Source organism: Talpa occidentalis, unplaced genomic scaffold (genome assembly GCF_014898055.3).
Source record: "Talpa occidentalis isolate TD23 unplaced genomic scaffold, MPIMG_talOcc4v2.1 talOcc4.4, whole genome shotgun sequence".
In the NCBI taxonomy this organism is placed as follows: Eukaryota; Metazoa; Chordata; class Mammalia; order Eulipotyphla; family Talpidae; genus Talpa; species Talpa occidentalis.
The window spans coordinates 123676469-123820647 of record NW_023604295.1 but is presented as its reverse complement, the minus strand read 5'-3'; the positions used below and the strand labels follow the sequence as shown (position 1 = coordinate 123820647).

The following is a 144179-nucleotide window of genomic DNA, read 5'->3' as shown; positions in this document are numbered from 1 at the left end:
AGAAATCCAACTGGATTATTCTCTTTATAGTAAGCCCAGGAAGGAATTGACAACATACATACCATGCATTTGCTGGTTCTGGTGAAGAAATTCAAAGAAACAATGGAGACAGGTGATTGTTATAGAGATTCATGATGAAGGAAAAATAAAGCTTCCATACCAGAGTAAAGCCAGCCAATCATTCAGTATATGTTGAATATTTGTTTAACATTAATAATATTTAATATATTAGACTATAATAAATAACATGTCTTATAAAATCTAAACTATATAACAAAGATAAGTCCATTAATTTATTTTATATATTTAGCTTGATATGTTTATTAATGCTTATATATTGAAAATATTGTGTTAATATATTTATTTAATATATTAAAGTATAAATATATAATATAAAAACAATGTAAATTATGTTATATATAAATAATAATAAATATTATATTATTGAGCATACCAATTCTTTTATATTCCATGTGAAGAAAAGGAAAAGGTCAATTAAATAAAAATACACCTGAAAGCTATATGGGTTGAGGATAAAAATAAAGCAAGGAAAGGAAATGGAGATGATTGGGGTGCTATTTCATATGGAAGGGAGGTGAGGGCTCTCCAAGAAGGTGGCCATGAAGAAACACTTGTGGACAGAGTGGTACACAAAAGTGGAATGGGGCTGGGGCCCAAGACTGGCACCATCACCCAGGGAAGAACAAGGTCAAGGCCTGGATCCACATCCTTGTGTCCTTGGAGTGTTTTAGGAACAGCAAGGATTTAGGCATTTCTGGTGTGCAGGGAGCATTGGGGAGAGTGGAGGAGATGAGGTGATAGAAATAACAAGAGCTGATGATGACCATCCACCCCCAGGACACTGTAAGAAAGTCGTCCCATTCTGAATGAATGAGCAGAACAGTACTGAAAAACACTGTGGAAGGGAAGGGAGGGGGCAAAAGTAGAAGAAAAAAGACCACTCTGGACGCTGCTATGATAATCCAGGCAAAAATCCTGTCATTGTGGAGTAGATTGGCTGTGGAGAAGGTGAAGTAAGGCTATATTATGAAAGTAAAGCTGATAGAATATGCTAATGGACTGGAGGTGGGGAGTGAGTAAAGAAGGCTCAAAAAAGACTCTACTATTTAAGCCTGCGCAACTGGAGAAATCAATTTGTCATGTTTTTGAAATGGGCAAGACTGTAAGAGCAAAAGATTTCTAGGAAAAATCCATAATTCATGTTTGCACATATTAAATTCTTTTTCATTTTTAAAATCAACTTTATTGACGTATAATTCATTAACGATGAAATGCACCACTTTATTCAGTTTGATGTATTTCGACAAGTGTATATACATGTTACTAGCACTGCAGTCAAGCTATAGGATGCTTTTCCATCACACCCTAAATTTCTTCCACTCTCTGTCTCATTGATTTTACAGTCACCATGGGGCCAGGTAGATCTGCTCTCTGTACCTAGAGCTAAGATTTGTCTCTTTGAGAGCTTCAAGTAAGTATGATTATATAGCATGTAATCTTTCAGACTGACATCTTTCACTCAGAGTAATATTCTTGTGATTTCATCCACATTGTATCAGTAACTCATTTATTTTTATTGCTGAGTGTTATCTGCCTTCTTATTATTGAATTGTAAGCCTCCTTATCACATCCTGGATATTTCTCTTTTGTCAGATATATACACACCAAATACTCTTCTCCCAGTCTATGACTTGCCTTCACTTATTAAGAGCTGTATATATTGAAGAGCAGAACTTTTAATTTTGTTGAAATCAAATCTTCTGTGGTTTGTGTTCCCCAAATTATGCCTACTCAACATCACTAAAACTTTCTCCAATTTTTTTCCCAAGAAGTTACATAGTTTTGGCTTTCAAGTTTAGCTGTATGATTTATTTCAACTTAGTTTTTATATACAGTATAAAGTTTATTAACTTTTTTTTTTGGCAAATGGATAGCCAGTTTTCCAGCATCATTTGTTGAAGATAATTACTTTTCCCACTGAAATATGTTGGCACCTTATTCAAAACTCAATTGACCATAAATGAAGGACTATTTTTGGACTCTCTGCTCTATTGAGCTGATCTATATGCACATGGCCATGGCAGTTCCACAGTGTCTTAAGAATTAAGCTTTTTTAAAAAAAAAAAGATTTATTTTTTTATGCATACAAGGCCAGAGGTGCAGGGGGCAAGAGGACTCACCAGAGGATTCACTAAATTAACATTCAGAAGTATAAGAAACAGGTGAAGTTTTGACACCATCTTCAGTGAAGATGCTCCAGTTTTTTTTTAGATTTTTTATTTATACAAGAACTGGGGTACAGGCCAGAGGCACGGGAGGGTGAGAGAATTTACCCTCACCCTCAGAGTCAGAGCAGGGAGCAAACAGGCAGATTGACTGAAATACACTGCTGAGGGGAGCAACAGGCGAGACAGGAGAGGTCTGCCGCACCATGTGGATAGCTCCCTGACAGGGGATGAACTCGTGCTATGGAGGCTGTGGACAGCTTCACAGTGCTGTGTTTAACCCCTTGCACCACCAGGGAGACCCCTTGAAGCTTTTTAGTAAGTATTGTTTTGTCCTCCTAGGTAATGATAGTGACTTATTATTGTGGCTATTATCTGGATTTCCTTGTCATCCTTTGGCTGGATTCTTAGCTCTTCTAGTTACTTGTTACTACTCAAGTTCCCTTTAACATAAATACCTAAATTAGTTGTGTTTTTGAGGTTAAATTTGGCACTATAAATTCTCACAAAACTATTAGGAACTATAGGAAGGAATATAGTTATTCCTTATATTCCTTATAGCTCCTATATTAGGAACTATATTTATTCCAATTTACAGATGAAGGCATTGAGACACAGAGAAGTAATTTGCCCATGTTTCAATTAGTAACCTGCGGTAGAGGCAAGTTTCAAAGCCAGGTAGCCTCTTTGTAAAGTTTGTGCCTTTAGTAGTCTTTTCTGCTGCCAACCAGACATTCACTGTACGGATGGATTCAACTCAGAAACTCGATGAAGGCATGCAAGTTAGGGTATAGATGCCAGGAAACTGTGCTCAGGAGAACTTCGATGTTTACAATTCATAAATATGAGGAAGAACCAGCAAAGGAAACTGGAAAAAAGCAACAAGGGATGGAGAAAACCACAAGAAATGAATATTCTAGAAACCAAGTAAACACAGTATCTCTAGAAGGGAATGATTATTTCAAATGCTGCTGGCCAGATTAGGTGAGTGTTGGGCAATGGTCATTGAATTTAACTACTGAGGCCATTGATAGTCTTGATAAGAATAGCTATGGTGGATTTGTAGGCGAGAATCAGTCCAGCTAACCTGGGCTCAAAACTAGATACAAATGTGAATATTTATTTAGAATAACAGAAGAAATTTCAACCATTTTCTGGGCCTTGGAGATTCAGGCACCTTTGTTTGAGATATCCTTGGGCAAAGTCACTAGACATGCCTACAAGCTACAGGCCTTCCTGATTGCAGTCTGCCTTCCCCTCTTCACCCTAAAAACTCCCCAACTTCCAAAAACTCTCAGCACTCCCAGGGTCCCTGGTTTCTGAAGGTTAAGCGCCATTGACTTGATGTGAAAACTGCATCCAATTATGTGACCAAGACAAGTAATATACAATTGTACCAAAATATATTTTCAGAGAGTGATAAATACTATAAAATATAAAAGTAGGCAATGTGATATAGAGTGCATGGGCAGGCAGCATTAAATATAGCGGAAATGAGGACCTTAAACTTGATTCCAGAGTAAAATCATATAAAATTCACAAGTCTTTAAAGGTCACAAGCTCTTTGCTCTCCTTACTATTTCTATTGTACCAAATCTTAAAAAGGGATTGCATGGGAGGGTAGCATAAGGCTATGTAGCATTTACTATGATACAAAGTGTTTTATAGCTAAAAGTTATAAAAAACTAGGTTTTTTAAAAAAACTGTTATAATATAAATAAAACTAATAAGAAAAAGTAATCAAAACAAGCAATTATAACTTCTTTCTTAGAGATGGTGGTGGTTCAGTTCATCTTATAAGTGTTTAAAGCACATCAACCCACCAAATCTTTTAGGAAATTTTCTTCAAATTCCAGAGCCTCTATTTAAATAGAGTATACAGCGTAGTAGCTCTGAAGTAAGTCAAAAGAATGTAGATGGAATGCAATTTTAATAGAAGACAAAAAAGCTAGGGATGAAGTAAAAGGACAAGAATATGAAAAAAATATGTTCTCAAGTACCACATCTTAAAGGCAAAAAATCCCAAGCCTATGTATCAATTTAATTTCAGAAGGAACGGTCACTTAGAATCAGAAAGAAAAGGAAATTGTTAGCAGCCTTATACTGTCTCAATGTGGAATGAAAACTCTAAATGCTTCTAAACTTCTTGAACCACTTCTCTCTATTTTCTTAAAACTGGACTTTGTCACTTTACAAAAACTCTACTTGGCTCTGAAAGATTATTTTAACAGAAGAATATTTCATTTTAGAGGTATTGTTCAAATGGAGTTGGCTGTCTAAGCCACCATGCTGGCTTCCATCTTCATCAAGGTCATGTGCACAAATGCTGGGGGACTAGAGCCTCCTCACTCCTCTCTCAAATTTTACTGGCTGATAGATTCAGAACAATTGATGCAAAGTAGCTGCTGAGAATTTCTATAATGGATTCCTTCAGGCAGCATGGTCTTTCCTGGGGGGGGGTGGGAGTGGGGGAACTAGCTAATTACTTAAAAAAAAAAATCAGTAAAAAAAAATTATATATAACAAAAAGAAAATGCTGGTCTTCTTATTTCATACCCAGTGTTTGTCCCCAGAAGTGATAAATGACAACAGATTCTTGGGTCTTTCAGAGGCTTGGGGAAGGATACAGAGAATGTCTACACCTACATGAATTGCATAATATACGAAGTGTTTGAATCTTAGAATTTTTCAATGTGAACATCTGTTGCCAAAACTTCAGTTTGTGTATTTTAGATTCCCAGGAGCAGTGGATAAATGTATCTGTTGTTTATTATGCTCTTCCTGACATTTAATTTTGTCAAAACTTTTTAATTTTGTTCATCTAGGAAGTAAAAAAATAATCACCATTTTTGTTTTGTTGACTTTAATTATGAATGTAAGTGGATCTCTTTTCATGTTTTTTTGCCATTTACATTTCTTTTTGTTAAGTACCTACCAACTTTGTAGGGTGTTTCTACTATATATTTTTTAATGTGGCCATTTGTAAATTTAGAAAAATCACCATTTGCAGATGATTATCTGTTACAAATACTTTTCCAAGTCAGTCATTGTTGGGTTTTTCCTTTTTTTTTAATTTTTTTTTTTATTTTAGAGTTATGCTTAGAGTCTATTTTTGCAAAGTCACTTAGAGTTTTGCTATTTTGTGTTCTTCCTAGAATGATCTCTGAATGAGATTACATATAAATTCACCCAAGTTTGCATCTAGAAATTTGATGATTTTATATTAAAATTTTTGATATACCTAAAAAATGTTTGTTTCTTTGTTTGTTTTTGTGGGACCCTCACTGGCGGATGGGGAATGAACCAGAGCTGCAGAGGCTGCGGGCAGCCTCGAATCCCAGTGCTCAACCGCTGCGCCACCAGGGGAGGCCCAAAAATGTTTTGATATTAATATCAAGCAAAGAATCAACCTAATTTTTTCCAAATTAAATTCCAAACTAAAATTTTCCAAACTGCTGGCAAAATTGTTAGGCAATTTTTATAGGTTAATTTTTTTCTCCATTTTTATAGGTTAATTTTTCTCCATTTTTTTCTCCATACTACCTTCAAAATATACTGATTTGCCATAAATCATTGTATCTATAACTGGCACCCTTCATTATGTTTCTTATATTATTTCTTCTACAGTGCTAATCAATTTTAACTTGATTTCACAATTTATTATCTGATAAACTAGTCTCTTATTACTTTTCTTTTCCAAAATTATTCCTATAATAGTCACATGTCTACTGTCATAAATATACTCTGGAAACATTTTGTCTGATTCTCCCAAAAATGTTTTGGCTTAAATTTTTAATGAGATTGATTCACTTAAATTAATGAATTAGCATTGGTTCTGACTTTTGTATATATGAATTTTACAACTAGCTATTTAGCTAAAATTTATTTTATTAATTTTAAGAGGAGTTTTGTAGTTCTTTTAAATTTTCAAAGTAGGTGATCAGCTTATCTGCAAATGATAATTTTCTCCTCTGTCTTTTTCCTTCCAGTACCTATTCCTTTTATTTCTTTTTCTTGTTTAATTTGTATAGGTTATTGCTTCCTGAACTATATTAATAATTGTGTTCATACTTGGAATCCTTTCCTTTAATTTGAATGTTTACAGTGTTTCTTCATTAAGCACTTTCCTTAGATGTTTGACAAATAATCTTCAACACCTATTGGGAATAGAAAAATCATCTTTTCTCTTTTAACCCAATATTCTGATAGCCTATATTAATTAAAAATTTGTAATATGAATATATAATTGTATCCTTACGATGTACCTCCTCATCTGGCCAGGAAATACTATTTCTTAATTAATCACTTAGCACCATTTATAATTTTTTTTTAGATAGCAGTATAAATATGATGATAACTATAATTTGGGTGAAGGGAAGGAAATTTTTGGTAGCATATTTCTGCTAACCAGGTAAATAGAAAAATCAATCCAAATGGCCTCATGGGAAATTCTATGGGGACTTTTCTTAGAGCAGAACCACAAAGATAAACTCATAAATAAATAAGAAACAATACATGTGGAGTATTTCACTCCAGTTTTGCTCAACTGTAATCTATCAATTTTGTTTTCTTTTCAGACTCCTCAATAATTCATACCATTTTTGTTTGTTTTGTTTTTCAGAGTTTTTTCATTATAATCAGTGGGAGAGATGGGCTATAGTGAGATAATTCTTAAAATTTTTGCATTTTTAAAAAGATACCCTTTGCCTTTGTGCTTGCATTACAACAAGGTTTACATAAAATATTTAATTCTTTCCTCAGAGCTCAATAGGTATTGCTTCACTATGGAATCAGAGGAATTCTGAAATTTCCTGAATGTGGTCTCTTTACACCTACATTCTTATAGAATTCTTTCACTTTGAAATTCAGATTTTTTTAACATTAATTTTTTTTTTATTTTTTACATCAGTGTTTATTTTTAAACAATATTTGCTTCTCCCCAACCCCCTCAGGTGTAGTCCCCAAAGTTTCCTTCGCCAAGGCACCCGTGCACCATCACCTCAGTCCCCTGTGCTCCTCCCTCTCTCCCTCCCTCTGATCCCTCTCCCGCCTTCTCCCCTGCAGTGTGTCTCTGATTTATAATTGTACATTTTTGCTTTGTTGTGTTTTGTACTGTTATTATATTTTTACATTGATATCTTATTTGGTTCCCCTATATTCCTGCTATAAAGGAAACCATCTGATATTTTTCTTTTTCCTTCTGGCTTATTTCACTGAGCATAATTCCTTCTAGTTCCATCTACGTTGTTGCGAATGGCATGAGTTTATCTCTTTTTGATTGCTGAGTAATATTCCATTGTGTATATATACCACATATTCTTGAGCCAGTCATCTATTTTTGGGCATTTGGGTTGTTTCCAGGTTTTACCTATCATAAATAGTGCTGCAATAAACATAGGTGTACAGGTGAAATTCAGGACATTCTTCAGAGGGAACACCCTGCATCTGTTTCCTAGAACATGATGGGTCTTTTAATCTGTAGTTTCAGTTTTTCTTTTTTCTTGTAAAAATAGTTATTATTCTATCTATGAATATTTTTTCTCTATTCCAGGGCTAGTTTATTTTATTCATGTATATTGAAGATCTTCCTGTGGAATTGCTTGTTCTCCATATCTATTGCATGCCCTCTAATTACCTTAATCTCTTTGATTCATTCACATCAAGTTGCTCTGATCATCCAAATTTTTCCTCTCTTTCAGAGACTCTTTTTTTAATATTTTTATTCTAATCTTTAATAATTCTAATGTAGTCATTAATTCTATATTAAGCCCCTTAGTTTGTTTCCTTAGCTCTGAAATCTTTTATTTGTTATTTTCTTTGTTACTAAATTCATGTTCTTCTTAATATTCTAACATAGTAAGTATCCTAAATTGAATAATGTCTCCCCAAAATTCATCTCCACCTGGAAATTTAGAATATGACCTTGTTTGAAAATAGAATCTTTTGTATATATAATCAAGGTAAAAATTGAGACAAAATTATGCTGGCTCAAAAAGCATCCTACAGTCCATAAGACTGCCTTGGGGGAGATAGAAAAGGACAGAGAGACACAGAGAAGATAAGCACACAAAGATGGATACAGAGGTTAGTTTGACTACTGTGTCTATGAACCAAGGATTTCCAGCAACCACCAGTGACTAAGAGAATAGCATGGGAGAGTTTCTTCCTCAAACTCCAGAAAGAACCAAACCAGCTTACATTTGCTTTTAAGTTGACATTGTCATTTTTTTTCATCCACTCATTTTACCTCAAACTGTGGTAACTGCGTGGGAGGAGGAAGGAAGAAGAGGTAAGAGGCAGTGATTTTTTAAAATTTGACTTGTCTTCCCCATCCTCTCCCCACTCACCCCACGCCCCCAGAACTTACAGGATGGATTGAGGAAGGAAATGTCACAATGCCTGTCATATTCTGCTTCTTTCCCTGACTCGATTACTTATTTATTTGCTTATTGCCATACTAATTTTTTTTCATGCATGTTGTAGCTGTTGATGCTTTAAACTTGCTTTTGTTTGTTTACTTATTTGGAAAATGAAGAATCTATGATACTGTTTTTCCCCTTGATCATACCTCAGAAAACCTAAACCATGTTTACTTAATTACCAAGTTACTTAGTTACCGTATATTCTAAGATGCATGGTAGGTCATTGATTTAAACAATTGTAAAAACCCCTGTAAACAGCAATATATGTATATAGTTACATTTAAATTGCCAAAATTTTTCATAAAGACTACTGATCACAATCTACCCTAGTATTATGCTGTAGCAATCTATCAGTTTAGACCCCAAGAAAGAGGAAGAGCAACTCCCTCTCCTCAAAGAACATCTAATTTTGCATTTTTTTCTTCCTGAAGACAAATGACAGTGTCTCATTTGCTACTCACTGACCCACACTCACCCCAGCTCCCTGGAAAATGTCCAGTTCTAAATAAATTTTTTTTAAGATTTATTTATTTATGCATACAAGAACTGGGGTACAGGCCAGAGGGAGGGGAGGTTGAGAGGATTCACCAGAGACAGAGTGGGGAGCAGAACAGGCAGACTGACTGAAATACCCTGCTGAGGGGTACAGTGGGAGAGACAGGAGCGGTCTGCTGCGCCATGTGGGTTAGCTCCCTGGCCGAGGATCGAACTCGTGCTATAGTGGCTGCAAATAGCTTCGTAGTGCTGAGACTTAACCCATTGAGCCACCAGGGCTCAATATTCCTGAATTAATTAATGGGAGCCTAATAATAACAAAATTAAATACAGTATATTAATGTGACAAAAAGGAGAGAGAAGAAACATCTCAACCATTTTTTACACATTTTAAGCAGTTTGCCAACACTACTGAAGAACAAACTTTCCTTAAGAAGAAGGAAAAAATGTGAAGTTGTCAAAGCACTATCATCCCCTCCCCCGAACCAGGAGTACAGATTCCAGATGATTTCATAACAGAGTTATTTCAGATCCTTAAGGAATAAATAATTCTTCCCCCTTTAAAGTATTTCCAGATCACAGAAAAAGAAGAATCACTTTCAAATGTATTTTATGAAATTAGCATATTGATACCAAAACCTGGCCAAAATGGCATTAAAACAGCTAATATTAATAATAAAGAGCTTTTTATATCAGCACTGTTATAAATGTACTAGGGATATAAATCTATTAAATCCTCATAAAATGTGAGATCAAAAGATAATCCTAATAAGAGATGGTGATTAAAACTACAGTGAGATACCACATCATGCTGCACATATCAGACCCCAACCAGTGCTGGAGAAAAAGGAACTCTATTATACTGTTGGTGGAAAATGTGAACTGATGAAAAAATTAGTGAAAACTACCAGGATTTACCTTTAAAAATTAAAACTAGAAACACTATATGATCCCGCAATCCCACTCTTGGGCTTAAACCCACATGTGAATATGAAACCATCAACAAAAAAATGCCCATATGTTCTACCATATTCACAGCAGCTTATTTATAGTGATTAGGACATGGAAACAGCCAAGATCTCCTTCAACAGATGAATGGATCAAAAAGATGTGGTATATACAAACCATTAATATGACATAGTATGTATACAGCCATGTCAATGGATGAAAGTCATTTCAGAAAAAGTGGAAGGAATTTGAAAGAATTATGTGCAGCAAAGCAAGCCAAAATGATAAAAATAAATATTGGACATTCACATAACAATTTGACAATGTCAAACACTTTCCAAAACTAGTGTGCATCAGCAAACATCTTGAGGACTTAGGTTAAGAGAGAGGAGGGAGGGAAAGTGACAAGGGGACACAAGGATGTCAGAGGGAGAAAGAATAAATAAACAGTAAATAAGTAAAAATTAAAAAAACAAAATTATCTGCAGAGCTGTTATAGGGCAACCCCAATATAAAACGGGTTGCCTGGCTGTGGGTCCTCACCCGCGCGCTTAAAAGGGACTTATTATTACTCCACTACAGGCACACACAAAAGGTTAATAAAAGGTTTATTTACAAGGGAAAAGGAATTAAGGAAATGTACAACTCAGGGAGAAAATAGGGAAATAAAGTCTTTAATGTGTCCTACCTGATCCTCCGACCTGGAAACCCAAGGCACTCTCAGAGCTGGCTTCACGCTGTGAGCTGCCGGGGAGCCAAAATGGGGGATCCCCTCCAAAGCCCACGTGTCTGGCTTTATACCAAACCTGGCTGCTTAACCCCACCCTCAGGTCCCAGCCCCCTTCCCTTTGGTGGTGATGGGATTTGGAGTTCCCAGTGTCTTTTTGGCTTTGGCCTGGGGTGGGGGGTGGATCCTACAAAGCCTGTATGGAATTAGCTTTGGGACATCCTTTTCCCCCTAACAGAGCCAAAAACAAACAAAAAATTAGTCTAAAATCCAGGAAAAGTGAGACGTGAGAGGTCATGCTAGTTAACGCTGGTTTTGGAAATGGAATGCAAGGGAAGGATTCAAATTCTCCTTTGGAGACAAAATTTTAGAACTTGGCAACTTACTATATGGGAATTAATAAAGACATCATTAAAGGCCATTCAAGTATATGCCAAGCCTGGATCAACTGGGACAGTGCTGATTCCACAACATTTCTATGGTACAGGAGTGTGGAGATGTCAAGTTTCCTACACTGGAAGGGAAAATGGTTCTACCACTCAGGAAATACATTGGGCTGATGGATCTAAGGGTGGGAGTTGTGAGGATGAAATCACAGCTGAAGTCATAAGAACGGATTAAAAAGTATCAAGGAAAAATGGTAGAAAGAGAGAGGAAATGAGAAGAAAAAGTGTTTTATTTGGTAAGTAAATGGGGGAGAAAGTCCAGAGTTTGCACAGTAAATGCATAGTGTTGTAGAGAAAACTGAAAGTCCACAAAATGTGTGTATTAAAGATGAAGAAAGGTCCCAAGGTGAGCAATAATGTAGAAAGTTAAAGTGGGCTTTCTGTAATGAAGGTGAAAGGATTGAACTGAGGGAGACTAGTCAGAATAAGGATGTTTTGTCCAGGCCAGGATAAGGCTGAGCCTACAAGTGACTTATGGGGCGAGAAAGAGAGCAGAGGGTAAGAGAAGCGCCCTAATCTGACCCTTTCTCTTTGAGGCACCTTAGAATAATATTAATCATTCCCTGCTAGTGTAACAGGGTGGTCCCCAGGAAGCATGTGAATTTGTGCCTTAGCAATTTATTGGGGATATTAAAAGAAGAGAAAAATTGGACTTTATGGAGAAACCCTTTTTACTTTTATTAACACTTACTTCAAAGAGTCACTGGAGAAATTAATCTGACCCTGAATTCCTTAGCAGAAACAAACTCATTGAGTTTCAAATGAGTAAAAAGCAAAACATCAGCTTAAAAGAAGGAGAATGGGCTCCATTACCTTCAGCTATTTTAATACCTGATACTGATACTCAACTTCAGCAAGAATGTGACTGAACCAATCCCTTATCTATGCGTGTGAGGTGAGGCGATTTCAGCAGAAACACATTGTGGGTTCTGCTTCCCCACCAGCTCCAGGAGCAATAGGAAAGGGGCATAAAAAGGGGAAGAGGAAAGAATTTCTTGTTCTTTGGAAATGTAACTGCTATCTTTATCAAAAACCACTAGATATTACAGGTAGATAGGACTACAGACAACAGAAACTCTTTGATAGTAATACAATTTAATTGATAGGAGCCAAAAAGATAGAGCTGTCTTTCAATTACATACAATTTTGCTGTAGTCAAATGGATTTAATAATTTTGTTTAATTTTTCTGACCTATTTTTATTTTTTTTTTAAAGATTTTATTTATTTATACAAGAGCTGGGCTACGGGCCAGAGGCGCACGGGAGGGTGAGAGGATTCACCAGAGACAGAGTGGGGAACAGACCAGGCAGACTGACTGAAGTGCACTGGAGCAGCAGGGGAGCAGCAGGCGAGACAGGAGAGGTCTGCTGCACCATGTGGGTAGCTCCGCTGCCAGCCAGGAATTGAACCCCCACTGCAGAGGCTGTGGACAGCTTCACAGTGCTGTGCACAACCCTCTGTGCCACCAGGGAGGCCCCTGACCTAATATTAAAAGTTACAATGTATTCATGTGTATAAACAAACCTTTGTGAAAGAACATTCCCACATAATAATACTCAAAAGATTTTTCTTTTTTTTACATTAAAAAGCACTTGTAGGGACTCCCTGGTGGCGCAAGGGGTTAAGCACAGCACTGTGAAACTAACTGCAGCCTCTGAAGCACAAGTTCAATCCCTAGCCGGCCAGGGGGCTACCCACATGGTGCATCAGATCTCTCCTGTCCTGTCCGCTGCTCCTCTCAGCAGTGTATTTCCGTCAGTCAGCCTGATCTGCAACCTACTCTGTCTCTGGTGAATTCTCTGACCCCCAGCACCTCTGGCCTGTACTCCAGTTCTTATATGCATAAATAAATAAATCTTTAAAATAAATAAAATAAAAAAACCTCCTGTAAACATGAGGTTTTTTTTTTAAGATTTGGCATCCAAATATTTTAAACATTATAATAGAAATGTACATGAAAATCTGCCAGTGTGCACACCTCTACAAGTCCAGATCAGGTTGAATTTTAAAGAGTTTGCTTTTCACTTGGACTTAAAAGAATTTAGGTAAATGCAATAATCTGAATTGGTAGGAATGAGTGTGTGATGAAAAGGGTTAAGAGTGCTGGGCTTAAAGACAAGCTTTATCTTTGCAAATGAGTTATGTGGTATAAAGTAGAAATCATTCGAGTATAAAAATCAAGATATTTCTCTTTCACTTGACTCTTGTGGAAACATGACAAATCCCAAAGAAGTTGCGCTTGACTCTTCTGGAAACATGACAAATCCCAAAGAAGTTGGGAATTGATTACATTTGGAATATGATTATAGCAAGGTGAGATCAAACTTTCCCACTCAGTTCTTGCTTAGGAGCTACATTGTTTATCTTATTTGTCCTAGTTTTGACTATTTGTAATCTGCACACTTGCCTTAGGTCAGAGTCAGAAAGAACCAGAGAGTTAGAGGTAAACTATGTGAAGAGTGAACAATTTGTCCCCAATCTGGAATCTTCCTGTGACTGCTGTTGTCTGTTACTCAACTCCCTGCTCTTATCTGAGTCAGAGCCACATGTGTCCACAGGAACAGCATGGGGAGGTCTAAAGGGAAGGCATCAGATGCACATGTTGCTTGCTATGTGGCAATGGTCAACCTCAAACTGCTTGCCATGGACAGCCTTCCTCTCAGCCAAAGCTGGTTCCAGGCTTGTGAATGCCAAATGTCCACACAGGTGTGCTGTAAGCCCTCTTCCTTCCCTGTCTGTATACATTGTCAACACAGGAACTTTATTTATTTATTTATTTATTTATTTAAGCATACAAGAACTGAGGTACAGGCCAGAGGTGGGGAGGGTGAGAGGATTTGCCAGAGACAGAGTGGGGAACAGAACAGGCAGACTGACTGAAATAGCTGCTGAGGGGAGCAGCAGGCAAGAGAGGCGAGGTCTGCTGCACCATGCGGATATCTCTGCGGCTGGCCAGGGATCGAACTTGTGCTGCAGAGACTCTGGGCAGCTTCACAGTGCTGTACTTAACCCCTTGTGCCACCAGGGAGGCCCCAACACAGGAACTTCGGAAGGTTGTTAGGATGGAGCACAGGACCATCTTGGGGATATGGGGAATAAGCACATCTTGGTAGCTGAGTTGAGGGGAAGTTTAGCCTGTCCTCATGGGACTTTCCTGCCTGGCAATATCAGAACACATGGAACAGCTTAACTGGAGAACAAGATCAATTTCATGTCCTGAAATTTAATTTTCAGTTGACTATAGTCCATCAAAAAGCTGCTTGGTGAGTGAGATTTGATGTTACAATATTTCTGAGTCTGATTTGTCTCATCATCACAGTTAATTTTTGCATTTGGCTCATAACAAATATTTAGCTGTTTTGCGACATTTGTCAGAAGCAATAAACATTCCGTTGTTATGTTCTATGATGTGAGAGAAATGCTGTAATTTCAACAAGATGTGTGACATCCTGTTCACAACTCACCACCACTCCCAAATGTCCCTGTCTCAGTGAAGTCAGAGCCATCTCGTTGCCCAAAGCTGGAAGAATCTATCCACATTCCTTACTCTTTAAACTCAAATTTCTTTAATTGCTGGGGATTCCACTTCAAAAAATTTGTTTTCATTCATTAATTCCTTTTTACAACATCTATCATAAGAATCATTGCAGGAAACTTCTAGTACATTTCTGCCTGCCTGTTTGCCTCCCTGTGCATGCTTCCTATTTCCATCAGTGCCACACAGGATCCTAAGGCACAACTCTGCCCTAAAGCTCCCCCCACAAATTCCACTATGACTCTCTGTTGTGTGGGAAAAAATGTAAACGGTTTGAGCACATACAAATTTCTTCACTATATGGTTCCTAACTTTCAGTTTTCTATCAAGAAAGGGCTCTCCTTCTCCATTCCTTCCCCATCCCTTTTATATTTCTGCAACCACTGGAACTCATCAAAATATGCAATGTTGGGGGCCTCCCTGGTGGCACAAAGGGTTAAGCACAGCACTGTGAAGCTGTCTGCAGCCTCTGCAGCACAAGTTTGACTTCTGGTCAGCAAGGGAGATACCCACATGGCACAGCAGACCTCTCCTGTCTCACCCGCTGCTCCCCTCAGCAGTGTATTTCAGTCAGTCTGCCTGTTCTGCTCCCCACTCTGTCTCTGGTGAATCCTCTCACCCCTCCGCATCTCTGGCCTGTACCCCAGTTCTTGTATGTATAATAAATAAATGTTTAAAAAAATATGCAATGTATCTCATAGAATATTTGGACATAGAGAATTTTCTCTATTTTTAATAACCTCATCCCCTCCTTTATCTGGTAGATTCCTCAAATCAAATAAATAAAAAATCTGTTAAATGAGGAAACATTCTAATATACTCAATGACAAAAAGTTGCCCTAGCATATATTCCATATGAAATTTGTATCTAACTCAATTATGAAAAGTATCAAGTAATATTGAAAATGTTTATTTGCATTTCTCTTACCCACTGAACTATAACGTCCTTAATTAAATCATCATCATAGCTTTTGTTTTCTTTGTATCTCACAATCCTGCACAGGACTGGCTTGCTTTTTCACTCAACATTATTTTTCTAAGTCATCCATATTGGTTTGTTCAGAGGCAGTTACTTTACAGCCTATGCGTATTATAATATATGTATATATGTACAGTTTTCTAGAAGTATTAAAATATTTGTATCTATTTTCCCATCAATGGACTTTTGTGTGATTCTCAGGTTGTTGTTGTTAATGGTGAGGAGGGTTATGACAATGATTAGACATTGCTGCTATCAAGTCTTACACACATCTCCAGGTACACATATGTAGGGTTTTCCTAGAGTATCTAGAAAAAGACACCTGAATCATGTGCTTTCTCAATTTCTCTAGATAATACAAATGTTTCCCAAAATGATTTGCAAAAATATAGGTCTTTTTTCAAAACTATATTGGCCAGTCTCAACTTTGATTGGCCTAGATCAAAAAAAAAGTAATGTTTGGGGTTATCTTTTAAATGGAAATCAATAATATCTCTGCCAGGAAAAAAAAGTTCATTTTGCATTATTTTAAACAAGAATCATTTCCATTGCTATCAGTTGTCTACTAATTCCTAAGCTAAAGCATTTGTATTACTGTCAGTTTCCAACCAGGGCTACCTTTTCAGGGCTTTAAGATAGCATGTATAAAGACAGTCAACTCAGTAATACACACCCCAGCAGAATCAAATAATCCTTGGAGGATCTGTTAGTCAGAAATCTACAAATTACAGCTGGTTGGCCAAATCCAGTAACAGCCAGAAACCTGTTTTTGTACCGCATAGAAGCTAAGATTTCTTTTAACATTTTTAAGGGATTTTTAAAAAGATATATACTAGAAACATGTGTGGACAAAGCCTAAAACTTTAACTATCTGACCCTCCACAGAACAGGTGGTGCTAGTCACTATGCAAAATTCCCTTGAGAAGGCAGTCAAAAACCTCTTTAGCTCTTGACAAGAGCAATTTATTTTTTTTCTCCTGGCAGAATATACAAATTAATACTTTTCCCAGTGATGTGTATGAAGTCAGGTGAGTAAAACTTGAGTTCATGTCTCAGTTTTAATTGAGACCTATTAATTAATGAGATTATGCATCTTCTTACATGCTATGGTCCTTTGTAGTAAGTTCTGATTTTAATGCCTGCTCATTTCTTTCCATCTATACTAATAATGTTCTACTTTTATGTGTTGAAAGAGCTTTCCTTCATTCATCTCTTGTCTTTTATTTCTGATACAGAAATTTTTTAAAGATTTATTTTATTTATTTATGCATACAAGAGGTGGGTATTGGCCAGATGTATGGGGCGGGGGTTTGAGAGGATTCATCCGAGAGAATGGGGAGCAGAACAGGCAGATTGACCGAAATAACTGCTGAGGGGAGCAGCAGGAGAGACAGGAGAGGTCTGCTGTGCCATGTGTATAGCTCCCTGGCCTGGGATCAAACTCGTGCTGCAGTGGCTGCCTATAGCTTCATAGTGCTGAGGCTTAACCTCTTTGCACCACCAAGGAAGCCCTCGATACAGAATTTTTTGACTAACAAAAGTAGAATTTAATTTGTAATTAAATTTATCAATGAACTTTTTAATCTTTGAAATCACTCCATATCACAAAATCGTAAAAATGTATCCCTTTGATATAATTCTAACTCTTTTAACACTTTTTTACCTATCTCATTTAAGTCCCTGATTCATGAAAACTAACTTTTATATTATATAGAAATGCAGCTTTTTTTCCATCTGTAAGTTACAACAATATTTGGAGAATTCTAAAATCTTTCACTATCCAAATATAATGTCAGCTCTTCATAGATCATTTTCTACCTTGTGTATCTTCATTATATTCCATACATCTATTTTTTTGAACCAATAAAATACTAATTAGTAAATTATAAATTACTATCAAAATAAATGTTTTAGTTTTGTTAACTAGTTTATATCCCCTCTACCTTGTTCTTCTTTTTCAGGATTGTCTTAGCTAGAATTTTCCCTTTATTTTTCCATATGCGTTTTAAATCAGTTTATCAGATTTCTAAAAAAAAAAACTTTGGGGCATGAACACTTGATTGACATTTAACTAAATATATAGATTAATTTGAGGAAAACTTGTATTTTTATTACAGTGAACATTTGGTTTTTGGTGCCTGGTTTGTTTCTTTATTACCTGTTAACCCCGTTACCTAGTTTTCAATATCTTCCCGTGAAGATTTACCACTTGCATGTATCTTAAAAGATTTATTTCTAGAAAATTTTTTTATATTTATATTTATATAGTTATCTATGTATAAAAATACATATTTGATATTGTAGACAGGTCTTTTTAAGATTGTGTTTTCTAACTTTGTTTCTCTTGTATAAAAATACAATCAAATTTTTAATACTGATTTTATATAAAATAATCATGTTTTCTCTTATAAACACTAATATTTTTTATAGATTCCATCGGTTTTTCAATTTTGATAACCATTTTATTTTCAAAGGGTGGTTTTGTCACTATTTGCTTAGTTATTTTCACCTTCTCCTTCCCCCTTTATCTTCCTCCCTTTCTCTCTCTCTCTACAAAAATGATAGATAGATAGATATCATTTCTATATTTAGATATTTCAATTTATCTTTTTTCAGTTGTGCTGAGGTCCAAGAATGCATTATTTATAATGAAAAGTCTTTGAAATTCATTGGAGCTTATTTAATAATTTAGTATATAATAAATGTTTATAAATGCTACATATGTTTTAAAAATGTGTGTTCTCCAATTCTGGGGTGACATATGTTTCCATCAAGCAAGACCTATCAAATATTGAGGACTATGTACTAAAATGGCCCATAATTATGGTGAATTATCAATTTTCTCTTGCACTTCTGTCATTTTTGCTGTACATTTTTAACATTTATGCTACTAGGTATAACCAAGTTTAGATCTCTATCATCCTGCCGAAATGATTAGTATCTTTTTTTGGTAAAATTCTAGTCAATTTTAGCTGATTATGATATGGGTTAATTATATGTTTGATATCTTTTTCTACCAATTTCCTTTCAACTGTTCTGTGGCTTTTTTTTTTAGGTGTGTCTCTTGTAATAGAACATAGTTGGATTTTGTTTATTTGCTGTATAATAACCTATATCTTCTAACTGGAGAATTATTTACAATTATATTGTTGTGATTAAATATATTTAGGGTTTTTGCTACCATTCTACTTTGTACTTTCTGTATATCTTCTATTATTTCACTTTTTTCCTTTCATTATCTTATTTATTTAATTCTAGTTTTGTTTCTGCAAGATTTGGTCTCATGCACACCATTTTAATGCTTAGTGGTTATGCTAGTAATTTTAGCATGTACAATTAACCTAATAAAGTCTAAAATTAACCAATATCATTATCCTGCTTTCCAACAACATAAGTAAGCACAATGCACTGTAATTATAATCAACATTTTCCCAAGTTATACATCACCATCAGCCAGTATTCTAGTTGATCTTCTTTATCCCCATACATTATTTTTTATTCTTGGTCAATGTTTACTTAGAAGAATCTATGTTGTTACTATTTTCTTTGTTCATCATTCCTTCTGCCATATCAGATCTTCTGTCTGTTATCATCATTTTGTCTCATAAATTCATCTCCATGAAGTTCCTTTAGTAAGAGCCAGGTGGTGATAATCCTCTTAGCTTGTGTTTTACATGGCCTAGTTGGGACTACTTTACTATACATTTTTAACTTGGGTATTTTCAACCCTTAAATCTGTATAAATCCTTACCTGATGCCCATCTGAAGACTGACCTAATCATGAATTTCCACAGTATAAATTTATCAACCTGAGTCAAGAGTGAAAAAAGCAAGTATATTAATGTCCAGGAAGACGAAGACGAAGAGTAGAGAGTGGGAATGGGATTCTAATTTCTTATTTTCTTCTTTCTTATTCACCTTTTCACTGCAGATGTTTCTTATCAGTGGCCTCAGCTTTCTGTTGTAATATAATTGGAAAATGCTGGGATTGGCTGCTTTTCACTGCCAGAAGCCAAGTGAACAGAGACAGAAACTGAATCTGTAACATACACTTCGATGTCTGAAAGCTACGGATCTGAGACAATGGGGGTATTTTACCCTAAAAGCCAGTTGTAACATTTCATCTCAAGCTGGTCATTTTCGGGTGAACTAAACCAAGACAGTTAATCACAAAGGAATTTCTCACCTCAGCAGCCCATCAAGGTCAGCGCACTTGCTTTGTCACATCCCCAGAGTTTGTGGTAGCCCCTTTGTCATCTGGACACAGGTACACCTTGATTTCCTGCACCTGGGAAAGCATCTTTTCTTTCTTGATGGTGTCAATGTCCAACTCTTCTTCAGACACTACTGGGGCAGAACTCAGTTCAAAACAAGATTTTCAGTTTAAAGAAAACAGATCATTAATTACATGGTATTTGCCTGTGATCTGTGTATATGTACAGATTCCTGAACTAGGCCCAGTGTTTTGTTCCTTCCTCCCTACCCCTTATTAGCAGTAATCTCTGATCTGACATTTCACCTTGTCCTGGACTCGATTTTGTATGAAATTCTTGACTCATACAAGTCCTCTTCAAATTGATGCTGCTGGTCACAAAATGAGGCCTCCTTAAATGTCCCCAGGGTTCACAGGCACTTCTGGATTCCTGGGCTCCATGTTTTTGATTTCTGAGGTTTTTCTTCATTTTCTTGTGACTCAGCGGTACACTTAAATAGTCTCTACAAATGTTTCATCAAGCATTTGTCAGTATTACATACAAGGAAATCTTTTAGGATCTACTCTCAAATTTTAAATGAGTTACCATTAACTTTTAGCTCAAAGTTTGGAGGCACTTGCATAAACAAATCTGAGCATCTTATTTTCTACTGAACTACCAGAATATCTTCCAAAGTAACTTCTCCCATTTAAAATATTTGTGCATATTGGAAAACAGAACCTATCTTGAAACATTTAATTAGAAGACCAGGTCTGAGAGTTTAATTTGCATTTCCTGTTGATAAGGAAAATTTGGGATTATTGTGGTCAAGGCATTTCCCACCCCTCTCTCGACATTATTATGTTAATCAGAGGAAATGTATTGAAATTTCAATGCACATGGCCCCATGTGAAGAAACGGAGGACTGACAAAAAGAGTTTTGTAATTCTTTTTAATTCACTATCAACTATGTAAGGTTGAAATAACATTTTGGTAATTTAGCTAAAAACTAATAAAAATTAAGCACTGAGGTGTTAAAGATCTAGATTTCTCACTGAATGAAGTTTAGTTACTCAATCCTCCTTGTAAAGTGAGAAAAATAGTGTCCCATTTTTGAATTCCCCCAAAAGGGTCAATAGGTACAAAATAGGTCTCTTGTTACCTTGGTGCGGGAACAAGTGGTCAGTCATGGCCCATGGGTTTGTTACTATCTAATGCAGATTATTTTGCATAAAGGCCAAGAGAAGCTTCTGTTCTTGTTCAAGTCCTTTGCCCCTCTCTAAATCTCTTCCTAATCAAAGCGAACAGTATCTCCTAAACTTCTACCCTTTCCTAATCAAAGAAGCAATCTCTGCTCTCCCTTTCACGACCAGGAAGAATGTAATTTTGAGAATTCATCCATTTCTGGGTGTATCAGTAAGCATGTTATCTATAAGATTCTCATTTCTAATCTGAGTAAGGATAAGGTCACCACCCCCTCCTTGTCCATCAGGTTGAAGTCTCCTGCTCTCGGTCCTTGATGGTCCTGGTCTTAAAACAAAGGATAAATATTCCTAAATCACTTTATTTTCTTAAGAAATGTGAACTCCTCGTACTTATGTTAATAAGTTGATAGTTTTTCCTTGCTAATTCATCTCCTAGTGCTGTTTTGCTCTCTCTTCCAGTCCAAGAAAAATGCAAAGGGATGTGTGATGATTTCATTTGCATCCCCACAATTTAAAAGGAACTGGGCCTGTGAAAAATTGTTATTTGTGATGCCTTTTAAAAAACAGAGTCAGGGAATCATCACAGAGAAACTGCATTATCTGTCTTATTTAAGCTGGGTCTAAGACCTCTGGACTTGGCCAAAAGTAATTGTTTTAAGAAGCCATCAAGCAAACAATTGTTTGAGAAGTCATTGCATTATAAAGACTGATGATTATGGACTTTTTACAGGATAGGATCAGTATCCACAATTATGTATAGCCAAGAATAGTCTAAAGTTAGCACCAATTAACTTTTCTTTAAACCACTAACCTCTTTTCTTCTCATAAAAAAAATCCTATCTTGGCCTCCCTGGTGGTGCAAGGGGTTAAGACGCAACCTATGACTATGAAGCTCTCCCAGCCACTGCAGCAGGAGTTCAATCTCCTCCCCCCACCCCCAACCTGCAAACCAAATGGCACAGCGGACCTCTCCTGACTCGCCCACTGCTCCCCTCAGCAGTGTATTTCAGTAGATCTACCTGTTCTGCTCCCCACTCTGTCTCTGGTGAATCTTCTCACCCTCCACACACCTGGACTATACCCCAGTTCTTGTATGCATAAATAAATAAATCTTTTTTAAAAGTCCTATCTTTTTATTTCCCTCTTTGGGAAACTATTTGGGTTTTCTACCTTATTCTGTGCTCCCAAATTGCAATTCTTTGATCCCAAATAAACACCACTTGCTTTTCTAATTGCCACCTGAACTTTTAGGTTGACAGTCCAAATTACAGTTGAGATGCTTCCCAGTGGTTTTAACTTAGCCAAACTCCTTATGCTCATTTGTGGGGTAATTACACCCATATTTTAGGGTTATTGTGAGGATTAAGTAGTATTTACAACATGCACAAAAAAAAAAGAAGTAATGCATAGAGATATGGAGAGAGTACTTGAACAGTCTACACATTTGATTTCTCTATATTAATGTAATATTTAATGATTGAAGGATGCCAATTTTGTCAATGCAAAGGAACTCTTCTTTCTAGCAGAGAGTCATTTTGATATCAAAAAACAGGTAATTCCAAGTTCAAGAAATTCCACCTATATTTCAGTGAATTACCCAACGGGGGTATGTGTGTATTAGTGTGTACGTGTGTGCGTGCAATTACATGTGATTGGAAGGTGAAAAGGAATCAATGTTAAACCTACGTATACACTTGACATTGAACTAAAAATCATGGAAATAAACAAACAAACAAAACAAAACAAAACAAAAAAAACACAAACAGGGCCTCCCCGGTGGCGCAGCGGTTGAGCTTTGGGTTGCGAAGCTGTCCTCGGCCTCTGCGGCGCCGGTTCGATCCCCGGCTGCTCCTCGGCCACCGGAGGAGGGTCCCACAAGGCACACAGACCTCTCCTGCTGCCCACTGCTCCCCTCAGCAGTGTACTTCGGTCCTTATGCCTGCGCTGCTCCCCGCTCTGGCTCTGGTGAATTCTCTCACCCTCCCGTGCTTCTGACAGTACCCAGTGCATATATAAACAAAAACAAACAAACAAACAAATAAATAAAACATGCCTCTATAAAAAAAAAACACACAAACAAACCAGGGGATATTTAGTTTTGGGCTCTTTGACACAGCTGTAAAGACAGCTGTAAAGACAGCTTTTACAAAGGAATAGCAAAAAGCATTTTTGTGCAAAAAAAAAATTTTCTTGCTTTTTTAACTTCCTGGGAAAGAATCACAAATCCTACACGAAAATGATGTGTGGCTTGGCTGCATTAAAATGACAGGGGTCCAGACAAGTTACAGCTAATTTTAGTAGGTACAGCAGACACACACTTCAGCTTATTTTTCTCCCGCTCTATTCACTCCCATCCCAACCTCTCAGGTACACACGTTACAAGCCTCCCTAGTCAGGAGGTGGAAGTGGAGAGTTCAGTAGAGTGGAGCTCTTGAAATCATAATTGCTTAGACCAAGAAAAAGAAAGGAAAGGAAGAAAGAGATGAGCGGGAAAGCAAAGGAGGAGGAGGAAGGAAGAAGACAAGGAGAGAGGGAGAGAAAACAAGAAAAAGGAAGGAAGCTTAGAGGAAGGAAAGACCCTGGAGAGGGAGAACGACGCAAAATGAAGAGGGTGAGAAAATGGTTTTGTCTCAGGTCAACTAGAGAGAAACAGAACCTGCAAGAGCACTTCGGAATCCTCAGAGGCAACGCATTGTTTTCTTGAAGCCCCGAAGCTAAGCAATTCCAAGAATGTTTGGCAAAGCTCTTTTGGGAAGGGTGTGCAGGGCGAACGAAGGGCGGGGGCTTCTCCTACAGCCCCCCCACCGCCCCCTCCCTCGTCCCCTTCGCAGGACGTGACAGGGTTGGGGAGACCCAGCGGAAACCTTCAGGTCACCCAGGGAACTGCTCGTCTCGCGGGTCCTGCGGCGGCGAGGCGGAGGTGGGGTGAGCGGGGCGCGCGGGGATGTGTAAGTGGCGAAGCTGGACCGAGCGCAGGCGGGAGCAGCGCCCAACTCCCCGCGCGGGATCCACCGCGAGGCCACGGTGAGTGTCTCCGGGGGCGGGGGGCAGGGGATGCCCGGGTTCCCCCGCGCCTCCGGGACCGGGCCGAAGCGGGCCCGGAACCTCGCAGGAGCCAGACCTGGGCGCGGCGCCCCTCCGGGCGCGCCCGGGGGCGCACGGACTGACCGGCGCGCGCCAGGCACCCAGCCGCCCGGCCCCGCGCGCTCATTGGTCGGGACGTGTCTGCTCTGCAGCCTCCAACTTCTCCCGAATCCCACTGGTGAGTCCCGGGAGAACAAGCCGGCACCTGGAGCGGAGGGACCAGGGTCCGAAGGGCGCGAGAGCCTGGGGGCTGGGAGTGGGTGGGACGCACGCGGAGGGCACCGCGGGCCAAGGGAGCAGCTGTTCTGGGGGGCGCAGGAAACTGGTTCCTCTGCTCCAGTCCCGGGCGATCTAAGGGCCCCGAGCGCCCGGGACCCTGCAGCCGGGGGCGAGGGAGGCGTGCCCTTGGAAGGAGCCGCCGCTGGGATCTGGAGAGTGAGGACGGAGTGGGGTGACCGCTGGAGGGCTCCGCAGGTGAGGTCAGGTTCATTTCCATAGCGCCCGGTAGCTTCAGTCTGGGGAGTTATGTTTGCTTCGGAGATCGCGCTACCAAAATCCTTCGGGGCTGATTTGGGGGCTGGGAATTTGCCATTCCGCTGCACAGACACTGATTTTTATTTTTTTAAAGCAAGGTTTGTTTTCATTTTGGTTTCTGTCGAATTTTTTTCCTCCTTGGTAATTCACTTTTCTATTTTTACTTTTCCTAATCTAAAGATCTCTTCATTATCCCACCTCTTCATCTTGCTCCGAACCTTAGTTTCCTATTATATAATTTATGCTGAGAGAGGGCTTAAATCACACCAGGGTTGGTTGGCGGGAGTAGGGACGAGTTATTTTGTATAGCAAAGTTCATTAATGAATCGATCTCTGTTTGTATTCTTTGAAAATACGGCTCTTTGCAACCGAACACTGCTCTTTGGCGCCTTGATCAAGTCTGTTCCTCCCTATATATAATGTAAACGGTAATTTTATTAAACTGGAAAGTAGAACCTGAGTTGCAATGTCAGCATTTGGAAGCTGCTAGTCGGCAGATCTGCTATGGAGGCGTGTTGCTTCTTCACTCTTTTGCATTACTGTCGGGTGTTAGAACTTAAAAGGAAAAAAATATCCAGTTGTTTCTTGGCCTCGGTGCTGTTTCTCTGATTGTAGAGCCACACTGCTTATGGGAGTAATGTGGTTGGGACTTTGTGAGAACTCCACATATCAGGCCCAGGGAACACCTGCAAATTAATGTGGGTGAAACAGGGAGGCGATTTCTCCTCAGCTTCTTCAGCTACAGTCTAAATATAGAACCTGTTTCTCCTGCTTGCTGTGCCTCAGTTTCCATAATACAAACTGTCATTGCACAGTGTGCTGTCAGGGACTTGCAGAAATTTGAATCTAGTAATGTGCTGTGAAGATAGAACATGGCTTGGGTGAAGAGACTTCCCTTTAAGGAATCAGTTATTCTCTAGTCGCTCCATCTGTGAAAGCGTCTACTTTGTGGTTTAAGCTTCTCACACATCTCCACTTAAGGTGCAATATTTTGAGAATGTAGATATATTACAGCATATTCTGCTTTCAATGAGACTACAACTTTATATATATATATATATATATATATATATATATATAGTATTTTTGTATGTACTTGTGTCCCATTTCCTCTGCCTCTAAAGTGGGGTTAGATGTGGTCAAGTTGAGTATTTAAATATATGGGAATTGGTGATGTTTCTTCCTGAAGTTCAAGATTCTGAGCCCTATTAGAAAAGTGACTTGGCCGAAATTAACTGGAAATGAATAACAAACTTAATTAGGAGGTTGCACTTGAATCATTTCTCCTTTGCTGTGTGCTTCTGAAAAGTGCTACTTGGGAGCAAAAGACTTCTTTGAAAACTGCAAAACATTTACGAAGAAGAGCAGATAGAAAAAGTTTGCAGGTGATTCAAAAATGATATTCTATTGCTACACATAAAATAACTAAACAACTTTAGCCATGACCTTCATTTCCCTGTAACAATTTCTGAAACATTAGGTGTAGAGCCAGCACAGCCCAGCTCCTAGTGCCCCAGTCTGAAGGTGAGGAGAATCTAGGGAGAAGTAATCCAGAGGGGAGAAAGACATGCCTGCCTATGGTGTTCCTGAAGATGGAAAGTTGGTTGGTGCCCAAGAGCACTTTAATTTAACCCTGTGTCTGTCCTAAGTTCTACTGGGGAAATGAATTGTTATTTCTAAGACTAATAACAGAAATGAGTCATATTATACCAAGAAAATGTTTCTCTAGGTTGTCTTCTGAAATATCATTAGAACAGGGGGAGAAATACTCAAGAAAGGGAAGTATTTGAGCAAATGTGATTAATATTCAGATGTCCTGTATCTCAGTCTCAAAATATTCTGGAGAAACCAAGAAAATTCTCCTTTTATTGTTTACCTCTCTGTATGGTGTCCAAGTATTAAATTTGTTCCCATCTTTTCTTCCCCAACCACCACCCCATTAAAACTACAAGGACTCCCGATCAATGCAATTCCATATCATAACCCCAGAGGCTGTGAGACTGAGCCAACATGAGTTACATAACCATTAAGTAAGACATTTTAACATTCGGGTACATTATGTTCCATTTATTGAGTAGACAGGTTTTTCATGGGCTAATAAAATATTTTTATTTGATAGTCTGTCCTTGGTTATAGCCTCATGTAATCAAGGGGACAGCGTGCTGAAGACTTTGTATCCACAACCTTATAGTTGTGATACAACTTAGGGATACAACAGTTGTGATTCACTTATTAATAACTCCTTGGGAAGATTAAATTCTTGGTTCTCTGCTGGATATCCCAAGCCACACTTCCAATGTACATTCTCTTTCCATTTTATCCTGTGCCTCAATTTCCACAAAGCACACCTTCAGAGAATTTTGTGTTTTTAATAAAGGTTTCTAACTATAAGAACCTTTCTGGATAGTCCCCTTATTTGGGAACTTAATTATATATTTAATTAGTTTGTATGAAGCTATAAACAGCTAATGTGTTAATTTATCATACCCCTTTTCTATAGACAGGCAGAAAAACTCAGGTTGTCTATTCTAAACGTTCATGAATGACCCATAAAGAATCACTAGACCTCTGAAAGAAACACAGTGAAATTTAATATTTAGGCATATATCCTGTTCATTTTTCCCTTGAAATTCTGCAATAAGATCTCAAGTAGCTTTTACTGTACGATGATGCAGGTTTACTTCAAACAATGACCCTATGTGTTCATTGTAAAGAACACTTACCAGTTGTGTGTCCATGGACAAGTTACCTAATGCTACTGAGTCCCACATTCCTAAGGTATGAAGTTAGAATATTAATATCTACCTTACAAGGGTAAAATGAATTGCTCCATGTCTAGCACTAAAACCTGTCACTGACACATGGGAAGTAGTCAGTAAATGTCACCTATTATTAGAGGAAGAAGAACAATATATTATTCATAGTTTTAAAAGCAAGTTATGTAAATAGCCTATTAGTTGTTGCCCTGACCTGCAAGATAGTATTTTTAATGATTTTTTTTCTTACAGTTGAGTAAAAAAAAACATTAATTATGGTTAATATTTTTAAATTAAATATAGTTAATATTTTTCATCCTTGGGTATGAAGCACTGACTTTTGGCCACTGATTTGAGTATTTTCAGCATGTCTAGCTAACAGATACCGATATCACCAGTAGTCATTATTTTGAATGGTAAAATTGTGAACTGTAAAATTAAAAACTGTAATAAGTTGTTTCTACACTAAAAAGAAAATGCCACAAGTGTTTGTTCCCTTTTTTTATCTATGCAAATTTCTAATTATTGCTTAGTCAAAAAACGTCATGGTATTATTAGTCATTGATTTCTAAGCTGATAAAGGATGTCACCATTGGTGCAAGATATAAAAGTCACCTTTGACATTATTCAAAGTTCAGAAGGGTGAGTTTAAAACTTTGCTTAATGATCGTGCAGCTATTATTTACTTTGAACTGCTGAAGGAACCCTATGTGAGTACTCAATAGAGTGTTGTCTAATTTTGCTTGGATCTTCAAAATAAATATAGCCAAAAAAAAAAAAAAGACACAAAAAGTTGTGACCAGGAACTGCCAAATTCATCTGGCTGTCTATTCTGTTTTCAGAATAAATTTTTCACTTTCAATAAAATTTTTATTTCTAATTTAAGATAGATTAGTCTTTTACTTTTGTGTAGCCATAAATATTTGGAAAACTGTGTATATATTTGCTATTCTGCTTATATCTTTATTAATTTGTTGTTTTTAGTACTTAATTCATTTTTTTGGGCAGATTTTAGGTGATGGGCAGATCAGAAAGTCAGATGGATATAACTGATATCAACACTCCAAAGCCAAGGAAGAAACAGAGATGGACACCATTGGAGATCAGTCTCTCTGTCCTTGTCCTGCTCCTTACCATCATCGCAGTGACCATGATTGCACTCTATGCAACCTATGATGGTGAGTTCCCCAACCTTGTACACACACGTAAATGTAGAAAGAAGTACCAGTCTTGATCCTATGCTTTTTCCATCTACCCAATGAATATGTTAAGAACACAATGATATAAAGATTCATTTATAGGATGCAATATGTCAAAATGTCAAAAGAATTAACTTTGACTAAAGTACAAATCTTTTATGTTTGAGCTAAGTTATTAATTGCCAAGTATATTCAGTGCAATCATGTTATTTTATGAGAATTTAAATGTATAATTTTACTTAACTAAAGTATACACCATTTTATGGCCAACTTCAATTAGTCAACTTTTGTGGTGTCATTGAAATTCTAAAGAGCTTCATAGGAATTTAAGAGGTCTAATTGGAGTCTTAGAAGATTTTCATAATAAGGATTAGAAAGGATTGGTTCTTAATTGGGAGGAAAAGTGATTACTGTTCTAAAACAAATGATTCTTTCAATTTAGTCAACCTAGGACTTAGGGGGTAAGGATGATATAATAAATAGATTATTTTGTTTAGAGTAAAAATTTTAAATTTAGGATTTGCTTATTTTGTTCTCTCTATTTTTTTTCTAATTACTGAAAGCATATGTATTATCCAGGTTTTAGTTCTCACTTTAAGGAATTGATTATTTAATTGGCAGTTTTTAAAAGCATACAAGATAGGAAGAAATTAGAAAACATGTATTGCAAATATTTATTCATATACCCTCTTTTTTCTAGATGGTATTTGCAAGTCATCAGACTGCATAAAATCAGGTAAGAAGATTTTTGAATTTAATAGTGTTATGATTGATGTGTAACATTCAAAAATCAAATGCTAATAAATGTATCTCTACATTTGTTTTGTTCATGCTTTTATGCATTATAGATCACTTATTAACAGACAAGGAAAACAAAACGTATTTAGGTAGTAGATTAACTTGTTTATTCTACAAAAGAACTTGTTCTTTAGCCCCGGAATATATGGTAGAGCAATAGAGAAATCTATCTCTAGCTTTATGGATATTGCCATGTAATTAGAGAAAGAAAATCAATATGTATGAAATGATGAGCATCATATCATTAAGCATTACATTTCTCAATGTAATCATTAGAGGAGTAAAAACTTTAAAAGGGAGTGTGTAGTCATTTAAAGCAAGTTGGAGAAGTTAAGACTTGGGACTGAAGCAGAGCTAGGGTTTGGAAGTAGAGCTAATAAAGAGATGTTTCTCCAAACAAGGAGAAAGAGCAACAAGAATAAATCATGTGAGAATTAGAAATATAAGCTTGATAGATTGGAGCACATTAGGAAGAGTCTTGAAAATCCATTTTCAGCCTCCATTTTGTAATAAAGGAGAAATGGATATTTATTTCCTTAACAAAACACTTAAATAAGGCAAAACTTGAAAGATGACCCAGAGAACGCTAAGCTGGGCATTGAGTGAGAAGCGACAAGCCAGTGAGGGCGGCCAGGCCGAGGCTGCTGCTGTAATCCAGGTGTGACAGAGAAGACTGGCCAGTGGTGGGACGGAAAAACAGATGGTGTGAAGGAAAAATTGAATGGTGCAGTTAAACTCATTTGTTAAATGGAAGGATATGAATAATTTGAAAATAATGCCAAGTTTTAAAACCTACGGGATTCAGAATGGCAGCAGCAACACAGATTGTTTTAGGGAGAGATGTGATGTTTGTTTCAGGGACAGATGTGATAATGTGAATTTGGAAATGTTGGATCTAAGCCAGAGGTAACAACCAAGTGAGAAGAGACAGCGGAATAGAAGTGTAAGAAGATCAGGATGGGGTGGATTTAGGATCTGTCACCAGAGGGTATAGCTGAAGCCCTCAGGAATATTTGAGTTCCCGAAAGGAGAACGGGGCTGTCTTTAAGAGGACATTAGAGTAGAAGGCAGACTGTTTAGAGATGGGACCAGAAAAGTGTATGGAAGTGCTACGGTGGCTGCGGATAGCCTCATAGTGCTGAAACTTAGCCCCTTACACCACCAGGGAGACCCCAGCACCAGTTATTTTCTGCTCAACATACTGACATGCATTGCCCATCTACTAGCTTTGCCAGAAACAAAAGAAGAGACGATTTTGCAGGGAAATGACTCTACAGGTACCTTGGCTGGGAGAAGGCAGGGGCCCCGTACCTGATTTGGGAGACGTTGTCAGAGTTACCATTTGCTCTTTCCCAAAACCTTCTCTTCTTTTCGCTCTACCAGTTGCCCTATGATATGCTCACACCTATCCTGTTTTGAAAATCTCCCACGTATCTCTAATTATCTCCAAGTTTCTTGGTTCTTAAAACACTTGACTTGTCTCTTAAGTCTCCTAATCTACATGCTGTCTTACATGCTATCTTCTCCAACTTTCTTTTTTTCTTGAATTTTATCTTTAAAGAAACCGGGTCCTTTGTCTAGGTTGGCACAGAGTTCTGGGCAAGATCCTTTAATGGTACCCACCCCAATAGGTAATGTGGTATTTGAAATCTGGCAGTTTTAATTTTTAGGGCTATGGCTTTGGCTTTTTATAGTGTTTGGCAGGTCTCAGCTCATTAAAGTGTATTTAACCTGTATCCTTTAATTGTAGCTTAGAAATCAGACCAAATGTAAAACACTTTGCAAAAATACATGTTGGCAGAGAAATTATATAATAGAAATAGCTTCAGTGGTAAACAAGGTGGCTGAATAGCTCTGTGTTTTCCTTCATTTTGCTTTGTTGACTCACAAGCCATTAGAAGACTTTCCTATTCATACTTCCTATTCATACTATTCTTCTTAGGGGGGAAAAATGAAGGAAACTCACCCTTATGGATACAGTCTCCACTTCCATACAGACACATCCAGTCTGCTGCTGATTAGGAAACCTTTTCTGTCGCAGAAAACACAGCTATCACTTTCACAAGTTGTTGCAAATTAAGAAAACTAGGGGAGATCTTGGGCAGAAATAAATAATAAAGAAAGGGAGAGTGAAAAAAGTGGAGTAGATGGAAAGGAAAAGAAAAGAAAAATGGAAAAAAATGATGTTTAAACAAAATAAAGTCATCTTCCAGCAATTCTATATAGATTATAGAATTAAACCCAAGCACAGAAAGTCATTAGAATTGGGAAAGTAGGTTTTGATACCCAATGTACTTGCTTTATTTTTTTTAAAGGGCAACTTTAATTATTTTTATTTATTTATTTATTTTGCTCAGAAGAACTGGTGTGTAGGCCAAAGGTATGAGGAGGGGTTGTGAAAGGATTCACCAGAGACAGAGTGGGGAGCACAAAATGTGGACTGACTGAAATACTCTGCTGAGGGGAGTGGCGAGCGAGACAGTAGAGGTCTGCTGTGCCATATGTGGGTTAGTTCCCTGGCCAGGGACTGAACTTGACCCATAGTGCTGATATCCCTAGGCCACCAGGGAGGTCCCCGAGGTACTTACTTTAAGTGAAAGTTGGTTCTAACTTAAAATCTTTCTCTCAGTGGAAGGAAATGTCACAGCAAGTGTTCTTTTCTCTTTGATCCTTTGAAGTCATAGATAGAAGTCAATTCATACCAACACAAAAATATTGCAGATGACTGTGTGTATTTTGAGATCTGTTTGGTGTTACTATTTTACATCAGAGCAACTATACACTTAAATATTTGTAATATGCATAAGAGATGTTTATAATACATACTTTAAATCAACTATTAACTTTGAAAGGAAATGCATCAGTGTGAACAATTACACCAGACCTAAAATAAAACAAAGATGACTTAACAAATAACAAGTCAAGGCAGTGCTCAAAACCCTATTATTAAAATATGAGTAATATTATTCCTCTCTTATTTACCACCTAAGATTGTCAAAAACATGGAGTTATAACACTTGTATATGATTTTGCAAACCTCTCTGTGCAAATCTGAATCCTAAAACAGACTTCCATTGCATTGCAACCTTTTGAACTCAGAAGATTTTGAGGAATCATAGCTTCAAATCAGGGTTTCTGAACTTCGTGTCAGTGTTGACATCTTAGGCTGGACAATTCTTTGCTGTGGGGAGGGAGCTGTCCTATGCATTCTGAAATAGTTAGCAGTATCTGTGTCCCTCAGGTACCTCGTAGCACTCTGTATCCAATTATGACAACCTATCAGTGTCTCCATTGATAAATGTCCTCTGGAATCCATCGAGTGTTTAATAACTGTATACCTGTATATACAGTTTATGAGAACTGATTACCTGCCTCCTGCTAGAACTTGGAGCTAAGAGACATAAGATGGCGCACAGAAAGCTGAAATCATTAAATCCAGACTGAGAAGGAGAATAAATAGCTCTTAGAGCCAGAATCAGGCTACTTTATCAAGAACAATGAACAACTTCATTAGTGATTTTAGCAAACTCAACATGAAATTGAGGGGGTTACAGAAACATATATTACCAGTGTGTGCCTAGATTCTCTAAGGGTTCAGAAGCTAAGTTGAGGTGCATGAGTGGGACAGTTCACAAGACAGTGCAAAACCTATATAGTCGTGAAGGTTTTACACTGCACAATTATGACATCTTTAATAGGCGCATGGAACCCTGATAAAACCTCTCAGAACTATCCATTTTCTATACTTTCTCTTTCTTTTTAAAAAAGATTTATTTATTTTTGTGTAGAGGGTATAGGTCCGAGGTGTGGGGGTGAGAGGATTCACCAGAGACAGAGTGGGGAGCAAAACAGGTAGATTTTACTAAAATATACTGTTAAGGGGAACAGCAGGTGAGACAGAAGTCTGCTGTGCCAAATGTGGGTTAGCTCCCTGGCCCGGGATGGAACTCAAGCAGTGGTCCATTGCTGTAATAGCGCTGAGACTTAACCCTTAGGCCACCAGGGAGGCCCCCATTTCCTTTACTTTCAGTCTCTACTCACTAAGCAAACTTTCAGTGAGTAGTTAATTATTATTACAAGAAACAGAGGCATTCTGTTCACTTAAAATATATGTTCAGCATGGTGGAATACTATATTCACATTTTGATTTGTTATCAATTTTGTCTGACTTGAGATACGACTCTTGAAATAAATGAAACTTCCAAATGTCTGGTCATTTCTGCAAAAGCCAGATCCTAGTCATACTCTAGGTGAAGTATCACCTGCCCACCTTTTTCTGGCAGCAACTGGGAAACTGTCTCACTGTCTCTAATTCTCAGCCGGTGAACACCTAGAAATCTCCTTGAAGAGAAATAGCACAACTAGATAAGAACAGAAAAGACCGGACACTATTTTCTGAATATTGCCAGCCCAGAGCAACTACCTTTCAGATTAGAGATGAGGCTATTTCATTATATAATTAAGTTTTAAAAAATCCTTAAGGCAGTAAGAGCGCAGCAGGTATCTTAGCGGAAAGAAGGCTGAGACACACCTCTTTAATTTAAATGTGGGATGTGGCGATTTGCTTTGGGCAGCTTCCCTGACACAGTTCTCCTGACAAATGTGTAGCAATGCTTACTTTAAAAATTCTCCAGTTAAAATTAGCATCTGTCAATCAAATCCTTTCTCAGAAAGGGAGCCAATTATGTGATACACACATACATATATATCATTTTTCTTACCTTCCAGTTTGAATTTTAAGTTAAAATTTGAGCACTGTTTTTAATTTTGAGCTTTCAACTGTTAGTGTACTATCATTTTTATTTTTATTTTTAAAGATTTTATTTTATTTATATAAGAACCGGGGTACAGGGCCTTCCCTGGTGGTGCAGCGGTTGAGCGCTGGGCTGCGAAGCTGCCTGCAGCCTCTGCAGCGCCGGTTCGATCCCCGGCCACCAGTGAGGGTCCCACATGGCACGCAGACCTCTCCTGCCGCCCACTGCTCCCCTCAGCAGTGTATTTTGTAAGTCTGCCTGTTCTGTTCCCTGCTCTGGCTCTGGTGGATTCTCTCACCCTCCTGTGCTTCTGACTGTACCCAGTGCTTGTATAAATAAATAAATAAATAAATAAATAAATAAATAAATAAATAAATAAATCTTTAAAAAAAAAAAAAGACATTAAAAAAAAAAAAGAACCAGTGTACAGGCCAGATGCGCGGGAGGGTGAGAGGATTCGCCAGAGACAGGGCGGGGAACAGAACAGGCAGACCAATGAAATACACTGTTGAGGGGAGCAGGGGAAGAGACAGGAGAGGTCTGCTTGCCATCTGGGTTGCTCCGAGGCCAGTGGGGATCAAACCGGCACTGCAGAGGCTGCGGACAGCTTCACAGCGCTGGGCTAAACCGCCTGCACCAGCAGGGAGGCCCTATCATATTTTTAAAGCATGGTCAAAGTACAGAAAACATCGATAAGCTGACTTAAGTAGTTAAAGGGAAAGAAAATGAGCAATGTTTGAAAAAATTATTTGGAATTTAACAGTTTGTTTTACAGCTGCAAAAAGTGCCTGCATGTAAAGGACAGTGAATGGAAACTAGCTCAGGGTGGAATGAGGACCCCAGCTTTACACACAATGTTGTAGAGTGACAACTATGGGGAGGGACCTTTAGTGGGAATGTCTTACTCTACCCTACTCCCCATCAAATCCATGAGGTGGTCAGGTGCTTTGTAAATATGCCATTGATATAATATGAAACTCAAGTTCATAAAAATTCTTAGATTACTTAGGGGAAATTGAAAAATGGGGACTTAAAAACATTCTACAGGGAAATTTGCACAAGTCCTTGAATCCTGAAAAATATTGTTCTCTGACACCATTCTGAGAAGAAGATATCTTGTGGGGTAATGGGAGGGTTGGAGTGGGGAGGCTGATGGGCCTGGTTTAGATCCACTTTAAGACTGACTGAAAACTGGAATAAATTCACTCTGTTCAAAACACCCCTTACCTGCCTGAAGAGAGAGGCAGCGCTAAGGGTTGGTGAGGATGTGGAAAAACTGGAGCCCCTATACCCTGCTGGTGGGAATGTAAAATATTTCGGCGTAGCACAGCTCAAAATGTGAAAACTTTGAAAAGGAGTGGCAATTTTTATGAGAAGTTACCCACATGTTTTCCACACAATCCAACAATTCCATTCCTAGGTGTTTTTACTTCAGATAAACGAAAACATATTTTTTCACAAAGGCTTTCGATATGAATGTTTACGTCATGACTATTTGTAATACCCCAAATGTGGATGTGACCTAACAACAGGTGAGTAGGCAAAGGGTGGAGTAGCTGTCAATGGGATTACTACATCACAATGACATGAACCCATGATGATACATACAAGAATATGGGTCAACTTCAAGAACATTATGAAGTGAAATTTACCAGACACAAAAGACTCCATATTATATCATTTATTCATATGACATTTCCAGAAAAGGTCAAACAATAAAAGCCGAAAACAAAATAGCTGCTGCCTGGGGCTGGGATGGCTTCTTATGGACTGAAAGAAACTTCCTGAAATAATGACAGTATTCTCAAGTTCCATTGTGGTCATGGTTGCATGGCTTTATAAGTTTATGTAAAATCATTAGGTGAATTTTGTGGCCTGCAAATTATAACTCAATAAGGTGGTTAAAAAGCAAAATAAACCCTCCTTCATTTCTTTTTCCCATCTCTCCAATGTCCATTTATAAGTAAATTTCTTATACTTTGATCTTATGCTGGCTATTAAATGTTGAGCCCATTGATTCCCATTTTCACCATTTAAAATGATTATGTGTACTTTACACTGCCTGTCAAATCTTTGCTCAATAAATTAACTCAAACTTCTCAGTTTGAGTGAGCACCTATTATTTGACTATGTTAGGGTTATATTGATGAAAAGTCTGTGGAAATTGTAAATCAACCAGGGAGTTAAAAATCTTTCAGAATTAGACCTTGGGAGCATTGTTGGCATGCCCCAGGCAGTTTCACCTTCAGAGGATGTCACAGATGGATGTGGTCCAGTGGGGTTAGGCAGACCAGCATATCTGAGTCACAGCCAGACCACTGGGTCTGCCACAGAGTGGTTATCAGAGATAATCCTGCTTCTGGAAAAGAGTGTTGGCTTTTCATACAGGTTCTGTGAAATGTTTCCCTGTTCATCTTTTGCCTACTAGAAAGTAATGAGTAAAATTTGTTTTTAATCCGTAATTATAAAATCTCTTTGCATGCATTTGATTTATTAACATTATTCCTGTCCTTTTTCTTTCTTTCTATTTTTTTTAAAGATTTATTTATGTATACAAGAACTAGGGTACAGGCCAGAGGTGGGGGGGCGGTGAGAGGATTCACCAGAGACAGAGTGGGGAGCAGAACAGGCAGAATGACTGAAATATACTGCTGAGGGGAGCAGCAGGCCAGACAGGAGAAGCCATGTGGGTAGCTCCCTGGCCTGGGATCGAACTCATGCTGCAGTGGCTGCGGATAGCTTCATAGATTGCGTCTTAACCCCTGTGCCACCAGGGAGGCCCTCTTGTCCTTTTTCTTTCACACTGAGTGTATATGAGTTTATTTTATTTTATGCATCCCTATAAAGCAACTCTGCATTCTTTTAGGAATTATGAACTATATAGGAACGTATAATAACTAGGGAGAATGTTGATTAATGGTTGGATGAATAGAATATAGATAAATGCCATATGTGCAGTAGAAAGTCTGTTAAATAGTAAACTTTGTTGCAAAGATATGCAAGTGTTATGAATAATTAAGGCATACTCTTTTAAAAGATTACTTCTTCTTCTTCCAGTAAGCCCACTTAGCATGGGAGAACTAAGATGTAGGTTTTGGCCACATCCTGTGTTGCTAGTATATGATCCTAATTAAGTCAGCTAAGCTTTCTGCATTTCATTTTCATTATCTACAAAATTGGAATTAAAAGGGTCTCATTTTACAGAGAAACAGCAAAGAACCCATTTCATGTTACACATCCATCAGGGAGATGCACCATAAGTGTAATGCATGGATCTAGTCCACTTCTTTCATGAAAGTTACAAATGCACTATTTAAACCTATTTATTGAGAATCAAAAAGTAGTCTTTTTTTTTAAGAGAAAGTTGTGGAAAAGAGACAAGAGAAAGGGAGAGAGAAAGAGAGGTACATTTAAATATTCTCCAGTAAAATTACATCATCTTTTGTTAACATTTTCTTTGTTGTTCTCTATCTTAGCAAAGGCAGCAGCAACAGTTCAGCCTGTGAATCAGTTAAAATGAGCATAATTAGAAATGGGCACTTGGATCCATGTTTCCTGTAAAGCAAAACTACCTGCAGGCTCACCTTGATTTGAACACAAAGCTGTTCAGTTCCCCCCCAGCACACCCTCGGTGTTGTCTCTTTCCTCCCCACTGATAAATCCCTAACAGTAAATAAGGCAGAGGCCATAGCAAGAGCAGAATGGCTAGATCCTTGCTATTCAAAGTGCAGTTCATGGATAAGTAACAGCAACAGCAGCAATAGCAGCTTGGATCTTGCAAATTTGCAAATTCTTAGACCTCAGACCTATTGGATTTGCAGTCACATTTTTAGTAAAGTCCCCAGGAGAGTGGTGTGCACGATGACATTTGAAGCATTGAATAAGAGTAGAATAGTGGTTCTCAGCTATCGATTATTAGGATAATTGGTCGACCCATGCTAGACCTTCTCTCCTCCCTGCAACACAAATTTCTTACTCTTTCAGGGGATTGGTCTCTGTTAGAACAGTGTTAGGAGGAAAGGCAATTTAATAAATTGATGTTAAGGTTATAGGGATATCCTGGAGATTGGCATTTTAAGAAGAAGGCATATATTAACCAACTGACTGCTCTTAACAGGTGCAATTTCAGACTCAGTATTCAGTAAAATCTAAGCCAGAGTAGGTAGGATGGTGGGTCTGGTTTTCTGCAAATAATGAATGAGTTGAACCAATACCTCCTGAACTTTCCCAGTATAATAAGTGTATGATTGTTTTCACTCAGACATCAGGACAGCATTCCCTTAGCCATCTACTCATTCATCTGTTCTTTCATTCATTTTTTTCTATAGTCACTAATCCAAATTCCATAATCAAACACTGAGCACCTTCTCAATGTTGAGTACTTTTCTAGGTATAGGGATATGAACTGAGATACCCTGTGCCCTCAGGAAAGTGATGGTCTGGTCAGCATAATAGACCAATAATAATAGACCATTGAACAAATTACCAGATGGCTTGGATACATGCTATGACCCCAGTAAACAGAGAGTGCTAAGGGCACTCTGAGAAAGGAATACTTAAACCACGTCAATCATGGGAATAGGCTCAGTGACCGTAACAGGACCAGGAAAGCATTCCCAACAGGAAATTTCACCCATTGAATCTGGAGGGATATCAGACTTGTGGAGCAGAAGACAGCGTGTACATAAATGGATGAAAATGCAAATGAGAGGCCTCCCCTGGTGGCACAGGCAGTTGAGTGCCGCGCTGTGAAGCTGTCCGCAGCCTCTGCAGCACCAATTCGATCCCGGCTGGCCGGCAAGGGTCCCCATGGCACTGCAGACCTCTCCTGTCATGCCCGCTGCTCCCCTCAGCAGTGTATTTCGTCAGTCTGCCTGTTCTGTTCCCCGCTCTGTCTCTGGTGAATCCTCTCACTCTCCCATGCTCTGGCCTGTATCCCAGTTCTTGTATAAAATAAATAAATAAATCTTTTAAAAAAATGCAAGTGAGGACTTGATGACCTTAAAATCTGCAAGTGGTTGATATTGCTGGATGGTAACATGGGAAGCACCAGGACACAAAGCATGATGCTGGATAAGTAAACAGACTCAAGTTTGTATGCTATGTGGGTTGTCTATAGGAATGAATAGTATGTTACAGGAAGCCTCTAAAGGACTTTAAGCAAAGGTGTGTCATTCTCAACCTTGCCTGCTGTCTAGCCCAGACAGGAAAGTGAAGGCAAAGATTTATTCATCCAAGAGAATAATATCAGGTGGGACAGAGAGCTTGAAAGATTTGAGAATGGAAAGAATAGCTCTAGGGCTGAGTCATAGAGGGTATGTATGAGGAAGAGAAAGGGGAATTTTGAACAGTGGCACAGGAGATATCCAAGATTTGAATCTTGTAGTCCAAGTTAACGTGTTTGGACCTTCCATTAATCAGATGTGGAAGTTACAGAAGAAAAGATTTTAAATGAAGCGTGACTTGATCATAATGTTGAGAAGGATCAGTGACTATGACTAAAGCATAACTGTAGGCAGGAAATTGCGATATTGCCCATTTACCTGGATGAGAACTAGTGGTTGCTGTGTTTAAATGGTAATAGGATGGAGAAAATGGATGGATTTGAGAAATAATTAGGAGGTAGGGTTTTTAAGTTAATGTATTTATATACATATGTGAGGTAATGAAAGTAATGGTATAATTCAAATTTCTGGCTTGGGAAGCTGGGTAATAAGTGTTGGCATTCCTGAGCCAGGGAACACATAAGAAGAACTGGCTTCAATGCAGTTCTTCAATGAAGAACTGGGGACAATGCAGTGAAAAATATTTGTGATTCTGGTGAGTTTTCCATGTAGAGAGGCTCAGAGAAGTTAGGGTTAGAAATAAGGATTAAACTCATTAGCATATGATATGGAGCATGTGGTTTAAATTTCCAAAAGAGATTGAGAAGGAACAGTCAGGGAGTAAAAGAAAAATCAGTAAAGTGTGAAATCACCAAAGTGAAAGAAAGAAAATGTTCAAATGTTAGTAAAATGAGAGATTGATGTTGCACTTAGATGCAGCTGAGAGTTTGGGTAAAATAAGAAATGAAAGCAGAGGGGAAGAGGTTCAACATTCAGGTGGAAGGTGGGGAAATTGCTGGATCTTGCTCCTGGGGACATATGATTGGATATATTCAGAGAAGGGCATGCTCTTAACCAAGAAAAGTATGCTTCCTCTCTTATCAGGGGGGATAGGGACAGCGACAGTTTGGAAGCAATTATGTTTGGAGACTGGGAAGAATAGTAAGTAAGTCATTTAGTTGCTTCAACTTTCTTTGTGAAGCAAGAGACAAAATATGCCCCTGGAATTGTACTTGTAGAGAAAGTAAGTAAGGGAAATATTGAAGGCAGAGTGAGTGCGAAGCAAGGAGAAGGGAAGGTTAACCAGGCCATCTAGAAAGATCGTGCACAGAATTGATGACCCTACTGAAGTTGATGGCCATAATTTGAAATGGTATCAAATTAAGCAGTTGTAGGATTTTCCCCAGCCTCACTGATATTATCTTCAACAGATATTAATTGACTACTGCTCTAGGTGCTGCAGATGCAAACGTCAATAAAATGAATTCCCTGCTTTCAAGAAAATTACAATAAAATAGAGAGACAATAAACAAATTAATCCATAAACACATAAAACACATTATTAAATATATTAGCATAGACTAGGGAAGGAAAAGAAAGGCACATGGATAGATTCAGGGTTGGTTCATTGCAGAATCATGGGGATGAAATACTTTGGTGAGATGATGGTTTAAATGAGATGATGGATAAAAGATAAAAGAAAGCAAAGGAAAAATAGTGTGGGCATGAATGAAATAAGAGTTCTCCATGAAATTGAAGAGCAGGAAATAAAGAAATCAAACAACCTCTGAGGATCAATGTTGTAGAGTACTTTATTCTAGTCAAAGAGTTTAGACGTAGAAGTGTGTTGAGTGATATCAACACCAGGAAGTTTCCATGAAAATGCAGGTACCCATGTGGAGTGGGGATGAAGTGACAGTCATAAGAGTTCAGGTTGAGAGATTCTTCCCTACAGAGTACCAGAGATGGTATATATAGACCCTGAATTTACCTGGCAAGATGGTAGAACTTTCATGGAAGGGAAAGCTGTGAGTGACTTGTCAGAGTTTTTAGTAAACAGAGATGAATGCCTAGGAAGTCAGTAGCTGACAGAGTGAAGGTAGTGGAGGCTGGAGTGGTCAACTGGCAGAAGCCTGAACCAGCACAATGGAGAGGAATGGTTTGGATACTACCTGAGGTGATACTGGCCAGCTTTGACTTCAGTGTTGTGGAGTTATATATAGCAGGAGGGAAAGAGTTTGAAAAGGGGTTCCAGTTAGTTAAATCAGAGAGCTAAAGGATGACTTAAGGTTTCAGACAGTCATGCTTTCTTGTCTAAGATTATTCCAGAAAAGCTACTCTTTTTTTCCTGTCACAACCCAATACCCTTACTTTCCCTCTCTCCAGAGATAGGTTTGCAGGAGTTACCCTTCTGAATGGAGGTAAATGTTTGCTGACAAGAGTAAGATTCTAGAATCACTGAATGTGCCATCTGATCTAGAAATTACTTTATTCAGGTTAGGATTAAGTAGCACCTTCACTGTGAAGCCAATAAAAAAAGATTCGGTCCACAGCACAGGCTAGGTGATTGGAAGTCAAATTGAAGTCAATTAGCAGGTAACCACTAGCCAGTGTGGATCACTTCTCTATGTTGATGCTTAAAGCACAAACAAGCAGGCAGACTATAAAATGACGGGGCATATCTCGTAAGTATTCTCTTTCGTTAACCGAGGCTTTCCTGAACGTCAAAGAAATTCCTATTTGAAAACCTCCCAAATCAGGAAAGACTTGTAATAAAATATGCTTAAGGATCCAACAGTTATTTAAAATACTTCCAAAAAAGAAATAAATAAGCATTTAAAATACTTTTGTTTAATCCATTTGGCTGAATTTTCTGGTATAAATTAGCTGAAGAAAATTAGGATGTTTTTGATGCATCTGCCAGTCTAAAATCAAAATGAACTTACTATCTCCAGTGCTTGTATATGGCAATTAATGATTTCACTAACTTACAAACAAAGGAGGAAAATATTAATAGCGTATTTGTTTAGAGAAATAATTTCATTATATTTGAGTGAATCAAATAAAGTGACCGATATGTGGGAAGTCATTATCTGAAGAATACATTTCTCAAAGTGCTGTTTATCAGCTTTGGTTGCAATGATATGACAGTATGTTAAGAAGGGCTCAAATGAAACCTTGTAAGTCCCCTTAAACTGATATCCAGGCAAACAAAAATCTTTTAAAAGAGAATGTGATAGCAGTAGATGCTGTGAAGTGTTCTTTGATGTATTTAAACTATGGGGTAATAAGATGAGGACAAGGAAAACAGTGAGAAGGTCAGGAAAGCTGACACGCTGCGGTTGAGTTCCTTGCAGGGTCCCCCAGCAGGGTCAGCCCCATCCAGGCTCAGGCAGTCACTACAGTCACAGCCAGAAGTTCCGGAGCCTTCTCCAGTCAGCTCCTGGTGACTGCCTGTGACCCTTGTTCTAGTAAGAGGGTTCCTGCCTTGTCCCTTGTCACGCTCTGGCTCACTTCCCAGTTCTGGAAACTGAGTTTCTGATCTTCCTCCCCTGTCTTGTGGGACTGAAATCTAGCTTAGCTCTTGACCTCATCCCCTTTTGTCAGACCCCGGAGAAATTTCTTGGCTCACTACACGCTGTCTGCTGGTACAGCCCTTTGGGAACAGCACCTACTGGTCCTCATCCCTGTGTAGTTTTTTGCCCTGGCTCTTAGTTGAGAAATCCTTTTTTGCTGAGCCCTTGTAGGCTATCTAAAATAGGATTCAGTCTCACTGGACTTGGGCAGAACTGTTCTACCTGAGTGCAGTCTATGTAAATAATATACATTTTATATAGAAGAAAACTATTACTGAGACAGGAACAGCTCACTCATTTTGTATGCCAACACAAGTCAGGGATATTGCTTTTCCCTCAGTCATCAGCCACAACACCTGTTAATTTAAAAAATGTAGGAGGAAGGAATTGAATTGCTCTGTGTGTGTGTGTGTGTGTGTGTGTGTGTGTGTGTTTTGCCTTGCTTTATTTAACATAAGAAAATCTAATTATGTGTGAGAAATTCAACAATTTTCAGATATTGCCTATCTGTCTGACTCTAAGTGAGTAAAAAAGTCATTTTTAATATAAGTGTAGTAATAGGAAACAGAAACCAATATCAGAATATTTTAAGTTTCTGTTACAGTGCCTGTATGTCTTGAACGTTTATATATAACAAGAGGGTGATAATTTACTGTAAGAAAACTTTATTGTGCAAGGTGTCGGGAACAAAATCCTTGCTCGGGGCAGGGGTGGTGGAGTGGAGTGGGGGGGTACCTGCAGTTGTCATTGCTTTTCTAACATTGCGTCTCTGTGGGTTACCTGGAAATACACTTTCGAGTTAGTTTCAGAAGTTGCACAACTCATTGCACTGTTAATGGTCTAAGACTCCATCTTCCACCTAAACATATGACCATTAAATGGTGCCACGAGGCAGGAGCGGTCATCAGACAGCTTAACATCTGTGATCCACGGACTCTTGTCTGCATTTGTAGAAAGAACGTGTCTAAGCTACATTTGTGAAAGCATGTTGACTTGGAAGGGTGTGTGTTAAAGAGATGATTTCGTTCATTTTTTGTGGCCAGCTATAAAAAATTGGGAATAAAGGGAAAGCTGTTCCCCTGAGGTGCATGTGATAGGATTTCTAGGGCAAGGCAAACTGCAGTTTCACAAGAATATCCTTATACACCATTGGCAGGAATGTAAGTTAATGCAGCTATTATGGAAAGCAGCATGAAGATGCCTCAAAAAATTAAAAATTAAAATTCCTTATGATCCAGTTATCTAACTCCTGGCTATTTTCTCAAAAAATACAAAAATGCTAAAATAAAAGAGATACATGTACCCCCCCCCATGTTTATTGCAACATTATTTACAAAAGCCAAGAACTGGAAACATGTGCCATCTACTGACAAATGAATAAAGAACAATAAAATACTACTCGACTATCAAAAAGGATGAAATCCTGCCATTTGCAACAGCATGGATGGACCTAGAGGGTATTATGCCTAGTGAAATAAGCCAGATGGACAAAGACAGACACCATATGATTTCACTCATAGTTGGTGTACAGAGAAAACAAACAGATGAACTAATAAATAAAACAAAAATAAACTTGGACTATAAGACCAGTTAGTGGTTACCAGAAGGGGTGGGGAGGGGAGACAGGTAAATTGGGACAAAGGAGACAATTACATGGTGAGGGATAAAATGGGATTTTTAGATTTTTATATACTTAATGTAGTATATAAACACTGATTTCAGTGACGCACACCAGAAACTTAGAGAACGTTTAATTTAAAAAAAGGTAAATTCCTCTTTCTCATGATAAGATCCCCTTCATTGGACAGGTGATAAAGGTCAGACTCCTCTTATCAGGCTGTCACCAAACAGAGGCATGCAGGAGTCCTTCCTGGGTGCTGAAGCTTTGGGAACTAAATTCTTCATCCTTTAGTCATCTTGTGCCCTTTCTTCAGGGCAGGGTTACCTCTCCACCCACTGAGAGCAGCTCCATGCCTCAGTCCTCTTTCGATTGCCTCTGGCTAAAGCTATCACCCCGCTCCTCTGCCTGGAACATAGTTCAGTGTCTGACTCAAATATTTGTTTCCTTGCCAAATGAAGATGTGAATGAGTACATGAATAGCTCTCTTCTGTCCTTCCCCCAGCTGATTCCGCATTCAGCACACTCTACACACTGCATCCTAACTCACATCTCACTTGTAGTTAGTTGTCCAATGTCTAGGTTTTCCAACATAATGTTAAGTTTCGATCTCTTCCAGCATATTTATCTTTCTCTTTCCAGCAACTAGCAAGGTACATGGCCCATAGTAAGTTGTCAGTAAATATTGGCTGACTAAATACTTCGTTGATTCATTTTGCATTTACATTCTCAAGTTCCTTATTTCGAGGTCACAAAATCAATGTTGTCTCGGCGAGGCAATTCCCCAGTCCACCTGACATGCATATGGCAGTAAAGACGTGTTTCCATCAGACTTTGTCCCACTTATGTAGGTCAGATCTCTTGCTTCTCTGTTTCTCTGTCAGCTCTCCAAAGTTGAGCCCTTTTTCTGTCTGATCCATCTCCTCTGCTAGCAGTAAAGTCAATTACTCTCTTCTGAGTTGTTTAATTTACCTTGCTAATTCTACCCTCCTAAACTAGAACTAGGTCAACAAGGAAACAGCTTCTTTACGCATTTCTCTTCCCCACTATTTTCCTGTCTTGGGGGAATTTCCAGCCATCTCCCCACTCTGGTAAGCACTGCCAGCTCTCTAGTACCAAAATCTCCACTGTCTGGCTTTCCTTTCCCAACCCCAGCTCTCTGCGAACAGCTCTTCTGAATAACTCGTATCTGATCTCTTTTAATGACGTCCCCCTCTGACTGGCCTTCCCTGGGAGGTCATTGTTTAGCCAAGTTGCTGGTTTTCCACTGTCACCTTCTAAGACTCCCCCTTCCTCATCGCTTCATTCTGTAGCATGCTCGTTCAATTCCTGGTCAGCTCACATTCAAGCATACTCTCACAGACTTGTTGCAAGTGACTTCTTACTTCCACGTCACATAGACAGCTGGAGTTGTGTTTGTCAACTGAATACTGGGTAAATCTGGGGGCTGAAAATGAGACTTTCATATTTAGATACAGTTATGTTGTAGGAGTTCATGTGCAATTTGGAAACAGTCCTGTTCCAGAGGAAAATTTTGAAAGCTCAGGGAAAGCAGGGATTATGTCTGTTTATTCATCATGCGCCATTCAGTTCAGAATAGTGTCTGATATAGAAGGGTATTCAAAAATATTGGTCGAGATGAAATGAAAAGTTTCAATTGTTTCATGCTGTACCATGAGAAAAATCTTTTGGGAGATGGCATATGATTTAACATAATCCCCAGTCTTTCAAAATAGAAAAGAGCTATTTATTTATTTAAAAAAAATGTAGAAGCATGTGGGGCCAAACACAATCGAATGTTTAGTTTGTGAATAAGCACTAAATTTAATAGTGCTCACTAGAGAGTTACTTCGAGCATGTTGACTTCATTCTAAGCAGCTTTCTAAAAGCACCTTTGACCTGGCTTACCCTTCTGCTGTGACCTTTCCGTGCCACCCTCTAACCAAAATTTATGCAAAAGCAGAGTGTTTTGAGTTATGCTCACTAATTACATATTATGGAAGTCAGCCTAATCATTCCTGTTCAACAATATGATCCCAAATAACAAAATGTTAAAAAGGGAGAAACATAAGTATATTCTATTGCTTTCTCTGCAGAGACATCTGCTAGTGTCCAGGTTGCTGGGTGTACCTGATCAGAGTTATGAAGGGAACATGCAGCCTTTTCTAACCTTCTTTATCTCTCCTTTGAAAAGGGATGTTATTATTCATTAACATTATAATTAAAATGCAGCCCAGATAAATTATCTTAAGTGATATGTTATACTTAAATTGCAGTGTAATCTCTAATAGCTTTTTGCTAGCAAAGAATCTTTTAGGATTCAAAATGCAAATTGGACCTGAATGAAAAATTATTTTTAGACTCTTGGCACTTTAACTTAACTGTAACAAGTTTCAGGCCTTTCATTTATTAGCAGAATGTGCTTTGGGTTGTGAATTTGGAGGAATCCCTACTGGAAAATTATTGACTTCTCTCTTGACTGTGAGCCATTCATTTAAATGGGCTAGGAGATAGGGTTGAAGGATTTCACTAATTTGGGGAAAGCCAAGTAAGGATTATTACTGCGAGTCCATTAGAATTGAGATTTTTGTGGTTATCTCAACAAGTTCTAAAATCCAGAGCCAAATGAGGTGAAAAAATTCATGCAGTTATCCTCATGTTATCGAGCAATTAAAATCTTAATTTGGCATCAGGAAAAAAAAAAACAGTGGTTGCTGTATAATTTAATTTGGATTCTCTCCCCCACTCTGTGGCGCTTCCAAAATTTCTTTAATGTTATTTGAAGTTATGGCAAAATGATACTGTAGAAAAAATGTTTAATTTTAAAATTAGACTGGGTTCACTCTAAATTCATATTGGTGACCTTGGGCATCTAACTTCTCTGTGTCTATTTTTCCTTAAAGTAGAGGTAATATTCCCTACTTTATAAATCAGTGATAAGGAAGAGCAATAATTAAACTGAGAGAGGTCGTTTAATATCAAGTTAAGAGCTCAGACTGGCCACCAGGCTGCTTGAAGTCAACCCTCAGCTTTGCAGTTCACCGACTGTATGACCTGGAGTGCAAATTCCTCACCCTCAATTTCTGCATCTCCAGAATGGAAACAAAGGCACAGTTACAGTATAGAGTTAATTGAGAGCAAATGTTAAAGAATTTAGAAAAGTGCTTCATATGAATTAAGTGCTTTGTGCCTGGCAATTGATAATTGATTTCTATTGTTGTTGTTCTTGTTATTGAGCATCTATTACTAAACCTAAATGAAAATCCTCTAGCTTGCATGCTATACGCACGTCTGATAGTAAATAGATTCCAGGTTAAATGTTTTCAGGCGTGCACCTGTGTGTGTGTATATGTACATTTAAAGTAAATTGTTCACATATATGAAATATAATTTAAAAACTAGTCCTCTAGCTCAAGCACAAAAATTAGGTCTTTTTTTTTTTTTTTTTTTTTAGATTTATTTATTTATTTATTTATTTATTTATTTATACAAGCACTGGGTACAGTCAGAAGCGCTGGAGGGTGAGAGAATTCACCAGAGCCAGAGCGGGGAGCAGAGCAGGCAGAAGGACCGAAGCACACTGCTGAGGGGAGCAGCGGGTGGCAGGAGAGGTCTGCGCGCCATGTGGGACCCTCCTCCGGTGACCGGGGACCGGGGATCGAACCGGCGCTGGAGGCCGCGGGCAGCTTCACAACCCAGCGCTCAACCGCTGTGCCACCGGGGAGGCCCAAATTAGGTTTTTCTTGAGAGTGGCTGCTCCCTACAGTAAATTCAGTGTGCTTAGAAATCTCCCCCAAATCTACTTGTGTGAATCCTCCGACAGTTTTCTGAACATTGGGTAGCAATGGCTGCTGGATAGTTGGATAGTTTCATGCTGTTGTTCAGTTAGACCAGGGTAAGACTTGACCTTGGCTTCACTGGAATTTAAGCATGATTGACAGAGAATGTTTGAGTGAATGACAATCTAGCGGTTCAGATTACATTCCTCATCCGTATCCACCCATTCCAAACCCAACCTTTCTTCAACAGACACACAACAAAAGCAATTTTGGGGCAGGAATTTCATTTAAAAGTAAGGACTGGACTGTGGAAGAATACAGGAGAATACAGAATGTTTGTAACAAAGCCATTTGGTTTTTATTAGCATTACTCTGTGTGTCTGCTAGTTTTCAGTCATTTTCTCTTCAGGAATGGCCCCCCAGATTCGAGTTTCCACATTACTGCCTTTCGAATGGAGTCCTTTGTGACCCGTTCTGATTGTGTTGCATTTTCCTTGGGCTCTCTCAAAACTTTCTGACTCTGCCTTAATTTTGGTTGGGGGATGGTGGGCAGCAGCAGGGGAGTGAGGTCAGTCATACTTACAGAATGATGTCAGGGGAGACATCGAAATTGCTCAAAAATTGCCTCGTAAGTAATATCAGGTTCAGTGTCCATTAATATAGCGAACATTTAGGATGGAAGGTTGGGTCAGAAATGGGGTCCTTAGGTCTTCACAGGTACATTTGCTCCTGGATGCCCAAACATTTCTCTGACCCCTTTTGGACACTTTGAGAACAGGCATAAACCAGGATGATTATAGTGATTTTAAAATACTGGAATGAAAATGTTGTGTTGGAGGTCAAAAAGCCAAGGGCTTAGGATGATTCAGAGGAAACAACCTGAAATAGTTTTGTTCACTTACCATTTCCTAAGCTTTGCTATCATGTACATGCACAACCAGAACAGTGGAGAAATTTTGCCAGATATGAGGACCATATGCTGTAGAGAGAAGCTTACCTTATTTAAAATGTTTACATAGTGGTCAGACGTCTTTCAAATAGCGTAATAATTGAGAAAGAAATGCTTCAAGTCCCATTTCCATCTCATTTTGTTGCCTGCTTTGTTTATATTCCTGAATATTACAAAAGGTTTCAAAGAAAAATGGACAAAAGTATAATAGAGTCTAATTATTTGTAAATTCCCTATTTGCTAATTTGCCCACTGATGAACATTTATTTACAACACCAAAATTAACACTTCATGGTCATTTGCAGATGGGCCCAGATTAAAGAGTTGCCTTGCTCTGCCCTCTCGCACCCAGCTGAGGTCCAACAAAGAGATTGGAAACAAAGGTTCTTTTCTTGATCTATTTAGTGCCATGTTTCTACATTTTTAATGATTTTTGTGGGTGATTTTGCTGTTAAAATCACACCGTGCATAGTACAGAGCTTCTGTTCTGGGTCCATAAGCACAAGAAAGCTGTGACTTCTATGACTTCTGAGAAAACATGTGTTAGATAAGCTGTGTTCAGTCATGAGTTATGGTGCTATTTTGTTAGTTCAGTGTTAATGAACCAGTGATATATATACATATATATGAAATACTATGCCTTTAAATGAAATGAAACCACATAAAACTAAGCTATGTATCATTGGTCAGTTAATGAAAATGCTGTGTGATCAAAATTTCATAGAAACCTAACCTTATATTTCCCCAACGGTCGATGTTTCGCTATTTGGTAATTCAATATTAGTGATGCCTGTGAAACAAAACTCCATTTAATAAAGAGCATCAACCACATTTGTTTGCAATTCCTATGAATTTATTCTCACGGGAAAATACCAATGACTTACAAGTTAGGGTCAACATTGAATAAAATTGAACCCACAAAATAGTGCTAGAGTACAAGGCTTCAATGCTATTTGTTCTATTCATTCATTCACTGCTTGTGACAATCATATTTCTTTCAGATTTCTCTTAGTTTACTTTCTCCCAGAGCACTTGATACATGCAGACATTTCTATAACGCGCACACACACACACAGCTATTGTGTAGAGTGCCCAAAATCTTATTTTCTAAAGCAAACTTGATGTTGTTAGGAAGCTGAGGATATAGATGGAAAAGGAGAGAGCTTGTGGCATTGAGGTCATTGGTATACAAAGGAAGACCAAGGACTACGGACGGCTTCTTGATATAGACATGTGGCTGGTGTTTCACCAATTCCACCTTCTCCAATCAGAACTGGTAGGTGGGGGAATGGCTGGGCCACCTGTCTTTTGCCTGAGAAGTCCAGGAGCCTAGGAGATAGAGAAGTCATCTAGAGAAATAAAAAGTCAGGCTCAATAAAATGTACCTAGAACAAAACTTCAGATGTCAGAGAAGTGCTTCTGAACATAGTGCAGTTTTTGCCAGCTCTTTGGATGCAGGCAGGGAAGTAAACTTCCAGAAGATTCTTTACCAGGAGGTGCATAGAGTCCATCTTGGGATGCCTGCGAGATGATGACAGGTGGGGAAGTTTTTCCCCGGATCACAGGGCTCAGGCACTGGAGGGAACAGGATGTTGCTTGGGGCTTGGGGCAGGGTGTTGTGGAGGCCACAGATGGTGGAATCCAGGGGAGTAAGTAGGCTTGTACAGGAGACCCACACGTGGTTCCTTGCAGTACTTTTTCAGAGGCTGATAGGAAACAGGTATACTTCATGGGTAATCGCGATCAGTCCATTTGCACTTGCTGATGGGAAAGGCAAGAAAAAATATGCCTGATTCATCGAAGTATGGGAATATTTTGACTTTCTGGATGCTGGATTTTCCTGTCCTCATTTTCTGTGTTGCTCTGTTGTCCAGTCTGGTCATTCTCCCTGGCTGTGCATTAGAATCACTCAGGAAGCCTTCGAAAAAAAAAAAAAAAATGGCCTGGACCACCTCTAAGTATTTTGATTTAATTAATCAGAAAATACATCTTGTGTATCTCTGTGTTTAAAGACTTCTAAATTGCTCACATGGTTAGCCAGGGTTGAAAGGGATTCTTTTAAAATGCATCACTGAGATATTTTACTTTCCAATCCAAAGTATTCTATCCAAAGACAAGCTAGGCAGGAATCCTGTTACCAACCCACCTCCCGAAGGTGCATTGCTGGACCTGCCATGGAGCAAGCCTGGCCTCCACAATACTTTCCCGGCTGCTTGCTCTGCTGGGAAGAATTCATGTGCTTTTCCTCTTTCCTTCTTCCTATCCATGCAGACTCCAAGTCCTGATGCTTTCTTCTGACTTTGACCCAGTGCAGCTTGCTGGTGATGGGTGACATTGGGGAAGGGGGAAAGAGAAGCAGGGAGGAAAGGAAATGAGAAGAGGCCAAGACCTGGGGGAAATTTAAAAGGGGAGCCTCAGAGACCCACACATCTAAGAGCAAGTCCTGAGGCTCCATCATTTACAAGCTGCATGATCTTGGGAAAATGGCTTAATCTTGTACACCAAAAAAGGAGTGAAGCTCAGGAATTCAAAACAAATCTGCCTTATTTAAGAACTCCAAACATTTTCCTGCTTATCAGCATCTCCTTATCCACATGCTAGATCCTTGGTAATGAATACAGTAATTAATAATTTCCCAAATGGTAGTTGAGTTTATTTTCAAATTCCTATAGTCAAATAAGTTGGGAGAATTTTATAAGATTAGTTAGGGAAAATATGGTATGACATTTATCAGCATAAAACATTCAGAATTGTCATTCATATGAAATAAGCTCATTATTAATAGAAAATTACTTTTCTTTGTCTTTATGTGACTTTCTTAAATTAAAAATAAAATTTCCCTCTCTTACTGCAAGAAAATGCATGCTCATCCAATACAAACTGGAAAATAAAGATAAGTAGATAATACAAAATTAAGCACTCATAATCCCTCTACCCAGATATAACTGTTGTAAATGCCTTTTAGACTTTTCTGTGTTTCTGTACAGATTTTTTAAAATCATGGAATGCTTTTTCTTTCACTTTACAGCAACATTCCATGTTAACACATTTGCCTTTACTACATCATTTTTTATGTCTGCTTGTTAAGGTGAATAATTTTATTTGTTTTTAAACCACGTTTGTTTACTCAGAAGACAGAGACCCACAGATAAGGAAACATCTGAAGAGCCCAGGTGTGGCTATGTGGAGAGGTTGAGTAATTCAAAACAAAGTACAAAATATAAAAACAATTACAACCAGTTTGACAGTTGTACGTCTGTTTCCTACGGCCTTTCTACCCACAAGTCTACTGCTGACTTCAAAGAAAAAGTCAGCACAGAGGAGGTCCGGAGGATAAGGTACAAAACGAGAATCAAACCCATGATAAGAGATTAAAGGAAGGTTGATCAAAGACCCAGCATAAAAGTGCTAGCCCATGACTTGCCTTGGCCCATGGCCCCAAAATATTCATCAGTACAGAGAGCTCTCTTTGAAGTGATTGGAAGCACCCATGGTCAGATGCCCTCTCAGGTCAAAGGGAGATTTAAAGAGTGGCATGGGAAGGGCTTTGCAGAGTTCCCTCTTCCAATGTCTTGCCTCTGTAACCCTTGCTAACAGTTTGAATGCCTCCTCTTTGATTTGTTGTCCAAATTTAATTAGTTTCACTGCATTGGGTAGCAGATGAGGGATCCAGCTCGAGAGGGGAAGGACCATATTTTTTCCTTATGAGAGATGTAGAAGTCCAAAAGCATTCACTGGACTGGGGATTTGCACTCACGAGCATCGATCTGCAGTCCACTCAGGGTGTTTAGGAGAGAGTGTGGCATTTCCAAATAGGTAGTAAGTCTTCGTCATTATTCCTGTTCATCTACTTGTTCGTTACTGCTCTCTGCTCTTGCAAGTCGGGGTTGATTGTTCTTTGAGGTGTTAGGACATAAACCATTCATTGCCCCAGAAACGGGAAAGAAGGAGAAGATGCCCCAAATGATAGCTGCCTTTCCACAGTTTAAATTCTTCAAAGTCTTTTGAAAGACAAGAGTTATACAAAATTTCTGAAGATGTCTGCTTAGAATGTCTTCAGTAAGCATTCTTTCAGTCACCAATTTTCTGGTTTTTTCACCAAACATGGTAAAGTTTTTACAGTCTTTATTTATCCTGTCATCATAGCTTTATTTCCTTCAGAGTTCCAGGGAATCACCCTTTCTTTCTATATTTTTTAGATCACTTTCCTAATCTTTATCTGAGATTTGAAATTAGAGTTTTTACTTGTTAGTCTGGGTTGAGCACAGTCTTTGACTCTGGAAGAAACTGGAAAATACATTTCCTCTTTGGCCTGGGCACAGTCCAGCTGAGGAGATAATAGGCTTTCATACAAAAAGTGAATAAGATGTCAGCCAATATGAGCATTGTAATGACAGCCCTTGATGAAGAAAGAGATTTTGAATTAGATCTTGAAAACACCTGAAATTCAAAATATAAAAAAATAGACAAAGATATATGAACAGAAGTTGAGACAACATGGTTGAAGTTGCAGGAGCAGAAAGCATAGGTGTTTCACAGTAGAGACTGAATATTTATATTTATTTAATTGGGACAGTTGGCGCATGTGAGAAAGGTATAAAAGAGAAGCTTCATTATATGTAATAGGATTAAAATATGCTGTGAAATCTGGATTTTATTATGAATGCAAAAGATTCTATTGATAGCTTGGAGTGGAAAATGGCAGCTGCAATGTTATGACAACATTAATCTGACTGTGGCACACAGATGAACTGGGGTGGAGAAGGCTGGGGCTGTAGCTTCAGCTAAAGGGCAGAAATAGAGGCTAGGGGGTGGGGGTCTGAGGGAAAATGGGCCTGGGGGTGATTGGGCATGGGGCATGGGGCAGACTCTGGAAGCTGTGAAATGAGAACTGGTCAGACCTGCAAGAAAGGTATGTGTAGGAGGGGAGACAAGAAGATTCATAAATGATTCAGTAATGCTGTCACATGTAGACATAATTGCTCATTTTTAATAAGGTGCTTGGTGATGGTCAGGTTCATTAGCAGTTCAAAGTTCGAAAGTTCAGAGGTCATGTTCATCAATAGAATGTTTAGGGAGACAGAGAAGGTGACCACAATAAGAAGCCCTGTAAGTAGCCTCATCTATGTATTAAAGACCAAGAGAGGTAATGAGTTCTCAGCAGTTCAGAGAACAAAATATTCCTGAAGTTTGGAGTCATAGAAACTTTGAGATGGGACATCTGCTGAACTTCAATAATGGGTAGAATGTGGAAAGAATTGAAAGGAGTTAAAAGTTTGGAAGGAGGAGGAGATAGGCAAAGACATAAAATAGGAAAACACAAGAGTTATTTGTAGTAGTACATGGAGGGAGACCGTCTGGTTGGAACAGAGTTTGTGCCAAAACACAAAGAAGGGAGAAAAGCAACGGTAAGGACTTCTGGCTCACTGGTAAAAGTTCAGAGGGCAAGTTAAAGAGTTTGTATTTTAACCTGGGCAATGTCAAGTCACTAATATTTTTAAAGAAGGGAGTGGCCAGGAAAATGGGTATTTGAGAAAAGTTTAATCAGAGTCTTACCCACTGTTTCAAACCTGGGAGACTGTGTTGTATAGCAATTGTGCTGAGTGCCAAAGTATGAAAGTGTAAACCCGGAGAGCCGAGAGGTGATGTGTGAATTGGCAACCAAACAGATGCGTCTAATTGACGGCTAGCAGCAGGGATGAAGCTCAACTGGAAAACAGATACACCATTCCAAGCTGAAAAAATCCACACAGCCCAGCAATTGTCTGAGGTTTTTAATTAATTAATTAATTCACAAAGTGAAGTGTTTTCAAAAGCTCGTTTGAGAACTTATACTCTCTTCATACAGATGAATTCTCAATCGCTCTTTTGTTTTCTTTGCAAAACAGTTCAACTTGTATGAGAAAGAAAATGGGGAGGGCAGTGAGAGGGTTTCCTCACACTTCCAGGTGTAGAAGTTGTGGGTGTTGGGCCTCCTGTACTTACTAAATATTCTCTGCAGCGCTAATAATTCATATTTTTACATCTATCAATTGCAGCACACATTTGTAAATACTCAGTCTTGGTGGATTTGCATTTTCATCTGGTCCAAAGTAAAAAAGTAGATATCAAAAAAGCTAACAAACTTACAACCAATTTTATAATGACAGACTTTATAAACACACAGAGATCAGACATCTAATTTGAATTGCAAATATTTTGCAAAGTCCAAGAAGTAATCACTGTAGCTATAGATCTTTATTGAAATGATAAAATCCATTAACAGTCAATCCCACATTCTTTGGGTTCTAGAGACAAGGCATCCACCTCTAAGGATAGAGAACATTTGGAATTACCAGAGTTCAGAATGAAGTTGTATGAACTTCTGGTCAAGACAGACTTGTGTTCTCTTTACATTGAAACAGGGATTAGAGAGAACCTCAGTTTTCTGGAGGAGATGTAGAATTGGAGGACTCTACTATCCCAAGAATAAAACCAACCAAGTATAGTTAAGGGAAGGAACACTAGTTGGTGAGCATAGTCATCAATCCACCAGCATTGAATTGACAATAATCTAAGTGAGAAAAAGACCAACCAGTTGACTTGCTAATGAAGCAAAAGCAACATGTCTCCTTTTACCCTTTCCAAAGTACTTTAGAAATGTATCCTTCATTTCATCCCATCTTTCTCATGATCTTTCAGCTGCCCGACTGATCCAGAACATGGATACCACTGTTGAGCCTTGCACAGACTTTTTCAAATACGCCTGTGGGGGTTGGTTGAAACGCAATGTCATTCCTGAGACCAGCTCCCGTTACAGTAACTTTGACATTTTAAGAGATGAACTAGAAGTTGTTTTGAAAGGTTAGTGGTGTTTCTGTCTATGCATCAATGATTTCTCTCTGAATATATCTGTCTTTTAAGATACGACTCTTAGTTGTTATAGGGAAAATCACAGAAGATTAATATTGATAATCCCTCCATGTTTTATGGACCACCAGAGTCATGCAGAGGGTGGTAGGCACTGAAATGAATGTTGGCATCTCTTAGCATCCCTGCTTTCAATCATATGTATACAAGTAGTAGAGCTCTATCATCTGTAGAAGTGGTGTCTTTGTACCATTTTACCAAAGAAGAAATTAAATGATTGCCACTAAATGCCACCTCTGTGGTCTTCTTACCCTGATCCTGTTTTGAAGTAACTATTGCCTTCCCAGAGTAGGTATATTTATTCTGACCAGACTCAGACACTCCCCCTGAGAAGATGAGAAAATCATGTCTAGTCTTCTATGCTGTGTTCTCCTCTTCTAGAAGTTACTTTGTGGAAAACCAATTTTTGATACTTTCTATCATCCAAACAAGTAGAAAAACTCATACAATTCATTTGGAGTGTGAACAGTACAGTCACACAAAAGTAGTATTTTTCCAGCCATCAAGAAGATATCATAAATTCCAGATTCCTCTGCATTATTATTTCTTTTTAATCTCAATTTTTTAAAGAAGTGAGCAGTACACATCACTGTTTACACAAAAAAGGTAACTAGTCAAAAAGACTTTCATCTAACTTGGCTAATGAAACTAATGCATAGTTCTGCATTAGGAGTAATGATATGGTAATGGGGTTTTCCTATAGGATTTTGAAATGGGGAGGCAGTGAGCATACATTCAAAAACCAAGTTCTTTACTGAACCCCTGCTGAAAATGTTAATTATAGATGCAAATGAGCAATTATATTGATGTATTTTCTGAAATACCCTATTCAGATGTCCTCCAGGAACCCAGGACTGAAGATATAGAAGCAGTACAGAAAGCAAAAACACTGTACAGATCTTGTATAAATGAATGTAAGTGTTTTTTTTATTTCATTAAAGGTATGTCACACCTAAAACATTCCAGTGTCACCATGCCATGTTACATTAATAAAAAAATCTTTTTAAAAATTGTGCCAGAAAATGCAGACTTCATAATGAATTTGTATCTGTTGTTTTCAAAAGCTGCCATTGATAATAGAAATGGGGTACCTCTGCTTGACCTGTTACCAGACATGTATGATTGGCCAGTAGCAGCAGATAACTGGGAGCAAAATTATGGTAAGGCCATTTTTCTTCTTTGGAAAAAAAAGTAATTTCTGTATAAAATCCATGCTACTATTATATCATACTATCATATTAATGTACTAAAACCTCTAAAGATACACTTCTCCTTTTGTTATTTTAGATAACTGGACAGCTGAGAAATCTATGGCACAACAGAATTCTAAATTTGGGAAAAAAGTCCTTATTAACTTTTTTGTTGGCACTGATGACAAGAACTCCATGAGCCATATAATTCATGTAAGTTGGTGTGGCCAAAAGCCAAATGATCTTTAAATTGTAGAAAGCTTTCACACACCTATTACTGATGTTTAGACAGGATGACTCTTTTCATTTGAGTCAGATGAACAACACAGTGATAAATTTTGCTCTGTTCCTGATAGCTGGATCCACAAGTCTAAATGTATTTTCCTAAGGCTGTGTTTTAGGAATTCATCTACCTTGATTTTAGGTACTTCTCCCTTCATAAAATAAATAAGAAATGAAAGACTTCCCTTTCCTATTTAGAAAAAGCATATAATTTCTATGTGTGGTCTGTTTTACATAAGTAAGACAGGTCTAGAAACAAGAAATTCCTAATTGCTCCAAAAAGAGCATAGAAAATGAATTTTCAACTCAATTTTGTTTCTAGCTAAAGAATATCTTCACTTTTATCTCAATGAAGGCAAATGAAAAACCATCCTTTAAGTGGTTTTATTAGATTTTTTAAAAAATGTAAATTATTCATTTAGGTTTACCTAAGGTGTCCCTAAAATGAGACTGATTTTTTTTAAAGATTTTATTTACTTATTTTTGCATGAAAGAACTGGGGTGTAGGCCAGAGGTGCCAAGGGGGTGGGGGTGAGAAGATTCACCAGAGACAGAGTAGGGAGCAGAACAGGCAGATCTACTGAAATACACTGCTGAGGGCAGCAGTGGGCGAGACAGGAGAGGTCTGCTGGGCCATGTGGGTCACTTCCCTGGCTGTGGATTGAACTTAGGCTGCAGGATGGCTGTGCTAAGACTTAACCGCTAGGCCACCAGGGAAGCCCCGAAACTAATTCTTAAAGAGTGTATTTGGAAAGGACTTTATATAAAATATATAAAATAAAATTACATACTTTATTTGATCTTCTGTAAAAGAAAATACCCCAAAAGTTGCAGGTCATAGAATCATAGCACTATTGCCTAAATCTTTTTGGTCATTTTTATTAAAATCATGAAAGTTATTGAACCCAACTCTTTTCTACAGTGGACCCCTTTTCTGCCTTTTTTAAAAGCAGACATGACTGTCCTTGATTGTTTACTAGATAAGAATTTTACAAACATCCTTACTAGTTAGCGGGGGAGCTGCAGAGTCTTATGCCTTCTCCAAGCTGCAGGGCAAGAATCACCATGTATGTGGTGGAACTTGGGGCCCTTCCTGAGGCCTTTCTTGCCAACTACAATGTCAGCAGTAAACACCCCTTTGTTTGTGGACTAGTGTAATAATCCCCTGGGTGTCAGGATTTCATCTGAAAGCTTTATGGAATGGAGCAAGGAGGATAGCCTCAGAGAATCTGTATGTGGAATCTTCACCAACCCAATAAGAATTCAGGACTCAGAGCTCCACAGTTGTGTCCAGCTGTGTTCTCAGGCTTCCAGCAAACTTTATTTGGTTCACACCATGATGTCTAAGCTTGCCATAGGTTGCTCCCTTGGGAACTGGACTTTTGCAACCACCATGACACATGAGAACCCCATATATGACATAAACTAATTTGGCCTTATATCCCAGTCAGCTGTTTTGTCAGACTGGATGGGGGCAGGGAGGGGTAGTCCCTGTGGAGCTTTGACAACTGGCGGGATTGCCAGCAGTACACATCTCATCCACCTGCTTCTTCCTGCATAGCTCCTGGATGTATTTGTAAGCGCCCATCTTGACTTACCTGATGGCTATCGCCAGATAGACAGGAAAGGGCTGCTTTTTTCCCTTTTGAAGTTTTCTCCTTTGGCTCTCAAATGTCAGCATCCTGCATGATGACCATGTGATTTCCTAAGAAGGGTTTGGAAGTTGGAGAAGGCCCTGGATGTGGAGTTGCCTTCTGGCTCTTTCTACACCAATCCTCTGGTGATGTTTCTTTTACCTTGGCATTGGCACTGCACAGCTGTTTGGAGTCTCACTTGAACACATAAATGCCCTTGTTTGCCTCCATTCCCATCTTCCCATGCAGTGCACCAGAGGCAAGTTAACAAGGATGCAAGTGTGTGCAAGCGGTTCTCCCTGGGTATGGACGGTGGGCCAGACAAAGGCGAGCAGAGCTGAGTTACCTCTTTTAACACTTAACTACTAAATTCCTGAGTGGAGCAGCTCCAGAGAGGCCCAGGAAGATTCTCTTCCATTTCCCTAGGGTAAAGGGTCTCAAAAAAATTCTTTGGCAAGCTCCGCTAATTAGAAAGTTCTAGAGACACTACTTGAAGCCTTCCACCTTTTAATTTTTCTCCATCCCAACTAGGGTGGGGATAGAAAAGAATGTCCCCCCATGGGAGCATATTGGAATCTCAGGAAGTGGAATGTTCCATAAATGTGTCATTTAGATATGACCAAGTCCTAGACTCATCATTTTTTGTTCACCTGAATCTCTGTTCTGCATTAAATATTCTTTTCAGTATATATCTCGTTAAGGTTTTCTTTTTTCCCCTCAAATATCGGCAGCATAGTCCTCCAGATTATCTAACTACTCATCAGTTTAACACTTATAAGAAATGTGGAAAACACTCCCTAATTATGTATTCATTCATAATAACAGCCTGGCTGTTACCCTTACAAACAGAAAAATCCCAGGACTTGCTGACACGTGGAAGGGCATGCTTGTATTGTACTGCTTTCCTATATCATCTCAATGGTTTATTTTCTTTTCTGTATTTTTTTTTATAGATTGACCAACCTCGACTTGGCCTCCCTTCCAGAGACTACTATAATTGCACTGGAATATATAAAGAGGTAAAAAAAAAAATTGTAAAAAGAAAAGCAATAAAATAAAACTAAAGAATCATTTGTGTAAACTTATAAACAGTGGAAAAAAAGCTAAGACCAGATGTCAACTTAACCCTCTGTGTCCTTCAGTAAGGGCAGGCATTTAAAATCATACAATAATAGTGAGTTACCTTTGATAGAATGAACATTCTCAATGAAAGGAATGAAGGTATCATAAGAAATTCTTATTGTGTCTTGATTCTTGGTATTTAATTCATAATGATTCATTTTAAAAGTCAGTTTTAAGTTTTTCGATTCCCTTGCACATTACATTATTCAAAAAATGAACCGATTAATTATAGTTTATGGGTTGTGTCTTGAGGACCAGGGAATGGTCCAGTACTGTTAAGCTCTATAGGATCTTCCAAAGCCTTCTGATTGGCCTTTCAGAGGACTACCTGGGTAGAGGCAGGTTTCAGACAAAACTTTGCAGCAGCTTCTGATTAGAACATCAGTCAGTTAGCCAATTGTACCTCACAGAGCCATTAGACAATCAAGAGTGCTTCTTACTGTCTCCAAGCCTGAAGTCCCTCTGCCGATGGGTGTGTGCTCTTGTTTATCTAGGTAAGGAACAACCAAAGACAATCAATACTGTGATATATCATTAGATATTTGGTGAAGGTGTAGGTATAAGTTCCTAATAATTATTTTGTAGCTCCTAAGTAAGTCAAGTTTACTTTTTTTTTTTTGGGCGTGGAAGAATGGGGGTATAGGCTAGAGGTACAGGGGTGAGAAGATTCACAAGAGACAGAGTGGAGAGTAGAACAGGTGGATTGACTGAAATACACTGCCAAGGGGAGCAGCCGGTGAGACAGGAGAGGTCTGCTGCACCATAAATGGGTTAGCTCCCTGGCCGGGGATCGAACTCAGTCAGTAGAGGTGGTAATGCGGAGACTTAACCCATAGGCCACCAGAGATGCCCCTCAAGTTTACTTTTGATGATCCTAATAGGTCACTGTATGATGGTGTGGCTATAATTTCTTCTTGTTAAAATTATTAGCTAAGTATATTTATGCCAAGCATGTATTTTGTCTAAATATTAAGTTTAAATAACATGAAATTCCATGTTGTTTTTTGAGTGACTGTATAACCTTGAAACAAAAAGAAAGATTTATTATAAATGCCACAACTAATGGCTCAGATAGTCAAATGAATAGAGGATATTTGAGTTCATGACAGTCTCGTTACTGAGTGGGTGCAGCTATTACTTCACGAGCTGTCCAGCTGCTTCCTTTTGCAGAGGTGAGGATGATTGAGGAATGTTGGCTCATTATATGATATTTTTTATCATCAACAACTGGGATGTTTTTCACATTCAGGATGAAGTTCTAAAAACATACCAAATTTTCCAATCTTAAAATATACATTTTTTTCATATTTAACATTTCCAATGTCAAGATATACCTGGTATTTAGTATATATTTTCATATGGTGAAGTTTCTTTTTCTGTTTTTTTTTTTTCCAAAAAAGCTGCTGTAGAGATAAGGTGGTTTGTACATTTTATATTCGATGCCATCTTATAATCTGGAATAGTTCACAAACTAGTTGCCACAGGACTGAGTCTGAGAATGAGGGACTTTTGTTTAAACTGAAGAGTTTTGTGGGTTTTATTTTATTTTGGATTAATTACCAGTATTTTTTTCACAGAAGATTTCACTTTTGAGTCTAGATTTATTGGTAGAGCAATAGAATTGGAAACACTGGACTGTATCCCCATGAGGTTGCATCATGGTTGCCCCCACCCCTACCTACATGGGGCTTTTTTTCTCATCTTTTGTTCATGTCCAGATAATTCAGTGATTTGTATTGACTCCCTGGGCCCTCTAGACACTTGATTTTGTAAATCAATTATATCCTGGCTTATCCTTGGTAACAGAGACCCAAAAATAGTGTAGCTCAAACAAAGAGAAGTTTACTTCCACCTCCTGTTATACTTCAGAAGGAGGCAGGCAGGGAGAGGCTCTGCTCCATGGAAATGAGCAAGACTTCAGTTGGAGTTCACCTTGATGTTCTACATTAGCCTCTTCTACCATTGAATATGAGTCTAAGTTGGTCAAAATTGGTTCACCAGTTCCTGCTCATATTTCAGGCCATAGGAAAAAGAAAAGAGGGCAATTGATAGACAATTTCTTTTCCTGTATTTCAGAGTTGTTTTATATCCTCTTGGTTAGAACATTGTCATGTGGTCATAAGTCAATATTAAGGAGGCAGGTAAATGTAGTCTTAACACATGTGGCCATGACTGTGCCTTATTAAATTCAGTTATGGAAAGAAAGGTTCTAAAAGAAGGGGATTTTGGATACCAAAGATGTTCAGCAGTCTCTACCAGTTTGCACCCAATGATCTGGTGAATGCTAAGTTTCTTGTCAAATAACACAGTCGTGTTCAACCTAGAATCAGTCATATGTTTATCGAGTTTCTGGGTGAGAAATCTGAGGTTTGTCCTCAAACACTCAACATGGGTAATAGAACGAGAGAAAGAACTTTTGTTTTTGTCTACTGCTTCTTCCATGACATCATTTCAACTTCATAAAAGATGTGCTGTATACTCATAGAGCTCTTTAAATGAACAAATGATAGAGAAAACTCAGCCGACTGACATTTACAACCTGGAAGTCATTATCAACTAAATTGGGTGCCCTCCAGTGATCTGGATTAAATTATCAAACTCACAGCATGCTTGCTGCCTGGCTTCCTCTCTACTAGCACTGTTTGGTCACTGAATTCCTTCCTGCCAACCTCATACCTTAGATACTTCTCAATTCATTGCTCTAAGCTCCAAGCAACCTCCCCCTGGTGATGGGAGTATGCATATGAAATAAAATACACCTGTCATCCTGGAAGGAGGTAATTACTAGAACATTTCTGTACCCTCTCCCTCTTTTAAAATCCACTCTTTGGAGAGGAGGGATTTGGGAGGGGAGGGCAGCATGAGTAGTCATGGAAAAAAAATTCAATTTCTTCCTTATTTCCCCCATGATATTTGCTCCTCTCTCCCAATCACTGCCACCTGCAATCCCTTACCTAGTTCCCTCTGTGTCCCCTGCCAGCTATCAAATTAAAGTTATTCTAGTTTTTCTACTGCCTTGTTTTCTCAGAAGGAAGTTAACCCTATTAAGCATTTTTTCACCATTATTGTATTGCTTCATGAAAAAAAAAAAAATGGTGCAAAGGATAGGATACCAAAATAACACATAGTGAAGAAGTTATAAAACTGCAAGAAATGTTAATCTCATTGTATCAGTGTTATCACTGGTCTTCAGTGATTTTCTCACTGGCTATGTACTACATATGCCATTCCTTTTGCTTGGAACATTCCACATATTGTAACCTGTCCAGGCCTCTTCTTTTTCTGCTCATCCTTAATTTTTTTTTAAGATTGATTTATTTATATAAGAACTGGGGTACAGGCCAGAGGCACGGGAGGGTGAGGATTCATCAGAGACAGAGCAGGGAGCAGAACAGGCAGATGGACCAAAAGCACTGCTGAGGGGAGCAGTGGGCGACACAGGAGAGGTCTGCTATGCCATGTGGGATTCTCCCTGGCTGGCCGGGAATTGAACCCGTGCTTCAGAGGCTGGGGACAGCTTCACAGCACTGCGCACAACCCGCTGCACTGCCGGGGAGGTCCTTCATCCTTTAAGTTTAAATATCACTTCCTCATGAGGACTTTTTTGACTATTTTCCCATAATACACGAGTTCCTGTATATATTTTTTTAATTAATGTCATTTTTTCCTAAAAACTGTAAACTTTGTGAGAGCATGTACCATGTCTCACTCATTCTTTGCTTTATTCCCAATACCCAGCTCAATTTCTGGCCCTTAAAAATTATCAAATAAATATTGCTGAATCGGTGGATGCATGGATGAAGGGGAAGAAGGCAGGGAAGAGAGAAAAGGAAAGGAACACAGAAGCTCCCAATTTTTTTGAGACACCTTCTAGGGCATCACCAGGATTCTCGGGGTAGTGTGGACTCTACACCATGAATAGCTCATGGAATGTATTTCCAGAGCCTCTTACAAACACCTTACAAACCATGTATCCTGTTCCTTCTTTTCAATCTCCAATAATTTCTCTGCTGTACTCAGATTGTCTAAGTATAGTCACACAGATACTTTTATATTCCACATTTTTTTTATTTTATATAATTCTTACATCATTTTCATATTTCTGCATTATTTTATTGAAAATAACCAAGAGAAGTTTTGAGGATTGACATGTGTCCACCACCTTTTAAAATTTTTAGCCAAGAAACATGCTCTCTCTGACTAGGGAAGGCTTGGCTTACTTTTCCTGTAACCTTAGCCCATGATTTTCAAGCTGTACTCTCGAGTCTGGCTCTGCAGTTAAGCCTCAGGCTGGGATGAGGAAAGGTAGCACCCGCTCCATCAAAAGGACTAATTATAAATCTCCTTGATCAAATTATTATCTTGGCCCATTTTCCCAGGCCTTTTTAATCCTTTCTTTTGGAACATCCAGAGCATCCATGGAATCATCTTCCATAATCTCAAAAACCAAACTCCTCAGGAACAATGAAAATGATACCTGTAATTACTGAGAAAGGCCATTTCACTTCACAGAATTTTTTTTTTCTTTTGTTACCCTAGGGATGGAAATTTTATGTTGTGATATGTGTACAGTATTCCAAACAGTAAAATGCTTGTGTCATCACACCAAGTAATGAAAATAAATAACCTGTTTTTTTCCCAAGAACTCACTTCTTTCCTTAAAGACAAAACCTATTTTTTTCTTTTGTTAAAATAATAAGGCTATCTTTCAAACTTATTATATAAATTCTTTTATTCTGGCATTTTTATTTACATTTATATTTTTATTTATACATATGCCTCTGGTTATTGTTCAAAACTTAAATACCTCAGTTCCTTTTCGGGTTCTGTACTTTGCCTTAATTAAAAATGGAACATTCCCTAAGACAATAGCAACCCAAAGATATGTATATGCTTATGTTTTTCATATGACAGAATTGTGTGTTTTCTTAATAATTGTTTTCTCATGCACAGACTGAGAGCTAAAATGGAACATTAGCGAATTCAGTCCAACTCCTCATTTTACAAAATAGGAAACAGACACAAAGAAGTAAAATGACTTGCTTAAGGTCATAGAATAGCAGATCCATGCATCCAAAACATTAATTGTTAGCGATAAAAACCTACTCTGATGTAGGTTTTGTAGAAAAAAAATTTTTTGTCTCGCCTAATTGTAAAGATCTAGGGATGAATCAAGAAACGTTGAACCCAGGGGTTCAAATGAATCATTGTAACTCTTATTTTTCCATTCACAAGGTTCTACTTTCTTCTCTGTTAGCTTCTCTTTTTAGCAGGCTATGTCCTGTCCATCATGGCATCAAAGATGATCATTGGCAGTTTCACAATTCAGAAAAAAAAATCCCATCTCTTCCAATGTCTATCAATGTCTGAAGAAGGTTCTGATATTCCCTACTTCAGCCACCTGCTTTCCTCTCAACCAACAATTTTGTCCATGGAATCAGGATCTCTGAATAGCTAGATGGCAGAGCCATCCATGCCCATGGCTCAGGAAGGGGGACTACTTGATTGACGATTCCACCAAAAGAAAATAGAGAGAGGGCTCTATTAAGAGAAGAAGGTGAGAAATAACTATAGTCCACCTCATTATAAACCTATCTCTTGTCTCCCTATTTAGCTTTCCTTCTATATGGTACTATTTCTACATTAAAAAAAAAAAACACAAAAACTGGATAACAAATATCACTCAAAAGTGTTAATTTAGGAAGTGCACTGCAGACACGAAGTACCAAACAAAACTAGATAAACACTGTCTTTTTCCAAAAATGCTGACTCAGTGTTGCACAGGTTAACTATTAGGTAATGCCATAGAGACATCCAAATGATTATCAAGTACAGACATTAAAAATTTGAAAAATGTCTCACCAGTTTGGATTTATCTATGCTGCATCTTGTGTAAAACTTCCTTTCCCAGGAAATAAAAAGAACTTCCTGAATGTTGTAGCAGAAGGGACTGTTCTCAAAATAGTCTCACCAAGTATCCTCTCATCCTGATTTGTTGAAGAAGGAGAACCTGGGATCTGGGCATTCTGATTATTCAACAGCATCACATAATAACATAGTACAACCACAAAAGTCAGAAGTTGCGAGATTCAGTCCTGTTCTAGCTATTACCAGGCTATCCATTTTTTTAGGAAAAACATTATGAATGATACACAATGGCCATAAAAAATAATGATCTCATTCACAAAATTTTTAAATGAAACCAGCCAACCACCTTCTATTAGAAAGTTCTTGATTCACTGAAAGGAATAAGGAGTTTAATTTTCTTGAGAAATCATCCACCTTGGGCCTCCCTGGTGGTGCAAGGGGTTAAGCACTGCACTATGAAGCTATTCACAGCCTCTGCAGCACAAGTTTGATCCCCGGCCAGCCAGGGAGCTACCTACATGGCGCAGCAGACCTCTCCTGACTTGCCTGCTGCTCCCCTGAGCAGTGTATTTCAGTCAGTCTGCCTGTTCTATTGCCCACTCTGTCTCTGGTGAATCCTCTCACCCCCCACATCTCTGGCCTGTACCCTAGTTCTTATATGCATGAATAAATAAATCTTAAAAGAAAGAAATCATCCACCTTCAGAAAAGGCTCTGAACTCTTTAATGGAGATGAATTGAAATGGGTCTCAAAGCTTCCCTTCCCTACTTCATTAGCTTATCAAGACTAATTGTCACTTTGTCTTCTTTTTATAAGGAAATCTGTAGGTTAAGAATTCAAAATTCTTTGAGCACATGTGAATAATTGGGGTGTTTTTTTAAATTGTGTTAATGTTGGTTAACATCATTTTTATATTTTGGAAGTATAGCTTCCCCTCCTTCTGGTGATGTTACCATGAAGTTCCCATCACCAAGGCACCCCTAGTCCCCCACCATAGTCCATTGTCTCCCCACTTTGCACTCTCCCCCGCTTTCCCTTCCCTCTCTGAAAGTCTCAGTTCTATAGTCAACTTTCAGGGCTAGTGCTTGAGTTTGGCTTTGTCTGACCCTTTGTCTGGTTTCTCTATATTCCACATTTAAGTGACACCAATCAAAGTTAGTTATTTTTATGGTTTGTGTCTAAAAAGGTAGAGAAGGCCAAGTAGTGGGTTCCGAACCTAAGGACATTGTGTGTACCAATGAGAGGGCTCTGTATTATCAGGCCTTCACATACACACAAACCAAGAAAGTCATAATGAGATACTTTACTTCTTGATATAGCAACAAAATACTAATTTAAACAGAATTTCAGGGCTAAAAGAAAAGTGAGGAATCTGCTGTGTAGCAGATAAGAGCCTGTGGAAGTGAAGCAGGAGTTGGAGATGAAAACTGATAGGATGTAATGCTGTGGGACATGGCAGGAGAGGCCAGAGTTAAGAAGAAATGTAGACGAACAGGGAGCTCATAAAAAATGGAGAGCTTACATAACACAACACAACAAAACAAAAAGAAACAGACAATCATAAACCAGAGACATCCTGCGGGAGAGGAGAAGGGAGAGGGATCAGAGGGAAGGAGGGAGGAGCACAGGGGACTGAGGGCTGAGGGGAAACAAACAAACATTGTTTAAAAATGAACAGTGATGTAAAAAATATATTTTAAAAAAAGAAATTCAAGGGGGAAAAAATGGAGACCTTTTAGGGATGAGGATAGTGGATTTGGAAGATGGTTAAGATGGCCAGGAACCAGAGACAACTGGGACCTGTGGCTCTGAATAAGAGAAGATACTGACCACAAAAATTCTCTAAGCTATACATACCTAGAAAGACCACACTCTTCAGATTTACAGTCATTTCAGATGAGCAGTGCAAGACAGAGCTGAGTTAAACCTAGAGAAGATTTGATTTGTCCACTTACCCAAAATAGAAGCTAAGAGAAACTTCTCCAAACTCAGGCTGAGAATAGAAGTCTGATGACATAGAAAGTGAGTGAAATTTATTTACTGTACTTAAAATTGAGCTTCACTATTTTCACTCAACACATATTCTCTGAGCTTTTACTGTGTGACAGGAACTTTTGCAGGCAGTAGGGGTAATGAGAAAACAAGACAGAATTTGTGCGCAATTCTTGGTCTTATGGGAGGAGACAAGCAAAAAAGAAACAAATGAATAATTTAAGGAAATGAGATAAATGGAAATTATAGTGTTATAAAGGAACTAAAACAAAGTGACTTGATACGAGGTCAATGTCGAGGGAAAGGGGAAGGTGGATCATTTAAATGCAATTTTATATGTCTTTGTAAAAGATTGCTCTGGCTACTGCTTGGTGGACTGAAAAAGCAGATTCTGCAAGGGAGACCACTAACCTCATTTTATCCTTGGTGACAAGGGAGGTTTCCTGCAGTAAAATGACTTGGTGAATTTGACAAGAGAATTTTGAGATTCACTGAATTAGTTTGTAAAAAAAACTATAGGCACGCACCTTTACTGAGATATTGGGGGGTGGGTTCCAGATAGCCCAATAAAGTGAGTCACGTGAATTTTTTGATTTCCCAGTGCATACAAAAGTGAGGTTTACACTGTAATGTAGTGTATTCGGTGTATAAGTGCATTAAGTCTTAAAAAGCAATGAACATACCTTTCTTTGAAAAACATTTTGTTGCTAAAAAATGCTAAAGATCATCTGAGTCTTTAGTGAATTATAATCTTTTTGCTGGTGAAAAAAAATACAATAAAAAAAGAACATTGCCTGTACATACAGCTTCCTAAACTTGTGCAACAAAACTTTGGAAGCTATACGATCAGGGCTCATATGAAGCTCCAGGTTCTCCTCATTAACAGCCTGATGAGCCCCCATGCTGTTGATCTGCTTCTGTCTGTCCTCCTGCTCCAGAATCCTGCTAGTATTGTGGGCTGTTTCCTGTTTCTGTTCCCCAGGATAGTTACAAGATTCTGTATGTCTGCAGCGAGTTTCTCCAGTCTCACAGCTGCATCTCCCTGACATGCTGCTTAAACTGGGGAAAATTTCCAAGCCATTTTGATAGGAAACATCTATTCTCCTTGGTGTCCCCTTGTAGATTCCCCTAGGAAACATTCTGTGTAGCACTTTTATATATCCCCCGGCATCAGGGGCTAGGAATATCACAGTTCTGTGACTTCTCAGTCACCTCATGCCCACATTATGTCTTTTCTTTCTAGAGACAAATTGTAAAAGCTGGGTGTCTTGGAACAGAATCTTTAGTAGTGGAACCCCCTAATTCATAGTTTGCTGGTGCTCTTAGGTACTCCAGTGCCAGCCAGTCTAACCAGAGAACTCACTCTCTGATCCTCTTTGGGTCTTGCTGTTACTCATTAACAAAGACACTCAGGTGTGAAGATGGTAACCAAATGGCATTGCTCTGGCATTGCTCTCTTCCTCTTTGGAGGCTCCAACAAATCTCAGCTTTTTTCCCAAGATTCTTTTTAAGAATCCCAATTTCTTTTTTTTTAATGATGATTTTTTTTTAATTTATTTATTTATTTATACAAGCACTGGGTACAGTCAGAAGCGCGGGAGGGTGTGAGAATTCACCAGAGCCAGAGCAGGGAACAGAACAGGCAGACTAACGAAATACACTGCTGAGGGGAGCAGCAGGCGGCAGGAGAGGTCTGCGTGCCATGTGGGACCCTCGCCCGGCGGCCGGGGATCGAACCGGCGCTGCAGAGGCTGTGGGCAGCTTCGCAAGCCAGCGCTCAACCGCTGCACCACTGGGGAGGCCCAAGAATCCCAATTTCTGAACAGTCAGTTTGTGAATACCATTGTTTGGTTCGGTAAAATGAACCAAACAAATGGAGTAGCCATTTGTGTTGCTGGTTATTGGTCAATAACTTATTAATAGTATGTCATTTAAAAACTGAGTATGTGGATTTTACCCAACTGTTTATATCTATTTATCATTTTTGAACTATTATGACAAGTGTCAGGATTTAACATGTTTTATTTTTATTTTTTTAAGATTTATTTATTTATGATTACAAGAACTGGGGTACAGGTCAGAGGTGTGGGAGGTGAGAGGATTCACCAGAGACAGAGCGGGGAACAGAACAGGCAGATAGACCAAAGTACACTGCTGAGGGAAGAAGTGGGCGAGTAAGGAGAGATCTGCTGCGCCATGTGGGTAGCTCCCTGGGCTGGCCAGGGATCGAACTCATGCTGCAGAGGCTGCAGACAGCTTCACAGCACTGCACTCAACCCCTTGCATCAGCGGGGCCCAACATATTTTATTTTTAAAGGAAGGATATGTAAATGTTTAGGTGGTTTCTCGTTCGCCTTCATTATATCAAGGCTTCAACTAAGCTACCTTATGATTGTGATTGTCAAAAAAATGTAACTAATTGCTTTCTTGGTAACCAAAAAGAAAAAAATGAATTCCAATTTTCAAACTATCCTTACCAATGTACTGTTCAGATATTAAAATATGTGTTGATTACTTTCTCCCCAAAGCAGAATAAGTAATATCATTTGGCATTTTATATATCTAGAAGTATCTCAAGGAAGAAAATTAAAGCCTTATGGTAGAAACATATCTTGTAAATAGGTTTCAAGAGCAGCAGTAAGCTAGGATTAAGATAGCAACTAGATAAATTTGGAAGCCAGGAAAGATAATGAAGATACTAAGACACATGTTTTAATCAGTCACATTGGAATAGTTACCAGGTAATGGGGCTCATTAAAGGAAGTTTTATATTCCATATAGCTGTATTAAGTATTTATGCATCTCAGAAGCTGGTGATGTCACATGCTTTTAGTTTTCTGGAAAACTTTACCAGCTCAGCAGACCAGAAGCATCAGCCAAAGGTCTGGTGCTTGCTTTATGCAAACTTTTATCGTCTGAAGGATAAAGATACTGGCATAGGACTAGTTTGCACAATCAACAAAATGCAATAAGAGCCTTCTTGTTATTGTTATTACTTTTTCACCTCATTAACTAAAAAAGCATCCCACAGAGTAAAAAAGAAGAAAAAAGTCTCAGTAGGTTGATATTACAAAATTTAAATTACCATTTCTTTCAAAGCCAGTAGCAATTCTCTGCTAAATAAGATGAATTTATATACTTTGAAATACAGTTAATTCTAAACACTGCATGCTTGTACTTTATAAAAGTTGGTCCCGTGAGATATGAATTCAGACATACTTGTTAATTCCAAAGTGAAACAAGAGTTCTAATTACCATTTAATAGGAAAAGAATGGAATGGCAAAAAAATATATAAAAACATCCTTTCATTTCTGGTCTCTTAGTGATTAAGTTTTTAACACAAACTCACAGCTGAAAAATAGTTTGTTCTATTAAGTGACAGATCCATGGATAGCGATGCTAGCTAGACAGTTCCAGCATCACAGGGTGTCCTTGAGAAGAGAGAGACTTCTCCCTAGGGAACTGTTTACTTAGCATTTAATAAAGGTCACAAAATGCTAGCATCTAAATCTTACTTAAACTTGTCCTCTTGACTTTCAAATTGATAATAACTTTGCACATTTTGCTTACATTCTTATTTGATAGAATATTTTCTTCTACTTCTTAGTTTTACATTTGATCCTTTTAGAGAGTCTATGCAAACTAGATGTGCCTTTGTGTTCATATTAAATGTAAGTGTGCATCTTTCACTTACAATAATTTAGTAGGGCTATAACTTGTGAAGCTGAAGGTGTTAAGTTAGCACTATATTGCTTTCCTTTGTATTTACCCTGTGAACAAGTCTTAGCAGCAGAGAAACATGACCATTGGCACCAAACTTATATGGTGTGGCTCCCCTAATCTTGTTAATCTGTTCATAATAAATCTGGTGCTAGGAAATTGAATTTTGAAGAAATTTTACTGAATTGAGGTCATTTAATTAGTAATAATGGTTAAATAGCCATGGGTTGAAGTTCATGAATATGTACTCAATTTCCTGGTGTTGATGCCACTCTGAACTTGAAAAAGACATTTATAAATTCTGCAAAAGGATGGATGGAATTGGAGGATGTAATAAGGAGAAAGGTAAATACTAGGTGCTTTCTCTTATATGTAGAATATAGAGGGGGGAAAAGGAACTGACAAAATTAAACCAAAACAAACCCTAAGAATATGACTGCAGAATTTAGGCTATGGGGAGCACAGGCTATGGGGAGGGAAGGTTTTACAGAGGGGAGATTATGGGGAAACAAAGGGGCAGGGAGCCCAGTAGTCTATGGTAAAGGACTATGGGTACTTCGATGGTGGGATGGGGTGGTGACATATATCTGAGGAGGTGGGAAACGATTTCCCAAAATCATACACAATATTATAGACCAATATTATCGAAAGAGAAAAAATAAATCTAATATATATACAAAAACAAAACCAAAAACATGGTATACTTTGCTTTCATCTACATTATGTGGTAAATCTCTCTGCCCATGATGTAACATATTAAGATATTTACTCATAGTTCATTTTTCTCACTGAATTTCTTATAAACAAATGTTATGCTTTTTAACTATGAAACAGTTATATAGAAATTTATTTTTTTCTATTGAAATTATAGAAAATAATAAACATTCTTGAATATTTAAATAAATTCTGTTTAAGATTGCCGGAGGCCAGCTCCAGCAAAATGTCGCGTCAGGATCCCCGCAAGGATGAGACGGCGTCGGCGAAGTGGAGGGATGAGTCGAGGGGGGAAATGAGGTAGATGAGGTAGTGAGGAGACACTGACACTTGATCAGGGTGCAGACATCTGCTGATAGCCTCAGCGGGGCTTTATTTATACATCAGAAATTTTTCATTTGATCATTACATCATGCAATCATGATTGATTTTATTTTTACATTGTTTCAGAAATTATTAATGATCATTAACAGTGCACAGTCCTTTTTTTAATTTTCCCAGTCTATGATTAACTTGGTCACTTGATTACATTAACTTGGTTACATTATTTCCCTAGGTGATATATGTTATTCAGAAAATAGAAACAGGTGCTACACACAATGTGATTTATGCAGTCAAGCTAGGTAACTAAAACAAAGCTAAGCAGGCATTGTAAGGTCCAGGGCGGCTTCCTATTTTCCATATAGAACCAAGGGGTCCCGGTGCCGTGGGGACAGTATGTGGTATGTTTTTCTCCAACCATTTCGCCTCCCGGGGCACCTCAGGGCCTTCTCTAGTGGGGACTTCTACCGGGCTCAGTTCCATCAGTTCTATCAAGCGTGGTTTGTTAGAGAACTCAGTGTTACTCATGGTAACTGCATTACAAATTGGAGGACGTGGAGAAATATTGGAAACCATTTCATTATCAATCATGTTAGAAAGTACTTCTCTCAAACTACTGAAGTGTGCATTGCCGAAACTGGCATTGATGCCAACACTCATTGTGTTATTTTGAAGCTTATAGAAAATTTCCATGGTTTCAATAACTGCCACAAGCAGATGAAAGGAAGTAGCAGGAGCCAGCTCTGGAGTTCTCTGACTTCAGAAATTTCCCCCAGGCCCAGACATTGTCAGACAGCATGAGTAGCATGGCCAGTGCCATAAGATCCATTGTATAACTAGTTTATAGCTTATCCAAATCTATAGTATCTTGGAGTGAAATTTCACAGCAGTGGTAACCAGCTACGGAATTAATGAAAATCCACAGGTTTATGGTGGAGAAACTTATAAAAACACATTTTAAAAATACTGCTTGGACAGTGCACATAGATATAAAGATGTCTCAGTAATATTATATGAGTCATGGTTATTTCTTCACGAAGAATATATATATATATATATATATATATATATATACACACATATATATGCACACACATATATGCGTACACACTCATAAATCTGAGAAAGGGAAATTAGGTAAAGGAATTTATTTTTATTTAAGAAAAAAATACTAGGTTCTTGCTTTCCAAGTGTTGTGACTGCATACTTATGAAAGCAATATAAAATAACTTGATTAAAAATTGAAAATTATAACACCTCCATAACTAAATGCTTATGAATTACTTTCTGCCTTCCAAGTGATACATTACTCTTCTGCTCTAATTCAAAGACACATTGACTTTCTAAGAATCTATGCAGGTAATTTCTTCCAGGATTTAGGAAAGGATTAGGGTTTCTGTTGTATTTTATCTTTTAGCACAAATTGATAGTGAATTGAAAATTAATTTTAAATTAATGCTCTGTGATGAATATTTAGGAGGCTTGCCAGTAACTTACTGTTCCTTATTTCTTGCAGGCTTGCACAGCCTATGTGGATTTTATGATTTCTGTGGCCAAATTGATTCGTCAGGAAAGAGGACTGACCATCAATGAAAACCAGATTTCTCAGGAAATGAATAAAATTATGGAGCTGGAAAAAGAAATTGCCATTGTAAAAGGCATTTTTTTCTGATACATTGAATAATGTTAACCACTTTTTCCCCCTTTATTTTCTCTATCATATTTTAACAGTAAAATAGCTCCTTAACCAAGTGATAAAATTGTACAGCTCTGCAGTGGATCATTGACCTCAAGAGGACCTTTGAAACTGCAAAATTTTATAGTAAACCGATATTCAGGAGACATACCAAGTTTGACAAATATTAAACTACATACACTTATTAATTATCCATTATTAGTGTACTACATCAAAATTCTAACTACACTTCGTGAGGCTCAGGACAAATTTGATTGCTAATTATTCAGCAAAACTGTGTTGGTTTTGATATGTACAATTTTACCTTATTTTATTTCAAGGTTTAAAGTAATCATAGATTGTCTCTATCCCTTTGCTAAAAGTACTAGCCCATTAACATGGTCGCAGTGTGCTATCACCGAGTTCAGATGGCAGCCTGCTGAGCATAGGGGAAATGTGACTGCAGTTGTTTAGTAGCAAAGCCCAAGGGTATTTCCTGAATTTCCTCTAGTTCCAGATAAGCCCCAGGAGTCTGAGTTGGCACTTTCTTCAGTATTGTCCCCATGACCAGGTCTGTGGACTGAGGCAAGTGAACTCTGTGTCCAAGCAGCACCCAGGTTATCAACCGAACCCAGGGTCAGACTAAGATCCACAGAACTCTCTGTGACTTGGCAAAGAGCCACCTGCATTCCTAAATCCCTACCTGCATGCCATTAACATCAGAGTCTTGGAGACTGAAGACCCTTAAGTGCATTTTTAGCTGTCCTGGGGCTGCATGAAATCAAAAATGTCCAATCTTAGTTGGAGTTGTAACTGGATGAATGGTGACTTGATGGCTTTACATGTGGTTCTGTTTGGGAAGCAGAATTACTAGAAAAGAACAGTTTATTGCCCTGGGTTTTTACCACTTGCACTGTTCCAGATTATGCTATTTTTAATAAGCCTCTTACCACATTTTACTAGTATTTTCCTCCTGAATTAATCTTCAAGATTGGGGTAGGGTCTTAGTCATCTTTGACTCACCTGTGTATCTCTAACAGTGTTTAGATGCATGGTGTTGCATGCAAGAGATATTCAGTACATAATTTTCTAAATAAATGAATAAATAAGTGACATAAGGAGATGCTAGAGCGATAGTCACTGAGAAATAATTCCCTTTTTTAAACTTTCACCTTTGCCTTTTCTCACTTATGGTTCCTTATGCTCATTTCAGTCACTAGTTGGGGAATTGTTACTGCAACTTCTTGTTTAATTCAGTGGAAACAAAATACAACTGGATAATGTTGAGTGTTGAGCATCAACCTGATTAAGCAGGATGGGAGGCCAGTAGCAGAAGTAGAAGTGCTACCATTCTTAAATAACTTGTAAACTAACTGTGCTTTGTGCTAGGAACTTTTTATGTCTTATTGCTTTAATTTCCTGCAGAAAATGTTATGGGGAAGGGAGGACTTCCCAGTTGAATTTTAACTGGGACCCTAAGTGGTGGTGGTTGAGGAGGTGAAGTATTTGAGAGATAAATTGGATATGGCTATATTCAAGAACGTTGTAATAATATGAAACAGCTACAGTCAAAAGTCAACCAGACATTCGTCATAAAAGGAAGGAATTTTCAAAGTATAAAAAGATTTTTGAAAAGAATTATACTTGAAATGGCAGCCAAATCTTGAAATTGTTACTGAATACACTTAAAATCTCTTTAACTTTGCTGTTTGACATGACAAGATAAATTATAAGTACAGAATATAGCTTAAATTATTTTGCACTTATCCCATGTTTTCCCTCATATAGAGTTATATTTTTTAAAAGAATTCTTAGTTCTAAAATAATGATTAAAACAACTTAAATCCATAGGCTACAACTAAACCTGAAGATCGAAATGATCCAATGCTTCTTTATAACAAAATGACATTAGCCCAGATCAAAGGTAACTTTACACTAGAGATTGATAGAAAGGTAAGTAGCAAGTTCTATGTGCTCTCTTATTATTTCATTTCTAAAGTTAAAACATTGAATTATGGTTGGTTAAAATTCAATGATTTCTTATTTACTGCAATAAATTGACCTTCAAAATGAATTTAAATGGCACCGACCATTTGATTTCCTTGCCAGACCTGAAAAAAAAATTATTTGAAATCATTATATTTAGAATCAATTTCAAATATAAAATTTCCTTCAAGGCAGCTGCGCAATACTATTAGAAACTATTCTAGGAAAGGGTTTGGAAAACTTAAAAACTGAAAATTCTCTTGAGAGACTATTATATATAACTTTTGGGGTCAGTCAAATAATAAAAACTAGATTTCTAATGTTTTTTTTAATCCTAACAAAGATAATTTATTCATAGAATTTGCCATGTTCTTATCAACATCATCCATGGAAGTGTTCAGAGCCATAATAGAGAAAGAGAACACCAAAAACCAGAAGAAAATCTGTCTCATGGATTCTATTTATAAACAGCAGTTGACATCTTTTTGCTTCATTGTAATTCATTAGATGGTATCTAATAATCTGTTCTGGGGACTAGCAATTTATTCTTGTGAGTTGGTTGATGCAAACATCAGAAAATGAATTAATATCCATGAGAAAATCTATAAACTACCACATTCAAAAATGGAATTCTCTTTGACACTAATTACAAGTAAACAAGGAGTTTTTGAAGGTCTAAACTGTTGAGCTAGGAATTTCTCATTTAAAATTGTTATTATAGTAAGTGTTTAATAAATATGTTTTGAAAAAATAGTTCAGCCCATTAAAGGAAATTAACATATTTAACACCTTGTACATAGTAAGAGACAGACAGACAGACAGATACCAAGTTACTTAGACACATAGAAAAAATACATATATTTATATAGAACCATAAAGAATTTGGCAATCCTGAATATCTTCAAACACTGAAGTGTAGCATTTCAGCAAAATTTGCATACTCATTGCTTTCTCTATTTTTGCCTATGTTCAGTGGTGATTAAGTAACCACATTTTTCATTTAAAGAATAATAGAAAGCAAGATTCCATCTTTTGGCAACTCCAAATCTAGCTTCTGATGTATAAAACTGTATAGCTATCGACCCAATATTGAGTTTTGAAATGTATTTTAATGTCATTGGATATGTACCTTTGTTATGACAATGGTATGCCTTTTTTCTGCACTGAGAGGCACTTCAATGGACTGGTAGCATTCCACTTTTAAAAGATAAACACTATACTCATTTAAATAATTGTATACACGAAGGAAACATTTTTAAAGCTATTTTTTCTTTTTTTTTCCTTATATAGATTAAAAAAGATGACATGAACCTAACTTGTAGCTGTATTTCCTCTAGGCTTAAAGGCTTTGCTGTTGCTCTTAAATAGCTGGATTGATGTTGCTAACTGAATAATCATGTTGCAAAATTAATTTTTATTCAAAAGTAGATGGAAATCATGGAGAAAATATCCCAAATAAATATGAGGCTGACCATTGTGATAATTATATAGTGATGCAACTGACACCTAACTGACTAGTAATCATAATTGAATCTGGGAATCAAGAAGCAAAAACTACAATTACTGAGTGTTTTGTGCCTGCTTTTTTCCAGGTATTCAACTGGTTAACTTTCATAAATGAAATCATGTCAACTGTGAATATTAGTATTACAGATGAAGAAGATGTGATTGTTTATGCTCCTGAATATTTAACCAAACTTAAGGGCATTCTTACCAGATATAGTACCAGGTATGTATGTCAGAGTGCCCATGTCCTCAAAGTTTACATTTAATATCACTCTTTAGAAGCTTTGCAGCCTCATCTTTTCTGTTGCTGGGTGGTGGGTTTTTTTATACAGAGATCTTCAAAATTTAATGTCCTGGCGGTTCATAATGGATCTTGTAAGCAGCCTCAGCCGAAACTACAAGGAGTCCAGAAATGCTTTCCGCAAGGTGAAAAAAAATCTCTTTTCTTAAGACTTAAAATCATAAAGAGATACATGGTTATGAAGTCTTGCCATGTACACTGCTAGAATGTGGTGAACTTTGCCAAGAGATAAAATGTCAAATGTTGGTTATTTTTCCTGTGTTGAGACTATGTTGCCTAGGAAAGCCGATTTTCATGGGCTTTGCTGTCCTATGATTGTTTACTGTGGCACCGTGATTGTATTGCCCTGGAAGAAGAGATGTTTCATTATTTAAGCAGTTCATGAAAGAATGCTGGCTTGCTTTTTTATTGTGCTGAAAGTAATTACAGGGCTATCTATCTCAAGTGACTTGATTTTCAGGTAATCATAGCACACTAGTCAGACACACAGTTGGACTACATTGATATGGACAATCCATTGAGAATGCACTTACCTGAAGACAACCTTAAGACCTTTTATTACATGTATATATATGATTTAAACAATCATCATTTTAGTTCTGTTGTGAGGGGAGAGAGCATGGGGTTTCAGGAAGAAATTCTAGCAAAAGTGTTGGTTGGCATCATGGAAAGGAAATAACTCTCTGAATGACTGAAATATTTTTAACCCTTTGGAGAAAATGTAGACACATTTTTTAAAGTAAATAATGTAAAAATGGTGTTTTGCTATATATCGCTTACCTAAGTTAATCCCCTTATTGGTACTTAAATTTATACACATGAAGTTGAGCTAAAACAGTAAAAGAGGATTGTGTTTTCTTGTATACCAGATTCCTTCCTTGTTACATTTATTGAGCATTACTTCCCCTGTATGTTTATGCAGTGGGTAACTGTCTTTTTTGTGTGTGTGTTTGATTTTGGGGACATTTTTCCAAAATTGTCCAGAAGAATATTCATTTGTACAAAAGTTCTACTGGTACATGCTACTGAAAATATACCTTATTTTCTAATTATATATAAGTAAATAGTACAATTGGACAACATTTTGTCATAGGCAAGTACAATATACCTTGTGAGGAGAAGCAATAAATATTGTAAGAACTTAGGAGACCTAAAGAATAGCGTCCTGTGAGATTTGTGCTGTCAGCACATTCCCGCCATCTACTCCTCCTCAAACATCATTTCCTGTTTCTCTCCCATAGGCCATTTATGGCACAACATCTGAAACAGCAACTTGGAGACGTTGTGCTAACTACGTCAATGGGAATATGGAAAATGCAGCGGGAAGGCTTTATGTAGAAGCAGCGTTTGCTGGACAGAGCAAACATGTGGTAATGTTTTCAGCACAATGATGTTTGATACTACCAGCTATCTGTTTGCATCAAGGGGCAATTACAATAGTCCAAAAATTGGCTGAAATTTTATTAATTAGCAAGGAAATGCTGAATCACATTTTGCTCTTCTGTCTGATAAATCTGTCTCCTTCACCCAAGAGTTGTGTTGTGTTTCTGAGGCTGGTATGATTTAGCCAAGACCAAATGTCCATTTTCCAGAAACAGTATATTCAGAGCACCCAGGCACATGTTCTATTGATGTAGTCACTTATAAACTCTGTTATTGCCAAAGTTGGCCAAGAATTAGTGTTTTCTTAAAAACCTCAAAAGTAAACCAGGGCTTAATTGCAGTGTAATAAATGTACTCCATTATTCATTGGTACTGAAATGAAAACACCAGAACTTAAAAATTTGGTAAGAGAATCAATTAAAATACTACTTCATACATAATTCAATTACTCATGGTAATGATAGCTTATATTTTATGTTCTTTTACGGTAATGGAAACCATTTTATCCCAAAGATGATTTTTTACTAATGTGTATATTAAGATGTATTTAGTCATTCATGTTTATAGTAGCAGCGTTGCTTAAAAATATAATTATCCAAGTATATCCATTTGCTTAGAAAAGTTTGTCTATAATTTATATGCATGAGCATATTATTGACTTGGATAAAGACAGTTCATCATTCTATTTTTTTAAATTTGTGTTATAAAAAATTAATTACTGACCTAAATTTGTCTTCTGTTCTTTTGGTTTGAGGTTGAGGATTTGATTGCACAGATCCGGGAAGTTTTCATTCAGACTTTAGATGACCTCACTTGGATGGATGCAGAAACCAAAAAGAAAGCTGAAGAAAAGGTAAAATTCAAGGCCAGGCTAACTGTCAAAGAAAAATTTTTTATAAGAAAAGATTAACTTTTAAGGAAGTTTAGAAAAAATATAATCACAAGGATTTCATAAAATAAAAATAAGCTCCTTCAAGGCATAATATTTCCAGGAATGGTTTTTGAATAAAGACTTTTTTCCTATGAGTTTTATCTTTTATTATATCTTTCCATCCAGCTCTTACTTGCTGTGTTCAGTTTAAACTTTGAAAGATTTACAATTTTCCCTTTTTTAAAGTCTTTTAAGGAAAAGACTTCAGAATATGAAAAGAAACTCTAATATGAACAATAATTAAATGATAATATCAGTGGTTAATATTTTTCCTCCTTTTATGAACCATATCTATAAGTCTTCTACCAATGGCTAAAAATAGCCCTTCAATTTTTTATGCAAATTTCCAGTTAAATTTTTTAAAACATGCCCTATTAGTTTTTAGATGAACTAGGAAGAAAAAAGTACTAAATTTTTGCTGAAGCATATGCAAAGTGGTATATTATTAGAATATTACAAGTATAGTTTAATGTATAGTTAAGATGATGTTGAAGGAGATTTTCCTATACCTATTCCTGTCCTCATTGTGTACCTTTTATTGAAACTTTTTATATCTTACATAAGATAAAGGTGAGAGTACTAAGGAAATCTTAGGTTTAACTTTACTATGATCATTTATCCTGATAATTATGTACAAACTCAAAAGAATATGTAGTGAAAACTGTATATGCTCTATGAGCAATATTCACATGCTAGCTGATTGTTCTGTAGTTAGGGCTGCAAGTACAAAGATCTTTTCTTTGAACTGACACAGGAGGAGTCCATAAACCTTTTTATAGTAAGAGAATCATCTGAAGTCAAGTTTTGTTTCAGGGTTAAATGACATGGAAGGACTATGTCAGCTTTCACAGAGCCCTGGGTAGGTTACATCTAGAATTGAAGACCCCCACCACCACCCCTTGGAACAACTGTTTTTTTCATCACTCTAACTAGGTCCTGAGAAGTCCAGACTGCCTTTGTCCTTTCATGTTGTAGCTCTCTGTGACTGATTCTATTTGATGTAGTCAGTGGATTGTTCTAAAAGATCATTTTCCAAAGTGGTGTCACAAACGCTTTCAAGTTGTTCCGTAAAAAGAGAATTAAAGCATGTAACAGACACTTTCTGCAGGAAGGCAGACTTCCCTGATCCCCCTTAGACTGGGTTGCCTGCTCTTGGATAAGGTTCTATGGTATCCTACATTATCCCATTAGATAGTTGATATTCCTATCACTGCCTAGACATGAGCTCTCTCTGGGCTGAAGTAATTGCCTAGCATTGAATCCTCAGCCCCTTACAAAGTACCTAACTGGTGGTGGATCCTTGAACATGGATTGAATAAACAAATTATTTTTTTTTCTTGGAACTTACAGTTACCTAATTTTAAACTCTATGACAACAATAAAATAGCTTGCTTAATGTTTTTGTCATAGAATTTACCCCCAAAGAATTGACAATAAATCCTTTCTATGTGGTACCTTTCATTTCTCGAGACTTTGTGTCCCTCAGAACACTTGGGGAAATGTCTTTTTTAAAATATAGTGCCATTGAGAGGGAGCTAATTTGCAATGAGCTGATGGTGTGGAAATCTACTAGGAAACTTAGTGATACATGTCCTGTCTAATCCATCAGGGAAGCCCTGGATTTATGAAACTGATTTGTAACAAATCCACATGCATTTGAAGGCAAACCAAATAACTCAGAGATATAGACTCAATTCCCCATGAAAAAAAATTTAATTAAATTACTTAAGAGCAATGTGATGTGATAGTAACAAGTCAAATATCTTTGAGGAAAAATAGAAGTAGCAAGTAGTAAACAAGTAATGAAATCATAAAAATTGGTAAAATAAACCATTTTAAAATAATAGAAATTAGAAATGGTAGTGAGATAATGGTTACTATGAGCTGGTATTACTAGGAAAAGCCTGTTTTCCACTGTTTTAGTTAATATCATTCATTTAATTTGGGGAAAATTGGTACACTGGCCTTGGAGACTCAAGGAGAATGTAAAAACTCCAGTAACAATATTCAGGAGAAATTCGAGCATTAAATCTATAAGCCTGTATCTATTTCTTCAGCCAAATCAGTAAGCTAATTAACAGCTGCTATAGTAGAAGCTCTAAATATTACTCCTCTTGTAAAACTGAAGAGAAAAGCCTTTCAGAGAAAAGTATAATACATGTGGAACAATGACCTGTCAGTTTTCATTTTGGTTTTCTTGGGAAAACTGCAGCTTATGAAAATAGAGTGCTAGAAGCTAAATTTTAGCTCTATTTTTTATTTATTTTGAACCTCAGAAAGAAGCCATGGCAATGATCTCTGGTTACGAGTCGTTAGATACTCTTTTTGTCAACTATATAGATCAAATTATTCAAGTGCTAGTCATGGGCAAATTAGAATGTTTGCATGTGAAAATTATGTAATCATCCTCACTTTCAATATTATAATTTTCATAGGCCTTAGCAATTAAAGAAAGAATCGGCTATCCTGATAACATTATTTCAGATGATAAAAAACTGAATGATGAATACCTCGCGGTAAGTCCCTACAAGGACTTTGATGCCTGGGGGTGGTGGTGGTGACATTTCTGTCATGGGGTGCCAGCCATTACATGAAGGCTCTAAAGCCGTGGGTCTTATTTTGTAAAGTCTTTCAACACTGAAGCCAAAAGTGTGTTTGTTTTAGTTCTTGAGCTTTTGTTTTATTGGCTTGGTTTGTATTTGGTTGTTATTATTTTGGTTTCCATATATCCCATTTTAAGAGTAGTGAGTAAACTCGCGTCGTTTTAAGAGCGTCCAAGGTAGACACCCACGTGTGCTCAGCAGGCAGCCCGCAGGCTCCTTTTCCCATTTTTCACAGACCTGAAAAGTCAGCTCTTCGGGTTTCTCTACTTTCTAATTATTCATCCTCTGGCTAAGTCAGGTTATGCTGTCTCTATTTAAAAAAAAAAATCTAATATTTGAGATTGGGAAACTTACTCTTTTTTGGAAATGTAGTAATGAAAAGAGAAGAAAGTTGGTTAAAGTCACCATATAGTATCGATTTCAGACTCAGCTGGGTCTCCTCTTGCTAACCTTGGGGTCATCACACCTGAAACTCTTATGACAATAAGGTGATCCCTGCCCAGACCAGTGATGGCAGTGATTTCTACTCTGCTGATTGCTAGCCTAACATTAAGGGTTGGTAAACAACCTCCTCGCCTCCCTTTGCATTTGCAGAAAAGCTTGACTATTTCTTCTAAAGGAACTGATTGCAGCATGGCAGTGTCTAGTAGCCAAGAGCATAGCCTCAGAGCCAAGTTGCTTGGGTTCAAATTTCACTCCACTACTCACTAACTTGGTCAGAGCATAGACTCCAAGGTAAAAAGGCCTCGAATCTCAGCTCCATAGACAGTCACTTTATTGTGTATGCCTCTTTTCCTCAACTTTAAAGTGGTGATAACAGACCATGTTTATAAGACTGGTATAAGATTAAATAGTGTTTTGTGTGTGTGTGTGTGTGTGTGTATATATATACAATATACACAATATATATATATATATATTATGGAAGATGAATACTTTGAAAACACAATATACACAATATATACACTATATATATACACACACACAAGCAAACCTCTGTTTATATATAGAAATATAATATATAAGTATATATTTATACATATAACATTACATGGTTATATATAAAACATATAAAGTGCCTAGAACAGTGCCTGAATTGTCTAATACTTGATTTCATTTGCTTAATTACGGTGATGATACAGCTAGAGCAGCAGTGACCTGTAATACAGACCTAGGCTAACCATGGAAGATTGCTTCCAGGACATCCTGACCCCCAACACACACACACACACACACACACACACACACATTCAAGTCCCTTATATAAAATTGTGTAGTATTTGAATATGCTCCCATATACTTCAGATCATCTCTCAAGTACCTGTAATAACTAATGCAATGTAAATTCTGTGTACATAGTTGTTATACTATATTGTCTGGGGAATAATGACAGACAAAAAAATGACAGATGCAACCATTATGCACTCAACTATAATGCTGTATTTTCCATCCATGGCTGGTTAAATTCATAGCTGTGGAATCTATGTATATGGAGGGCTAACTGCAAATCCTTCCTTGTAAGTTTAAATGTTCTCTGTTAGCTTTATTAACTGATAAAATATATGGAAAAACTCTATGCTTTTTAGCAAAAATTTTGAACATACTGGTTTTATTGTTTTTTTCCTAAAATCTTTTATATAATATAGTTGAACTACAAGGAAGATGAATACTTTGAAAACATAATTCAAAATTTGAAGTTCGGCCAAAATAAACAACTAAAGAAGCTTCGAGAAAAAGTGGACAAGGATGAGTATGTATATTTCAATTTCTAATATGTTTGTTCAGAACTGGGCCTTTTCCCTCCCCTTTATTGACTTAAGAGAAAGACTCTGATCTAGAATATGGTAAAAATGCAATGTCTACCTTCAATTGAGAATCAACAATTATTATATAACAATGGGTCAGAAATTTAACCAAATTCAATGTTTTTTTTATTAGGGTTCCCTGAAACTATCTCATTTCTTTAATTTCTTCTTATATTATTGCCTGTCCTCTCCATTTTGTTTGTGATCAAGGTTTTCAGGAACACCTTAGCCTAGATGACCCAGAGGTCTTCAATCCTTCTCTGAGGCTTTCCTCATTGTTCTCAGAACTTTGGGCTACACACAGACACACCTGTTTTCTATCAGTCATCCTACAATACCATCTCCTACCTAGAAGACTCCAGATAACATTTCCCTCAGCCTGTGATAGCAAATCTGAGTAACCAGAATCGCTCTCATCACAGCCTTCAAGCTTTCTTACTCTCTGTATTTATTAGTGGCATTAGTACTTAACGCTATTAGTTTAGTGTTTATTTTTTTAATTAAATGGCTGTGTCTAACATATTTATCAGCATATGTGCTTGTGCACTTGTTTGTACACATCAAGCATCTATTGCTGTTTTCTTACTAAGTTTTTAGCTCCTAGGCAGCAGGAACTGCTCCTTCTGACTCTAAACCATGGAGTGCTTTCAGTTAAAACAATTAATGAATGAGTGAGCAAGTGAAAAATAATTGTACTAACTGAATTTGGGTGGTATATGACACAAAATACCAATGAGTGAGTGAGTGCTTGCTTCATTTTGCCTGCATTTATTCTTCTTTCCATTTGTCTGTCTATAAACTAACCTAATATTTTGGAATAAGTCCCGGTGTTGTTGGGTATAATTGGTATATTTGGTTATAATTATATTATATTGCATGACATTGAAACAGTGAAATATAGACAAGACATGATATAACAACTGTGCAGCTGTTATAGAGCAACCCCGATATTAAACGGGTTCCTGGCTGTGGGTCCTCACCCACGCGCTTTAAAGGGACTTATGAATACTCTACTACAGACACACACAAAAGGTTAATAAAAGGTTTATTTACAAGAGAAAAGGAAATAAGGAAAATGTACAACTCAGGGAGAAAATAGGGAAATAAAGTCTTTAATGTGTCCTACCCGATCCGACGACCTGGAAACCCAAAGTCACTCTCAGAGCTGGCCGGACGCTGCGAGCTGGACCTGGCTGCTTAACCCCACCCTCAGGTCCCAGCCACCTTCCCTTTGGTGGTGATGGGATTTGGAGTTCCCAGTGTCTTTGGCTTTGACCTGGGGTGGGGGTGGAGTCCACAAAGCCTGTATGGGATTAGCTTTGGGACATCCTTTTCCCCCTAACACCTCCAGGAGGGAAATGTGCTAAGAAGGTACAAAGTACAGTGGGGCTTTGTGAAGACAGGGTTGTTCTATTCTCAGTAAAATAAGAATGAGTTGGACACAACTCTTTAGTGGAAATATTAACACATTTCAATCCTACGAAGTATTTTGAAATCTTAAACTACCTTTAACTTTCTTTTGCTGATCTCTGGGTTATACTGGAGCGAAAGGACAATAGGTACTCATGGGTGGTGCTGTGATCAGTTATCAAATGATGTCTTTAGAAATCTACAAAAGGCCATCAAAAAGAATACTCTGTGGGTAAAGTTGTAATATCAGAAGTTTCATAAGTTGGAATATTTTCCTTATAACTTTGAATGTACATGTACTTATATTTAATAATTACTAACACTGTGTAAAATATCTACAGACAAACATTGTCAAAGATTCTTTCTAAAATGGCTCTAATTACCTGGAACCATATAATACCAGAAGATTTCTTCATAATTTTAAAAATGATGAATTATTGCTTGTTATTTTCTTTTGAAGCTGATATGATCTGAGTTCCACAATCATTTTGATATGTAGTTTGCACTTTTCATTCCTTTTCATTATGTGTGCTGATTTTTAGTCTTTTTCTCTTTGTGGTAGGTAACCCAAAGCCCAAGTTATATACAATATATATATTTTTTAAAGATCCACCTATTTATGCATATAAGAATTAGGGTACAGGCCAGAGGTATGGGGGGTGAGAGGATTCACCAGAGATAGAGTGGGAAACAGAACAGACAGATTGACTGAAATACACTGCTGAGGGGAGCAGCAAGCGAGACAGGAGAGATCTGCTCCGCCATGTGGGTTGCTCCCTGGCTGGGGATCAAACTTGTGCTGCAGAGGCTGCGGATAACTTCATAGGTTGCATCTTAACCCCTTGCGCCACCAGGGAGGCCCTATATACAATATTTTAATGAATGCCCGCTCACTAGAATGTATAACTCAGTACACTCTTTTGGATCCTTTCCATGAGCTGCTGGTATTCAGGAGGGCAGTATGACTTAGAAGGTCTTCTCTGCCATATGAGGCTGGATTTTCTGTCTTCCCTCTATTTACCTATATACGAGTACAAGGGTTCAAAACTCTTACATTAAAATCACCTGGGGAGATTAGCACTAGTATTAGAACTCCCCAGAGCCACCATCCAGATTCTGGTGTAGCTGCTGAGAGAGGGTTGGGGAGAGAACCAGGGTACCCCACCCCTTTCAAATGAGACACCCTGAGTTTAGTCATTTCTTTTTATATTGAATCATACTTCATATTTAATTTTGTGGATTTTTTTTAACAAGGTGATATCTTTAATTTGGCACTTTAGATTTTAAATATGTTTTATTTTCTGAAATATTAGAAGCACTTTTGACAGTAATTGTGTCTGTTCATTAGTAAGTACTATATGGGATACAGCACAATAAAAGTTCCTCATATTTTATTGAGGAGTCTTGTAGTGAATATTCCTGACTTATTTTGCACCTGCTTAATAGTAATAGTCACCGTTATGATTTCTTTTACTTTTTTATATAGCATTAAGTCCCTCACTGTGTATGCTCAGGCAGATAACAGCTATTGCTTCTACTTTGGCTTCATAGTCTTTAGTTGCCTCTCACAGAATTATATTTTCAATTGGTCAGGAACCTCACTCCTAAGGTTTTACAGAGAAATAAGTATTCATACACCAAATATATGTAAGGAGAAAAACCATTGCTTATAGTAGGGTTCTGTTGTAGGGTATTATAGAGAAATGACTACATATGCAATCTTCAAGGTAGGAATTAATTTAAATAAATTTAGTAAATTAAATAGTAAACTTCTGGACTTTTTCTTAGTCCACATGTTCTCACTTGGATATTTCTTGGTTTCTTCTACTGTCCTCATGACCACTGAAAATTTGTATTTTATCTAGTTCTGTTAGCTGAGCTCCAGACGCAAACATCTAGCTACCTATGAAATATTTCATAGGAAAATATCTGTAGATATTTGATGCTCTAAGCATAATATTTACCATTTTCACCAAAAGTTAATCATTTTTTTCTTCCATATTCTCACATTTTCCACAACTTTTACCTTATTGCTATAAAAATAGAAATCAGGGACTCATCCTAGACTGGTCTAGTTCTGTAATAAGTGATATTAACTTCAAATCCCCATCTAAAAGTTAGTGTTTCCATGTACAAGTTGCTAGATAAGTATTATATAGGCATGGAGCAGGTATTGGGGCGGGGGGTGGTCTCCATTTTCACTGCCTATAATCCATACATTTGTCATTGTTCACAAGAGTTATTACAGGACTTTTTCTAATTTTACTACCAATCATCTCACATTTCTTCAGCTTATTCTCCATACTACTGCCCAGGGAGCTTTTATTGACACACATTGAATTATGTTATTTGCTGATGAAAACCTTTCTATGTGTTCCTGCTACCTGTCTCATGAAGCCTATAAAACACTTCCCATGCCTCCACCAGCTCTCCAGAGTTCCCTTCACAAAGCTCAAGCCTTAGCAATCACTTCCAAGCCATTGAATCATCTCTCCCTCCTCCTTGTCTCTTACCTTGAACCACCCTTTCTGCTTTCATTCATCTAACAGAAATCTATACCTGGTTTGGCTCAGATTGAGATTACCAGTAGGACCTCTTTCCTCACAGCACCCCATTACGTTTCTCTCTGCCTGTGCCTATGATGTACCATTCATACATTTCAGTGCATAGCACCTGTACATTTTGTCACATTTAGCTAGACTAGCCCTTTTCTGAAATGGAAACCATGTATTTGTGTCACCAGAAGCTGGCCATCTTCCAAAATATTTAGGAAGTGAACAGATGATAAAATAACCAATTTGTATAATGCCGATAAGGTTAACTCAGCAGATCAATAAAAATGGTCACATTTAAGCATTTCATCAACATGGATGATGATGGTACAACATCATTGCTGCTGCTCTCCCTGCTTCACAAATTCAAAAACTGAAAAGGTCAGGGAGTCTGCAAGGACACACCAGCACTTAAATCATTTGGCTAAAAGGTCCTGTTTCTGCCCATTTGAGCAGTCAGCATCTGCAGAGGACAGGGACTTGAATCTGAAATGTCTTGGTCTCTGCAGTCTGAGTGCCTAGCATGTGTTTTCAAAATCATCTCAAACATTATTTCTTCTGTGGATTTGTGAAGAATTTCAGACATGTCAGAGTATCAGATGGTAATGGTGCTGAACTGAGAATGTAATATCCCTTGGCATAATTATTTAGAAATATGTCAAAAATGATTTACTTCCAGAGCATGATTATTTACTTAGAGTCTATAAAATAAACAGAAGCCTCTAAAGAGAAAAATTGTATAGGAACAAAATTAAATGAATTCTTTTCCTTGTTTTTAGACATATTATTTTGTGCTTCTCAGGACAGAACTTTCTGTGAGATAGTTTTGACAGGAAGGCTCAGTGTCTGTAAATCATGACTGTTGAGCCATGGAGCTACTTTTCATAAACTACAAAGACTTATTTCATTGCTGCATCAAAATTAAGCTTATGTGTCAAAATTAAAATACTGCCATTGACAGTGGCCAATTTAATAAAGATCTCATCAAGCAACTCAATGTGTAAAGCATCGTGCTAGACACGGTGGAGGATAAAGACATGAAGAAGACGCAGCCCTGGGCCTGAGCACTCACGGTCTAGGGAAAGAGGCCGGTGATCAACAAATTGGCAAAAGGAAGTTTGGTTTGTGCTATTATAACTAAGCAAAGTGCGAGGACAGTATTTTGTTAAAAAAGCAATTAGGCCTTATTAGTAAAACACTCCCTTGAAGTAACATGTCAGCACTTAGGAGTCACTAGAAGCAAAACAAAATGGGTGGCTCATGTCTGTCTCTGCTTCATGGCTTCAGGCTTGCTATTGTTTTGATCAACCCCAACCGGATGGTGTTTAGCCCCTAAAATAAGGGATGTTTCTGCAGCGGGCAACCCCACAGCAGTGGCTCTATGTGATTTTTCCTGAAAGGCCAACACTACTAAAAATGGCAGAAGGTTGAGACCCTGTGAAGTGACACAATTTTGACACCAAAGTGAGTCACTGACACTATTTTGTGTCCCAGTTCTGCCACTGTGGCCTTTTAAAAGTCATACGGTTTCCCTTTTTATAAAATGATCGAAACTGTATAACATCTTTAGGTTCCTTGCAGCATTCTGTGGCCTTGACTGTGAGCCAGGACATATTTCCTTGGTGCTCTATATCAAGTGACTTAAGAGAAGAATCTATCTATGCTTGAGAGGTAGGGAAGTTTCTCTCTTCTTCCCCAAATATCCCATTTGATTTTCCCCTTCAGTGATATCTCTAGAACCAGTCTTTTTTCAAATTAAGCCTTTTATCAATGAACTTAGTTATCAAAAAGGAAAATTGTTATATAGGACTTACATGGTAAATGTAATGGCCCACAGGTGGATTGGATAAGACCCATATAAGGTGAGTGTGCAGAGTGCTGAAGGCCTGCAGCTCAAATGAATCTCCATGATTGTCTCAAAATTTGGGGAAGATCTATAAAAAAAAGATAATTTGGTTCAAATACCATCAGGCAAAAAGAATGAATAACAAATAGACTAAATTTGACAAATCACTTTAATTCCCTATGGTAGTATATCATGTTCTGCACAGGTTGTAATAGATGAAAATTTTAGATTTCTCTAGATTTCCATCTTTTACATCAGTGGTCATTGCAGTTTTGCAGTGTGTTTGTTAGAAACAAAACATATCTTAGCAATTGAAACATTTTTGCCTTTCAATTAGCACCCAAGAAGGGTTTAGCTTTGTTTCACTTTGCCGTCAGAGAAGGAAGGAGAGGTAGTGTGGGGTGCTAAATAATTTTAATGTTGAAGTTTTAAACTGGGATAACTTTGCAAAAGAAATCCAGATCTTAATACCAATGCACTCTCTTGGGAGGATAAAATCCGTGTGGTACACAGCTTCCTGTTGCCACACCTTCTGGAAGCCATGCCTTCCCTCTCCAGGATGAGCTGGCTCAGCACTCGTGGGGCTCAGTAGACCCATCAGTACACCAAATCCTAACTATATATTGTCTATCCTGTCCCCAACACTGTTATTAGCCCAAGAGATACAGTGAAGAACAAAACGAGGAATAAGCAAATGGGATTACATTATACTAAAAACATTCTGCACAGCAGTGGAAATAAGAGAATGAAGAGGGAACCTGTAAAATGAAAGAAAATGTTTGCAGATCATATATATCATTAGGGGCTTGTCTTCAAACTGTATAAGGAACACCTGCAACTCAAAAGCAAAATAACTAATAACCCTATTTAAAAAATGGGCTAAGGACTTGAACAGGTATTTCTCTAAAGATTATATGTAGAAATATATGAAGAAATGCTCAACATAGTGATCATCAGGGAAACTAAAAGCACAATGAGGTATCACATCATTCCCATGAGAGGGGCTATCATCATAAAAAGAAGTGTTGTCAGAGATGTAGAAAAATGGGAATCTTTGCACACTGTTGGGGGAATGCGAAATGTTATAGTCAGTGTGCTAAAGAGTATGCTTGTCCCTCGTGGAAATAATAAAATTCAACAACCCACTTCTGGGTATATATCTAAAAGATTTGAAATCAGAATGTTAAAGAGCTACTAGCTCTTCCATTCACAATTGCTAAAATGTGGAAATAACTGCCTATCGAAAGATAAGTGGGTAAAGAAAATATGGTGTATGATACAGTGGAATACTCTTAAGTCTTTAAAAGGAAAGAAATTTTGCAAAATCTTACAACATAGATGGACCTCGAAGACATCATGCTTAAATAAAATTAACCAGGTACAGAAAGACAAATACTGCATGATTCCACTTATATAAAGTATCTAAGATAGTCACATTCATAAAATCAAAGAATAGAATCATGATCAGGAACTAGGGGAGTGCAAAATCAGAAGTCATTAATCAACAGGCATACACTTTCGCATAATCAAGATAATAAACTAGAGACCCACCATATTGTACAGTACCTATAGTCTGCATAACAAATTGTACATTTAACATATGTAAGAGGATATATCTCATGGTGAGTATTCTTACCACAATTTATAAAAGAGAGCAAAGCATGAAACATCCCTGCCTTTATAGAGTTGCCATATAAAGCATGCCAGACAAAGACTTGTCATGTCAAGATGGATCACATGAGATGGAAGAGCTTTCAGTTGTCTCCTGAAAAATCCCAAGATCCCAAGAACTTGGGAAAACAAATCCATCCATAGGTCTCCCAAAGTGGGAATAACTACACTTGTCACATCACACACATGAACCAGACACACCAAACAGACTAATGACTTCCAAGGAGAAAACAAGAGCAGCTCTTTCCATTGTCTTATGTTGAAGGAAGTAGATTCTCTCATTTTAATGCCTGGCTTGGACTCCTGTCTCTCCCTTCTCAGATTTAGTGAGCCGCTTAGAGCACTTAAGCTAGGTTACCAGCTCTTAAATGTAACAATTGTGAGCAATGCAATGAGATTCTTTGGGCCTACTGTGATTTTTGCATTTGGGTAAAGAAATCACATGCTTTGAACAGTGGAAAATGCTTAGCTGTGGACTCAGAGGTGGTGAGGCTGGTAGGAGGTAGAGGGTGGAGGGAGTGAGCAGACTTGATGTAAGATTTCTGCTCTGCCTCTTATTAGCTGTGTGAACTTAGAAAACCTACATGGCACCTCTGAGCCTCAATGATTCCTTTATAAACAGAGGATAACAACATTTACTTTTGCCTTATGGGGTTGTATATTGTGTAATGTGCCTGGCACATAACTTGGTGCTCATTAAATAGCAGCTGTTGTTATTATAGTTCAGTAATGAAAGATCTTCTAAAATGACTTCAGGGTGGTGTGGAGGCCAGCCTCCTGAAGCTTGCCAGATTAAGGGGAAATCCTAAAGTGTGAAGCAATTTAACTCCAAACACTTTCATTTTTAAAGGGGTTGGCAAGGCAATGGCATTCATTGTTGTAATGAACTTTTCTGTATCCTGCAGATCAACAGCTTAGAAGTAGGGCATTTAATTGGAAGATATTTGGGTTCTCTTTCTCCTAGTGTACATATTCTTTTCCCAGGTGTTTCTCATAGTTCATAAATGTATTAGGAAATAGTTGGATAGTCATGTTGTAACTCAGTTTCTGCACCTAAAAATTGGAGGTGCCATCTATCTGTCTCACATGGATACTTTGAAAGATGAATGACATATATAAAAAACTTTGAAACTTTGATATAAGGATATTAATTAATGTCAAGAATAAAGTGATTATTGCAATTAGAAAAATGAGAATTCTCCTTTCCAGGAGTACTTGAGAATAACAGAGAAAATCATATTTAAGGAATTCCTTTGAAGCCAAACCACTAGATGCTGAGAAGTTGAACATTTTCAGGGAAAGAGGCAGTAAACATTTTGTTGTTTTAAGTTTTAAAGTCACACGCGAGTGGGTAAAAGAGTTTTTTATTCTAGGTACTTTTGCAATAGTGTGGGTTTATTTTATCCAAAAGGCTATAGAATCAGGCTGTCAACTTCTGCTTTTCTTCCCTGCTATAAAAATGATACCCATGCACTTTTATTTCACCATTAGGTTCTTCAGGGTAATAAGAGACAGAAGAGAAACACCTGGTCCCCCTCCCAAGGGTGTGTCGGGTGATTTCCCATCCACATCTTATTTCAGCTTTGAGGGCCCTGCTGCCTGTAAGCTGGTCTTTGTTCTACTCATGAATGCTTCCAAACAAGAATATATATACCTATGAATTTATGTCTCCAAGATTAAAAGTGAAGTTTTGTTAACTCTTGCTTTTCCACTCTTTGGATAACATAGCCCCACCACCACCACCCCCCAACTCCTACAGGCACAGATCATTGGAGGCAGGAAGAGAAATCAGTCAGTGGGATCTGCTTCACTCTCAGGCAGACACTTGCCCCAGAAGGTTGCTTGTGTCTGACTTTCCAGTGGTCTTTTCAGATCATCAGGCCTCTCCACTATTTTAGGGCAAGAATTGTCTCCACTTGGGTTTTGCTTCTGTTGTGCATTTTCTTCTTTTTGTGCTGATATTCAGGGTCAAATCTGTATTTGTTCCTTAAATGGAAACTCTCCCTCAAACTTTGAAGCTGCATCCAAATCGAGAAATTTAGAGCTTTTGTTATTTAGCTTTTTTTTAAAAAAAAAAAAAAAGATTTATCCATTTATCTATACAAGCACTGGGCACAGTCAGAAGTGCGGGAGGGTGAGAGAATTCACCAGAGCCAGAGCGGGGAACAGAACAGGCAGACTGATGAAATACACTGTTGAGAGGAGCAGCGGGCAAGGCAGGAGATGTCTGTCTCACCACGCAGGACCCTTGCTGGCAGCCGGGGATCGAAGAACCGGTGCTGCAGAGGGTGCGGGCAGCCCCACAGCCCAGCGCTTAACTGCTGCATCACCAGGGGAGGCCCTTAATTTAGCTTTTACAATAATATGGTGAGCTATTTCATGCTTGATCGTAAATATTAGACATTGAACTTACAACTATTATCCTCACTTTACTGAAGATGTAATTATCTGATCACACAGCACTTCAAAAGTTCTGATCATTCCTAGGGGCAGAATGCCCTGTGCTTTTGAAACAGGAAAATCACTCATGGGTGGTCTGAGGATAAACCAGAAAGAATTCCAGGAAGTAACAGCACACTCTACACACTAGAGCTCTGTGCACCAAAACACCATCATTCTAATTTTATTTGTGTGTTCTGTGGTTATAATTAGCTACTTATTTTCTTGAAGATATCATTCACAGTGGACATTTTAACATGCAAAACCCTCCCTGCTGGAAAGTTATAAATAGTAATCAAAATGTGGTCTTAAACCCTTCTAACTTAATGTAACAGAAGAACAGGACAGCATGAAAACAGAAGGTATGGCATTTCCTTTTACAAAAGCAGTAAACATGAGATGGGTAATATATACTTCATTCATGCCCTACTTCTGACATCTGTTGCTGACTGAAACATTATTTCACAGACCTAATTCCTCTCTCTGATACATTTATTTTTTAAAAAAGATACATGCACCAAGTGCTGTCACTAAATACAAAGTTCATCATCAAGAAACTGAAATTTAAAGTAACTGACACCTGGGAATGTGTTAAATTAACTTTCATAGCAATTAAAAATTTAATAATTATATGCTATTTGTATATAAAATATGCTACTGTGTTTCCTACCAAAATGTTGAGGATGCACCAGAAATACCTTCCTAAAGTCACTGGCAATGGCAGTGTTTCTGACAGTATGAATATATTTCCTATTGCCCCTCCTACAAGGCAACTTGGAATCAACTTGACTCCTGTTCCTATATTCTCATAATATGAGAATGTATCTACTTGACTTGGAATCAACTTGACTCCTAATTAGAGAATATAGCAACATCATCCTATTAAATTATTTTTCCTGATCATTGATTTTTATTTATATAATTGTATATATTGGACACATACAAAATCTCCTTATACTATATAGTTTCTGCTCTCTTGATTTGTTCTCACAACCCTGGGTTTACAAATACTTGTTTTTGTTGTGGGTCACCTCAACTCATGTGGGAAGCAAGTGGAGTTTAATTAAAATAAATAAAATTATAAGCTGGTAGTCAGCAGCCTGCAAGAAATATTAAAATATTGGTGACTCAGCTGTGATGAAATTAGGGAGGATTGATATATCAGCCACACAGTGCTGTTTGAAAATGTTTTTGTCTATTGAAAACAACATCAAACTAGAGAAAAAACAAACTGATGAGACATTCCCCACACACATACCCACACACAACCTCCAGCTTCAGATTTCCTTCCTAAAGAAAAATCACAGAAATGCTACCTGAATTTGAAAAAGTCAAATCTTTTTTGTGGATGTCTTAGTCATGTTATTGGAGGTAAAACCCACACTTCATTAGGAATTAACAGACAGTTGTCATAGGTGGTGCCCCCTCAGATTTTTTTTTATTTATTCACCCCAGCAAGAGCTGGGGTGCAGGCCAGAGGTGTGGGGGGCGGTAAAAGGATTCACCAGACAGAGTGGGGAGGAAAACAGGCAGATCTACTGAAATACACTGCTGAGGAGAGCAGCGAACAAGTCAAGAGAGGTCTGCTGCACCATGTGGGTTAGCTCCCTGGCCAGGGATCAATCTCATGCTGCAGTGGCCTGCGATAGATTCATAGTGCTGAGACTTAACCTCTTGCGCTACCAGGGAGGTCCACTACTGTTATTTTTAGAGATCAACATGGGACTCACCTCTGACATCCCACAATAGCTATTGAAAATGTAGCTGAAATGCTGATTTGGGCAGCTGACTTTGTATTGCTTACCCTGCAAAGAAAGGTCTGGGAACAGTTCTGATTTAACTTCATTGCACTAATTACTGTAAACTCTTTCTATGAGTAGGATAATGATTGCCACACTAATTGTTGCCTTGAAAGTGGAATAACTACAATGAAGCCATTAGATGATAATAAATGATTGCCTTAAGTGAATGCATATGTGCTGATATTTAAGAGGCTTTATGAAGTCAGTGTTGATTTTTCACAGAGTATAAGGAGATATGTAATCATCTATTAAGTTGTGAATATTACTCCTATTGTTCAAAAGTGCTTAACAATGATTATTGGCATGAGTCTTTATAACATCTGAGCAGAATGACATTGCCCTAGAATTATTGTCGTTATTGTTGGGGGGCTCTTTCTTTCCATTTTCTTATTCAGACTTTTGCCAGCGTTTTTTATGCAACTTTCTCATCTTTTCAACTGCACTAGAGTCTTCTGCATCCAGAAATTGTATGTTATAAAATCCTATGCTGTGTCTATATCATGGTATACACGAGCAGACCACTCTTCTTAAGAACCACATGGAATTCATTTTATAGTTGTGCAAAATTCTACCTTTGCTCAATTAGCTGGAATGTTGCATTTTAAAAAATTATTTTAAATGGCAATAATCAGAGGCACATTATTCAAACTAACAAACTTCCAAGGGGTATCTTAGTTCCAAAAGACTGTGCACAATGGAGGATTGTGGGTGCTTTGTGCTGGGATAGCCACAGTGACCACACCTGTGTACAGTTAAAATAATAACAAGGATGGAGAGCGCTCTCTTGCTTGCCTATGTCTATGTAGGCACTTCTTTTATTCTTTTTCCTTTTCTAATAAATCTGTCCTTTAAAATGTAAATAATAACAAGGATGTAAAACAATGGCATTTCATAAATAAATACCAAAAAAGCTCTCTGTAGAATTTTTAAAAATTTAAATGTAATTAAATCTGAAATCCTTCAATAGTCTTTCAACTACTCCAGAATTGTCAGCATAGTTACCAAGTATCAGGAACATAAAGCTAAATGCATTGCAGCATTTCCATTATGATTTTCAAAGAGATATATTTGAATGTGATTTCTGCTGTCAGATACCTCCTAGCAAAAATTAATGCTAATAAAAGAGGGCAGACCTGGATATATTCTGATTTTTCAAGAAGTAGACATACTTGGCCTCCCCTGGTGGTGCAGACAGTTGAGCACCGTGCTGTGAAGCTGTCTGCAGCCTCTTCAGTGCAGGCTCGATCCCGTCCGCCAGGCGAGGGTCCCACATGGCACGTAGACCTCTCCTGTTGCGCCCACTGCTCCCCTCAGCAGTGTATTTCATCAGTCTGCCTGTTCTGTTCCCCACTCTGTCTCTGGTGAATCCTCTTACCCTCCCGCGCATCTGGCCTGTACCCTGGTTCTTGTATAAATAAATAAATAAATCTTAAAAAAAAAAGTAGACATACTTTCAAATGAGCTCTCTTGCCTAGTGAGTTAATTTTAATTTGTTGATCCAATTTCAAGAGAATGTTAAGATTCATCTAGATATGGTAATAATGCTTTTATTATGGTGATCAGATTGAATCAGATAATGCAGCATCATGTGTAACAAGTTCTTATGTTTTCTCTAGGTGGATAAGCGGAGCTGCTGTAGTTAATGCATTTTATTCTTCAGGCAGAAATCAGATAGGTAAGGTCTATTTCTACATAATTTTCTATTAGTCCCTATCTGTAGTGATTGCATGACCAATTTATAATACCACTCACAGCTGAGACTGAATTATTGATTAATATACTTCTTTGAAGTAAATCTGTCAAGGACCCCTTTTTCCCTAAAATAGCAAAATTTCTAATTAGTACAAATCACACTAAGTCATTTTATTTTTTATAATATTCTCATTTGTAGCTGAATGAGTTATCTTATCTCTAAGTATTTTTATTTTATTTCTAAATACTTTTTAAGAGTCCCTTTTGTCTCCGTAAAGTTTATGGACCTTAAGACTTTATAGGCATTAGCATCTTAAAGTGGTTTAAGTTTCCAATATCCAGATTTTCAGAGATCCGGTATTCCTGGGAATTCATAGAAGCCTTCATGGGACTCAGAAAGTTAAAAATTATGTTAGGCCAAGCCGTACGAAGTTGTGTTTACTGAACATTTTTTGATCAAAAGAGAAAAAATCATGTGTTAATTAAAAGTAATATCACAAGGGCCTCCCCCGGTGGCGCAGCGGTTGAGCGCTGGGCTGCGAGGCTACCCGCAGCCTCTGCAGCGCTGGTTCATTCCCCCGCCGCCGGCGAGGGTCCCACAAAAAAAAAAAAAAAATGTAATATCACAAAAATATGCATTAGAAGTAATAACGTGAGTGAATGATGTAATGAAAAACCAAGAGATAATGTAAGATGTATTTTTTTCTCTTCCTGGGATTAAATTGACATCTTTAAATTCTCTTAAACTATCATATAAAATTTTTCCCCAAAGATTTATAGTATGTAGAAAGAGACCCAACTAATTCAGTAATATCAAAGATATTCTAAATAAACCATTCACCGAGTTTCTAAAGGTACACTCAACACAGTTCTTAATTTGTAAGTGTGGTTAAGAAACAAGAAGATTGTTCTTAACCACTCTCTTAACATCTCAGAATCTTCCCAGAATCTCTTTTTTCTTGAATTCTGTTACTAATTAATTTAAAAATAATGAAAAAATCCTGTAAGATTTTTACCATTGGTTAAAAAAATAAAATATAAGAGAAATTATAACTTTTATTTTTACATTTGATTATGCCTTTTCCCATTGCTTTTCAGTTCAAGGAAGAGTTAAATTTAAAAGTTATCTACATTTTCCTCTAGTCTTTTGTTTTGGAGTAAATCATTAATACATTTGCATGACATGACAATGAATAATATAAACAAAACGGTTGTCTTTATAACTTACAGATAATAAGTAAGGAATATGCACCCAGGTTAAAATCAGTTTGCTCAAAGTTTAGACTACTGTTTTCCAGCTGGTGAAATGATTACCTAAACCTAGACTAGAGCCTGCTTCATGATCATCTCAGAACCCAGGCAGGGCCTCCTCTGAATGTATTCCTAGAAACCAATCAGATCTTTTCTTAAACTACCTTTACTTCTGGAGGGGCTCTGCTTTGAAGACCTCTTTGATATGCAGTAGTTCTGTCAGTGCAAGATCTAGGTCATTCCAGACTTGAACTAGAGTATTTACATTTAACAGACTCCCAAGACTAAGTGAAGCAACCTTAGGACTATAGTTCTGCTTTAGGAACAGTCTTAGGGATAGAGCTTCATTTTAATCCATCTCAAGGAAGACAGAGTGTCCTATCAGACTGGGTGCTTATCATCCCAACATGAAGAGCTACACAGAACCTCTGGAGGACTACTATGACATTCTATCCTTCAACCATTGTCTAGGGCAGGTCTTCAGAATTTAGTCAACACAGGACCTTGTTTGATTCTGAATTAACCCCAATTACCAGTAGCTGGCTCATAATTGACCCAACTCAGAGATTCCCTGATCAGAGAAGCCCTGGGAATGTTTTCATTTTGAATACCCTCATACCAAATAACCAAACAGAAAGAGGAAAAAAAAGATACAAGTGGCTTAGCATTTCACAAAGTAGACAATTATTCTCTACATAATTAGGAATTGGTTGCAATACACATTCTTAACATGTAAGACCTTAAAGATTCTTCAGATAAATTCATTGGATGAAAATATGAAATCTGAAATATTGTTCACCTCTTTTCACACGCTTGTCTGCTAATAACAGCAGTTCAGAAAAAAGGAAAGTGTCACGCCGGTGGAGAAATCTTTGACGTGTGTATTTTCTCTTTGACAATTCATTTAAATCATCAAAAATGAGGATTGTCTTAACTAAAAATAATTGAAGACCCCCAATATTCATCCTCTTGATAGAAATGCATGGTGTGTGTGTTTGTATATATGTAGAGATATAACTTTTGCCATACTTTCTAATGGATTTGTGTGCATTACAGAACTAGAATAGCATATGTCTCAGAAAGGATGCACTCATCCTCATGCCAAGTTCCTTAGATCACGTACAATTTCCCATGAGTCTGGTCTTCTTACATTATAGTAAAAAAGAACTTGTTTTATTATCACATTTGGAGTTATTCATGTTAACAGTTTCTACTTTTAATTTAGTTCCCACCATTTTTGTTCATAATTCATACATGTGGACTAGTTTCAATTTTTAATTTATCTGCATCATTTGACATAAATAAAAAAAGTCAACTTCTAAGACAAGACAACAAGGTACTGAAAGTGTTCAAACTCACTGCTTCCTACTCCTTGCACATTTGTTCCATGAAGTTTTAGACACCTGTTAGAAGGTTGTATGTGAATATTTTGGTAAATGTTTCTCTGTAAATTCCAGGCATTGTTCAATCATCTTAAACCTTAAAGTCTTGTCCAAGGAAATGATCAAGTCAGATGGAAAGTCTTACTACTATCGCATTCTTCTTTTCCAATTTTAGGAAATTGATGGATTATTTTGTTTATTCAGTCTAAGTTGTCTGTGAATAGCTTGAGATAGTTACATTTTCTAAAATTGTCTTACTCTTAGGAGTCCTACTTTCAGTCTTAAAAGTTAAGAGTCGGTGTTTCCCAACATGTTGTTACTCCATTTAATATAAAAAGTACATTTTGCTTTTTCCATCAAAAAAAAATTTTTTTACCTGGTTGGAAGCTTGAACTTTATTTTAAAGATTCTAAAATTGATTTCCTTGTAGTCTTAAAAAAAAAAAAAAAGAGTAAGACAAGGAAGTGAGCAGTGGGGGGAGGAGAAACAGTATTTTCGTTTAGTAGACTAATGACTTATTCAGTTAACTAGTAAATTTAGTCAGAACACAGTTCTTTGTTGACAATTTGAACATAAAAAAATGTACAAATAAACAGTGGTTTATTAGCCACAGTAGTGAGGTCTACTAGTAACAGCAGTAAGACTAATGGGGAAAATCCTCACTGCAGAGTAGAAGGAGAAGTCATTTTTTACAAAAGCTGAACTTGAAGACTAATATTTAATATAACCATAAAATCTTATCACTTGCCAGAAGAATGGCATCTCTCAGGGTATAATTAGAGCAGCAGGATCTTTACAGTTAATGTTTAGTCTTGATAGCACGTTTCATAAGAGCATTTTATATAATGGGTGGATTTTAATCAAAGTACATAGTGTGGGAGATAGTGTTCACTTTAAGTTAATAAAGTACTGCACATAATTTTTATCCTCTAAGCTAAAAATAATTTCTTGGCACTGTTGATAGCTCAGACAGCTACATGTGAGGTAAAACTTTCATCAAAATGCTCCAAGGGCAAAGTACCTATTTTTTTTTTAATTATTTTGTTATTTTGAATGTTACAGCCTCTTTATAGATATTTTTAAGGGTCTGGAGGGCTCTTAAATCGTCCAGTGTAACATCTAATATTTATCCCTGAAACTCATGCAAGATTAGATGGCATAATAAGCCCACCTGAAAAACAAAGAAACAACATATGCTACTCGGTGCTAACCAGATCTTAAATTTCCTAAGGTCAGGGCCCTTCTCTTATAATCTTGGTTTCTCACATAGCAATGGCCTAGGATTTTGCATGTGATAGGTGTTGATACTGAAGATTTTATTTCAATCAGAGAATATAATGTTGCAGTCACTCAGTGGATACAAGACTTTTAAAACATGAAAGGTAAAATTACTGTGAGGAAAGAGGAGGGGAAAATGAGGTGAAGAAGCAGAGGGCTATGGAGACAAATGTCAGGAAGAAGGTGGTCACTGTGTTTAGCTAAGGAGCACTGATAAGCCATCTAAGGTTTTATAGCAGGTAGTGATAACAACCAGAGTTAGACTTCAATCTTACTGCAGGATGGATTCGATTAGAATAGATTATAATCTTGTGAGACAGAAAGAGGGGAAACCATTTAGGAAGTTAAGAAATTCTTGAGGCAAGGAATGAGAATGTGCAGTAGGATGGTGGCAGTAAGACTGGTGGGGGATTGTACACATACTTTGTATATTTTAGAATTAGTCTCTGGTCAGATGTATGGTGTGTAAATATCTTATCTCATTCCATAGACTGCTTTTTTATTTTTGTGATGGTTTCTTTTGATGTACAAACACTTTTCAGTTTGATGTAGTGCCACTTGTTTATTTTTGCTTCTGTTTCCTTTGCCATTGAAATTGTGTCAACAAATACATCTTTGCAAATTACAGCAAAACAAATCTTAGGCTTAGTAAAAATGTACTGGTTACTAGGGGAAAAGAGGGACTAGGGGAAGGAAGGGAAGATTTGGTCATGGGTAAGTGAAGCATGTGCACATCTGGAAGAGTAAAAATGTAACCCCAAAATTATAATTAAAAAAAATAAATTTAAAGACAGACCTGTAGGAGGAGATACAGAAGGGATGCTACGAGAAGGATGGCATATGGCCTGACTTTCTAATTAAACTAGAACACGTGAAATTGAAAGAGGTTGCAAGACATCCAAGTGAGAAAGTTAGCAAGTTAATACAGCTGTCAGGGAGACATAAAAATTACAAGTGTTGGGCCTCCCTGGTGGCGCAAGGGGTTAAGACGCCACCTATGAAGCTCTCCACAGCCTCTGCAACACAAGTTCGATCCCTGGCTGGCCAGGGAGCTACCCACATGGGGCAGCAGACCTCTCCTGTCTTGCCTGCTGCTCCCCTCAGCAGTGTATTTGAGTCAGTCTGCCTATTCTATTGCCACTCAGTCTCTGGTGAATCCTCTCACCCCGCCCCCCCGCCCCCCCCCCCGCCCCGCCGCACTCTTGTATGCATAAATAAATATATCTTTAAAAAAATCACAAGTCTTTAGGACAGCATAGTTAGAAATTCATTCATTTCCCATTGGTTATTCCTTTATTCAACATAGTTCCTGAATACCTAAAATGTTCCAGGCACTGTTGTAGTTTTACATGCTGAAGATGATGAACTAAAAACAAACAACAACAACAAAAAAAAAAAAACCAAGTGGGCTCAAAATCAAGCAAACAAATAAACAAATATATGCCCACACACAAAACTTTTCTCTCAAAGTGTTAATATTTGAGGTGTAGGGGGTGAAAAAAAAACATGAAAATAATAGGGAACAACCATAAATAAATAATTACAGCCATTTGCAGCAATGTGGATGGAGCTAGAAGGAATTATGTTCAGTGAAATAAGCCAGAGGAAGAAGAAAAATATAGGATGGTTTCACTTATAGCAGGAATGGGGAACAAGATAAGACATCAGTGTAAAAAAATAATAACAGTACAAAACACAACAAAGCAAAAACAGAGAATTATAAATCAGAGACATCCTGCAGGGGAGGAGGAGGGAGAGGGATCAGAGGGAGGGAGGGAGGAGCACAGGGGACTGAGGTGATGGTGCCCGGGTGCATTGGTGAAGGAAATTCCATAGGGACTACACCTGAGGAGGTGGGGGAAAGCAAAACTTGTTTAAAAATGAACCACGATGTAAAAAAAATTTTTAAAAATTTAAAAATTTTTAAAAAGAAAAATAAATAAAGTAGGGTTGTGTGATTGGGCATACCTTTGAGTTCAGTTGCAGTTTAGTAAGCTAATGAACTGGGCAAAATGTTAAAAAAAAAAAAACTTCAAAAAGTAATACTTGTTTTATTAAGCAACTATTTTTTCTCAAATATTGACAAGAGCAGAAAAGACACTCTGAAAGAAGATAATTATCCTTTGTTTTAAACTCCTTATAGTAGAAAAAACAATAGATTGTAAAGTGAGTTGTTACTATAAATCATCCCCACTTAGGGATGAACTCTTTGTCACCATCAATAATAAAAGGACTAAATTCCTTTCTATCAGAGAACATTTTTGTATATAATTAAGTGAAACTGACATATTGGAAAACAGCTTAGAAGGCAAGAAGCCAACCCCAGCCTTGCTGTCACAAAATAATGCCACAATTCATCTTAACCATCTTCTTCCCTTGCAGTTTTCCCAGCTGGCATTCTGCAGCCCCCCTTCTTCAGTGCCCAGCAGTCTAACTCATTGAACTACGGTGGCATCGGCATGGTCATTGGTCATGAAATCACCCATGGCTTTGATGACAATGGTAAAGTCTAGTGACACTTTCCTTGACAGAGATATATCCAAATAAAGTTGATTGAGTTATAATTTAACAGTACAAAAACTCATTCATCAGTGTATCATAGGCCTAACAATCACCATACATTTAATATTCTTTTTAAATCAGAAATTTCTAATAGTGAATTAAACAAATATTCACATTGAGGAAAAATTGTAGTATTTGTTACACCAATGATAACACTTGTTCTTATTTCATAATTGTTCATATCTTATCTCCTTAGACTTTTAAAGAGCAGGTCCATGTCTTAAAAGCAGATGTGAAATCAAAAAGCAAGGTGCCCAGAGGGCACTTTAAGTGTTTGTACCAGGACTTCTGCCTGCTTTTGGCTTTCTTATACCTATTATTGATATCTAGTCAAGGGCATAAAAACAGTTAGACATTTAAATGTTTATATGGTAACTGAAATAACAAATAAATTTAGAGTCTCAGTGAAATATAAGACTAGAAGTAAACATATGAGGAGGTAAAGAAGTAAAGATATGACAAAGATTAGCTTGCAAGTGGAAAGAAAATAAGAAGAGAATCAGAGAGAAAATGATTAAGTCTACACCCAGCTTTCTAGAGACAGAAAGAAAGGGAGACAGGAAAGCTACAGTTTAAAAAAGAGCTTAATATGTGTCAGTTGACCCAATTAAGCAACACAATAATCTCCACAAGTAGGTCCTAATACTATTTCCATTCTCAAAAGAGGAAAAATGGAGGCACATACTTTTATGTTTGCTCAAAGTGCCAGAGCTAGGAACTGGTGGAACCAGGAGGTGAGTTCAGGTAGTTTGTTTTCTTACATCACAGATAACTATTTAAAAGATGATACAATTTAGTGTCAAAACATTTGACTTACATAATTCCTGCTGCAGCTCAAAAAGGGATCAGTATAATTTCAGGTAGGCAGAAATGCTCCAGGAAGAAAGGCAACTTTTCTTTACTTTTGAAATAAAGGGAAACAGCTCAACTGTCTCATGAGTGATAGAGATATGAATAAATACCAGAATAAAAATATTAATGTTCCTATAGTCTCAAAACATCAAACTAAACAGACTTGGTTCTTGTGAAAACCATCCATCAGAAACAAGGCATGAGGCTAATCCTGATTTCTTTGGTAGCCTTAACTGAGAAGTCAGGAGCTTAGTGGGTAGAATATCTCAATTAATACTAGTGCATATCAGCAAAGAAGGCCTGGCAGTCAACTATGGATGGGAACAGGTAGCAGTTTCCTTATCACCTGTCCAAAGTTCTCTCACTGTGGTATTTCAGTCCTTGCCCTTGAATTACAGATAGTTTATTGTAATACTTCATGTAACGAGCTCCCATTTTACATATATATATATGTTATATAGTATGTATATATTATATAATATATATATTTTACAGGCAGAAATTTTAACAAGGATGGAGATCTTGTTGACTGGTGGACTCAACAGTCTGCAAATAACTTTAAAGACCAATCCCAATGCATGGTGTACCAGTATGGAAACTTCTCCTGGGACCTAGCAGGAGGACAGCACGTATGTCATTTGTATTCTCTTGACAAGTTTTGAATATGTTCAATACTGAGGTAATTACTGATGTTTTCTTAACAATCCAAATACAGTTAAGGATCTTTAAGCATCTTTTTTTTTAATAGCTCAATGGAATTAATACCCTGGGAGAAAATATTGCTGATAATGGAGGTATTGGTCAAGCATACAGAGTGAGTAATACTATTTTCTTCCTACCTCATTGATTGTAATATATATTTGTCATATTCAAGTATTCGTTTAAAGCCTTTTGCCAAAGAAGCATATATGTAAATGATAAATGATAAATGGAAAATATACAAGTTGATGGGGGTTGTAAATATGCTAACTGAAAGAGGCAATACAGATTGAGCTGAATGCCAGTCTATTATAAGCTTCTAAGAATCTTGGAAAGAGAATATAAAACATAGATTGTTATAGCAACAGGAATGAGGAGATATGCAGGTTCCACACAGGGTACAACATTTTTCAAGAAATGATCACTGAAATAATTTTTTAAGAAAAAATATCCCATAAAAAGAATTGTTGCAGTCATTGATCAGTGTACTCAACAAGACCTACAGTTTCACATCAGGTGAAGCATATTAACATAAACAACAGGCATGATATTAACTAAAGTTCCAGTTACAATGACAGAGTGAGGGACTGAGTGATTTAATTCCAGCATGTAGCTTTGTAGTATTCCAAACTCTTATGCCCAGAAGAGTATATCAAAAATAAGCTGGAGCATTCTTTGGGGTCATCTTACTTGATACTCATCTCACAGAGATCTCTTGCCTTTTTGCCAGATTTCTGTTATTATACAAACCACTGTTTCAGATATTTTGCCCATTGCTTGGTTGTTTCAGTGGGCAGGATAAATCCAGTTCTTTTAACTCCATTTTACCTGGAAGTTGAAGGCACTGGCACTCTAAATAATCTCAAGGTGGTTCTAATATACAGTCAGATGGAGAATCGCTGCTGTAACAATCCAGCCAAAATTTGGGTTGATGGTACTTCCAATGAGAGCCTCACCATGAACAAGTACACAATTTTAATAATGGATCAAACTATAATTGTGCAAATATTTTATTGTATTTTCTACAAATGCATGAAATATTGGGCAGTGCCTTATCCCCTGCTAGATTATGAGCTTCCTAAGAAGGAGCAGGCTCAAGTCTTCTCCACATCACCACTAGAAGAAACATCAATATCTTTGTATAGTAGAGATTTAATATATCTATGTCAGTGGCAAGCAGGAAGAAATGAAATATGCTTTCTGCTAATTTATCATCTTCTTTTCTATTAAATTGGAAGTAACACAGCTCAAAAGGTTTGTTATCAATTCCTTTCTTATATACATTTAATAAAGGAAAACTACATTTTTGGTAGTCTCCATAAATCCTTAAAAATCAAGAACTTCAGACATGCAAATAACCTAAATTCCTCTTCCTAATGTAACTGGGATTCAGGCTATTTTCCCTATCTTCAGGGGGCTGAAATAATTGCTCATCCTTATTAAAATCGTAAGATACTAAGTCTCAGAGATCTTAAGAGATTTCCTTGACTTTTGGCAAGAATTAAACAGTCTGACTTGAATCTATTTTACTAAGAGTAAGTAACTAAGAGTTACAATCAGTAGTAACTAAGCTAAATATAGCAACGACATACTCCCTTAGCATCCTTTCCACTAACTAACTGGACTCACTTACCCATAGAACAACACTTAGATAAGTTTTTCATCACTTATTTAAGTTATTCATTCATTCACCTGTCATTTACTGAACATCTGACTTGTGTGAAGCTCTTATTATCTGGTAATCAGTATCCTGTTCTTTTCAGAGCATTTGTAAGTAAATTCTAGTTTGCTTTCTAATCTATGAAATAGTTGTATGTTGCAATTCCTAAATATATTACTATGATTCTGATATAAAGGTTAATTACTTGGTTACTTGATATTTTGCATAGATTTATATGTAAACTTGGAAATTATAAACCTCACATTTCCATTTCATTAACTTTTCTAGGCCTATCAAAATTATGTCAAAAAAAATGGTGAAGAAAAATTACTTCCTGGACTTAACCTAAATCACAAACAACTGTTCTTCTTGAACTTCGCCCAGGTATTGTATCTTTCTTGACTGATAGGTACGAAAATTGTTTTGAGTTGTAATTTCATAGTCAGTTAGATATTGCATGCTGAGTTTTCTTGTTTTAATCAATTGTGGCAGAGCCTTTGACTTCCATTTCTGTGTAACAGATTGTCATATCACATTAATTATAATTATGTTCCTGGTTGCCTGTCATTGAACATTATTTAAAGAGCAAATGGTTGAGGAAGGCAGAGTTCCAATTTTGTTTTTGCAATAGGAAGCCTGCTTTTCCCTTATCCTACCCCAACAAATAATCCTAAATTGAACACTGCTTTCCTTTTTCTATTCTAATCCCTAGGTGTGGTGTGGGACCTACAGGCCAGAGTATGCTGTCAACTCCATTAAGACAGATGTGCACAGTCCAGGCAATTTCAGGTGCGTGAGTTTGAGCAGCAGTCAGGGTGCTCCAGTATTGGCTCCATCACTTTCTTACTTGGAATTTGGCCTTTTCCAACTCTGATTCTATAAAATTTGCATTTTTTGTTTTTGTTTCTGAAGCTCACAGATAGGATCAATAGAACATATCAAGGTGAATATCATGTTTACACAAGCAGAGCTCTTGGCTGCTATTATCTTCAGGATATACATGACAGGCTAAATACTTGATGGAGCCCAACAAAGATGTTGCCTCAAAATGGCAGCTCTATTTAAAGTTGGCACAAACTAGAGGTTGTCCAACATGGTATAATATTATCCCCAAAACTCCAGGAGAGAGTAGCTTGAAGCATATGTCATAGAAGAGCCCAACAAGAATGCTAGAGAAGGGTCAGATAAAACCAAACTTTAAAATCTAACCCTTGAAAGCTGATTATAGAACTCATGAATCCAGAAGGGGGTAGGGGCAAAAACAAAACAGGGAGGGAGTACAGTGGACTGTGGCAGTGGACTACGGATGCTTTGGTGGAGAATAACTATGGTAATAACACATGAAGGAGGGATCCTCTATTCCCAAAATATAAACAATGATGTAAACCAACAACCTTTAATAAGTTAAATAAATTAATAAGTAAGTAGAATGCTGGAGAAAGATATTCTACAAAGTAGAAAAGTGAGCTAGAAGTTATCTAAAGCCCTTCCTAAATCATAAAATCTCAGAGAACACTGGCTTGAGAGTCACTCTGACCTAAGTTTGAATGAGAGATCCTAGCTCCTGGTGCACCCTTTTTAGGACTGAGCTTTTAATTCCTAGTGCTTCCCTGGCTACAAAACTTTTAATTACTGATTTGCTGATCAACAATACCTCACAGGCAAAATAGTCTGAAAAACAAATTATACATTTTGTTGACTGGTAGGAAAACATAATTTGAGAACAAAAGAGAACTAATGGGCTGAATTTTAAAAGGCCTGCCCAGATCATTGACTCCTGGAGAAAAACCACACTCCGTTATGAAATAATAAAATAGTGCCTTTAAAAATGAAAGATTTTATTCAGTTTTTTTCCACAATCATTATGGTCATCTTTATCATTTAGTAGTTGCCTTAACCATTCTTTCAAAATTCATTCTTTTAACAACTGTTTACTATATGTCTCTAAGGTGTATAATTCAAGCTAAATTTAGTCTTGTTAGATATCCAAATTAGCTACATTTGGGGTAAGGAGCAACAAAAGTCACTGGGTCAGTTCTCATTATGGTTTATCTAAGTACATTTTAGTTTTAATGTTTAAAAGTTGTCTTTTTCCGTACTGAAGACTTCAGAAGTTAAGACATGAAAACATAAATCTGAGGGTAGCAGACAAGCTAACACAAATCACCATAACAATCTATTTTGTCAAAGCTTCACCCTGCACATCTTCCTGAACAAAAGCATGTCTCCATTGAAAGCTAGGTGAATTTCAGTATAATTTTAATACCTGGCACATATGATGTCTTTGGAGAATGAAAGGTTGCGAAGTAATTAATTTTTTGATAGCTAAAATTTGTCTCTTGTGTATTAATATTTTTATCTTAACCACTGCATTAACATTTCTCTGTTTAAAATACATTTCCTACCTTCCTGCCTTAATAGCACAGTATCCTGAACAAAATCTACACTAGGTTTTTTTATGACAAACTATTGTTGTGACAATTAGATACGCTGTTTATTAGTTTAGTGAAAATCGTCAAAGTTATAGTGTGTGAGGCTATTTATTTCTGCACTACAGAACCACCAGTGATGATGCTTCTTGACTTTTCATTTTGTTTAATATTAGGCATTTTCTCTCTTTCTTTACTTTTCTTTCCTGGTACTTCATTACCTGCCTATAACTGTCCCATTCTGCATTCATATTAGCTCATAAATATATCCTTACACTTATATGGTACAAAAGTAAACAAGCTTTAAGTAAAAAAACCCTGGTGTTCCACACATGTCTCTGTACTCTGTAGTAGACAAGCTGTTACTTAACCTCTGTGTCTCAATTTCTTGATCTATAAAATGAGGATTAAATTATCATCAAAGTTGCTAAAAGGATTAATGTTAAGTATATGAAACCCCTATTCCATATATGTTTGAAAATTAATACTAGGATTATCTTTAGGTTAGAGAGATGAACAGAACATGAATTCGAGCGAACAGAGTGTATGGATCTTGCAATATTCCATATTAGTAGACAGTGTAGGGCTTATTTTTGCTCCTTTGTTATGTCAGCATAGTTCAGAATACCAGTAACTCTTCCCTGGTAAAGTGATATTAGGTACGTAGGTAACTTTTTCCTTTCTCTAATTTTAAACTGCACTTAATATTTTGTTAATACATAAAATTATAACTTTCATTTTCTTTGTTCTGACCCAAAAAGATGCCTCTGTTTTTCATTCATAATAAGAGAAGTATGTGTTATTGTTGTTGTTTTAAAAGGGTAAATGGAATGCCAACCTTTTGTCAAGGAAATTATTATTTTCTCTGGAGGTAAAGGGATTTCCTTGGCAAAAGGTTGAGGTTACATTTAGTTTTGGAAACAGACTGCTTCCTGTCTGTACAAAGTAAAACATTTTTTCAAAGAAACTTAAAAACGAATAGACAGTGAGTTGCTATTACAAATTTGCATAATGGTTTATGTAGAAACATTTGTATAAATTTATGTTTAAAAAACTACAGCATAAAAATAAGTGGCAAATGTTATGTGATATTAAGCTGAATTTAGAAAAGCATTGTTAGGTTTAAGCTTTTTCTTCTTTCTAACTTATGTACATAAAGTCTCATGTACTTTAAAGTAAACTTTGAAAATTTGAGTATCAAAATTAAGAACATTTCCTCTTGGTATTCTAGAATTTGAAACTACAATTTGAATGACTTCTTTTGAAATCTAATTAGCCATATACAGTGTCTTTATGGAATGGTTGTTATAATATTTTCTATATAATCTATATAGGTGCTTCTAAAGTTATTCAGATGTAATATTTCTATATAATATATAAGAATTTGATAATATTTTAAAGCAAGCCCCCAATAGATAAAATGATACCAGTGTACATGCATAGTTACTGTGATAATTTAACGCTTAGTTTACTTGATATAATCTTCCAGTCAGATTATAATTATAATCTTCCAGTCTGAATAAAAGGGCACTTTACAAAACTAATACCAATAATAATGCAAGAAATATTTTCCACACTTAATTTCAATTACTTTTGGATGAATATTCTTTCTGTGTTTTGGGTAGGCATTTTCAAATAATATGGTTATTTTGTCCCTTATTACTCCATGATCTAGTGTCTATAGGCTAAGCACTCTTTGAAATACTGATGTTACCTCCATTTACCTTAAATATTAGCATTGGTTTCTGATATTCTGTAAATGTCAGTGTGGATTTGTGTGAGCCTGGTAGAATTCCTGTTGGCAGTTGTTAATCTTTAGCCCATACCTACAAATCTATTCAGGCTTTTATTTCTTTGTGACTGGATAGTGAAACTTAGGCTGATCAGCATAACTTTAAAAGAGTCATGAGCATTAGTTAATGATAAAAATTGATTCATTTATTCAAAAATGAAACTAGTTAACCTTACTAGATTAGTGATTCATTTATAAGAGATAACAAAAATTTATCAGGAGACCAATAATTGCAAAAGACTCATTTAGTTATTCAAACATCCAATAAATCGCATGCAGCAGCAGGCAGATATGTTACAGCATATAAAGGCTATTCTTGGCCACATGGTGTTCAACACCCTTCTCTTTGGCATTTTTTAATACACATGATTGTTTGTCAAGGGAATAAATAGTGGTAATACAATAAACTTTCATACAATGAGATAAAAATTTCAAGTAAGTCACTTTTAGAAGTAATAAAAGTCTCGTTATTCTCTTGTTATTGTGAACACAAACTACCTAGTTTTCATATAACATGAAGTTTGTGTAAGTATTCTATGTGATATTAATGAACTATGATCCTGCTCTTAGAGAAGATTCATTTTTATTAATAATATATCCACTTTTTGAAATAGATTATTTCTATCATCTATTCAAAGATTTGACATGATAAGCCACCAAACACTAATTAGAGACCTAGGAAAATAAGTGAAGCCCTAGTAAGTTGTTGACCTAATTATCCAGAATCAAATTATCTAAGTGCAGGCTTTGGGTGGAAGAGATGGGTGAGATGAGGAGCTAAGTGCATCTCAAGTTGGATGTTGCTCTGCTGCATCGGTGTGGTGTTTGTGAAGACTTTTTTGTACTGAGGTTTTTTTTTTTTAATTTCTTTAATGTTTTTATAACAAATGTAGAATTAAGTCATGGGTTTGAACATTTATATTGAAGCACTTTTCCCATATGATTACATCTGTTCACAAACCTTTGAACAAATGTTAATAAAACAAAAACAAAAAGAGCAACTCTTCCGTTCAAAGATTCAAATGCTTTCCCTGCCCATCCAGGAGCTCAGGCCTCAGTTTGAGGATCACCCAGGCTGCTTTGATGACTGTGTCAGCCAGTGTAGAAAATATTCTGAATAGGGGAGGCTTTTGGATTAGATGAATCATAGCTCCTCTCTGGCTCAGTGTCAGAGCCTTCAGTCTAAAAGACTAAAGACCAATATCAATCCCTGATGAGTAAATGTTTTTATTCGTTTGTGTGTGTGTGTGTGTGTGTGTGTGTGTGTGTGTGGTCACCTTGACCATGTATCAAGTGAATGTGTTCTTACACTTTCAGATATAAGTAATGACACATTATTATTATTATTATAGCAAAATTAATTCAAGCTCTAAATGCCTACCTTAAGCCAGAAGATGAGAAATTTAATTCAGTACTTTTCAGTGTGTCTCTTTTAAAAGTTATATGAGAACACAGAGGCATTACACGGGCCCAGAAATTAGGAACTTGCATCCATCTGCAGCCTGCATGGTCAGCTGACATCCTTACAGTGGCAAGTGCTCCAGCTGAAGTCAAGGGACTCCATTCCCTCCCAGTGAACTTTGTCAAAGGGCTCAGGAATGACTCTTCTTAATGTTTAGGCTCCTGATAGCTGCCTGACATCCTATCAGAGGCACAGAGGCCTTACTCAGAGTAAACACCTGTCCCTGTCATTCACACAACCTGCCATTACTGGGCCCTTCTTAACTCGGGCAGTCCAGTCTTCTCAAGTGAACTAACATGCAAATTCCCAAGCTTTAGCCCCCACCTCACCTCCACACCCCATTCCCAGACTGGGAAGATTCCTTTCATCTTTAAGACTTCTCTACATATCTGAAAAACATACTGCAAAAAACTGCAGCCTCATTGAAGGACAGGGCAGTTGTGGTGGAGAGGACTGAGAGATGTCACTGGTGACACATTAGGAAATCAGACTTTAAGAAATTCGATAAGGATCTTTCTTTCCTGGAATGTGGGGCTAGAGAAAGGAAATTTCTTTCTCTACTAGTTGTTCCATGGTAGCAAGTAAATAGTAAAAACACGAGAAAGCTTTTTCTTGCACTATTACTCCCATATATGTCAGTACTGTGGCAGGCAACAGGCACATTCATCCCATTTGCAAGGTGTCCTGCAGTATGCAAAGCACGGTGCTGGGCTCTGGGGTGCAGCCGGGAGCAGAGTATATAGAACAATTACAATGTAGGGAGAATGATAGGAAGTAAAAGAGAACAAATCATTGCACATTGTAATAAGTGCTAGGATAGGGCCAGACAAACTGGGAGAAACTAATCTGGTCATTATTTTGAGAATACCTAGAAGGAGGTATGTTGAAGCAGAGGTGTGAAGGCAGAGAAGGAATTGGCCATTTAGAAACTGGGAAGTTACTTTCCAGACAGTAGGATCAGTAGGAGCAGCAAGCCCTGAAGACGAAAGGGCTTGGGCGGTCTGAAGTATGGCAAGTAGATCAGTGCAGTTTGGCGCTCATGAGAAACAGGAAGAGGCTCAAACCATGAGGCATCGGGGAGCTAGTGTGGAGCCACCAGGATTTCAGAGATCATGGAGTCAAGTCTGAGTTTCATTCAACCTCCTGAGAGGTTATAAGTAAGAGGATTATGGGATTTGATTTAAGTTTAAAAGCTCACACTGACTACTGAGTGGCGAGAGGTTTGGAAGGCAGAGAGGGTGTCATGTCCGGAGAGCTCCTGGGCCTCCTCCACTGCAGTCAGCTTGTCTCTCAGCCCCTCCCTCCCATCCAAGGTGGGTGGGTGGGTGGGGTAGCCCCAGGGGGCAAAGAAGGGAAGGCACTGTTTCGGGATTGACGGGAAAACCTCTGCATCGCTGTCCTGACCTGTCTCTCCCCTCAGATGCTGCTTGGTGCCGATAGTGGGTGGACAGTGTTGTTTTTGCCCATTGGGGTCAGAGATAAGAAGAAATTGGCATTTTGCCCTGAATAACTGCCCTTTCCAGTTATTCAGACTGAGTCTAATAGCTGATATCTATGGAGTTCTTTTGGAAAAAAAATAATTTGTTATCTTCCCTATTAAGTCAAATCAACAAATATCTATTTAAAGTCTATTTTTTAAGTTATCGTGTGAGCCCTTCCAAGACAGAGTGAAAAATCAGGATTTTATTCTTTGACCAAACTCTTCCTATAATAACTGCAGTTCCAAATTTGAAACACATGTAGTTGGTAAATTAACTCCCCATGACAATCTTAAGAGGTAAGTACTATTATTCTATGCATTTTACAGAAAACAGGCACAGAGAGGCTAAGGAAATACCACTCATAACCAGGACGCAAACCACAGAGTCTGTCTTTAAAATCCGTGCTCTTCACTCCTGTGCTTTGTTACCTTGCCATTAAAAACTCTGTTAATGGTGGGAATAGACTCATTCCACCCAGTTCTTTATTTCCTTTTATTTTTTTAAGTTATTTTTCTCTATTTATTTTAAATTATTTTACATATTTTTACATCATTTTTCATTTTTGTGCAATGTATGCATTTTCATCTTGGTTATAGTCCCCGTGAAATTCCCACCCATGACCTGTCACCATGGTCTCGGTCCCTTGTGTTCTTCCCACCCTTGTTTTCATCCTTCTACCTTCTTCCCTCCCCCCGCCAACGCCCCAGTGTGTCTCTGATTTATAGTTGCCTGTTGATTTTGATTTTTACTTTATTATAGTTTTTTTTTTCTCCTGATCCCTTATTTGGATCCTCTCCATTCCTGCTATAAGTGAGACCTTTGTTTCCTTTAAGTTGCAAATTGCAAATTCACTCAATGGGCCTAAGTTGGAAACTCATTAGAGCCCCCTTAAGGTTTGGACTTGAGTGCTAAATGCTGACTGACGTGACTCTTTTGGTTTGTGTCACAGGATTATTGGGACTTTACAGAACTCCCTTGAGTTTTCAGAAGCCTTTCACTGCCGCAAGAACTCATACATGAATCCAGAAAAGAAATGCCGAGTCTGGTGATGTTCAGAAGTGGTGCTGCTCTCAACTCGACTTGCCAACACCACAGATTTGAGGAGCACTATCTGAGAGAAGGGGGGCCTTTGTGGTCATTGTCACTACTTTGGGTGGTTCAGAGATAAGAATATCATAGTAAGAAAGAATCTCTGAAAAGATGTGGACAAAGGAGGGAGTCGAATGTCTATCAAATCACTCACTTCTCACTGTGTAAATAATGCTCCATCTCTAAAGATAATATCACTATTCATTTGTTTCTCATGATCTGCCTATTTGATGTTGTCTCTTGAAAACTGTTGACCAATTGAGGTAGGCCAGGATTTCTAACCAAAGGGAAAAAGGAGGGGTTGAAGAATACAGTTGGTACCAAAAAGACAGGGTGACATAATAGTTAGAAACACTTTGCCTAAGTACTTAGTTTTACTTTTTTTTTTTTTTTTGCAACATTTATGCGCCTTCAAAACTCTTCCAAAGATTTCTTATACATACTGGGGCCTTGGAACTTAGGTAGTTTTAAAATCATTTTGGCAATCATCGGTTATTCATTCTGAGATCACTTTATTTTAAGCACTCTTAGGGCTAAAATGAATGTCTAAAACTGTTTCTTGTTGTACCTGCTTTGACTGATATTGAAATTCTTAAGGCTCCCTGCAATTTTTTAAGCAATTTCTTGTTCTCTCTCTCTCTCTCAAAATTTGGTCTTTTTAAAAAATTTGTAGTAATGTATAAATAACAATTTTTATATTTAATGAACTACATTTATGACTAAGTAATTGTTATTCTAGGTAATCATTGAATACTGAAGTTTCAGACTGAGATAAATAGTTATGAACTAAGATCTGTAAAGAGATGTACAGATGAAGATTTAAGATTTTTTTAAACTTATAAATCATATTGATGAAAAGCTTGAAGCACAAACTTTGGATTAAACATTGCTATCGGACGGTTGTCTAAAGCTACATAAGACGTATGGTTTACAAGCAGAATTTTCAGAATTAAATCCATCCTTGACGGTGGCTATGATCACAGGGCAACACTGCATCTATGTAGCTCTGCATCTCCTTATCTTTCCAAGTTTGTCATCTGATGGAAATATTTTGATAATAAATTGAAATTGTGAGTCCATTATTCACTAAGCCTGTTTTGCCAGTGTCTAGCTTTGGAAAGAGCATTTCTGAAAAGAAATGGGCATTTCAGTGCCTCCAGGGACCTGCTTCTGAAATGCTAACTCACATCGAGTTCTGAGAGGGACTCTAAGGGGTCTGATGGGCATTCATCTTTTGAGGTTTTTTTGGTTTTCTCCTTTCCTGTCTTATTGGCTAGTTCAGTTCAATTTACTAGTTGATTACTATTTTACAAAAGAGATGCACCTCCCGAGCCATTGTTTTTCCTAACAAAACATAAAAGTGAAGGAATTTCTATCCAGAAAAGGAGTGCTGGTTTTCGGTCACTTGAAAGGAGATGCCATTGTTTACCTTTTAAAAAAAAAAGTTATTGAAATATAACATATACAAAAACTGCACAAAGCATAAGGGTACAGTTCAGTGGACGTTTTCCAAACGATCCCAGCCCTGTCATGGCACCTGGAAGAAACAGAACTTTCTGAGTGCCATGGAGCCCTGTCTCCCTACCTTCGCTACACTCCTCCAAGCATAGCCACTATCCTGACTTCTAGGATCATAGATTAGTTTTGCAGGTTTTTCTCTTTTATGTAAATAGAATCAATCAGTATGTATTTGGCATTGCATTTGTGGGATTCATCTACATTGTTCCCTTTGATTGCAGCTTCCTCATCCTTATTGCTGACTAATATTCTATTGTGCGGCTAGATCACAGCTCATCATTCCATTATTGATGGGCACCTGAGAAGCTTTCCACTTGGGACTGTCATAAGTAGTGCAGTTCTGAACATGTTCGCATATTATCATCTTTTTTTTACTTGGGGTTTTTATGGACTCCTTTCTACAATTCCTTCAAAAATTATTATAAATATTTAAAATGTAGATTCAACCTGAATATCCTTATCTTCCCTCCTTTTTATCACTACCACCATTTTCCTGGGTAATTCAAATTATACTCACTATAAACTTGCTTAAAATAAATATATTTCTAAGTAATATGATTAGATGGAACAATAGGAATGCCCACCTCTAAACAGCACAACTATCTATATTAATTTCCATCCTGTCAGAGCACCTGAACTACCCAGAAATGAGGAGTGACTACTACAGATTATAAAAAGGCACTAGACTTCCAATACTAGCTCTTTAAATATCAGGCTTTTATCTCTATGGAAGGAACTTGAGTGAAATTATCCAGTGGGGTGTGGGGTAAATTTCTGCAGTTTCTGGATCTCCTGTCTCTAGAAATAGATTTTCTGGAGCTGAGGGTGAGACCAAAGTCAGAAAGCACACACTCCCCTTACCTGATACAGGAAGATATTACTAATTGTACATCACACTGCTGTTGAGTTGGATGGGGCCTATGGCCTTGCCTAAGACTCACAGTTATTTGGAGTTGTTCCCTCAGGTGAAGATCTACATGTAGTTTCTACATGTAGTCTCACACATAACTCCAGTTCCACCATGGCAGAATCCTATTCAAGGAAAGAGATTAGAAGCTGATACACTAAGGATTGGGAGCCAGTTTAACTCAGGGATGATGAGAGGAAAAAGTTCTAGCAGCCTTCATGATGAATCCTAGATTTAAGGTGGAAAAAATGCTGTCTTGGGAGGAGTCCTTTCTTAGTCTAGTCATATTTCGCCACTCATGACAAGGAATGCTCAGGCATTTGACATATTCTCTTGGGTCTCTGCTTTTTCCATCTAAAATGAAAGAGAATTGGATTCTATTGCCAATTTCCAGTAAGAGGAGAATGTGTCTACTGCTGCCTTGCTCTTTGCTTGTCCCTAGTTAAGAATCATTGGATAAGGTAATCTCAATCTCCCATGTAAATGTCTGAGTCCAGTTAGAGCACATTATAATCCAATGAACAAGAATCAAAGTTTATTTGAGTTTGGATCTGTGCTGCTGTTACAATCTTCTCAAATGCTTTTATCATTCCTGTTGCCACAGAGGGAGTTTTCCAAGTAGAAGCTGTTATTGATAGAAATAAAACTCCACCCTTTCGAAGATAGGAAATCTTTTTTTATCAGATTCCGCTCTCAAAAATAGAAAAAAAAAAACAAAACATTTTTTCATACTATTGCTTTACTATATTCCCTATACTTTGCTCCTGGTCACCTTTGTTCCATCCTCTCCCACCCACATGGAAAACCCCACAACATTTATGTCTTAGAAAATGTTAAGGCAAAATGGAACTTTTATCTCCATGGTATTATACTTCCTGCTGGTCTCAAATTGAGTTGTTTGAAAATGAATGATAAAAATCATGTTATCAATATTTTCTTGTCTTCATCATCCCATCCAAACAAGTTTTCTGATCTCACTTGTTTTCAAAAGTTAAGTAAAAATGGGGCCTCACTGGTGGCGCAACGGGTTGCACACAGCACTGTGAAGATGTCCACAGCCTCTGCAGCATGGGTTCGATCCCCTGCCGGCCAGGGAGATGCCTACATGGCGTGGCAGACCCCTCCTGTCACGCCCACTGCTCCCCTCAGCAGTGCTTTCGGTCCTTCTGCCTATTCTGCTCCATGCTCTGTCTCTGGTGAATCCTCTCACCCTCCCCCACCTCTGGCCTGTATCCCAGCTCTTGATCAATAAATAAATCTTTAAAAAAAAAGTTAAGTAAAAAGGCTGCCAAATGCAATAGAGTCACAATTATAATAAGGTGACCTAGGCAAGAGTCAAAAGTCTCCTCGTGCCCCATCTCTGGACTGAGGTTCTTGACTTCTGGTCAATAGGTGGAAAAGGAAACACAGGGGACTGGGTTCAAAGTGACTCATATTTATTACATTTCAATCTTTTCTTTAACAATGTTTTCTCAATTTCACTCCTTTATAGCTTGCATGTCCAATGAGAATCATGACTAACATTTTCACCCTCAAAGCCCCTCTACTGTGCTTGCATTTTGTTGTTTGATAAACAGAACATCTAGATTGTACGAGAGAAAACTGGCAGATAAATGAGCATTGACTCTTGCCAGAAATAACGAGGAGCTCTCAACTTGGATTTGAGTAAAAGGACAGTCTAGCCGTTGTGTCTAATCTTTATATTTCTAGATTTCCTTTCTACACAGAAACAATTTTTTTCAAGTATCGGGCATATTAATATCTGATTCCACTCTGATAAATGAATTTGCTGTCATCTGATTTGAGCATGTCAAATTAAACTACACATAAACGTTTACGATGACAAAAAATGGGGTCAAGAACCTGGATTATTGATTGCCTTGGTGTAAATCCTTCAACACACTTTCTATCAATGCCTTATATTCCCTGAAATATAGCATTTATGTCTTGCATGCTAAGATGTTCATGGCAGCTTTATAATATCAAAGAAATGACCAAAAATGTGAAATAGAATTCCCCTCCATTTAGCATGTTAATAGATCTAAGAAGCTATATAGTTTGGTACCTTTGACCACTCAGATTCCAGGAATTTGGTGCAGAGGACTTAACAATAGTTGAATCGCAGATTTACCAGGTGGCTTTGACTCACTGCTGGACATGGGGCAGGGGAATAGAGGTGGAGCCTTCACTGACTGGGCTGGAGGTGGTTCTTTGAGAACAAAGCATGTATTCTTAAGCATTTATGTTTAGGGGGGTGTAGGGTAAGTGAAAAATTATCAGGTTTTTCCACTCTCCTGCCATTAGCATTAATGATGGATCCCTGGGGCCCTACACGCACGCCTAATGGCAGACACCTGGAGTAGGGTTTGGGCATGCATAGGTGGGCACACCTGGGCTGAGAGACTGGGCTTATAGGGGCAGCATTACAGGAACACCAGCTGAAGAATAGGAGAATGAGAAGAACAAGAGCAACAGAACGAGAGGAGATCAAGCAAACAGAACGAGAAGAGAGCAGAACCAGCAGATAAGCAGAGACCATGAGAGAATGCCAGAGAGCCCAGAAAAAGTGAAGATTCCCCAGGGGCTGGGAGGCCTGCCAGCCTCCCGACCCCCTACCCCCTTCCTTGTAAAAAAAACTCAATAAAAGCCTGAAAACCACTGAGGGCTCCAGGACTCTCCTTTACCCATCTGCCAGAATCATAGAGATCCTGTTCTGTGCCCTTCCTGGTGCTACAGGGGGCTTGCTGAAAGATTGACTACCCCCTCTTCCAGCTGGTCTCCCCACCCCCACTCCCATATAAAACTCTCTCCCAGCTGGTCTCCCTACCTCCATTCCCCATATAAAACCCTCCCACAGCTGGTTTCCCCACACCCAATCTCACATAAAACCCTAACATTTGCCAAACTCTGACCAAGGTTAAGGTTACAGCATATGACAAAGAAACAGAAGCCAATAAATTACACAGCAATCAGACCTAAATGATAAAACTTAGAGGCGGGGCAGGGAGATGGCAACAGGATACAGGTATTGCCAGATTACTCACTGCTCATATTTGACGTTAGTGGCAAATGTGAAAATCAAACTCTTGTTTAGTCAAAACGAGAGATTTTGTTGATCCACACTGCCATATGTGGGACAAGCAGGAGTGATTGGGGCTCGTTTCTGTGTGTTTGTTTTTTTTCATTATTATTATTGTTGCTTATTGTTTACTTTAAAATAAAGCCATGAGTGTCCACCAAGCCCAGGATTAAGGATTCTCCCTTCCCCAGGGAAGGACAAACTCCACCGCAGTTGCATTTACAAATCCTAGAGGACCCCATTTTGGAAATATGCCTACGTCTGTGGTTAGGATACAGGAGAGTGGGATACTGCAGAACTGTAAAAACTGGGCCTCCCTTGTGGCACAAGGGATTAAGATGCAACCTATGAAGCTATCCGCAGCCACTACAGCACAAGTTGGATCCTCAGACAGGGAGCTACCCACATGGCGCAACAGACCTCTCCTGATTCACCCGCTGCTCCCCTCAGCAGTGTATTTCAGTCAGTCTGCCTGTTTTGTTCCCCACTCTGTCTCTGGTGAATCCTCTCACTCCCCACACCTCTGGCCTGCACCCCAGTTCTTGTATGCATAAATAAATCTTTTAAAAAAGAAATTATAAAAACTAATAACCTTACAGAGTAAGAGAAGTGTAGTTTCCCAAAAGAAGACCAGCAGATGTCCAAAACACCAGTAATACAAAATACTCCTGACATGCCTTGCAAAGCACTTTGTATGACATTGTGCCTATTAAACTATGAATAAGTATTAACTTTATTTTTGTGTGAACAAAATAAAGACATCATGTATCTTAGTTAGATTTCATCGTTGAGAAAATTAAAAGCCATTGCTGGAAGGGGGTGGAAAGGAACAATATTATTTATTGTAAGCAAGGTATATAATCTGGATTGATTCTATAGCATTTTCTTTTAATATAACTAATCTGTGAAATTCATCTTCATGCCACTATTTTATAGAAGGTGAATTTGAGTTTCAGATTGGTTACCTGACTTGCCCAAATTTACAGAGATTAAAAAATGACCAAAACCAACATATGCTAAAGTCCAAAATTTATGTAAATAAATATCAACGTTCTCTGCATCATGAGCAGCATCAACTCCTTTGTAGCAAATAATTCCCAAAAGATCTTTTAAGAAAACTAATGATAAACAATATATTTTCCAGTGTCTTTACCTGACTGCTATTTTTAAGAGAACATAATGTATCTTAAACAAGTATTTCAGTAAACATTGAACATCTGTTATGTTCAAGATGCTATATAGAAGCAAAAGTAAAAGTAGATAGATAAAAACACGATAAAGTAATACTCTTGGTTTGTCACTACATTTGCCCACTACCTCCATTCACTTATTCAATGATTAAACATCAGGTGACTTTTGTTGGTAATGCCCTATGTTGCACATGAAAGTGCTTATTACCAGATTATCTTCCACTGGGTCCACTAGAAGACAAAACCAAATGAAAACAGCTGCCTTTTTAGTATATTAGAGACCTTAGAAAGTATACAAACACCTTACATTTTGTCTATGCCAACAAAATTTGAGAATTCAGAGGGATTTCCTTTCCTATGCCAAAGACATTCTGGAGGAAGGAATATTTTAACAATCGGAGAAGAAGGTAGAGAAATATTTTAGCTAAATATACTGTGTATACAAAATTAGGAAACAAAAGAGTAAGAAGGGGTCTATAATTTATGTGGTCGCAGCTCTGAACACTGCAGAGGGGAGTAGAGACCCTGAGATTGTTAACACAGGATGCATTATCCACAGGACATATCTTTGATATGTCCTGTAACAGGGCAAAGTTCTCAAAGTTTATTCCATTTAATTATACTTTGAAAGAAATCCTGTGCATTCTTGCATTTGCTAGCAGATGTGTGATAAGGGTAACATTCATACTATTCCCGGGAAATTAGAATTCAACTCTTTCTCCAATTCTATTGCTAAATCTCTGCACTACGCAAATAACAAATTTCTCTGCATCTCCATTGTCTCTAACTTAAAATCTGAGTCAGGATCAAGGCTTTCTCAAAACCAGAGGGTAGGCAGGTGGAATGTTTTGTAAACCAAACCCCTTGGAGGATGGGGAAAGATGCCATCTTGCAGAAGAACTGGGGGCAGTGTTATGGAAAAATTTAAATCCAGACAGAGACCCAAGGACACCCAGGGTCAAAGGAAAGAGCAGCCAAATGGTTACATGGCAAGCATTTGGCTTCTCTAAGCCTCAATTTCCTCCTCTTCAGAATGGTAATGATAACACGCTCCACTATAGGAAAGAGACCGAACCAGTTGCCAGCAGTGTATTTTCAACTACACTGGAATTTAACACCTTTGTGGTTACATTTGACTCTTCCTTGACCCTAGATAAGCCTGTGGGCCCTTAAAACCATGAGTCTTTCCAAGAAAACTAGAATTGTTTTTTCTAGGTAGGTCTCTTACTTGATCACTCTTGAATCATTTTTCTTGCTAGACGCTCTTGAAATGGAAAAGGCACAAAATGTGTAATCCTTTAAATAGCAGTGGATTTCTTCAAAAGCAAAAAGAGCAAATGCAAGAACACACTCAAAATGAAATGAATTATAACTGAGAGAGAAACAGTTTATGCAAGTATCTTCACTTTGCTTGGAATATATTATTGGCCCAAAGACATTGGGAAAGCTATTTTATTCCTTTGAAACTTAGTTTCCTTGAAAATAACATGTAAAAATGTAAAGACATTTTGTCATTCGGAAATGTCACGGGCAGAATAATTCCCTTCCCCCCAAATAATGTCCTTGTCCTAGTCCAAGAACCTATAAATGTGTTAGGGTATGTGGCAAATGGGAGTAAAAGTTACAGGTGGATTTAAGTTTGCTAATCAACTGACCTTAAAAAAGCCAGACTAGCCTGAGTGATCCAAGCAGGCCCAACCCAATAATACGGTCCTTAAAAGTGAAGAAGGAAGCAGAAAAATAGCTGAGAATGATGCGAGTGATGTGAGAATTTGGTCATTTTGCCTAATTTTTAAGATAAATTGAGGGGTCACAGCCAAGGAATGTAGATGGCTTCTAGAACCTGTAAAAGACAGAGAAAACAGATTTTTCTCTAGAGCAGAAGCAGCAAGCCCTACTGATGCTCCTATTTAGCCCAGGACAGCCTGTCAGGTCCTCACCTAATGAACAGTAATAATACATTAGTGTTCCTTTAAGTTGGTGCTAATGTTTCACAGCAGCTATATAGAACATACAAGATAAAAGTAAATATTTATTATGGAATACTTCAGAATTATTTAAACTTTCTAAAAATAATACTGAAGCCTAGATATTATCTTCTAACAGTAAAATATATGCAATTACAAAAACCTGATCAAAAATATGTACTATTCTTCACTTAACTGTTATTAAAGAGTGAGTTATATGGATACAGCACCAATTTGAGACCAATTTGATTTGCCACTATTCTAAACTAATATAAGTAGTCATAATTTATTCACTCATGCAAAGTAAAAACTTTGGCCTTTATAAAATAAACATAATTCATCTTGCAGAGGTTAGGTATTTGACACTTAACAAGGCTTGCTTATCACCCACCTTTCATCTCAGCATGCAAAGTAATTAACTACTGAGAGTCCTGTTCTTGTATAAGCACTAATATGTCAGGAAAGTATTTATAGCTTTACCCGCTAAAGTAGATAAAATATAAATTGTTTAGGCAAAGCTTTGAGAAAACAGAGCACCAGAACCATGGAAATACTAATCAAAAAGCAGCTTTGAGATTTTACTGCACTTGGCACACTGCATTTTCCTGAACGTTTATTTATAGAGAGTATTTTTACCTTAGGCAAGCTAATGAATTGCTACGTTCTTGGGAACTTCTGCACTTCAGCCTCAGCAGCATGTTGTAAAAAAGACTTATTGATTTACTGTTCAAACATTACAAATAAGGAAATGATAATCCTACAGGCAAGAGCCTGCTGTCTCTGGTAGCAACACCAGGAGTTTCAGATTCTAATGTACAACACCTGCAAGTTCCATATTAACATTACTCAAGCCTTCCTCAGTAGATATTGAGTTCCATAGATAGGGAAATCAATGAACGCAGCCTATCCCCGTGTACTGAATGTGCTGGAACCAGCTCTTACCAGGTCACATTTTATGATTTTTTTGAAAATGTTGCCAGTTGATGTCCTATTGGTGGCTTGAAATTATCCCACACTGCATATCATGATCAGCTGGCTGGTTAGTTGGTCAGTTGGTTGTTGATTTTCCCCAGAGAGCTAGCTGCTCAGCATTTACCAACACATCCCTGACCGGCAAAGGCAACTCACAATCTGTTCAGCAAAACCACAGTGGCCCTCCAAAGCAACATAATCTAGGGGACTGCCTGTAGATAAAATAGGTTTGTGTGTTTGTATCTTTTCCCATACATGTCTATAATTTTCTTATTTTAAAATGTTAGAATTTTATCTTGAGAAAGGGGCTCCTTTTTCTAATTCACATGTTTGCTAATACTAATTTGAAGGGGTTTACATAAGTCAGGGTAACTAGCATATAGGATTTAATCCCCCGGTGGAAATGATGAAAGGGTTCAAATGAGGAGACAACATCCATTTGCAAATATTTGCAAAGGCTTTAGGAAAATGCACCATAGAGCTGGTTTTAAAAGATCGACAGATTTTTCTAAGGGGAAATAGCAGTTTGTGAATGCCAAGAGAGTAACCTGAGTCAATGCTGGTTTTCAGTCCTTCAAAGAGTCAATTAGATTGTCTAAAATTAACCAGAGGAAAATTCACTTCTCAAGGTAGGATTGGGCCAAATTATAGGGATCTACATTACTGAACTAAGATGTTTAAACTTAGCAAGTACATTTAAAATGTTAAAGCCTGATTTTCAGTGAAAACAGTATTTGTACTAACATGAAACTAGAAACCTAGTAAAAGACACAAGAATTCATGTCTTGGATATAAGACATTGACATGGATATAAGACATGACATTGGCTTCAGTGATGTCTTTGTAGACAAGAAAAGCAAGAGCAAATATAAACAAATGAGACTACATCAAATTAAAAAATTTCTGAGCAGGGGAAGAAACTACCAGTAAAACAAAAGAAAAAAATAAAACAAAACAAAACAAAAAAGACTCTCTACTGAATGGGAAAAAATATTTGTACATACCACATCTGACAAAGGACTGATATCCAAAATATATAAAGAACTCATGCAACTCAACAAAAAGAAAACAATTAAATCAAAAATGGGCAGAAGAGCTAAAAAGATACTTCTCCAAAGACAATACATAGACAACCAATAGGCATGTGATAAAAATGCTCATCATCAATTATCATTAGGGAAATGTAAATCAAAACCACCATGAGATACCACCTCACAATCATAAGAATGGCTCACATCAAAAAGATCAGAAATAACAAGTGTTGGAAAGGATATAGAGAATATAGACTGGTGGGAATATAGACTGGTGCAGTCCCTATAGAAAAATGGTAGGAGGCTTCTCAAACTATTAAAAATGGATCTACCATGTGACCCAGCAATTCCACACCTAGACATCTATCTGAAAAATATAAAAACATAATTCAAAGGGATATATGTACTCTTATGTTCACTGCAGTCCTATTAACAATAGCTAAGTTATGGAAACAGCCTGAGTGCCCAAGAACAGTGCAGTGGATTAGGAAAAAATGTGGTAAGGATATAAAATGGAATACTATTCAGCTACAGAAAAGATGAAATGACATTTACTACTACATGGATGGAACTGGAAAGGATAATGCTAAGTGAAATAAGTCAGAAGGAGAGAGGCAAATGTAGGATATTATCACTTATAAGTGGGCTATAGATAAATAGAGAAAAGGGTCAGTCCAAACCAAGTACTAATAAACTCTTAACAATTAACAGCAAAATAGAGAAAACTGGAGGAGGGAAGGCGAGCAATGCAGCATGGTAGAGGAATAGTGGGCAGGGTAAGAAAATGTATGTTATAGAGGTTTGAACCTATAGTCTCCAGAACAGATGCAAAGTTGCAAATCTACTTTACCTCAATAAATACAATTTGTGGATAAAAAAGATTTCATGTTTGTCTTCTTCACCATTGTACCTTGAGGGATTGGTGTAGTACCCACAGCATTGTAGCACTCAAATTCTTTTCTATTGGGGGACAATGCACTGAGTTTATGCCATTGTCCTTAATCCATCTACCATAAAACACACAATTAAATATATTGTGAAAATATATTTAATACATCTCAAACTGGGTTTAAAGAAATTATCCTCTCTGGGTTTTGTTTCTTCCTCTGTGACAAAATAATTATACAAAACACTAAAGGTTGGAGAGTAGAGAGTTGAACTAGATTTCTGAGGTGTCTGAAATATCTTGTATTCCATGGATCTCTAATTTCACATTTCTTGTCTTTGATGATGTTAACAGTCCTGCAAATTTTCAAGGCAAATATTTTTCCAAGTCTGAAATACTTTATTGACCTTAACACAACACCTACACAGCCATGGTACATTGACCTAAAGAACCATCTAAGACAGAGTCTAAAGGTTAAATTGCTTTTAGATACTAAAAGCAAAAAAGGAAAAATCTTATCCAAACTTTTCTCTTTGAAGCTCATTACTTACAGTTTTTCTGATATCATGAGCAAGTAAAAATGAACAATCTTCAGCTGAGCTCCTCAATCGTCAATCTTCTACTGGAGACTTAGATCACAGAAGAGAAGGAGGCTCTGCAGAGGCAGAGTGCATCAACAGAAATTCAAAATTCCAGTTATCTAAAGAAAAGCATCTTCATACTTCATGTTTGAGGTGCCCTGTGACTAGCCAATGAGCTGTTCAGCCAAGTCCACATTTCTTTGCCCCAATTCACTTTTCAGTCAATAAAATTCAGCTCCTTTGTTGACACTCTGTATCAACCAATTTCCTTGCTTAATCAGGGATGTAGACTTTAGTAGCTCTTTCCCCTCCTATCCCTGGCTTGTTTTGACTTACAACAAAACTTTTATCTGTTTCAAATGTTTTAGTAATTTTTATCCTAACTAGCCATCAGGTACATGAACCTCATTTATTGAGGTTGGTAACACATTCTCCAGATTTTATAAAATGAGTTTCAGTAGGAGTCAGCAGGTTCAACCATGCAGTGTTGCTGCAGAATGGAAGATATACTAAAACTCTGATCTCAGAGTAGTGACTGCAGGAGTCCTGCACTCACATGGAGACCAAAGGAGATGGAATAGGATGAGCACAAAGGGTAGCCTAACATAAGGAGGAAGCCCAAGCTGTGCGACCTGAGTGGGCAGCGGTCTTGATGGCTCTTGTGTGCTCTCCCTGATTCTGGGAGTACCTTAGGTGTATCTATAGGGGTCTAGAGATTTGAGCGGCAATTCATTTATGTGGAAACATTATTTATAGTCATTATGGACCAAGAAAATGGGAAGCAAAGACCTTAAATTGGCCTGGGTTATCAGATGACTTATCCTTCCTGTAAGAGAAGCTCCGTGGCTCCTGGTTCAGTGGTGCAGCAGAGTGCCCAGCCCACCTGTGCCCCTTGCCATGCCAGGAGCAAGGCAGGCCTCATCACAGTGCCAACCAGGTTTTGAAATCCATCCACTTTGGGGAGCAAGCAGAGGAATAAGGGACCCTGAAAAGGGACTCTGGAAGCCATAAAAGGCAGGCCTGCAGAAGGGTTAGGATACTCTGGTCTGGCAGAACTTCGCTACTAATTTCCACCTTATCACTTTGGATAGTCAATTGCCACTCCTGCCTATAGCACGACCCACACCACCTCCTGGTTGCCCACTGACAGGCACTACTGGCTGTGTCCCAGGCCTCCGAGAGAGCTGCCCATGATTGCCGTGGCACTGTCTGCTGACCAGGGCTGCTGGTCTGTGCCTGGTCACCTCTAAAGCTGCCTCCTGTTGCTGTTGCCTCCAGCGCTGCCCCGCCCAGTGTCCAGGTTACTGCAGCTGGCTACCTCAGTAGCACCACCTGTGATTATCACCTGTCATTGGAGGTCACTGTGACTTGGGTCCTGGTCCACCACTGCAGAAGTGCCACCAGCTCCAGGCTGTGATAAGAGAGACAGCGTTGTCCTTCAGGCGTAGCTTTTGGTTTGGCCTACTGGACACTGCGAACAATATCTGGGGTAGGATGGACAGCCACTTGTGGCCTTTTTTTCATCTCTTCCAACTTCCCTCTTGTAAATAAGCTCTGTTGTTGCGACATTTGGTGTTTGAGTCATGTCTTCCAATTGTAAGCACACAGGTGGGACCCACGAACTGTAACTCCCCTCAAATTTTTTCAGTTGCATTCCTACAAAAGGTTAAACAACTTGCTCAATCAATGTTTCATACTGCCTTCCATGAGCTCCCCAGAAAGGACTGCTGCAAAAGTGTAGCTGCTCCCTATTACCCCCAAGGGCAGTTCATCTGGAGGCACTTCTGAAGGATTTAGGAAAAGAACACTTCTTTAAGAGGACTTTTTGCCCAGAGATCTTCTGACCCTGAGCAGAGAACAAGAAAACTCAGAGCCTATAAACCCAGCTTTGGCCCAGTGAGACAAATACCCACATACGTAGCTCACACGTAGGAGTCCTGCTTCACTTGATTAGTCATCTATAGTTCAGTCCAAATAATCTGAGTTGGGGAAGATTTTATCAATATGAAAATTTTTAATAAGCTTACCAACATGCTTCGCAACAGTCAAAGTCAAACAATGTTTGTGCCAACATAGACTTACAAAATGTCTATTGCCACAGGTTGACCTGGTGACTAGTAAGGTTATTTATCACTTAGGTCTATAGAGAGAAGATAGAGACTGCTTTTTTCTTGACACTAAGAAAACTGAGTATTTATGCAATAAATGCCCGTAAGATACAAGCTTTATTAAGAAATATTCCCATCACTTTATTTGCATGCCTATGGCTTATGCACAACAAAGTGCAAATTTAGAATGTCTTAGCATTCCAGCCTTGATAATTATTAGATAATGTTTTTAATCCAAAAATACAAATAAAGGCATGAGGGAAGGCCAGTAGTAAGTTAGTGAAAAAGATTTTAAATCCATGGTTCATTCTGAAATCAACTGGATTTTGTAAGTATATGATTAATTACTAACCTATTTTATCATTTGGAATTAAGCCAAACCATTAAAATAGCTTGTGCAAAACCATCCGAGCAAGCAAAGGAGGAACACAAAAATAAAGATGAACCCAACATGAGAGAGCAGCGTACAACCTGGAAGCAAATGAAAATCAAAGTCAAATGGTTACAAGTAGTTAGAGGAATAGTTGAAATGCGTAGAAATAATTTATATCAAGATGTCAATTTACAGAAAATGAAGGAACATTGCAAGAAGGAAAAAACTCAAGATTCCCAAGGCAAGGACTTCTATTCTAAACAAGCCAAGCTTAAATGAAAACGTATCTCAGAACCAACCGATCACTTGATTTTGTCAGGTACGGGGAAAAAACAGAAATCTATTCCCATTTACAAGATATATAGAAAAACTGGCAAGTAGAAAAGTTAAACGATCTTATTGCTGTTTCTTATTAACAATTCCTAAAGGAAAGCGAATAGAACAAGAAGTTAGGAAAACTGTCATAAAGGAGGCTGTGACCTAAGGCAAGTTAATCTCTCAAATTCTCTTCTGTGTTGAACTAACTGATATCTAAAATCTTTTCCAGCTCCAACATTGCATTTCATCGAAACATTTGGGAAGTCTCAACATGTTTAAGGGGTGGGGGCAACAGGGAACAGTATGTTACTATGAACAGTAAATATAAGAGCCTAAAAGGAGCCCATGCTTGCTTTATTTTTATCATCTCCCATCCATTACTATTAACTAGATTCACAGTTCTTTCCTTATTTACTTAATAGGATATTGTTATTTGTGTCTGGTAGACAATATGGCTGCCTTCGTGATATTGTGCAAACTTCCCAGAAATTTTTCTGTGTGCTTTGTTTGGAAGTAGATTCCTAGCGACACAGCTACAACAAAAACATGTACCCACATTTTTTCATAATAATCACTTTTTAAAGCAGAGTTTACTTTTTTTACTTTCTTTTCCATCAGGACATAAATTCAATGAGTCCTTGGAGTCTCGTGCTTCTCTCTTGTGACTCTTCTCCAAGGCAAGCTTGTCAAAAGCAGACATTCAGCTTCTCTCACAGTGCCTGGCACAGAGTACGAGCTTAATAAATACCAGGTGAGTAGCTTGCAAGCATTTTAGACATAACAAACCTGACCTTATAGCTTTCATGACCTTGTTGGCTCATCCAATAACCACCATCACCACCCAAGTCACTGGATGCTGAGAATTCACATGACAGTCTCCCAGGCCAGAGGAAAGCATTTTAAAAGGAATTGCTGATCAGCTCTCCTGCCTGTCTGTGACTATGCAAATGCCTCTCTTTTTCTCCTTTTCCTAATAAGCCTGTTCTTTCAAAATATTAAAAAAGTACAATAAATAAATAAAAGAAACTGTTAAGACTAAATGTCTTAATCCTAATATCTATTTCAAGAGTCAGAATGGAAGACAAAGAACAACTCAAAATCTCTCCATTTTCACAATATATATGCAGACTCATCCTTCAATCCCTCATTTGAAAAAAATCACAATATGATGCTGTAACATTTCCATTTATTTAGAGTCACCAATATGGTCAATTTTAAGACATAAAGGATAGAGAAAAGAAGAAAAGAAAAGGGAAAGAGAAAGGTAAGTCTATGTATGAGTTCTGTAAAATTACAGATACAGTTCTGTGTTCTTTACATAGACTATATCATTTAAGCCTAGAGGGTTAGAGCAGTCATTTACAGACAAGGAAAATGAAGCTTGCAGAAGTTGCTTTGCCTATACAGGGTTTCTTAGTTGGAAAAGGGCAGAACTGGAACTGAAATTCAGCTTTTTCACTACTTATATATTTTTTAAAAAGCCTTTCCATTTGTGTTTGACCTAAGTGTACCTTAGTAATCAAAGGAATCAATCAATTTCAGTTCCCACACTTACAAAATGTTCTGTCTCTCTCTGCCTGGCCTTGTACTTTGCCCCTTCAGGACCCAATTCAACTCTTGCAAGAAAAAATTCATCTTCCTTATACCAATCCCTGACAAGGACATGTCACTGTTATGGGTTGAACTGTATCCACCTCCTCTTCCCAAGTTGGTGAAATTTCAAATGACACCTTAGTTAGAAATAGGGTCTTTGCACATGGTCAAGTTAAAATTAGGTCATTAGAGTGCATCCTAATCCAAAATGATTGGTGTCCTTATAGGAAGGCCATGTAAAGATAAGACAGAGATCAGGGTGATGAATTCACAGGCCAAGGAATGCCCACGTTTGCTGCAATCAACCAAAAACTTAAGAGAGAAGCACTAGACAGATTCTCCTGAACAGCCCTCAAATGAAAACCTTGCTTTTGGACTTTTAAAACTGTGAAAGAAGTTTCTACTGCTTCACCCACCTTGTTTATGGAACTTTATTATGGCTGTCCCAGGAAGCTAAGACAGCCAGCACCCAGTCAATACAATTAATACAAAGGATAACAAGAGAACAGCTGTGAATTATATAACAAAATTAATCAGAAAAATCAAATAAAAATTCAGAAGGCAAATGTAGTCCAATATTTGAGCACTATGTATTTATTCTACTCTGATCACTACAGTATTCAGAAAATGAGGCCATCAGATATAAACAAGTATTTTAATTACATTAATTGCTCACAAAAATAAAAGCTTTTAGCCTGGCAAATAATTATAATGCCTCCTAGAACTGTATTCACTAAGATTCATGCATGTGAAATTGACAAACGTGTTTTCAATTCACAGAGGAAATTGATATTGCCCGGAAACTGGAAGATATTTAACTATTAAAGATCCGTCATAAGTTTCAGTTCAGTGTAGACAGGATGTGATTCTGAAAATCTAGGGCATGAACAAAAACACACAAGGACAGGCTTCACAGACACCCTCTTCCAGAACCTCAGGAGTAGCCTCTTACAGCCCAATGCAGGTCATACTTTCATACGCCTTTCTAGTTTGCTTAAAAGCACAAAGGGAATAGAATTCAAGTAACATGCAAAATAAGATTGTTTCAGTGACCCAATTCAATTGTAGACAAATATTGAAATTCATTTTCAGTAAATTAGAAAGTCATCAAACAGAGTTAAGATAACCCTGCTTCCCCTGTGTATCAAATGAAGTTATTTGGTACCAAGAAAAAGGCCACCATCACAAGTTAGAGCTCAACACATGCTGTATTTCTCTGAATCTTGTTTCTCATCAGCTACCAACTGCACATTTCTGCCAGCTCCAACTCATTAGAATGCATTTTTCAAGAAATGATTTAAAAATTTACTGAGCAACTGTTAATTTTTCATTAATTCAACAAAAACATGTTGACTTCTATAGTGGGTGAGGTCTTTATCTAGTTGTAAATCAGCTGATTTTATCCTTCCTAAAATCAACTTGTGAGCTCATTTGCAAACTTATGTTTGGCACAAAGGACATACATAAAAATGTATATTCCTACAAGAAGTTTATGCTATATTGTAATGGTGAGGTCTATGCAAGGTCTTCCAAATAACAATGCAATATCCAACACAGGATTAAGAGTCCAATGGGTGATATTAACAGCTATTGTTAAGTGAAGAAAACCATTGTCACAGACACCTGTGGGTTTCATCTGTTGAAGAAGTTTCTCATGGAGTTTTCCTACCTGCTCCACTCAAGATGACTTGCACTGTCTTCTCAGTGCGAGACTTTTAAAGAATCTCTTCTTTTTTTTTTTTTAAAGAATTATTTATTTATTCATACAAGAGCAGGGGTACAGGCCAGAGGTGTGGGGGGGTGAGAGGATTCACAGAGACAGAGTGGGGAGCAAAACAGGTGAATTGACTGAAACACACTGCTGAGGGGAGCAGCAGGCGAGTCAGGAGAAGTCTGCTACGCCATGTGGGTTGCTCCCTGGCTGGGGATTGAACTTGTGCTGCAGAGGCTGCAGACAGCGTCATAGGTTGTGTCTTAATCCCTTGCACCACCAGGGAGGCCCAAAGAATCTCTTCTTTATCACCATGAAGATTCACTCCTGCTCTTGTTTCCTGCAGGAGTGCAAGTGGGAATTTTAAAAGACCAGGGCTCATCCCAGGCCAATTAATTCAGAAGTTTGGGAGGTGGGACCCAAAGCTTAGTATTTCCTAAAGTATTGCAGTTCATTCAAAGGGAACCTAAGGATGAGAGACTCTACCCAATCTGTATCTTTCTTTATTTTCTAATTTTGCTGGGCCACATCCTCGAGAAGTTTGAAAAAAAGTACTTACAAGATAATTTATTGAGACTATACCTGTCTGAACACATCTTTATTCTAATTTTATTTTAGATAAATAATTTTATTTTATTTATGTATACTTTCTATTTGGCTTATAATTTGTCTAATATTTTTTTCTCCACATTTTCAAAGACATTGTCCCACAGTCTTATACCTCTCACTGTGGCCTGTGTCTGAAGGTGTCTTTCTCCTGGTGCTCTGTGTTTGAGCTGTGCTTTTCCTCTTAATTTTTATAAGCTCTTCCTTTTGCCTGAGAAGTCTAAATTTATTTTTATAATTGACTTGGTGTAGGTCTATTTTCATCTGTTTTCTTGCATAATCAGAACCTCTTTTGGTCTTGCTACTTGGGTCTTATAATTCTGGGAATAATTTTCCACTCTTTTTTTTTTCCTGTTGTTTTGTTCTGGAGCTCAGATTTTTGAGATATGGCTCTTGTTGACCCTTTATCATTCTTTACTTTTCTCCCCTACTTTTCATTCTAGGTTTTTTGATCTATGTTATTGGTTGAAATGCTGCCCCCCACCACAACAGTTTCTATGTTGAAGCACTAACCCTCAGAACCTCAGAATGTGAGAAAGAGTTTTTAAAGAGGTCATTAAAACAAGGCCATTTAGGTAGCACTAATTCAATCTGATGGGTGTCCGTAAGAAGAGGAAATGTGGGCACAGACTCATACAGGGGAGCAATCTAAATTGTGGCCATCTGCATACACAGCAGAGGCCCTAGAGGAAATCAGCCCACTGATACCTTGGTTTCAACTTCCAGCCCCCAGGATTATCACAAAATAAAATTCTTTGTTTAAAAACACAGTCTCCAGTGCTTTGTTAAGCATCTTTAGCAAAATAACCATCTTCTTAATAGGAGTTTTTCTCAATTTCATTGCATTAATTGTATCATTTCCTTGTATCTGCTATCACTTTTTTAAATTTTTGAGTTCTTTTTCTGATTTTTTTTTTACTATATGTGTATATATATATATGTGTGTGTGTGTGTGTATGTGTGTGTGTGTGTGTGTATATATATATAATGTCATTGTTCATTTTTGTACAATGTTTGATTTCTCCTCTCAGGTGTAATCCCCATAAAATTCCCACCACCACGTCATGCATGAACCATCACCATAGTCTCTTGTGCTCTTCCCATCCTTGTTGTGATCCCTCTCCCTCCCCCTCCCTGTTGTTTTTCATCATCTTGTTCATTCTTCAAGGATGCAATGTCTTTTCTTATCTCTCTAAGGATGTTAAGGGTAGTTTTCCTTTCAGTGTTTTCATGTTTTGCATAGTTCTGGTTTCCTAAAGTTGTCTGAGTTTTGGTCTCTGTCTTTCATGTTAAGATTCATCAACTGTCTATCTGCTCATATTTAAAAGAAAAGCAATAGCACCTCCCCTGGTGGCACAGCGATTGAGCTCTGGGCTGCGAAGCTGCCCACAGCCTCTGCAGCTCTGGTTCGATCCCTGGATGCCAGCGAGGGTCCCACATGGCATGCAGACCTCTCCTGCCATGCCCGCTGCTCCCCTCAGCAGTGTATTTCATCAGTCTGCCTGTTCTGTTCCCCGCTCTGGCTCTGGTGAATTCTCTCACCCTCCTGCACTTCTGACTGTACCCAGTGCTTAGATAAATAAATAAATAAATAAATAAATAAATAAATAAATAAATCTTTAAAAAAGAAAAGAAAAGAAAGGCAATAAAAGTATTGTGATTGTAGTTGCTAGAGTGTGTTGACGGCACATTCATTCTCTTGATCTTTAACCCAAGGGTTGAAGATAGACAGTTCAAGGCTGAGTCCTTAACAAATGTGTCTGCACTTTGTTTTGCTCTTCAATTAGATTTCAATGCATTTTACTAAGGAAGTATCCTCTAAGGCCCCTCAAATTCCACCATTCCTTTTTGATTTAAGCTTGAAAGTCCTGCTAGTACTTTGTTCTAGTTAGATCCTAGCTTATTCTTTAACACAAGCTCAGATGTCTCTTCCTGCTATGATAGTTTCTCTAATACTCCCAGACCAACTAACTTTGCTTAGTCTGCATTTCACCAGTCACCTTTTTCCATTAGAGCCTTTGCCACAGTCCTCGGTCTGCCAGATGCTGGACATGCACATAGGGTGCCACACACATCTTGTGAAGGCAGGGCCTCTACTTCAGGCATGTCAGTAACTTTGGTAAAGTTCAAGAAAAGGTTATTTGAAACCGTTAGGCTCAGTGGGCAGGGGTTGCAAGCCACTAAAGAGAACAGGGGTTGGGGGGACAGGGCACAATTTGATCTAGAAAGACTATTCTAAAAGATCAAATTTCATACTCATCCCCAAATATTCGATTATTAAAATCATGAAATGTAATTCCCTACCCCATACCCTACCCCCCAAAGTAAGCAGCATGTCATGACAGGCTGCAATGTGGCTTTAATATACTTTCAGATGATTTCACAGCACATAATCTGTTTCACATGATAGAACATTTCTCAAGCTGTAATAACAGAAAGAAAGAAAATAAAAGCCCCAACATATCTAAATGAAAGAGGGAATAGTTTTGCATCCGAAGAGGTAATCTATCCCCATTTGTGATCAGCGCCCTTTCAGAATTCAAATCAGATAAAGCATGAATCTTGGCACATCTGCAAAGGTGCCCATGTACAATAAATCACAGTTTTTGGCAAATATTTTGGAGGCAGTTTTCAGCTATCCGAAGCTTAGCATTTCTGTTGTTTTGATTTCGCCAGGGCCTCAGTTGTAAAGTATCCTTGATGTTCCTAAATGGGGTGGATTTTTGCATCACATTAATTTCCATTTAGAGTCCCAGGAACACATTCTGCATTCTCACCCGTGCAACATCCCATCTGTAACTGAACTAGTCTTTTTCTTTGTTATTCAGCTACTCATGCCGGCCCAATTAAACAACATTAGCTAACTCTTTGTTCCTATTAATCTTCCCCTCCAAGGACAGTTTGAATATTGTGGTTTTTAAATTATGGAGAGAGCTCTGGGAGTTACCAAATATAGACTCATTCATGTGAACAGTCAACAAAGTATGTTTGGCTTTATAAATTAATGAGGTCTGCAAAGAACTTGAAGAACTGTATCTCCAAGTTCTTAAGCAGGACATGGTGGTTAAAGGACAGACTACAGATGGCCTGGATTCCTATCAGACCTCTACTTGGTACAAACTGGTTAGCCTCTCTGTAAGACCCAGACCCCATCAGTGAAATAGGTAAAATGAATGCATCTATTTCAGAAGACTTGGGAAGATCAAATAAAATAATATGCTTCACACACACTCTGCAAATATACTTGCTTTGTTTTTTATGAATAAGAACCTCAAAGTTGAAACACTGTGTCATGCAAAAAAGCTACCAGAATGGTGTTGTTGTCCATGGTTTCAGAAACCAGTTAGACCGCCTCACCTGCCAAGTCCAAAACTGGAATAAACTGGTTGAATGAAACCTGAAATATTCTGAATTAAACATTGGAATAAATAATTTTAATATGAATTTGGGAACAAGAATTACAAAGAAATTAGAAACATATAGCTTCCAATTTTTTTTATTATAAAGAAAACTGCAGGAAGACAGGGGGGAAACACTAAACTGCCAGATCAAAACAAATCACTTAAGAAACTTTTGCTTTTATTAGAAACTGAAATTTGGGGCCTCCCCTGGTGGCGCAGTGGTTGAGCGCTGGGCTACGAAGCTGCCCGCAGCCTCTGCAGCTTCGGTTCAATCCCCAGCCTCCGGCGAGGGTCCCGCAGGCATGACAGACCTATCCTGCTGCGCCCGCTGCTCCCCTCAGCAGTATATTTCATCAGTCTTCCTGTTCTGTTCCCCGCTCTGGCTTTGGTGAATTCTCTCACTTTCCTGCGTTTCTGACTGTGCCCAGTGCTTGTGTAAATAAATAAATAAATAAATCTTTTAAAAAAAAAAAAAAAAAAAGAAACTGAAATTTGGTGGGCCTTAAAATGCAAACCTGTCTTCTTTCCCAATAGTATATATTTGGGACCATCTGCAGAAGTCAGTCCTGTTGTAGTAAAGAGGACATAGATGGTAATGATAAAGACCACAGCGAAGACAAAGTGCACAGAAGAATAAAATAGCCTAATAAAAAATTGGCTTAATCACTTTTATTTACCTTTCTGAGTCAAAAAACAAAGACAAAAGCACTTTATAAAGTATGCCTTCCTTTGTTTTCCACGTGTTTATTTTGTTTGACTCATGTAGTTCTGATGAGGGTAAGTTGGCATAAACAATATAAAATGGTGAATGTTGTTTTTCCTAAGTATTTGGATAAATTGGTATATTTAATAGTTAATGTAAATTAGCTTTTCCCTAACCAGAATCCACAGCACAATGTTCCTGAAATGTCAATAAATATGCTAGGAGAAATGCCAGTACAAATAAGCTTGAAATAGAGGAATTCACTATATATATTTACTAGAAGGTCAAATGTACATTAGCAAATAAAAGACTACAAGATGTCCTTTGTCAAATATAATTTTTTTCTTTTACTTGAGCTTGAAATCAATTTTTCCTGACTCCTTTTTTTAGCATCCTCTAGGACACAGTTTACAGAATTCCAATTTGGGGCTATACCAATTGCCTATGGGTAGGGCACATTCTACAACTTAATGTTCAAACTGAACAATTTCAGGGTTCTACATATTACTAATAATAGGTACCACTTACTGAGCACTTAGTAAATTATGGGAAAATACTTATTTTCCACTCCCTACCCTTTTTTTCCCCCCGATGAAGCGTTTCCACTCCACACCCTGGCTCTTGACCCACCGTTGTCCTTCTCCTTGCAGGAGAAGCACTACTATCTGTGGTCGATGGCTAGTGGTCAAAAATTCTCAGTTAGATAGAGCTAATACATCAAATGTGGAAGAGAACAAAAACAATAAGTCTCTTCTCTTTCCTCTGCATCTAGACCAGGGACAGTTAGTAACCTGGCTTAAGTCTCTCCTCTGAAACAAATGCCCCAGACAGATTGTTCTAAGACCAAGAATGGAAGGTAGGCAGTTACCAGCAAATCTTTCGCCCACCCTTTTTGTTTTTTTGGTTAAACTAAGTTGTGTCTTTCAGTCTAAATTTTATCAATGATAATAGTGATCTCTTAGTTCTCCATGGGATAACTTGATTATATTTCAACTGGTTCATATCTTGGACAGTAAAGAGGGGTATTGTTTGGAGGCCACCTCATAACCAACAGCCTATTAATTCTGCATTATATTTTACATACATTATTTCTTTTATTCCTCACAAGAATCTTTTAAAGTAGACTTGACTACCCATTTTACAGAGGAGAATTTTGAAACAGAGTTTACATGACTTAACCAGAGGTGAAGTAGTAAGTGGTTGATCTCGTTATGAATGACTGTAACATCATGCAAGTCATTTAATTGCACTATTACTATAGCATGTGTATCTCATTGAATAGCATTTGTATTTGGACTCCTTTAGGATATCTTTCAACTCCTCTTCCATTAAGCTTGTTGATCTATAAGGTCAAGGTCATCCTCAGTTACATGGAATGAACATTAAAAAATAATCATAACTCTGAGTGAGAAACTCAAGGAATATCTAAAATCAAAAAGGTATAAATCAGAAATTTCAAACTGACAGCCAGCCTACAGGCATGTTTTGTTTGGCTCCCAAGGTGTTAAAGTTTTGAATTAGTTATTTATCATAAAAATACAGATTTCTGTTTTCTCTTGGAAAGTTTGAACATCTGGGTAGCAATGAACTGCTGTCTCCTTTGGATGGAGTACATGCAGCATGGTTCCATGAGGTCCCCAAAATGTTCACCTTTTAGGTAATTTTCCTGTGTGTACCCCTTTAAACATTTCAATTTTCAACACCCATGCCAGAGAGGCTGCTTCTCAGCCCGGCCTCCTCCGCCCCATGGAGCATCACAGCCAGAGCAAGAATCCCCGACGCTGGTGTGAACATCTGTGGTCAGGTCACTAACTGGACATGAGGCGTCGTGATGTGACACAGCAGAGCTGCACTGTGGGAGCTGTGCAGAAAGGACCCCATTCAGAGTGGCACTTGTTTCAGAGCCTTGAGTAAAAATGCTTGCCCTGTACCTGCCGAGACTCCTGGGAGTGAGGAGAGCAGCCCAACACACACACTCTCCGCTCAGTCTACACATGCTTTACATGTGGGTCCTCTGTCTAAATGGAATTATGTTATGAGGTTTTTGCCTCTAAAGTGCTGTGAAACCACTGCTCCTAAGCCCCTAGATTCTTCTCCTCAACAGTGACCTTTTTTGTATAACGACACCTCCTTCTATATCAGCACATAGCAGCTGTGCAATAAAAATGAGTAGATGAGCAGATGATGTGAACCCTAGAGCAGATGTCTGTCCTTCCTTTAACAAAGGTATCTTTGAATAAGTAAAGAATATCCCACCAAAGGCTCTCCTGAGTTCCATTCCTGAATCTCACCCTACTTCTTCACCAGCATGAGCAAGGCTATTTCCCATTAAGGTCAGGTCTCTTCCAGGGGATAAGAATTCTCTACTGCTGCTACTGAAAAATGATTTAAGAATCATATAAAATAAAATATTAATAAATAAATAAATAAATATGATTTGCTCTAAAAAAAAAATTCTCTACTGCTAATGTGAAAAATCTGTCCCCTCTGCTAGGCACAACTGGGGGAGTACATATAGGGGGAGCATTTTCTTACTTGAACTAGGGTCTTACAGATCTGAATTTAAGATCAAAAGAAATGGCATGTTCAGAATTTCAATAACCCATGACTTATTGAAATGTGAATAACCACAGAGTCACAGACTGTTTGATGGAGTTGATTTAACAAGAAATCATCAAACTCAAACATCAATGTACCATATTAAATATAGTAGACTTTTTTTTAAACCCCCCATTAAAAAATTATCAGCAATGAATTTTTGTAAGGGAATATTTAAATCCTCTTCAGTGTAAAGTAAAGGTGTTAGAACAAAAGAATGCTCATAATGGCAGATAAACGCCTTATAAAAATTGTTTTCCCCAATGAAAAGTATTCATTTTCATTTTACAAGGCGTGGCTTACACGAATCACTTGATTGGGCTGAAAGGTCAAGTGCAAATCTTTTTTTTTCAAAAAGATTTATTTATTTATTTATTTGTTTATTTATTTATTTATTTATTTATTTATTTATACAAGCACTGGGTAGAGTCAGACGTGCAGGAGGGTGAGAGAATTCACCAGAGACAGAGTGGGGAACAGAACAGGCAGACCGAGAAAATACACTGCTGAGGCGAGCAGCGGGCACGGCAGAAAAGGTCTGCGTGCCAGGTGGGACCCTGGCCAGCGGCCAGTGATCAAACCCGCGCTGCAGAGGCTGCCGGCAGCTTCGCAGCCCAGCTTCGCTCAACCACTGCACCACCAGGGGAGGCCCCATATGCAAATCTTTAGTGCTCAAGTGATCAGAACTTCCTTCCCTCCATGTGGCCAAAGGTGCTGAAGTAATCTGAGTAAATCAAGTCAGATTGACTTATCATGGGAACTTCTTGAAGAATGTGCCTTCCTCACCATTAACAGTACAGTGAACAGACTTTCTCAAAAGTTATTGAAGTGCTTACTGTTTAGTAAAAGATGTTACAATAATAATTGGTAAAAGCCGGGCATTTGAATATTCTGCCTTCCTTTAGTCCAGGGAAATCAACCTCAAATAAGCCCCCAGCTGGGCACCTCACAAGCCTCCTCCTCCTCGGGATCACACTGCACAGTGGTGCCCGAGGCTGTCTCCTGTAGAAGGTAGTCCAGATACCGCATTCCAGTCCCGAGTGGCCTAGGTTTTCCAGTCAGGCAGACATTATTGCTTAGCCAACTCTGCCTGCCTTTCAGGGATCTTCTTCCCTTTTACTTCCACCACAGAGCTTAGAGAGAGAAATACAACCCACCCTTCTTGCCCTTAGGAGTGGTCATGTGGCATAATTTAGGCCAATGAGGCAAGTGGAATGTGCACAGAAGGAGCTGGGCAAAGTTACTATTTTCTCTTTTTTTCTCATAAAAACAGTGGCTGGCATGCCTCGTTGCCCTTCTTGAACATGCATGTTTATGTCTGGAATTTTGAGAGCAATTTTGTGACATTATCGCATCTAAACCAATGGCAGAGGCCCATTTGCCCCTGCTTGTGGCTCAGTGATTTTTTCATTGCATGTAGCCAAAATACACAGCTTAGGACTATTAACATCTTTGCTTTGTGTTTTTTATCTCATTGTAATAACATTTCACTGGATGAATGTCTCTTTTTAAGGGAAAAAAATTCTTTAAACACCAACGGCTCATGCTGGTCCACTCCCTCTCTGGAAAAATGTATCTGTGAACCTTGCCATCTGCTTCTTATACCCAATCTTCTCGAGGAGTTTCCTCTCGTGGTTGATTAGGGTAGTCTACTATCTCCTTCATTTCAGTCAGACCAAAATGTTATTTTTATTTAAAGCACAAATTATTCACAGGAGATCTGCTCATACTTGTTTTTTCAGAGGCTTTTTAATTCGATTTTATTTTTATGTAGGTAAACAGTCTTCCGGTTTGTAAAATAAAAGAGCATAAAGAGGAACACAGTTAAAAGTACCCCGACTCCACTGTGAGAGCCAATGTTAAAGCTATTGTCAGATAGTTTTCTTTCACATAAAACTATCCCTGTGGTGATTATAAAATAAATGCCTCATGCGCTCAATGTCTCTGAATCCAACTAGCTTCCTTTATCCTTAACCATGTTATAAGTTTCTTCCTTA

The 144179-nt window shown here is 37.8% G+C and overlaps 1 protein-coding gene and 2 long non-coding RNA genes across 7 annotated transcripts; 2 read left to right on the top strand and 1 right to left on the bottom strand.

Moving 5' to 3' along the window:
• The first annotated feature begins 24035 nt into the window (after window positions 1-24035).
• MME (membrane metalloendopeptidase) lies at window positions 24036-118565 on the top strand. Of its 4 annotated transcripts, none has more exons than XM_037526248.2 (23): window positions 24036-24221; window positions 28580-28749; window positions 29471-29506; window positions 56030-56191; window positions 57091-57171; window positions 57322-57417; window positions 57545-57660; window positions 60317-60382; window positions 74618-74752; window positions 76628-76729; window positions 78355-78491; window positions 78601-78694; window positions 79811-79939; window positions 80707-80805; window positions 83319-83399; window positions 85133-85236; window positions 98628-98686; window positions 104997-105116; window positions 106524-106657; window positions 106777-106842; window positions 108676-108771; window positions 109100-109176; window positions 116501-118565. In XM_037526248.2, the coding sequence occupies exons 2-23, from the start codon at window positions 28590-28592 to the stop codon at window positions 116598-116600; spliced, it is 2250 nt and encodes a 749-aa protein (XP_037382145.1). In that variant the 5' UTR covers window positions 24036-24221; window positions 28580-28589; the 3' UTR covers window positions 116601-118565. The 4 variants fall into 4 exon arrangements, with proteins under 4 accessions (XP_037382145.1, XP_037382147.1, XP_037382146.1 ...); XM_037526250.2 differs by lacking the exon at window positions 24036-24221 and adding an exon at window positions 24402-24459; XM_037526249.2 differs by lacking the exon at window positions 24036-24221 and adding an exon at window positions 24566-24755.
• On the bottom strand, window positions 60616-130050 carry LOC119257896 (uncharacterized). Its single transcript, XR_008553997.1, has 5 exons — window positions 130016-130050; window positions 128742-128845; window positions 91068-91187; window positions 80676-80827; window positions 60616-60975 (listed from the first exon to the last, which is right to left on the bottom strand). It is a non-coding gene; the product is annotated as an uncharacterized LOC119257896 (long non-coding RNA).
• Window positions 130051-130154: 104 nt separating this feature from the next.
• On the top strand, window positions 130155-133741 carry LOC119256985 (uncharacterized). Of its 2 annotated transcripts, none has more exons than XR_008553996.1 (5): window positions 130155-130260; window positions 131448-131571; window positions 132189-132321; window positions 132765-132834; window positions 133391-133741. It is a non-coding gene; the product is annotated as an uncharacterized LOC119256985 (long non-coding RNA). The 2 variants fall into 2 exon arrangements; XR_005127950.2 differs by having other exon boundaries at window positions 133173-133741.
• The last annotated feature ends 10438 nt before the right edge of the window (window positions 133742-144179 follow it).

Coding starts and splice junctions, on each gene's coding strand:
- MME (XM_037526248.2), top strand. CDS start 28,590: ATGGGCAGATCAGAAAGTCAGATGGATATAACTGATATCAACACTCCA. Junction 29,507..56,029: donor ATCAGACTGCATAAAATCAG/GTAAGAAGATTT, acceptor ATGATCTTTCAG/CTGCCCGACTGATCCAGAAC. Junction 105,117..106,523: donor CCATGGCTTTGATGACAATG/GTAAAGTCTAGT, acceptor TATATTTTACAG/GCAGAAATTTTAACAAGGAT.